The following is a 144,179-nucleotide window of genomic DNA, read 5'->3' as shown; positions in this document are numbered from 1 at the left end:
TTCAAAAGATATCGATACATTTTGAAAACTTGAAAATATGAAATTTCTCATAATTAGTATGTTTACTTTTGGTACTTTAAGCACATTTTGATACCAATACTTTTGTGCTTTCACACAAGTAATGTTTTTAATTCTGGACTTTTACTTGTAACAGAGTATTTCTACATTGCGTTATTGATACTTTTACTTAAGTAAAAAATGTGAGTACTTTTTCCACCACTGCCCAAAAGCTACAACAGTGGCATTTTTCGACGTCGTGTCGTGTGTTGTTGTCAGACGGCATGAGGTAGTCATGTTCCTCTTCTCTAAAGCCATCCTTCCTTTACAAACCTGCGGTTATCCTGTGACCTGCCTTTCTCTGCTGGCCATGGCCATGTTGACTTCTATTCCGTCTCATCTCTTGTGTCTTGTGTCTGAATCGTTTTCTCACTCTCTCGGAATAATTAAATATCACCCAGAGTTAATTAATGAACGCAAGCCTATACAGAGGAGACTCACAATCAATCCCTCAGCATTTTGATTTATTAAATTATGTTAAAGGAGGAGTTCACCCAAAAAAATATTTATTTTCTATCAATTGCACACCCCATGACGCCTTGAATACATGGATTTATTTAGTTTTTTGTCGCATTCCTAAGCCAATAATTTGATGCCCGGGTGTATTTCCGGTAGGAGACACAAAGAATCTACTTTGTGTCTCCTACCGGATACATTAGCCAGTAGGAGACAGGAATCAAATTATTAGCTTAGAAATGCGACAAAAACACAAATAAATCCATGGATTCAATTCAAGGCTTCATGGGGTGTGCAATTGATAGAAAATAAGTCCTTTTTTGGGTGAACTACTCCTTTAAGTTATTAAATAGTGGGACGTGGGATCTCTCAGGAGTTTGTGATGATGTGCGTTGTGATTACCTCCATGATACTCAATATAGTCCCCCTCCCAGCCTGGTTCTCCCTATGGCCCCGCCCTGCTCAGCAGTGGTGTAAAGTAACTAAGTACATTTACTCAAGCACTGTACTTACTATACACAGTTACTTTACACCACTGCCACGTACTATTTTGAGGTATTTATACTTTACTGGAGTTTTTCCAGTTTTCAGTACTTTTACTTCTACTCCACCACATCTCAGAGGCAAATATTGTACTTTTACTCCACTACAATTATTTGACAGCTTTAGTCACTTACTTTGCAGATATAAATTATCATATTATAAAACACATACATTAACCACTTCAGCTATTTTATAAAATAGCAGATTGGCTATTTTCAAACATTTTAGTACTTTTAACACATATACTGCCAATCCCGAGATATCTCGGGACATTAAATCCACCCGTTACCTGCGTATCCCGAGATATCTCGGGATCGTCTTTTTATGTGGTTTGATAACGAAAAAAAAAATGTTTGGTACCATCCTTGATTTTTTTTTTTCCCATGACGCTTCCGACCCATCCTATGAGAAAATTTCCGACAACCGTTTCCGGTTCGTTTTTTATCTTGAAAAAACAGTTTTTCCCTGGTTTTGGCTAAAGATCATGGTTTTCACACGGTTTAAAAAACGAATGGTAAGCTCCGGTTGTATTTTCTTTTCTTTGATCGACGAACGGTTATCCTCTTTGTGTTTAAAAACGATCTGATAGCCGATCGGAGGCTAAGCTAATCTAAGATGGCCGGTGGGGAAACGTCACAGCCACGTCACAGCCAAACGGATATGACGTTTGCAGCCTCTTTTGGCCGCTGATACCACAGAAGAAAAAGAAAAAAAAGTGTAAACATTATGAGGGCTCGTACGTCCGTCGTTGCTGTTCATAAACACCATCCGATCGCGGATTTTAATGGATATAATTTTTTTGTGAACGGTTCAAAAGGCTATAAAACTCAAAAACGCTGGCAGTGGGTGAGTACCTTATGAATAAACTCTGGCAGGGAATGTGTTAAAGGGTAAGTGATTTAAAACTTTGGTTAAAATAAGTGTTAAATAGCTCTATATTCTGATAGTACTCATTGCTTTAGAGTGTTTGTTCAGTAAAATAATTCTCCCATGTCTCTCCAGCTCTTTATCAAACAGAAAATGCTCTCTCCTGATTGGCTTACATTTTGTCACCTACCTGAAAATGTACTATTTTCTGTTTACTAAAGAGCTTGAGAGACCGAACAAACGCTCTGTAGCAATGCTTACTATCAGAATATAGCACTTAAACCTTTCTAAAAAAAAAAACACAAAAATATCACTTACCCTACCTTTAAGTGCATTTTGATGCCAATACTTTTACTCAAGTAAATTTTAGAATTCTGGACTTGTTAGGGGGCGCTCCCACCAAAACATGGTCGGCTAGCGTTAAACGCAGGTTGTGCGCGGCCACAGTTTTTTGCAGCCAGCGGATTCTAAAAAACGGGAGTGACGCGCCTGTCACTCACTTTCAGGACCCTCCCCGTATAGCCCACACCGCCTTCTGCCTTGAGCACCATGGTGCTTCCTGAGTCGCCCTTAGGGCGCGCTCCCACCGCACTTTTATTTTACCTCTGGGGCAGAATCTGCCAATGCTTTGTCAATGTAAACGCGTGGATTCACGCAAGAGCGGATCTTTCCGCCTGTCGCGCGCAGACCGTGCGTTTATCCGCTCTACACGACTTGTCCTAAACTGCTGGAGGCAGGAGCTGATTTTCCTCCTCTGCCCAATCGGGTGAGTCGAAGGCGAACCGTCCCAAGACTCAGGAAGCACCATGGTGCTCAAGGCAGCATGCAGGCGCCGGTGCGGGCTACGGGGAGGGTCCTGAAAGTGAGTGACAGGCTCGTCACTCCCGTTTTTAGCGGCGCTAGCCGCTCTATACCTTTAGGTATAGAGCGGATATTAGCCCTCTATACCTGGCTTTTGCGTCAACGTTCTGATTGGTCAGGCTCGCCAAGGTTCTGATTGGTCAGGTCCGTCAACGTTCTGATTGGTCAGGTCCGTCAACGTTCTGATTGGTCACTATTCATGACATCACTATGTTACTATTCATGACATCACTATGATGTCATGAATATAGAATTAGATGTCTATATAAACAATGACTAAATAAACAATGAGTAATATCTAGAAATATTTAATCATTTCATTTTATTATTCATTTGGCTAAAGTCTCCTTCAAGGTAAGTTATTTAAAGTTAGATCCTCAATTTAACTTTATCTTGGGAATCTTGGGATCTGTCCAAGATTCTTCCCAATATGACGAAGTGGCACTATTTAGTGCCACTGGAACCAGTGGCACTATTTAATGCCACTGGAAGCCTTGAAATAAATTTACAGAGATTTAATATTGTTTCTCTAGTAGAAACACATATCTATGACAAAATATATCAAAGGCGCCGCTACCTTCACACAGGTGTGATTTTTTAGAATCCGCTGGCTGCAAAAAACTGTGGCCGCACACAACCTGCGTTTAACGCTAGCCGACCATGTTTTGTTGCGAGCGCGCCCTAACAGAGTATTTCTATATTGCAGTATTGGTACTTTTACTTGAGTAAAAAATGTGAGTACTTTTTCCACCACTGTCCCTATATGGGGCCTGCCCTGCTCAGGCTCCCAAACAGCTCAGTTTGATTATTCAGGGGAGAAGAAGGTGATTAATCACAACTGTCTGCACAGGTTGTGATTTGGGCCTTTATGGGTGACGTACAAAACCTGTGAAAGCTTGAATGGTGACATTCTCTGGGGATACTATCACTGAATTAAATACTGTAACCCATTAAGACCGGGAACGCATCTCTTTGGCTATTCAAAAGTAGCAGATATACAAGCTCATAGAGATGGGCTTGTAGATCTGCTATTTTTTTGAAAAACATTGTGAAAATGTGTGCAAATCCTTGAATATATACTTTTTTTAAAGCCAACAACAACAAATGTTCGCTTTTCTTTGAAAATTTATTTTCAAAGATTTGCACACATTTTCACTATTTTCCCGGATTGAATGGGTTAAACAACTCACATTAATTACTGTTCAAATACTAAATCGCAGCTAAATTGAACTTGTAGATCTGCTTTTTGAAAATGTTGTAATATTTTTGCAAATCTTTGAATATAATATATATTTCTAAAGCAAACATTTCTAACTCTGTTACAACTTCTGGGGGGGGGGTCCCTGGAACAAAATATTTTTAGATGGGGGTCCACCACGGCCAAATATATTTTTTCCCCAGAACCAAAGATTTGAGTTACAAACGTTCGCTTTGAAATACATATATTAAAAGATTTAAACACATTTTCACGTTTCTCTTTTTCAAAAATAGCAGATCGACAAGCTCGTGGCGCGGCACTCGGTGCCGTGCCACGTGAGCTTGTCGATCTGCTATTTTTGAATAGCCAAAGAAATTTAAAAAATGACACGCAGATGCGTTCCCGGTCTTAAAGGGTAAATTATTATGTTCTGACGTGATTTCTGCTGTGCTGTCCAAAATGTAACCTAATCAGGCCAATCCTAATTTGCTGTACACTCATCTAATGACTCCTTAAATAAAAATGTTGTTCTTTCTCAAATCTAACCATTGTTTTGAGAGAAAACAAAAGTATTGGCATCAAAATGTGAGCGTGTAGATCGGCTATTTTCAAATGGCCGAAATGTATATAGGGCTGAAGTGGGTAATGTATGTTTTGAAATAATAATGAAAATATGCAAAGTAACTAGTAACTCAATTTTCATATAATTGTAGTGGAGTAAAAGTACAATATTTGCCTCTGAGATGTAGTGGAGTAGAAGTAAAAGTATTGAAAATTGGAAATACTCCAGTAAAGTAAAAATATCTCAGAATTTGACTTAAGTACAGTACTTGAGTAAATGTACTTTGTTACTTTTACGCCACTGGAAAATTGCTGTGATTTAAAGTAAGTAAATGAATACATCACTGACAGCAACATTCTTCCGTTAACGTGCTCTAAGACGCAGGGCTATAACCTTGAGAGGCAACATGAAAACTGGGCAACGTCGCCAGCTCTGTTGTCCTTCACGCCCCACTGAGCACTCCCGCACGCTCGCTCACCTCCCTTTTCAGGACAGGAGGATATAGCTTTGCACTTCAGGAAGATATTAAATATTCACCTAGACTATGGGAAAGGTCCTGGACTATGGGAAAGCTCCTGGACTATGGGAAAGGGAGGCTCGGGGGGCTAATTACCAAATCACGAGAGTGTGTGGGCGGTGTGTTGTGCACATGTATGCCTATTACATATATACATATATATATATATATATATATATTTTGTAGGGCTTTTCTGCCTATATTTTGATAGTATAGTGGAGAGTGACAGGAAACGGAGAGAGTGAGAGACAGGGAGTGACACACAGCAAATCCCACGTGCCTTGATCCATCAATGGCCACGTCATTAGAAAATCACTGTCCTTTAAGTTGTATTTTTCTTTTCACTGTGATTGATTTCACTGTATACTGTACACCATACATGGGCAACTGGCGGCCCGGGGGCCACATGCGGCCCCCACCTTCACTTAATGCGGCCCTTAGGTTAATATCGGAATACTGACACTGTTATTGCTGTTACAGCTGTTACAATTGCAAACATGCAAACATGACCCGCTTTAATTACTTCAGTCTATATTAGTAGCTTAATGACTAGTATTAAAATATTATTGTCTTTTTTATGTCCAATGTATTTGTATTTAAGTTCATGAAGTTAACATAAGTATAACTAAATGCATTTGAAATTAAATAAAAATGTCAGGATTCCAATTAAAAAAATAGCACAAAAAAAACAGGATTCCAATTCAAAAATAGCTAAAATTATGCGATTTGAGCTTGTAGATCGGCTATTTTTGCTACTTTTGTGTGACAAAGAATGGCGAAGTACGGCATCGATTTACGGAAAAAAGTTAAAATACAGAGATACTGTAAGAGGTGTCTGCCCGACAGTATATGCAATGTGGCCCTCTGGAGTGAGTGTGGAAATATAGTGGCCCTCGACATCATCAAAGTTGCACCAGCCCTGCTGTACACACTCCTGTCATGGCCACACGGAAGACAACAGATTATACAGCCTGGCACGAAACCACAATGTGCTGAGCCCATTATGTTGTAAACATGGCCCTGTGGATTAGGAAGGCTGACTGTGTCACATCCTACTGTATTCTATTCTTCTTCCACTAGCCTACAACACCAAGGTCAAAGTGGTGAGTGTGTGTGTGTGTGTGTGTGTGTGTGTGTGTGTGTGTGTGTGTGTGTGTGTGTGTGTGTGTGTGTGTGTGTGTGTGTGTGTGTGTGTGTGTGTGTGTGTGTGTGTGTGTTCCGGGGCCAGTGGACAGTGGGATTATTCCCTCGCACCAATAAGCAGACATAAGCCAATTAACCCTGGCCAGATGACTACCTACGCATACTGTACACCTTGGCCTTTGGGAGATGAAGTAGACTAGGTAGAGACATCCGGTCGGGGGGGGGGGGTGCCACTCCTGACTAAGGCATTTCAAACTCAGAGCAAAGCAGTTCAGTGTATAAAAGGGCAGACGAAAATTTAAACTCAATCAGAGCCTTCCCTTAAAATAGCCTGCCTCCGGTCTGGATCCCCAGAGATCTGAAGTGATGGATGAACTCGGTGAAACGCAACCCATTAGAAGCAGATTTCCCTGCTATGAAATAATCGCACCAGAGAGACTTACAACAACAAATGTCAGTTGGAAGCAATAACACGACCCTTAAAAGTAACAGGGAAAAGTCACGGCGAGTCGTTTGCAGCTCCTGTGTGTGTGTGCCGCTTCCAGTGGACTCTCGATTCGGGGTCAGTTACATCACCACAGAAACCCTTAAAGACCTGACGTGGTTGTGAAACAGAACATGTATACACCAGCTCTGCAGCCGGCCAGTGGTTGATTAAGGCAAGGATGAGCTGTTGACTTTCTGAGCGTTCTGCATTCTAAAAACGTGGACCCTTTCAGTGGAAACCACATGCATCAGATCATGTTTAATGTAGCCTGACGCATGGCTAATGAATCGTGCAAAATACGAAAGACGTTCGTTGAAACCGACCCCAGGTGTGACACGATGAGTGTGTGCTAACTGTTGAGGGGCGATTGAGGCATGACTGGCTCCACCTTCATAGTCACTTCTCTCTCGTGTACAACTACACGTTTTCACTTCCAGGCAGTTTGCCAAACCCAGCCAGCCAGAGAGGGGATTGTATGGGATATGGACTTCCCAGGGCTCTCTTAACACCCTGGGAAGGAAAGCGTTACAGGACCGCAGTGAATGGAGCAGAAACCTCTGGATTTTGCAGATGTGCAACTCCTAGGTGTGTGTGCACGCGTGTGTGGACACGTGCACATGCATACGTACAAAATAAACTTTAACTAACTAACTAAATATGTGAGTGTTTTTCAGTAAAATAGGAATTGAATATGGATCTATGCATAATGAAGGTGCAAACCTGCAGACAGTACAGACAGACTGGGAAGAAGAGAGGAGAGAAGTGTAGGTGTGTGTGTGTGTGTGTGTGTGTGTGTGTGTGTGTGCGTGCGTGCGTGCGTGCGTTCGTGCGTGCGTGCGTGCGTGCGTGCGTGCGTGCGTGCGTGCGTGCGTGTAATTGTGTTGAGACAGAATACAATGCTACCTCGGAGCCAAGCTCATCAGATCTGGTTTTCCGTTACTTCGTCATTAGCTGTTAATGACTGGCTGTATGACGTCATGGGACAGCCCTGTCCTAGTTCCTGTTTGCATACATAAGCAGTGACACCGGAGATGAATACCTCCTCTGGTCTGCTCTGCCTGGTGGAAGCAGTGTTGCCAGATTCTGTGAGAGAAACAAGCAAGCAGGTCTAGGAAAACCAGCCCAAAAGAAGCGACTATGGGCCACATGAGCACTTTAACATATACATCAGCTGCGATGCGACGCGCTGTGAGCTTGTAGATCGGCTATTTTCAAATCAAATCTTGCAGGGAAATTATAATAAGCAGATCTGGCAACCCTGGGTGGAAGACATGCACGTGGGGGCGGCGTGCTTTCGAATCACACCGCACTCTATCCAAAGTGCCTTTCAGATCGCCGTCTAAAACACCATTCTGTTTGCTGCGGGCTATCTATCGATAGCGATTACAACGCAATTATTACATTTCGTAATATTAGTTAGTTCTTTTAGATCGCCTTTTAAAACACCATTCTGTTTGCTGCTGCTTTTAACAGTATTTTCCCCCCTTTCTCTTCTGGATGATTTTCCTATGAATGGAGGTTTAATTGAACTGTTTACTGTAACTGTACATATATATATTTCTTTTCGATTTCTACTAGTTTATTTGCATAGTATTGTATATATAGCACTATGGCTTGTTTCCCATTGGGGTCCTTTAAATAAACGAGTAGAATAAAAATATATCTAATATTATTAAATATAGGTGTTTTAAAAGGCGATCAGAAAGGGGGGAAATAATAACTGTTAAAAGCAGCAGCAAACAGAATGCTGTTTCAAAAGGCGATCTAAGACGCACTTCGGATAGAGTGCGGTGTGATTCGAAAGCACGCGTGGAGACACACCCATGCACACATACTTGTGTACATGTTAGCGTAGAAGGGCAGGCACTGTGGCGCCAATGGCCTAGTTAAGGCGCGTACCACATAGGCAGGGGTGCACATAACTTTTTCGGTCTGGTACGCAGAAGAGCACCTGGACATGTGACTTGGTGCGCATGGCGCCCGTCCCGTTTTGTCAACGGGGGGGGGGGGGGGGTCAGCCCGGACAGTTTTGTCAACGAGGGGGGGGGGGGGGGTCAGCACGGTGCCCACCGGACAGTTTTGTCAACGGGGGGGGGAGAAAAAAAGGACGCTCTGCTTCTAAATTCCGCCGATTTTCGCCGTTTTTTTTTCTCACGCTGTTAGATAAAGCCCCCAAGGTTGGTGCCCTGTGCTGCTGCGCTGATTTTATCCGCCAGATTGGGACGTTCACGGCATATTTTGCACCATTACGGTGCGTTCATCATCGGTGACGAGTGCCTCTAACAGCCGCTGCTGCACGCAGCCAGCGAGGCGATGCGAGGCGACGCGAGTCATATCTCTCCCCCTGTACCTAATGGCTGTACATGGGGCCGACGGGTGCTTTAGAGTGATTGTGTGAGTGTGGCTTCAGGAAGTAAATTCCTAGCCTCGATCTCCAGGCTTTTATTTTTTAGTTTTGCTAAAAAATAAAAGCTTGGAAATTCCTGTCCCTGCTGTTGGTGCGCAAAAGCGCCTCGCGTCGCCTGATGTGGTGCGCATTTTTTATTTTGGGTGCGCATGCGCACCTGCGCACCAGTTATGTGCACCCCTGCACATAGGCTCTAATGTAGTCTGACAGCGAGTCGCGGGTTTGATTCCCGAGCCTGCCAGCCTTCGCTGTGTGTCACTCCCTGTCTCTCTCTCTCTCTCCCTGTTTCCTGTCACTCTCCACTATACTATCAAAATAAAGGCAGAAAAGCCCTATATATATATATATACATATATATATATATATATATATATATATATATACATATATATATATACATATACATATATACATATATACATACACACATACACACACACACACACACACACACACACACACACACACACACACACACACACACACACACACACACACACACAGTATATTATGTTCAGGCTGCTATGCGGCCTTCAAATCTAGTTACCTTCCTCCCACCCACAAGGGGGTTTTAATATAGGTGTGCAAATGTACAGTGACAAAAAAAATAAGGAGTGGGGGACATGCATTTTTCCAATAATTTTCATGTCATAGTAATATGTGTGGTACTTTGGCTTTGTCTTACAGATCCTGGGCGTCCTCTCCATCCTCTTCATCATCCTGTCCACCATTGCCTTGTCTCTGAACACCCTCCCAGAGCTGCAGACCACAGACGAGTTCGGTCAGGTCACAGACAACCCCAAACTGGCCCACGTGGAGGCCGTGTGCATCGCCTGGTTCACCATGGAATACCTGCTCCGCTTCCTGTCCTCGCCCAACAAGTGGAAGTTCTTCAAGGGTCCCCTGAACATCATCGACCTTCTGGCCATCCTGCCGTACTACGTCACCATCTTCCTGACCGAATCCAACAAGAGCGTGCTGCAGTTCCAGAATGTCCGCCGCGTGGTGCAGATCTTCAGGATCATGCGTATCCTGAGAATCCTGAAGCTGGCTCGTCATTCCACGGGCCTCCAGTCTCTGGGTTTCACCCTAAGGAGGAGCTACAATGAACTGGGATTGCTTATCCTTTTCCTGGCCATGGGAATCATGATCTTCTCCAGCCTGGTCTTCTTCGCTGAGAAGGACGAGGACGACACCAAGTTCAAGAGCATTCCGGCCTCCTTCTGGTGGGCTACTATTACGATGACCACAGTAGGCTATGGAGACATCTACCCCAAAACTCTTCTAGGAAAGATAATCGGGGGTCTGTGCTGCATAGCCGGAGTACTGGTGATAGCCCTGCCTATCCCCATCATTGTGAACAACTTCTCTGAATTTTACAGGGAGCAAAAGAGGCAGGAGAAAGCCATCAAAAGACGAGAGGCCCTTGAAAGGGCTAAGAGAAATGGTAGCATTGTCTCTATGAACATGAAAGATGTATTCACTGGTAAGGCAGAGTTTGTGGACATTTTGATGGAGGACGGAGAAAAAAAGAAGGAGAAATTGCAAGGCAACCATATCCCTCCCGGTAACCAGAAGGAGATGCCCAAACATCCAATGATGGAGGCCATCCCTGCCAAGACCTTCCAACCCAGCTTCCAGGAGAAAGCCAGGCCCTCCAGCCCTCAGCATCTTAACGCACAAAAGCTGGAGGAGATGTACAACAAGATGTCTAAGGCCCAGTCCCAACCTGACCTCGACAAAGACAAACGGCCAGCTGCCAAAACGGTCCAAAAGGGGACCGAGATAGAGATGTTAAGCATCCCCGGTGAACCCATCACGAGAGCTGAACACATGAAGAGCATATCCAGCATTGACAGCTTCATCAGCTGCGCCGACTTCCCGGAGAGCAACCGCTATGCTCACAGCCCCGCCAGCAACGTCTCAGGGAGGGTCAGCACCAATCCAGGCCTGGAGACAACGCTGGAGAACGAACACGAGGGATCTCAAGGCACCACAACGCCTAAGACAGGGCGAGCCTCAAAGCACGGCCCGCATTCCGACAACCCTGGAGACAGCAGCAACCCGCCCAAAAGCCAATCACTCAAGGTTGACTACAGAGGCAGGGAGGCAGGTGGCCCCTCCCCACCTCGCCGTAGGAGGTCAGGAGCAGGAGTCGTCTCAGATAGTTCGTCACTCCAGAGCCCAGAAGTGTCCGTTTACACAACCGCCAGCAACAGGACGCCCAACAAAAGCATCGAGACCTTGCTTCCCGGCATCTTCACGTTCCACGACGCATCCATCAACAAGTTCATCGACGCCGACACCGATGAGGAAGATCACTTTCACGGTGATGGTTCGGGTGCCAACCCCTCCCAAAGGCTCCTAGAAAAAGACAGCCCTAAAGTGAGCAGTAACCCCGGTCGCCAGCGAGGATCTAACCACATGGAGAGCCTTCAGAAGAGGCGGGCGAATACACTACCAGGGGGCGGGCAGGACAACCACGTGGCTCAGGAGTTGCAGTCGCTTCAGGGAGAGGAGAGGGAATGCTCTAACGTCTAAAATGGCAGCATCCCATCCCTAGACAAGAGACAGAAAATGGGAGCCAGAAGGGTGAAGATCAAATCAGAAACAGTGAAGAAAGAAGAATGAAAATCCACACAAGGAGCTACAGTTTTTTCTCAAGATAATGAGTCCGATATTGTCATCATGATGACACCAAAAACACAAACAGATTTCATTTCAAAATGACAGAAGTCCTCTGTGAAATAAGTAAAAACATATCTATAGTATATCTACATCTATATATTTATATATCTAGATATATGTCCAGATAGACAGATAGATACACGATAGATAGATATACGATAGATACAGATATACTTCTTTCCTGTCCTCTTACCAGGGACTGAAAACATTCAATTTAGCCGATGAGCACTCTCTCATTACAGTCTGATGCCCACGTACATTGTCTAGTGTTCGATGATGGCCCCTTGGGACATTCTCAAATATCCTTCGGGGTCCCTTGAGAAACAACGGTACAGACTGGGTGGAATATACAATGGCACAGTATAGACAGGCTGCAGGCAAACCACGCAAAGCAATGACATGCAGGACTGCAGAATGGTGGAAATAATTCAGCTGAGACAATACACATAAATACAGATAAAGCATTGTGTTTGGGGGAAATATAATTACTATACTTCCCATGTTTCTCTATCCGGAAAACTGGCCTTAGGTTATGTACTGGCATCCATGCTTTGTGTTTATGTTAATGCGTGTGCATGTCTGTGTACGTGCATGAATGTATGAGTGCAATAATTATATATATATATATATATATATATATATATATATATATATATATATATATATATATATATATATATATATATATATATATAATTACATTTAACTTGGATGCTGAGGGCAAAGAAAAATGCCAGGCGATCATTTTGTTTATCACATACCGTAGCCTTATTCACTAACAAAGACAACGAGAAAATTGCATTTGTTCACCACTTTAATTTAATAAAAAACATTAACATTACTGTCAATGAGGAATTTCCCCCAGTGAACAAAATGGTAGTCGTGCTGGGATTTCCCTACAGTGTGGAGAGGGAGTTGGCAGAGGTCCTGCTGGCGGGCCTTGCCCATGTTGGTACGCAGCCATTCTACGCACTGTTGACTGTTGGCCGCTAGCTTGTTTCCTCTCTATGTTTTGATTCTTAGGCACCCGGAAAAGTGTCTCCTCAGCCGTGAATTGTACCACACCATTGTATGGTGGGGTGTCTGCCGACTGATTTTAATCCATGCTTCACATGCCGAGTTCTTTCGTCAGAGTGCATGGTGATGCTTTAGCTGATTACGGCCCTCTCTGTCCTTTTATCGTTCCCATCAACCAGGGTAAATAAAGGCTGGGTATGTGATAAACACACATATTTCAGTTTATATTCCTGATATTCTGTCTTCATCGTGAGATTATCAATTTTGTTCCGTTTCATTTAAAGCGAGTATAGCGTCATCATCATACTGTTTTTCGCTGCAGAGAATACATACAGTACATTTAGACTTTAGAGAATACAGAGAAGCACTGTGATACTGTGCCCATTTCCTGGTATGACAGAGCACCTTAATGTGATCATTTTCTTTTGTAGTATTATTATTTATGTGTTCCACAGATTGGCAAAACAATCCGAGTTCAGTTTGGATCCGGAAGAGAGAAGAAAAAGAAAACGGTTTTGTATGATTTCAATATTTTCTGAAATGTGTTCAGAGGAGTCGTCATTCCTTTAAAGGTTAATTTCTTGATGAGGTGTAAATTCATAGAGACTTAACAATCCTGTTGAACATCGTTTCACCTGGAAAGACAGTATCGAAAATCCCAACAGTTTTCTATGTTGATGTTCCAGATTTGTAGGAGTGTGAATAATGTACATGCATAATAAAAAGTAGAAAGTTAGAAATACATTTATTGTACAAGGCAAAGAAAAAAAAGTCAAAAAAGTAAATATATTTTCAACATATTTTCTAAAGAGCTGACTCTTAGATGAATATATTATACTAATCCCATAGTTTTACATTTAAAATGTGCTCTACGTTATGTTGATGGGGTTGCATTTATTAGAGAAAAATGTAATAGATGAATTTGCATTGTTTGCTATTGTTTTAATTATTGTGAATGTATGTCCCTCTAGGAACCAAAGAGTATCTTTCTCTGTCTGATATTGTTTTGGGGTAAGGGTCAGAAATACTATGTATTAATATTAATTCTAACATAACCTTCCAGCTGAGATTTCTAAACAATCAGGGAGCCATTTTCTGTCATCATTAGAGATTTTCAGGAACCAGAAATACAGAGACTGAATAGAATGAGATGAATGCCTTTGACAAAGGAGAGTTGCTGAGTGGAGGAAGAGAACGGAGAGGAAACAGCACTTTACTTCCCATCCATTCCATAAGCTAATTGGATTATATTTACACCCCGTGCAACAGCATCCCCAAAACCCAACATTATGTTCATATATGAGTTCTCTGACATTGCATAAAGTCTCTGACATTGCATAAATCCAACTTCACGCAACTCCCACATGCAAACCATATGGAGTACCATGTGTTTTGAAGGCCTTGCCAGTTTGAAGTAAAATGCCATGTCCCGGTACATTGTGCTCCCCATCGGTAGCACCTGACTCCAAACATTATTATGTGAACCAGTATGTTGATTGTGTGGTACCCTGATGCTCTTTATAGGTTAGTACATCATATCATATCAAGCATGCAACAGACTGTTCATTCCCAGTGCTGGATACACTCTTTTATGTCTAATGAGAAATAAATATAACATTTTACCTAGTAGCCTATGGCTGTTTTCCATTGCTGCTGTCATCGTGCACGAGGTAAGGTAGATGTATTTGCGCCTAAACAAACAAACACTTGCCCCCATACTGAACGTCTGTCACTGCGGGCTCTGTAAAGAAAACGGTTCTGGAGACTCTTTGTATCTCCTACCAGAACCGCTGCCTACCGGTCCGCTGGCCATCAAATTATTGGCTTAGTGAATGCGACAAAAACTAAAACATATGCATGAATTCAAGTCTCCATGGGGTGACTAATCGATAGGAACTATCCCTTTAAGCCCTATTTTAAAATAGCACAAATAGGCCGTCTGAAACGTGTCGCATCGTGACAAATTGTGAGCTTGTAGATCGGCAATTTAAGCTATTTATGGGAGAAAAAAATATTTGAATATATTTGTTTTTTGAACATTTCTGAATTATTTTGTCTAAAATGACATGACCAAAATTGGGACACCCAGGTCTTTCTCCCTTTTCTCTCACACACTCACACTCGCCATCCCTCCCTCTCTCTCTCAGTGTGTGTGTGTGTGTGTGTGTGTGTGTGTGTGTGTGTGTGTGTGTGTGTGTGTGTGTGTGTGTGTGTGTGTGTGTGTGTGTGTCTCTCTCTCTCTCTCTCTCTCTCTACTCCTGTCTATCTCACACACTTTAGTTACTTTCAGTTACACTTTCGGACGGTCGTTGAAAACAAACAGGTGTAGACTCAACACAGCGACCCATGCTGTTTCCATAGTGACAGTTGAAATGGCTGAATGCTGGCTCCCATTCAGTGGTGGAAAGTAACTAAGTACATTTACTTAAGTACGGTACTTAAGTACAATTCTGAGGTGTTTGTACTTTACTTGAGTATTTCCAATTTCCAATACTTTTACTTCTACTCCACTAGATCTCAGAGGTAAATATTGTACTTTTACTCCACTACAATTATTTAAAAACTTTAGTAACTAGTTACTTTGCAGATATAAATTATTACATTATGAAACATACATTAACCACTTCAGCCCTATGCATTGATGCTATGCTCATTTGAGAAGTGGTTGCTCTCTATTTTAATGACGTGACGCACACGTCGCTTGACACCTACAGTACAGGTCACACAATGGACAATTGATATGCATATAGGCTAATTCCTATGTTAATGTACCTGGCGTGAGTCGGGAGCATTTGTAAACTTTGATGAAGTGTGAATTTAAAGTAGTTTTAAATCTATGCGTCGCATCGCATTGTGAGTAATGAGTACTTTTACTTTTGGTACTTTAAGTACATTTTGATGCCAATACTTTTTTACTTTTACTCAAGTACATTTTGAATTCCGGACTTGTATTTCTATATTGCAGTATTGATACTTTTACTTAAGTAAAAAGAAAATAGCACCTTTTTCCACCACTGCACTGTAGTGCATACAGCAGTAGCTTTAGGATATATTAGCATGTCCTTGTGTCTATAAATATCATTCTGGGACAGACAAAGTGAGAGATCAGGTCAGCGGGAATGGCTCAGTTTTTCAATGATTTCTTTCGCCAAGATGTCTGTGTCATGCCGGGCTAACAAGGATTTTCAGGTCACAGGAAATTCTACAAAACACCGCCATGACCGATTGGGATTGGTTACACAATATACAGCTTATAAAATTGTGTGGAATACACAGCCTATTGGCTGAAAATAACATCAAACTGATGAGTAGTCGGCTATTAATATGCTACTGGTAATAAGAGGAAGAAATGCCAAAAGAAGCATGACAGTGATGGTTTTGAATTCATCTTACAACAGACTAATTACATGGAAATGTATGACGTATTTGTAGAAGCAGGGCTCCCATGGTGGGCTTCAGTCAATACAGGCCTTTCTCTACATCATACATGGGCAACTGGCGGCCCGGGGGCCACATGCGGCCTCCACCTTCACTTAACGCGGCCCGCACGTTAATATTGGAATACTGATATATTGATTTCAGCAACATGCAAACATGACCCGCTTTAATTACTTCAGTCTATATTAGTAGCTTAATGACTATTATTAAAATTCTAATGTCATAAAGTTGACACAAAAGTATATAACTAAATGCATTTGAAATTAAATAAAAACGTAACTTTTCAAGATTCCAATTCAAAAATAGCAAAAGCAAAAATCAGGATTCCAATTCAAAAGTAGAAAAAATAGCCGATCTACAAGCTCAAAACGTGTCGCACTGCGACGCGTTTTTGAGGCTATTTTTTCCTACTTTTGTGTGACATAGAATGCCCAACAGCATATGCAATGTGGCCCTCTGGAGTGACTTTGGAAATATACTGGCCCTTTCTATCATCAAAGTTGCCCACCCCTGCTCTACATGAATGTTATGATGGTCTTTGTCATTTTCGCACCCCACCCCCCCAACCCAACACACTTTTCTTCTTCTTTTTTTTCACTTAGTTCCGTGGTTTCAAGCGTATATTCTGGTTTTCAGTTGAATTCCAAAAAGCACAAAGTCTTGTGATTGGTAAATGATTTTTCTTGAAGCACAACATTTTCTTGAAGCACAACACATGCCACACAAGTATTTGCAGCCAAAAAACTAATGGGATCTACAATCATCTGGCAAAATCTTCCCATTTTGGGGGGGACTAGATGTGTGTGCTGGTGGGCTAAGGATGAGCTGTTTGTTTTGTAAAGTTTAATACTTTGTAACAATTGACTTTGTAGCTTTTCTTGTTCAACGTAGCACTACTAAAACTGTGACAAACACACGTATAGGCCTACAGAACTTAATATAGATTAACGCCATAGGAAAATGATCTACCTTTACTGGCTGACAATTAATAAAGCAATTCTATACCGGTCTTGCCTATAACTTCTTATAAAACGAGATGATTTATATTAACATACCACAATTACTGTCTGTTGTCTAGGAGGGGTAGGCTGACTAGGCTCCATAGGCTAAGCCTATCCTCCTCTGTAAAAATGTGTGAATTTGAGCCTACATGTCTGCTTCCCAAATGTGCGTCTAGCCCAGCCAGACGCTGGAGGAGGAGGAGGGGGTGGGATGGGGCAAGAGATGTTCACTTCAATGCTGTAGCAGGCACATGGCTCTGGGACATTTTGGATCAGTTTCCCCTGCATTCAAATGCAAGCAAAGCTACGTCCAATCAATGGAAAGCAGTTCCTAAAAAAGTCTGAGCAACAACTTGGAAAAGTGCCCTTTCATTCAGAGAGATTCAGAGAGAACTGCTTAACTGCTTAACTCAGTGGTTTTCAACCAGTGGTCCGGGGACCACCAGTGGTCCTTGGGGGGGGGGGGGGGTACCACGGGGTCCCGAGCAAAATGAGTTAACATAGCGTCAGAATCATTTTAACCACTTAGCTTTGGCTATTCAAAAATAGCAGATATACAAGCTCATAGCGTGGCACCGAGTGCCGCGCTATGAGCTTGTAGATCTGCTATTTTTGAAAAATCTTGAAAATGTGTGCATATCTTTGAATATCATTATTTTTTAAAGAGAACATTTTTAACTAAAAGCTTTGCTTCTGGGGGTCCCTGGCACAAAACATTTTCAGATGGGGGTCCGCGGCCAAATGTATATCAATGTAGGGGTCCTTGGCATGAAAAAGGTTGAAAACCACTGGCTTAACTGCTTTACCCTGGATACAAGCACCTGGCCACCAATACCTGGCATGCATGCAGTGTGGTGAGTCACAGGTGAAACAACTGCAGGTGGTTCAATCTTTGTGCAGATCAAGCAGTTAATGGTATGAGATATTTCATACACTGATTGCATGCAGACCATGCCTTTTAGCACAGTAGAGTGTGAAAGGGCTTTCAGTCTTAAGAACATATGCACTGACAAGAGATCTTAATTGTTGTTGTCCAATAACTTGATGAGATGATTGAAAATCTCCCTAGCTGTAAATGTAAAACCTACGGGTCGTCAGACTCAATTCTCTGTGCAATAGCACCATCCAGTGGTATCCTTTGTATTCACATAAAACGACTTGGTTTCCCTAGTCTACATTTCCTGAGGAAAACGAAAGGGAAGTTTTGTTATTGGAGAACCTCTAAATCAAGAAGCAAACATGCTCAATCCAATCAATTGTGATAGGCCTAGGCTTAGCCCTGAAACATGACTGTCATGACAGTCATGTTTCAGGGCTAGGCCTAGGCTATGATTCTCCCAAAACCAGACAGACCAAAAATAACCTGGTGCACACCTCCTGTTACCCTGTTTTGTCAATAGTAATTTTGTGGAATATTACGTTGCTTTACCATGATTACTGGCACTGCATCACCAATAATCACGATAACGCACACCCTCTCGTGTTATATTGCTTCATTAACATCAGTGTTAATTTTGCCGACTAAAACTATGACGGAAAATGTTCGTTGACTACCTTTTTTCACTGACGAAAACTAAATAGAAACCAAGCTATGATGAATACAACAACTAAGACTAAATATATTGACAATTTGTCAACAAATAAAAAATAGACTAAAACGTTAGGGAGGGACTAGTGGAGAAGATAATAAGAGATCCAGTAGAACTAAAAGACAAGAGTGCCAAAAACGGCTATAGACGTTTTTTGGGGGAAAAAACAGAATCGTAGGTAATGTGTTCCAAAGATTTACTGCTCCATTCACTTCCTAGTTAAAGTATTTGGGACAAAATATTTTGTGTCTCGGCTCCTGTGTTTTACTATGTATTTTTGGCGAAACATGCTATTTTCAACTGGCTGCAATTATGGAACGGATTACCGTGATTGGATTTTTTCCCCCTGATTCTACGAGACTCCTGTGTGTGTAATGAGGGGATCACCATGAGGACGGTGATCACGGAAAAATATTTTGTGACAACTTGAAAAGGTAAAAGAATCGTTAAAAACGCTGGCACTGGTTGTACCCTGTTTTAAAAAACCTCTGGCACTTCTCTGACTCACAAGTCATTTTATGTTTGGTTCCGCTCGGTGTTGCACTCTGAAAATAGCAGATCAACAAGCTCACAACGTGTCGCGTTGCGAGCTGGTAGATTGGATATTTTCAGTATGCAACCAAGTGTAAAATCAGCCATTACGACGCCATCAAGGCACGACAAAATCAGCTGTAGATTTAGTCGACTAAAACTAGGCTAAAACTAAAACTTTTCGGGTGACACAAATATGACTAAAACTAAATGACATTTTATTTAAAAGACTATGACTAAACTAAATCAACTTTCTGTTGTCAAAATGAACGCTGATTCATTAACATGCCATACCTGTCAGTGCTCCGGTCGGGTTCGAAGCACCTCCTCTGCCTCCCCACGCCCCCGCGACTCCATGCCGTAGACCATGGCCACGTAGCGGTCTGCCCTCTGCCGACACGCAGCACAGCAGGAAAATGCTGATGTAGGCTACATGTTGTTGAAGAAGATGTAGCCGCACACCTGAGGAACACACATCACCACAAACATCTTTTAAGCAAGGGATAATTGACGGCAGGGCGGTCATTGTTTAGAAATAAACCCCTGCAGTTGAACCCATTATCTTGATATTGGTTTACCGTGGTCCAGGGCATTTTATTTTTGGGGAGTTCTTGTTACTTTTTCGGTTACTTCGGTACAAAAAATGTACTCCATGAAGTGTAGATGTTGGAGTTTTTTTCTTTTTCTTTTTTCTTCATCCAATAAGTGGGGGGATACCCTCCAATGGAACTGAGTATGTTCAACCCCCCCCCCCCCCTCCTGCGTCCCTGCTGTGGTCAGACGTTGTGAGGACATTTGTTTAGCTTAAAGGGCATGAGATGCAACCTTGCAACTACTCTTTAGCTACTTGCGGGGGAGGCCACGTGGAAACTGTTTTCTTCTCCCCAATAATATAGCCTAGGCCAGTGGTTCCCAAACTATTTTCCCCAAATTATTTTGGGATGATTAGCTCATTTTATTTGACCATATTGTCCAAATTGTGAAAAATATTACATGAGAGGAAAAGATTGTGAAAATATCCGGTTGTAGATCGGCTATTCTCACAATATTTATCGAGTCAAACTAAATGTAATGCCTACAATTCCAAGTGCTTGTCGGGGTGGGGGGTCCCCAGTTCAAATATGATTATTTTGGGGGGTCACGGCCTGAAAGGTTTGCCACACAGGCCCATGAACCGCTGCGCACAACGACACCTCCAAGGCTTCCTGGGTGAAGGCAAGATGGAGTGACCACTAGTGGAAGGCAGCAGAAGCCGTCCAGGCTTCACCGGCACATCATAGAGGATCCCACAGATGTTCCTGGTCACTAAAGACTGTGGAACATGTGATGACCAGCTGCCCCAAATACCGGCCACTGAATGGTGATCGTGGCCTAGGCCAGGGGTTCTCAACCTTCTTAGGACGCGACCCCCCGAAATATTTTTTTAACTGGGAACGTGGGGGGGGGGGGGGGGGGGGTCTCGTAAAAAGATTTTCCATGGTGGTCCATGATAGTCCATTCCATAGTTGAGGGCAGTTGAATGAGGGGTGGTCTCACCCCAAAACAGCAAAAAGCAGAGAAAACGGCTTTTTCTTCATTTTTTTTACACAGACATTTTTTACATGGACATGCTGTTTTTTTAGCGATCACATGGATTTGCTGCTTCTGTGCCTCTGAGGGACTCAGATGGTGATGGTGGTGGGTTGGCGAGCAGCGCCATCTAAAAAAAAACACCAAAAGACGTCAAACCCTTAAATACCAGTCTGGGCCTTTGGGGAAAAACCTGTCAAAACCTGTCAATGCCAGAAATCTCAGAAAACCCTTAACTCCTGGAATGAGTTAAGGATTTGTTGACTGGCTGACTGGCTGCCAGGGGAGAGGGTTCTGTCTGTACATGGGCCATGCAGGCAGGGTCAACACACAGGACACAGCACAACCTGCCAATACGATATAAACCATCCACGCAAATTGTTGAATGACAAAGCCATAAATGAATCCAATCACCGCTGAGACAAGTGTTATCCATTGGGAAATCGTGTCAGCAAGATTCTGGCCTTCATAATCCATAGGTTTATGAAGTGAATTGAATATTGACATCATCTTCGACAGCATCTCTGAAATAGTTGTCTAGGGCCTGTGAGTCGATGTGACCTCCTCTTTTATAGACGGAATTTGAGTGGACGTCATGGTTACATCACTGTATTTGCGTGCACATCGTGGCAGAAAATCGGCAACTACCTCATGGCAGATTGCATTGTGGACACTGGGTAATGGTCGACGACTTCAAACTCGGCGCACGCATCGCTGAGACCCCAAGGGAGAGATGGGCCAAGTGGGAAGCTGGTCGGATCATCTGATCTCACAAAATATCTATAAAATCACAAATCCTCATATATGTAGTATACCCCTTTTGTCATCAATAGCTCTCTCTATAGCTTGAGCTTCCCTGTGCATCATAGACTGGCATGGACTCCATATTTGGGCATGCCTGACACGGAACTCCATATATGGGCATAAAAGGGACACAGAGACATACACGTAAATTTCCATAAGGGCACAAAAGGGACACAGACAGAAGACAGACAGGTACACTGGGTTCTCTGACACGGGTACAATGGGTGATGCTTTTCCAACTTGGTTCCGACTCCTTAATCCCAGAGGGTAACAGGAAAGGTGGGCACCAAAACATTCTGGCCACTAGGGAAAACTGGCCTGGGCACCCAGAAGAGTGGGCACTTTGGGAAATCTGGGCAACAACACAGAGTGGGCACCAGGAACTGGTAGTTCACCCAAAAAATGACGTATTTTCTATCAATTACACACCCCATGAAGCATTGAATTCATGGAGGTTTTTTTTTGTCTTTGTCCTGAGCCAATAATTTGATGACCGGCGGTCTCTCCGGTAGGAGTCTCCTTGGAGTCTCCTACCGGATGCATTAGCATCTTTCCGCCAGTAATCAAATTATTGGCTTAAGAATGCGACAAAAACAAACAAAAAAATCCACGAATTCAATGCTTCATGGGGCGTTTAATTGATAGAAAATAAGTCATTTTTTGGGTGAACTACTCCTTTGAGGTTTGGCAAGACTACAATGTCACAGACAGGCCACATGAAGTCCATTAATGCCATTATTAGACCGTGTCTTGTTTTGAGACAAAACAAATATCAGTCTTTTCAATTGTAAACAAAAAAATAATGGTGTATAGCAATAGCTTGAGCTTCCCTGTGCAATCTGTATGGGTAGCAAGTTACTAAAGTGTACAGTTTGCGAGACTGTGTCTGTGGGTCTGGGCTATGGATCCGAAATTTGAGGCTAGTCTGGAGGCCGGGTATAACTCCATATTTGGGCAAATATGTGGGGGACATATAGAGACAAACGCTGTTCTAGACGGCTGACCTCTTTGTGGCCGTGACGTAAAAACAGCTGTACTGTAGAAGGGTATGGTTTTTGATTGATTGATTGATTGATTGATTAGAAGTTTGCAGAAAAAAGCAAATGAAAGTGTATACAGTTCAATACAAGGTCAGCTAATAGGATTTAAAACCCAAGAAAGCCTATGGCTTGTTTCCATTGGGGTCCTTTGTACTCAATTCATAGAGACATTAAATGACCGACAGACATACACTACTATGCAGAACATCATAAAAACAGTTTAGAAATAAGAAAAACAAAACCTATGTACAGTAAACAGTTCGGGGGGAGTGAGTTACTTACTCTTCTTCTTCTTAGGGACTTTCTGAGGTTTCTGGCTGACTTCCCCGCCGTTTTCTGGTACCGTTGGCTGCCAGGGGAGAGGGTTCTGTCTGTACATGGGCCATGGAGGCAGGGTCAACACACAGGACACAGCACAACCTGCCAATAGGATATAAACCGTCCACGCAAACTGTTGAATGACAAAGCCATAAATGAATCCAATCACCGCTGAGATGTTCTTATTTTTCATACCAGTAACTTGTAAGCTGATTGTATGACGTTCTGTATAATAGTGTGTATATCTGTCTGTCTCTTATATGTCATCATGATTTGTATGCATGGGGATCTCATTTTAAACAAGCTTAGTGCTTAATGAGTTATCCAGTTTAGTAGACCTGTTTCTCATGTCTCACTAAATAAAGTACATCAATCAATCTATATATTTATTTATATCAATCTATATTTTGAATTATCAATTTCTAATCAATGGAGCATGTATTCGTTTTTTCTTGCCCACCTTTGTAGTTACATCATGGCAAGGTAACTACACAACCCAAACCTCTACCTTTAAATTGGCAAATACGCTCTCTCTCTCTCTCTCTCTCTCTATTTTGGTGCCTTGCATTACAGAGGAATTGAACATTCACCGAATGTGTGTTTCTGTGAATGTGAATGTGTTTATTGATGATACCCACCATCAGAATATCCTCTTCATTTTGACCAAGCTTCCCTTATTCAGGTTTTAAAGTTCACCGACTACAATATTGAATGGTTTAAAGTTCTGAATTGGATTAAAGTGTAGGCTTTAGTTTAAAGAGTCTCTTTGTCAAAACACAACAGACACTCTTTCACGCCCAAAATGGAAACCCAACAGCCTAACTTCCTGGAACTTTTACTACATGTGCTGCTTTTTTCCCCCACAGCGCCCCCTGTGAAATGAATAATCTAATAATAAAGTAATACATAGTAAAGCAATGATCTAATAATAACTAATACATACGTAAACCAATAACCCAGGGTTCCCCAATAGGCGGCCAGTCATTAAAAAAAATGATTTTTTTTCTTCTTCTTTTGAAATAAAAAAAATCTGTATTACTGTTCACGCAGACTATAACAAACACATCTGTAAGTCAATTGTTGATTCTGGACTTATTTTGATTTTCAGCATGTACAACTGGCTGCTGCTAATCTGTATTACTTTTCAAGCAGACTGTAACAACCAAATATTTTAAGTAAATGGTTGGTTCTCAACTTATTTTGTATCAGGCCTAAAATAACACAGTGTCAAATTAGATAGATTAGAGAAGAAAAAAAAAACAATAAAAAAAAAATTGCGCCCGCGCGGGCACAATGCCTCCGGCCCTCGGCTTGGATCAGGCTTTGAAGATACGGGGGAGCCATACCTTTGGTTGCTTTGTAGGCCAACGTCAGTGTTTCGTCTCTGTGCGGGCAGTAGGCTAACTGGGAGCCAATGGAGGAAGCGGAGAAGGGGGGTGACATGTGACAATTTTGGGACCAATCTATAAGCTGAGCTTGTAGATCTGCTATTTTCAAAAGAAATGTTATACATCAGGGTCCGGCAACCGTTTTGAAATAAAGTGCCATGTTTTTATTTTCTAGATCAGGGGTCTTCAACGTTTTCAGGCCAAGGACCCCCTAGCTGAGAGAGCAGGGACCCCCTCTATATTGTATAAAATTGTGTTTCAGATAAACTTCTGCTGCTCTTTTTTCCTCTACACCTATAACTATAACCTATAAAAATAGCCGATCTACAAGCTCACAATGCATGTCAACATTACGTTTAATTGTGACACCACATAAAAACAAAATATGTCCAGCTGATTTTGATTGTCCATAAATAAAACCTTCCCCCCCCCTTCTGCTTTTGAAATATGTTCTTCTCAGAATCAGGATTGTTTCTGTTGCAATTTGTCCAAGGTCATTCTGTATAATGCCTGCACTATTCAATGACATGACACAATGTTGCAAATGGTTTGCCAAGTCATCCATGGGCTTTCAAAAGTTTCCATCACGTGTCCCCCGGTTTGTGACAATATTTGATTACAGGATACATCTAAACAAAACACCATATATGGACTGTCGTGTATATCAATAAACGGACTGGCATGAAAATATGCCTACAATACAAAACCAAAAGTCATTCAAATCAAATTTTGCACCACAAAATAGCAGAGTGACGCGTTGTAAACCTGTCAAAACCTGTCAATGCCAGAAATCTCAGAAAACCCTTAACTCCTGGAATGAGTTAAGGATTTGTTGACTGGCTGACTGGCTGCCAGGGGAGAGGGTTCTGTCTGTACATGGGCCATGCAGGCAGGGTCAACACACAGGACACAGCACAACCTGCCAATACGATATAAACCATCCACGCAAATTGTTGAATGACAAAGCCATAAATGAATCCAATCACCGCTGAGACAAGTGTTATCCATTGGGAAATCGTGTCAGCAAGATTCTGGCCTTCATAATCCATAGGTTTATGAAGTGAATTGAATATTGACATCATCTTCGACAGCATCTCTGAAATAGTTGTCTAGGGCCTGTGAGTCGATGTGACCTCCTCTTTTATAGACGGAATTTGAGTGGACGTCATGGTTACATCACTGTATTTGCGTGCACATCGTGGCAGAAAATCGGCAACTACCTCATGGCAGATTGCATTGTGGACACTGGGTAATGGTCGACGACTTCAAACTCGGCGCACGCATCGCTGAGACCCCAAGGGAGAGATGGGCCAAGTGGGAAGCTGGTCGGATCATCTGATCTCACAAAATATCTATAAAATCACAAATCCTCATATATGTAGTATACCCCTTTTGTCATCAATAGCTCTCTCTATAGCTTGAGCTTCCCTGTGCATCATAGACTGGCATGGACTCCATATTTGGGCATGCCTGACACGGAACTCCATATATGGGCATAAAAGGGACACAGAGACATACACGTAAATTTCCATAAGGGCACAAAAGGGACACAGACAGAAGACAGACAGGTACACTGGGTTCTCTGACACGGGTACAATGGGTGATGCTTTTCCAACTTGGTTCCGACTCCTTAATCCCAGAGGGTAACAGGAAAGGTGGGCACCAAAACATTCTGGCCACTAGGGAAAACTGGCCTGGGCACCCAGAAGAGTGGGCACTTTGGGAAATCTGGGCAACAACACAGAGTGGGCACCAGGAACTGGTAGTTCACCCAAAAAATGACGTATTTTCTATCAATTACACACCCCATGAAGCATTGAATTCATGGAGGTTTTTTTTTGTCTTTGTCCTGAGCCAATAATTTGATGACCGGCGGTCTCTCCGGTAGGAGTCTCCTTGGAGTCTCCTACCGGATGCATTAGCATCTTTCCGCCAGTAATCAAATTATTGGCTTAAGAATGCGACAAAAACAAACAAAAAAATCCACGAATTCAATGCTTCATGGGGCGTTTAATTGATAGAAAATAAGTCATTTTTTGGGTGAACTACTCCTTTGAGGTTTGGCAAGACTACAATGTCACAGACAGGCCACATGAAGTCCATTAATGCCATTATTAGACCGTGTCTTGTTTTGAGACAAAACAAATATCAGTCTTTTCAATTGTAAACAAAAAAATAATGGTGTATAGCAATAGCTTGAGCTTCCCTGTGCAATCTGTATGGGTAGCAAGTTACTAAAGTGTACAGTTTGCGAGACTGTGTCTGTGGGTCTGGGCTATGGATCCGAAATTTGAGGCTAGTCTGGAGGCCGGGTATAACTCCATATTTGGGCAAATATGTGGGGGACATATAGAGACAAACGCTGTTCTAGACGGCTGACCTCTTTGTGGCCGTGACGTAAAAACAGCTGTACTGTAGAAGGGTATGGTTTTTGATTGATTGATTGATTGATTGATTAGAAGTTTGCAGAAAAAAGCAAATGAAAGTGTATACAGTTCAATACAAGGTCAGCTAATAGGATTTAAAACCCAAGAAAGCCTATGGCTTGTTTCCATTGGGGTCCTTTGTACTCAATTCATAGAGACATTAAATGACCGACAGACATACACTACTATGCAGAACATCATAAAAACAGTTTAGAAATAAGAAAAACAAAACCTATGTACAGTAAACAGTTCGGGGGGAGTGAGTTACTTACTCTTCTTCTTCTTAGGGACTTTCTGAGGTTTCTGGCTGACTTCCCCGCCGTTTTCTGGTACCGTTGGCTGCCAGGGGAGAGGGTTCTGTCTGTACATGGGCCATGGAGGCAGGGTCAACACACAGGACACAGCACAACCTGCCAATAGGATATAAACCGTCCACGCAAACTGTTGAATGACAAAGCCATAAATGAATCCAATCACCGCTGAGATGTTCTTATTTTTCATACCAGTAACTTGTAAGCTGATTGTATGACGTTCTGTATAATAGTGTGTATATCTGTCTGTCTCTTATATGTCATCATGATTTGTATGCATGGGGATCTCATTTTAAACAAGCTTAGTGCTTAATGAGTTATCCAGTTTAGTAGACCTGTTTCTCATGTCTCACTAAATAAAGTACATCAATCAATCTATATATTTATTTATATCAATCTATATTTTGAATTATCAATTTCTAATCAATGGAGCATGTATTCGTTTTTTCTTGCCCACCTTTGTAGTTACATCATGGCAAGGTAACTACACAACCCAAACCTCTACCTTTAAATTGGCAAATACGCTCTCTCTCTCTCTCTCTCTCTCTCTCTCTTTTGGTGCCTTGCATTACAGAGGAATTGAACATTCACCGAATGTGTGTTTCTGTGAATGTGAATGTGTTTATTGATGATACCCACCATCAGAATATCCTCTTCATTTTGACCAAGCTTCCCTTATTCAGGTTTTAAAGTTCACCGACTACAATATTGAATGGTTTAAAGTTCTGAATTGGATTAAAGTGTAGGCTTTAGTTTAAAGAGTCTCTTTGTCAAAACACAACAGACACTCTTTCACGCCCAAAATGGAAACCCAACAGCCTAACTTCCTGGAACTTTTACTACATGTGCTGCTTTTTTCCCCCACAGCGCCCCCTGTGAAATGAATAATCTAATAATAAAGTAATACATAGTAAAGCAATTATCTAATAATAACTAATACATACGTAAACCAATAACCCAGGGTTCCCCAATAGGCGGCCAGTCATTAAAAAAAATGATTTTTTTTCTTCTTCTTTTGAAATAAAAAAAATCTGTATTACTGTTCACGCAGACTATAACAAACACATCTGTAAGTCAATTGTTGATTCTGGACTTATTTTGATTTTCAGCATGTACAACTGGCTGCTGCTAATCTGTATTACTTTTCAAGCAGACTGTAACAACCAAATATTTTAAGTAAATGGTTGGTTCTCAACTTATTTTGTATCAGGCCTAAAATAACACAGTGTCAAATTAGCTAGATTAGAGAAGAAAAAAAAAACAATAAAAAAAAAATTGCGCCCGCGCGGGCACAATGCCTCCGGCCCTCGGCTTGGATCAGGCTTTGAAGATACGGGGGAGCCATACCTTTGGTTGCTTTGTAGGCCAACGTCAGTGTTTCGTCTCTGTGCGGGCAGTAGGCTAACTGGGAGCCAATGGAGGAAGCGGAGAAGGGGGGTGACATGTGACAATTTTGGGACCAATCTATAAGCTGAGCTTGTAGATCTGCTATTTTCAAAAGAAATGTTATACATCAGGGTCCGGCAACCGTTTTGAAATAAAGTGCCATGTTTTTATTTTCTAGATCAGGGGTCTTCAACGTTTTCAGGCCAAGGACCCCCTAGCTGAGAGAGCAGGGACCCCCTCTATATTGTATAAAATTGTGTTTCAGATAAACTTCTGCTGCTCTTTTTTCCTCTACACCTATAACTATAACCTATAAAAAATAGCCGATCTACAAGCTCACAATGCATGTCAACATTACGTTTAATTGTGACACCACATAAAAACAAAATATGTCCAGCTGATTTTGATTGTCCATAAATAAAACCTTCCCCCCCCCCCCTTCTGCTTTTGAAATATGTTCTTCTCAGAATCAGGATTGTTTCTGTTGCAATTTGTCCAAGGTCATTCTGTATAATGCCTGCACTATTCAATGACATGACACAATGTTGCAAATGGTTTGCCAAGTCATCCATGGGCTTTCAAAAGTTTCCATCACGTGTCCCCCGGTTTGTGACAATATTTGATTACAGGATACATCTAAACAAAACACCATATATGGACTGTCGTGTATATCAATAAACGGACTGGCATGAAAATATGCCTACAATACAAAACCAAAAGTCATTCAAATCAAATTTTGCACCACAAAATAGCAGAGTGACGCGTTGTGAGCTTGTAGATTGGCTATTTTCGAACATCCAAAGTATAAAATGAGACCTAACTCTATGTTTTTTCGGAGGAAGAAATAGTCAGAACAAAGAACTTTCAACCCAGCAGTGCCAGGCTATGCCACATTCCACAACTAGACACATCGTTTCAGGTTGGTCGTGCTAAAACACAGGACAGTTCAGTGGTTCTCAACCTGTGGGTCGGGACCCCCAGGTGGGTCCCCACATGATTATTTTTTTTGGGGGGGGTCCCCAGATGTCTGTCTGTCTGTCTGTCTCTCTGTGTGTGTGTGTGTGTGTGTGTGTGTGTGTGTGTGTGTGTGTGTGTGTGTGTGTGTGTGTGTGTGTGTGTGTGTGTGTGTGTGTGTGTGTGTGTGTGTGTGTGTGTGTGTGTGTGTGTGTGTGTGTGTGTGTGTGTGTGTGTGTGTTTCTCCACCCTACAACCCGTACATCAACATAAACGTTCATATTTCAAATATAAAGTTCTGACCCCACAGCCATGGATGCAATAAGTTGAAACGGGTAAATCTAAGTACACGTATATTCCGTATTGTTTAATAAAAAGGATTTAAATCCGATCGGTGGCCATTTTTATCATAGAGCTATAATGTATCAGAGTGCAATACACCTCCCAACCGACAGAGTCGCGTGGTTGAAAACGTGAAGGACATTTTGAGAAAATGGCCACCGATCGGATTACAATTATTGTTATTGAACAATACGGAAGATACTAGTACTCAGACCCACCCATTTCAACTTTTTACATCCGTGGCCGTGGGGTCAGTACTTTATATTTGAAATATGAACGTTTTAGTTGATGTATGGGTTATAAAATGGAAGATTTCCAATACCGGGTTGAAGTTCCTCCATGACGCTCGTGACAGACGAGCGTCCATGGCTACTGACCGCTCCATTGACCAATCAAAAGTAAGCAGTGACTGTGACCCCCCCTCTCTCTCTCTCTCTCTCTCTCTCTCTCTCTCTCTCTCTTTCACCTGAGCTGTTCTTCTTCAAACTCCTCAGTCATCTCAGCAGAGCGGGCAAAAACACAGACTGTGTAAGTAAAAAAAATAATGCAAATTTAATAAGTAATGCAATAAAAATAAATGCAGATTCAATAAGTAATGTAATAAGTAATGGCCTAATGGGTTATCATAAAAAGTAAAATTAACCTACATTTATTACAGTAGCCTAATTACGTGTAACATGCCTGATGTGTGTTTTGATCAAATATTGGGTATTGTTTAGCTCCATAAAGAACCTCACTCCGCTATTAGCTCCGAGATGAGGTTCTATGTCGTTCTCATACAGGATCGGTGGAACGTCCGCCAAGGCTCCGCTGTTTACCCTTTTGTATACATTGTATCCCAAAACTAATGGTAGATTCCAAACCGCACGGATGTTTAAGGTTGGGTCCGGAGCATAATATTTTGGGTCGGGACCGAAACTACCCGTTTAAATCGCTTATTTAGTCAGCATGTGGCCATGTTTCCCATTCAATCCGGAAACCCCCCCTACGTCCGCTGCCAGTACTGCTCCCGGTTTGGCTACAATGGGAAAAAATGGCCACAGGCTGACTAAATAAGCGATTTAAACGGGTAGTTTCGCTCCCCACCTAAAATATTATGCCCCCGACCAAACCTTAAACATCCGTGCGGTTTGGAATCTACCATTAGTTTTGGGATACGATGTATACAAAAGGGTAAACAGTGGAGCCTTGGCGGACGTGGTCCATGGCGTTAGAAGGAGTTCTCCTTAACGTGATGTGACTTTAGGCTGCGCAGCCTCTCGTCTTCAGTCAAAATAAAAAATACACTTTTGCTACTCACCAAAACAAAGACGGTTTTATGGAGTTGAAAGCCTACTCTACTTAATGGGAACACTCTGAGCCCCCCACCTTACATCTAAAATACACTTTTTGGACAGAAAAGGAAATATTTCACCAGATGAAATCTGGTCAATTGGAAAATCCCATTGACCAAATCTGTAGAGGGCGCAGTGGAATAACCAAAAACATTTTTCCTTCCGGTGAAATATTTTCTTTTCTGGCCAAAAGTGTATTTTGGCATGGTTTTCTTATTTTGGCTTTAGTTTCAATTCAATTGGGTCATACTCATAAAACTTTCATTTGCTGAATTTTGTATTTTAAAAATGTACTCCACTATCTATATCAAGTTTACCCGTGCGGTCGCCCGTGCGATCTGTTGTTTCCTGTTGTTTCCTTTACGCACGGGGCGCACAAGCTCTGAACAGTCGGACAGGTTGTTAGTACTAGTATAGAGGCCTACAGCATGGCTGTGTGTGTGTGTGTGTGTGTGTGTGTGTGTGTGTGTGTGTGTGTGTGTGTGTGTGTGTGTGTGTGTGTGTGTGTGTGTGTGTGTGTGTGCGGTTGCGGTGTTCATTCATAGTTTATTTCCATACATACAACTCCATTGTATTTTATTGTGCTGTTTTATGGTTTTGACACACACACACACACACACACACACACACACACACACACACACACACACACACACACACACACACACACTCTCTCTCTCTCTCTCTGTCTCTCTGTCCGTCCGTCTGTCGTCTCTCTCCCGCTCCCTTATGGTGACCAGATCCAAACTGTTCATTTGAGGGACAGAAGTACCGCTTGTGTGTGGGACAATTGACCCTTATGTGTCTGTAACTCTGTACACTCTCAGAGTTAAATGAACACTAATGATGATGATACAGACAGTGTAGATTGGGACCCCCAAGAAATCAAAACGGTTGGGTCCCTGGCATATCTTTTCAAATCGGGGTCCCTGGGCTAACACACACACACACACACACACACACACACACACACACACACACACGCATTTAACACTGGGGATTTTACAGTAGATTGGATGCATGCGGGTCCATTAAATTGTTAAATTGTGTATATACTTCAAATACTTTTAACATCCAGGCATTTAATAGCTAATCCCGTCCCTTTATTAACTATAGAACAATTAGTTTTCTTCAATTTTAACGTTTCGCCTATAATGTCATGCCCAAAATCGATCAGGTCCCACTGTAACACACCTTTCCGTCAGCAGGTCTGTCTGACAGGCATGCAATGCTCATTTGGTATGCGCACGTCGCTTAACACCTACACTGCAAGTCACACAATGGACAATCGATATGCATCTAGGCTTATTCCTATGTTAATTCGCTAGGTGTGAGTCGGAAACTTTGTTGATGTGTGCCTGCGTGTGCCTGCGTGTGCTCCTGGTCAAATAGGTTCCGGCACGGCGTGCAAGGCCGTCCAGTGAGCATTGCACCCACTCCCGTGTGTCAACATGGCAGCTGTGGAAGCAATGGAAATGGGCGAAATTCAACAAGAGGAGAACGATGGACAGAATGAGCCTGGTTAGTTGAATTAATTAAAAACAAACAAGAAAACAAAACAAACAACAACAAAAAACACACAGAAATATACTTCTTAACTGACGCGTGTGTGTGTGTGTGTGTGTGTGTGTGTGTGTGTGTGTGTGTGTGTGTGTGTGTGTGTGTGTGCGTGCGCGCGTGCGTGCGTGCGTGTGTTTGTTTTTGACCAACCACCCGGAACAGGCGAAGGTGAGTGATGATAATGGTGATGATGATGATGATTGATGATGATGAAGTGGGCCACAACAACATTTCCACACTCACTCCAGGGGGCGACATTGTGTATCGGCACTCTCACCAGTAGTAGGCTATAGGGCATCGCAGTTCCCGCCCACTTCCTGGTGCCGGAGGTAAATACTCAATGCATTTTTCCCATTGCCTTTTCCAAAAATATTTATATCAATTAATTTAAGCCTAGAATCAAGCTATCCAGGATCCTGGTGAATCATGACCATAAAACGTTTGATTCTGTGAAAAACCTTTCTTGAAAACGGCAAAACAAAGGGTATTTATTAAATATAGTATATCATATCATTAAATATAAAATAAAAAAAATCACAGAAAAAAATGATTCACCTGGATGGCTTGATTCTAGGCTTAAATTAATTGATATAAATATTTTTGGAATAGTCAATGGGAAAAATGCATTGAGTATTTACTTCCGGCACCAGGAAGTGGGCGGAACTGCGATGCCCTATAGGGCAGTGGTTCTCAACCAGTGGTCCGGGGACCACCAGTGGTCCTTGAGGGGGTTCCAGGGGGTTCCCAGACAAATTAATAGTTAGAAACCAAATTGAACCTTATGTGTCTGTAACTCTGAGAGTGTACAAATGGAACCTAACGGGTCCATTTGGTTCCATTTGTACACTGCAGAGTTACATGAACACTAATGATGATGATACTTCAGTGTAGATTGGGACCCCCAAGAAATTATAAATTATATATTATAGAGAGAGAGAGAGAGAGAGAGAGAGAGAGAGAGAGATGAAAGAAGAGAAAGAAGTGTTTTAATGCCGTCTGTGGCCGATTCTGTCGGAATTTCCCAATGGACGGTAGTGACGGGTAGTGAGGGGGTGCATCCGGTGAAACCCGGAATTACACTAAATGTAAACAGGAAGTAAACGAGGGTGAAAAAATGGCGTTCGGCCACAGACGGCATTAAAACACTTCTTTATTGAAATATATGGATTATTACATTAAACTACTACCCCGTAGAAGTAGTTAACATTTGGGGCTTTGAGGTAAGCACCTTTATTTTCAATTTGTACACGTTTGGAGTACTTTGCGGGGCATAGTGCAGAAAGTCCAGGTCTCCATGGGGCGTGAACCCTACAACTCTCGTAGATTGAAAACGTCAGAATCATTTATTTATTTATTTAACAGGGACAATGCACATTGATCAACATGTCAGTTATTCACGTCCATGTAAATGAGCCAGAGTTAGCCAGAGTTGGCTAATTTTCATCTGTAGTCCCTGGGCAGGCTGTTAAAAAAAGTGGTATAGTTATCCATACAAAAAGAGACATCGTCAACAATACAAAACAGTAGACATAGTACAAAAGACAAAACGAATACAGTAAAATAGGAGAAGACACATCAGTGATTAATGGAGCCGACATTTACTCATGATTACAAATTTGGTTAGCTTTTAGCCATCTTTTAAGGTTGAATTTGAAGGTTAGATAGTTGTTGGTCTCTCTTACTTCGGTAGGAAGACTGTTCCAGTGATGGGAGGCTCTAACAGAGAAGACTGTTTTACAAAACACACTCCGTCTGAATGGTACCTCACAGTCTCCTCTGGTAGTTGCCCTTGTTGTTCTGTCACCACTCTCCCTTCGCTCTATGAACTGTTTTAGTGGTGGAGGTGCAAGCCCATTTAAAACCTTAAAAATGAGACAGGCATCTGCAAAATGTTTAAAGCTATCAAAATTAAATAAATTATACTTTTGAACTATACGGCAATGGTGGTAACGGTTGGGTTTTTGATCAAGTGTTTTTAATGTCTGTTTGTATAGTGATTCTATGGGTTTGAGAGTTGTTAGATTTGTCTGTGACCAGGTTGTGAAGCAGTATGTGATGTGTGAGAAAATCATAGCATGCATGAAGAGTTTGGCTGCGTCTGTTGTTAGGTATGGTCTTATGTGCCTGAAATTAGACAGATTGAATTTGATTGTGTTGGCTACATTTTTAATATGTTTTTTAAATGTCAAGTTTGAGTCTAGTGTGATTCCAAGATATTTAAATTCAGATACTACCTTAATGATGTTTCCATTGACGACAATGTCAGGATGAGCATTATCTGTGGAGTTGCGTGAAAAAAACATACAAACAGTTTTGTTTGTATTCAGGTGTAAACATGAGTTCCTCAACCAATCAGATACATGGACCATGGCTGCAGTTAGTTTATCTGCTGCTAGTTGTTTGTCTTCAGCATGTATATAAAGAACTGTGTCATCAGCATACATTTGTATGGAGACAGATGGACAGACAGAAGGCAGATCATTAATACACAAACTGAACAAGATAGGGCCCAGTATTGATCCCTGAGGAACTCCAATGTTACTGTTGAGATATGTTGACTGCTTGTTACCAATACGAACCCTTTGCTTCCTATTTGTTAAATATGAATCAAACCATTTGACTGCCTCAGTAGAAAAGTTAAAGAAAGAGAGTTTTGACAAGAGTACCGGATGGTCTACAGTGTCAAAAGCCTGTTTGAGGTCCAGGAATACTGCACCTACTGTACCACCTTTATCCAAACTTGACTTGACACTTTCCAAAAAGTAGCAGTTAGCGGTTTCTGTTGAATGGTTGGAGCGAAAACCGAACTGCAGTGGACACAAAGGAGTATGGCCTGTATTCAAATGAGCGGTCAGTTGTTGAGCAACCCATTTCTCGGCCACCTTGGACACTACAGGTAGGATACTTATGGGCCTATAATTTGCCACATTTGTCTGGTCACCAGCCTTAAAAATTGGTGTTACAATTGCGGTTTTCCAGATGCTTGGAAAAGTGCATTGTCTAATTGATAAATTTATCAAATGAGCTATGGGACATACTAATGCATCCTTGTATGTTTTTAGAAAGGTTGTTTCCATGTCATAAGCATCCCTTGCTTTAGAGTCTCTTAAGGAGCTCATGATCTTAACCACTGCAGATTCGGTAATTTCTCCTATCCTGAAAATGGGCTTATCATCATTAATAGGGGCACATGTCAGAGTTCTAGTGGGGAAACTTTGGGCCAGTTCCCCAACTGAATGTATAAAATAACTATTAAAAGTATTCGCAATCACCTCCTGATCTTGAATTAAAGTTCCATTCACTTTAAGTTCATGTTCCTTTGTTTTCTGATCCTTATTTCGCCCGGTTAATTTATTAAGGGTTTCCCAAATCAATTTCCCATTTCCCCTTGCATCTTCTATTACTTTAATAAAAAAATAAGCTTTTGCTTTCCTTAAATTCCTTACCACCTTATTTCTAATACTTGTGAAAATCTGCTGTGACCTGATTTTAATGATCTCTTTAGTGCAAAATCACGTTCTCTCATCTGCTGCCAGAGGGCGCCATTGAGCCATGGCAGGGTGTTTTTTTTGTCTAGGTTTACACAGAACCTTCTTTACGAAGGGTGACACCACTCTGTTTGTAGTTTCCACAAAAATACTGCTGCCACTCTCAACATCTTGATTACACAGTAGATTAGACCAATCAGTTTGTTTTAAAGTACTATCAAGATTTTCGATTTCGTTTTTTGGAATAATCTGGTGAAAGGATTTAGGTTTTGTGGTATTGTTGAACCGTTTACTAGTGAGTTTCCTCACCAGTAATGTGATGTTATGGTCCGACATACCAGTTATCAAATTATAAGATTTCGTTATTCTCTCTGGCCTGTTTGCAAACATTAAATCAATTTGTGTCTGTGAGGAATTTGTTATTCTTGTTGGACCTTTCACCACTTAAGTTTTTTCCTATCAGATTTGTTAGCCCAATTAAAATTCAGATCACCAAGAAGTAAAAGTTCCTTTTTACTATCACATTCTTTAAGCATAGTATGTAGGTGGTCGTAAAACAGACTGTTGGTTGAAGGTGCTCTATATAAACAAATAACAATAAAAGACATTTCTGGAGACAGTGTAATATTCAGCCCAATACATTCGAAATCTATTTCATGATGTGACCATTCAATAAGACTACACTTAATTGTATTTTTAACATATATCATCACGCCCCCCCCCCCCACTGATGAAGTTTGGTTTAGCCATGTTTCAGAAAGACATAGAAAGTCCAGGTTAGAGTCAGACAGCAGGTGTTCCAGTTCAGTGCTCTTTGCACGGACGCTACGGATATTTAAATGTCCGCCCAATAGTCCCTTTGGTTTGGACTTTGGGTCCCAGATCATTTTTGCATGATTAAGAGTTGTGAAAATGTTCGTCTTGCGGTATTTCTTGATCGCTGGATTTAGTCCCTTTAGTTTTTGTTTATTGGGGCGCAGTGAAGATGTTGCGGTGGGTGTTTGGCAGCGGTGGCCTAGTGGTTAGAGGGGCGGCCTTGATACCGGAAGGTCCCTAGTTCGATTCCCCAATTCATCACATCAATCATGAATCACCGCTGAATAGCCCTTGAGCAAGGCTTCCATGCAGGGTCCGGCTGGAAACAAGCTTCGTGCTTAGTCCGACACCTTGGGTAAACAACAAACTTTGCTTTGCTTTGGTACTCACCACCACCGCTGTTTGTCTGTGGATACAAGCGTCCCCCGCCGCTCACCTTTGCGGCCGCAGATACGGGTGGAACTACTGCCTGCACCCGCAGCTCGTTCAGTGGCGGAGACTGCGCCACGCAAAGAGCAGCCATGGCTGTCTGTGGACACAGCCGGCGTCCCTCGTCGCGCGCCATCACAGCAGCCACAGCTACAGGTGGAACTGTGTGCGCCCATGGCGCCTCCAGCAGCGCAGATTGTGCCACGCCATGAGTATTCACTCCTGGCGTGGTGATTACGGACATATCGGCCAAGGCACCCCCTCCACTGCCATCGATTCCCAGCGTTTGCTGGTGTCTCCCGCTGCACGCCTCCCAGCCGCCAGTCGCCCCCAACACCGACCCGGTGGGAGTGGGGTGGAGGTCCATCGCGCCCAGGGGCAGCGGCCCGCCGCCGTCGGTCAGGTGAGGTCCTGGGTTCGGCTGGATATCACCAGCCAACAGGAGAGTTGTTGTTAAGTAGAGGATCACTCGCAATGATCGCTTTGATCTCTCTACTCTCCCTGTCGAACTTTTAAGGCTCGTTGTTGGTGGAGTGGCGTGGCCGTTGTTTAGCAGAGTGGAGTAGGTTGCGTGTTGGCTCCATGTGTTGAGAGTGATATCTCGGTGATCAGTCCGGTTTGAAACACAGCAACGCACAGACAGTAGGACTAACACGACCACATAACATAGAACAAACGCTTTTTGAGCAACGTCAGAAGTGGTCTGTCGCTGCAGTATATTAACTTTGTGTGTATGGTTGAGACACAAACCAGGTTGCTGTAGAAAGGCAAACTTATTAAGTTTGGCGTGGTTTTTGTGTGTGTGCTCCAGCAGCACCTGCCCGTCTGCCGGTGTTTCCTGTTTCGGCCCGCACCGCCATCTTGCCTTCCTAGTCATAGATAAATCATAAATATGTCTACGAGGGTTGTATACTACAGCTACAGATATACAAGCTCATAGCGCGGCACAGAGAGCGCGCTATGAGCTTGCATATCTGCTATTTTTGAATAGCCAAAGAAATCTAAAAATGACACAGATACTTTCCCGGCTAAATGGGTTAAATGGCTTTTGGTTAAAAGCCATTTAAGCTATAACTAGGCTACGTTTGAACTTAGTGTGAGGTGGTGCAACTGGTCCCTGGTCCATAGCGTTCTCTCAGGGCTAGAAGGTGCGCGCGCGCGCGCCGATAGTGCGGAGCGCGCTTGTTGCTCCGTCGCGTCTCACTAGTGGTGGAAAAAGTACTCAAATGTTTTACTTAACCCTTCCATTGTGTTAGGGTCATTTTTGACCCCTTCAAGTTTAAATAGGTAAAAAGTACCCTTTACATTTCTTTATTGGAACGAGGTTTCATGATATCCTCAGAAATAGCCATTTTAACGCAACAAAATTATTTATCATTTTTAATTCATTCTGATGGTCTCTATAAAAAAGTGACACTTGTGGTGTTAGGGTCCGAAATGACCCGGAAGAGAAGTGTGGCTCAATTCCCCCCAAATTGTCAATATTCAATGTTTACATGTTTGAGAGTGAGAGAGACCTGTCCTCAATTAGCATTTGCTATCAGGAGTAAAATAAAGTTTGAGTTCATGACAAATAAATGACTTTTTACCTTCTATGGTATACAGGTCATTTCGGACCCTAACACCACTAGTGTCACTATTTTTAATAATATTGACATTTTTTTAAGTTAAAAAACGAAAACAAGTATTTTTTCATCATTTTTTTTGGAAGTGTGTTGTAATTATTATTCTTAATTATTCTATTATAGCTAGATAACATCATTATCAATTGCCATCATTATAGGAAATGTAATGAGTGAATTTTAACATTTTTAGAAATGTTCTTTAGAATAGAAAACAAGATATATTGAAAGATGAAAAGTGTTTACATGGATATGAATGCATTACGTCATTAAGTCAGCTATGAGGTGGGAGAAAGAAATATTATTTTTTGAGTATTTTGGGCTGATTTAAATCCCGCTACATCACAAGTGGATGCAGTTTTCTAACACAATGCAAGGGTTAAGAAGTAAAAGTATCAATACTGCAATGTACAAGTAGTAGCCGTAGAATACGACTCTCGTAGACGTATTTATGATTCTGACGTTTTCAATCTACGAGAGTCGTAGGGTAGATCCCCCATGGACAACTGGACTTTCAGCTCCTAACTCCGTAGGGTCTCCAAACATGTACAAATGCAAAAGAAATCTAATCCCCACGCCCCAAATGTTAACTCTTTAAAACACTTCTTTATTGAAAAATATGGATGATTAAATTACTACTATCCCGTAGAAAGAGTTAACATTTGGGGCGTGGGGGTAAGCACCTTTTTTTTTTTGCATTTGTACATGTTTGGACTTAGCTGAAAGTCCAGTTGTCCATGGGGGATCTACCCGAATACCGCCCAACTCACTCCAAATCCAAGTCACTCCATGAAGACTTAAGAAATATTTGCCCAACTCACTCCAGGGCTCGCCCAACTCACTCCAGGGCTGGGACAACTCCCTCCAGGACCAAAGACCAACTCCCTCCAGGACCATAGCCAACTCACTCCAGGACCAAACCCAACTCACTCCATGCAATGTCACCAGTGTAATATTGGTTCAATGTGTCAGTGGTGTAAAGTAACTAAGTACATTAACTTAAGTACTGTACTTATGTACAATGTTGGGTATTTGTGCGTTATTTGAGTATTCCCAACTTCCAATGGTTTTACCTCTACTCCACTACATATTGGATCCACATATTGTTTTTTTACTCCACTAAATGTATTTGTTTTACTACTTACTTTGCAGCTATAAATTATAATATTATAGTGTGTGTGTGTGTGTGTGTGTGTGTGTGTGTGTGTGTGTGTGTGTGTGTGTGTGTGTGTGTGTGTGTGTGTGTGGGTTGAATCGGTGGAGACTCTTACATTCTAACCCTAACCCTAACCCTAAACCCTAACCCTAACCTGGGTGGAGGGTGATTATGCGGGTGAACTCAGTGGAGGAGGGCCAAAACCTTAACGAGGAATATAACAACACCTCTTGATTTGACCAACAATAGAATAAGACATCTAACAAACACTGGACTCCAAGTGCCAAAGTGGCCAGCGAGCCCCCCCCCCCCCCCCCCCCAGAACCATTAAGTTGTTTTGTAGAGACAGTATTTAAAACTTTAACCAAGCCTAAAACAGAATAGAGTTAAAAGTAACAAATTCCTCAATATTGTACTTAATTCCTCAATATTGTACTCAATAATAATTTTTGGAGTGAGTTGGGCAAGTGTGTGGAGTGAGTTGGGCAAGTGTGTGGAGTGAGTTGGGCAAGTGTGTGGAGTGAGATGTCTGGAGTGAGTTGGGCGCGATTTGGAGTGAGTTGGATTTGGAGTGAGTTGGGCGGTTACCATCTACCCTACGACTGTCGTAGATTGAAAACGTCTCAGAATCATAAATACGTCTACGAGAGTCGTATTCTACGGCTATACAAGTAGCCTACTCTGTCATAAGTAAAAGACCGGAATTCAAAATGTAGGCTACTTGAGTAAAATCTATAAAAGTATTGGTATTAAAATGTACATACTTAAAGTAGCCTACCAAAAGTAAAAGTAGGCTACTAAAATTACAAGCTCACAACGCACCACCATGCAATGCGAGCTTGTAGATCGGCTATTTTCAAATAGCCTTTAGGTATAAAATAGGGCTAAAGTGGTATGGTTTACAATCAATGTAATAATTTATATCTGCGAAGTAGCTAACTGGTAACTAAAGTTTTCAAATAATTGTAGTGGAGTAAAAGTACAATATTTGCCTCTGAGATCTAGTGGAGTAGAAGTAAAAGTATTGGAAATTGGAAATACTCCAATAAAAGTAAAAGCTCCTCAAAATTGTACTTAAGAACAGCACTTGAGAAAATGTACTTAGTTTACACCTGGTGATCACACAGACTCAGATGTCTCGTCGTCCGCTCCTTTCCACTCCAGAGAAACATCAGTCCAGTTCGAAAAAGCCCAATTTACCACTGGGCTGGGCTAGGCTTCTTTTTTGGGACCTGGCGTCGGTCCAGGTCGAGAATGAGCGAGGCTCTGGGCGGGCTCTCTTACTGCCTGATCTGTTAATAGGCGCTATGCACAGCAGCAGCTAACCTGACCCTGCCAGATGGGGCGGTATTGAGTAACCAGGTTCCTCAAGACAGCTGTGAAACAATGTGTGGAGCAAGCTTCTTGGATCTGGTAGCGTCAGGTTAAGCAGCAGCCATATTGTAAAGAAATTGGGCATCTTCTTCACTTCCTTCAGGCTCTGTTCCATTCTGGTCAAACAGAGTCAGGGTGCTGATAGTGTGCATGTTGGCATGGCTCACTGGAAACACTCTGCTACACCAGTGGGTCTCAAAGTGTCGTCCAGGGACCCTCATGGTTCCTTGAGGGGGTTTCAAATGGCCCCTTACAGGTGTGTAACTCTGAGAGTGTACAAATGGAACCAAATGGACCCTTTTGGTTCCATTTGTACACTCTCAAAGTTTGGAGGTCCTTGAAATTAAGTTTTGAGAACCACTGTGCTACACTAAATGGAACGGAGCCTTAAAGGGGCTACACCATGAATTTCATTTTTTTTTAGGTTTTTAGTATTTTTTGGGCTCCCCAGTGTCTCTTGTACCCAAAAAAATATTTTTTTTTAACATTCAGTCATTCATGCTCATTTCATGGATTTCCTGAATGGGCGTGTCTGAACAGGCCATTTCAGAATGGCTGTGCAAGTGATGTCACTTGCACGGATTTTGCATTGACGATGGCCAGACAGAATTGCTCAGTAGCTCCCCCCCTGCCCAATAGGACGTTTTGGTATTGCAGCTGAAAAAGCTTGGAATGACAGACAGTCAGATTGTGAGAAAAAATATCTGGATGTTTTTTAGGCTTACAACCTGTTTAAAACGTATTAGGGGGCAATATTTATATATAATATATTTTTTTTTAATTCATGGTGTAGCCCCTTTAATTAGTACCATTGGAAACGCCTGTAGGAAGTAAGGAAGGGGCCCAAAGTTTTTCCTATATGGCTGCTGTGCATAGAGCCTAAGCATGTTTAGATGGGAAAGGCGTGTGGATATATATTATGTCCATTCGATATCTGTCACGATTACACATTTAAGTTGACGATTAATTGTCACTCAAATAATTGCGAACACTTTAATTGTGTGTTTGGCATGAACATTGGAACACATGAAGCCTTTTATTTTAGGCTTCGTAATCAAAAATTGCACAGGGTAGATATGACAAATAACTGAAATATACAAAGAAATTATTGACATATTTAATATTTGTTATTCGTGTAAAAATAGCAGAAATAGCAAATCTTGACGCACTGTAAGCATGGTTGCAAGCTATAAGCAACGCTGTTTCTGCTTTTAAATAAAGCAGAAATAGATGATCTACAAGCTTACAACAAGTGACGGGTTTACAACGCGTCATGAAGTGTTGTACGGTGTGTGTGTGTGTGTGTGTGTGTGTGTGTGTGTGTGTGTGTGTGTGTGTGTGTGTGTGTGTGTGTACTCTGTCAATTGCAGGCCGTGCAAGAAAATTCCTAGGGAAATGCAAGGAGCATTTGGTCGATGTTGCTAAACTGTCTGGCTGGACAGTGGCTGGATTAGCTGTCGTGGCTTGCATTGTTATCATTGCACAAAACTGTAAGACAATACATAACTATGTGAATGTGCAGCAGCACTATGAGCTTGAAGATCTGCAATTTTTTTGAAAAATCGTGAAAATGTGTGCAAATCTTTATATGTATTTTTCAAAGCGAACATTTCTAACTCAAATCTTTGCCTCTGGGGATTCTACAAAATGTCTTCTTAATCCTAACAGTTTACTTTTATTTATTTGTTTACTTATGTTGAGTTAAAATGTATGTATATATATTCAAAGATTTGCACAAATTTTGCACTATATACATTTAAAAAAAGCAGATCTACAAGAAAGGCTTCTGGCCTTGTTAGGCTACTTGCTTGGCTTGCTTCATGATTTTATAAATAAACTTGCAAATTACATTCACCTTCCTGTACAGTATTATTTTTGCTTTAACAAGAGCAATGTTGAACCAGGTGCTCACTTGGGGGATGAGGTGAAGAAACTGCGTGACATCGTGGTCGTACAGCAAGAGAAGATCAGGAACATGGAGCAAGAATTCAAGAATCTGCCAATGACAGGTATAAGATGGTCTAAATCTACCTTGAAGAAGTCGTAAAGGCTGAAAGTTGAAAATGTTTCATAGTTTAACTTGCGTTACTTGCGTGACCCCCAAAATGATTTGTCCGCAGACCCCCCCCCATCTCAAAATGTTTTGTTCCAGGGACCCCCAGAAGCAAAGATTTGAGTTAAATGTATATATATATTCAAAGATTTGCACAAATATTCCACTATTAAAAAAAAAAGAAAGCTGATCTACAAGCTCATAGCGCAGCACTCTGTGCCGCGCTATGAGGCCAGAAAGGCTTCTGGCCTGGCTTGCTTGGCTTGCTCATGATTTTATAAATAAGCAAATTACATTCTGTGTATGGACAGTACCATTTTTGCATTAACAAGAGCAATGTTGAACCAGATGATAACTCAAACATCTGGGATGAGGTGAAGAAACCGCGTGACATCGTGCTAGTACAGCAAGAGAAGATCAGGAACAAGGATGAAGAATTCAAGAATCTGACGATCGCAATGGCAGGTATAGGATGGTCTAAATCTACCTTGAAGAAGTCGTAAAGGCTGAAAGTTGAAAATGTTTCATAGTTTAACTTGCGTTTCTCTGTGATATCTTTCAGTCATGGATGCCAAACAGACAGCTATTGAGACCCAGGTCCAAGCCCACCAGACCAGAATCGGTGCCAATGAGACTAAATCTAGCCCCAGAGTATCTCAGAATGCCTGTCCCACGCTTACTGAACTTACCCTAACCACCCCAGCAAATTCCCGGATCATTGGAGGCGAGCCAGCGTCCGACTCCTTCATGGCGGTCATTCGTTATTGGGGCACGTTTAGATGCCAAGGTACTGTCCTCGACAACGGAGTTTTACTGACGTCTGCTCACTGCTTCATATCCAGGTACATTTATTTGTTAACCCATTAAGAGCATTTCATTTTTAAATTTCTTTGGCTATTCAAAAATAGCAGATATACAAGCTCATAGCACGGCACCGAGTGCTGCGCTATGAGCTTGTAGAACTGCAATTTTCTTTTTATTATCGTGAACATTCGTGCAAATGTTTGAACATATATTTTTTTAAGTGGACATTTATAACTCAAATCTTTGCTTCTGGGGGATTCTACAAATGTCTTCTAAATCCTAACAGAAGCAAAGATTTGAGTAAAATAAAATTGCTTTAAAAATATATATATATTGGATAGACTGTTGCACCCCTTATATCTTATATTTTTCTCTCTCTGAAGCACAAACCCACGGAAGTACTCAGTCCTCTTGGGTCAAGTGGATCTGGACGGAGAAGGCGGAGTCATAGTACCCGTGAAGAAAATCCTTCTCTGTCCAGACTACGATCATGTAACCCATGAAAATGACTGCGCCATGGTGGTGACAGAACGGTTCGAGTATACTAACAGGATCCAACCACTGGCTCTGGCAGGCCTTGACAGCGTGTTCCTCCCGGGAGACATAGGCGCCGCTCTTGGGTGGGGCCAGACAAATGAGACAGGTTAGTGTTTTTAGGGTTACAGCTTGTTAGAATGAATTAACTGATTTTATACTTAACGCGCTTCCGAACTTGTAGATTGGCAGTTTTCTCTATTGAAATAGGCCTTTGTTTTTGCTGTGGTTTCTTTCTGAAATGAGGCCTCTGTCTGTATTTAACCGTGTGTGTGTGTGTGTGTGTGTGTGTGTGTGTGTGTGTGTGTGTGTGTGTGTGTGTGTGCGTGTGCGTGTGTGTGCGCAGGCCCACCACACTCCAGAACTCTACAGAAAGTGGAGATTATTAGGATTGACACAAACGAATGCAAAAAGCTCTGGCCTGGACGTCCCCTTGGGGGGATGTTCTGTACTGCGAATCTGAAAGGAAATGAGGGCCCTTGTAAGGTATGCCGGAACCACGATTATTTTTTTTCCTTTTTTCTGAACCAGATCACATGCGAGGTTAATGCAGAACACATTATTTGTTCCCCTCTCTGTCTCTCTCTGCTCCAGCTGCGCTGTGGTCTGTGCAGTGAGTTCAGTCCAATTTGAAAATTGCAGATCTACAGGGTCGTTGTGAGCTAGTAGATCTGCAATTATTTTTTTTAATCTCGAAAATAAATGGAAAAATCTGGAATATTTTTTGAAACATTTCAATAGGCTAACACAAATGTTGTTTGGCATGGGGGCCCGCAGCCAAATACAGTCATTAATTAATTTACGGGTCTTTGTCATGAAAAGGTTTGAGAACCAGTGCTCTAAAACAACATCAGACAATTAAGTTTGACAGACGCCCTTTTTCATCAATTTATTTATCTATAGTTGCTTCTTTTGGCCTTGTTTCCATAGACCTGGTTGCTTGTTTCTCTCGTGAAATCTGGCAAAGTTGTTTCTGAGCTAAACTTAGCAAAATGTTTGCAGCAAAGCCATTTCATGATGTCTTTAACAAAGAATTATAAAAACAACAATCTCTCTTCTCCCAGCACCTCTAAGCATTAGCGAGCACTGCAGACTTAAAGGGATAGTTCACCCAAAAACGTATGTGGAAAAAAGGCCCGTTTGGAAGTCGGATAGAAAGCAACCTCCTGGTGAAAATAATTACGTGCGAGGAAGTCCGGAGTGGTCAGTTCAACAATCACTTTTATTGTCAACAAAGGCGAACATGGTACAGAGAGGTCAAAATTGTACTGCGCCCTGTACTAAGCATGGGTACATGAATATATACCATTCCACATCTTACTGGGTCCGGGGCGGATACTGGAGACCGCCTCTTAGTGACAGAGCGCTCAGCCAATCACATTGGCGGTCTATTTGCAGCAGCCGCTGTAGCGCAGTAAATTAGTATGCAAGCAACTTTATTCAGTACCAGGCTTATATCATACTCAGTACATTTATCACGGGATATCATCATTTAAACAAAACTTCATTCAATTATCTACGTTCAGGAGTTCTCACACATTACAATAAGACCAAAAGTTATTTCATTAAACCATTACAATACAAAGTTACACTCATACAGTCTTATTTAAAATACAGGTTAATTTTGAAGCTTTCATGCCAATGGACATCTATCCATCTTGGCTAAAATACAATTCTATGAAAGGAAACTTTAAAGAAAGTCCAGTGGTTATTATTTTAATGTATAAACCTCATTAATTCTTTGCTTGGTGAATCCAGTCTTTATTAGAGCAGTAAGAGTAGAAATCCTTGTTATAATGTACATTATGTGTGTTCAACAGGTTTTGGGTTTCGTACCAAAATATCTTCACAGTTAGACTTAATTATTTGCACTCTTATAAATTTAGCAAAGTTAACTGTGGGACTAAAAATACTTTTAAACAGGTGAAGTCGTATCCCCCACAATCATCTGTCCTCAGAACTCAACTTTATTCAGGGGACAGACAAAAGATCCCTAGCTGCTCACATTCCGAAGCAGTTCCTTATCTCCAGGGGTCTGTGCTTCAAAGGAGACATCTGTCCATGACAAAAGGCATTTACAGTCCTATTGCCTCTATATTTAAATTGGCTCTACTGTCTTTTATTATCCCTTCCTGTGTAAATGGTGTGGCCCTGTGGCAGGCTGATCGCATCTCCAGTATTTTCCAGCTGTTACTACATTTTAGTAAAACAATGTGCTATATTTTACTTTGTATTTATTGTGGCCTTCAATTCTGTACACCACACGTACTTTTTTTGTTTTTGTCGCATTCCTAAGCCAATAATTTGATGACCAGCGCACAGGTAGGCAGCGGTTCCGGTAGAAGAGACTGCTAAAGTTGAGAGACTGCTAACCAGGTCCAGGCGAAGGTGTCACATCACTCCAATCCTGGCCTCCCTGCATTGGCTTCCTGTTGCCTCCAGGGTTAATTTCAAGGTCCTTATACTTACGTATAGAGCTCTGCATGGTCAAGCACCAGCATATTTAACCGACCTGCTAGAACGACATGTGCCAAGTAGGACCTTAAGGTCAGCCGACCAGGGTCTGTTGGTCATCCCCCGAACCAACTTTATAACCAGGGGCGACAGAGCTTTTCAGGCCGTTGCTCCCAGACTCTGGAATGCTCTACCACAGGCACTGAGAGCTGCAGCGTCTGTAGGCATCTTTAAGAACCAATTGAAAACCTTTCTGTTTGGTCATGCTTTTTCGGAATATCTTTGATTTTCTTTTTTATTTATTTATTGTAATATGTCTTCTGTTTTTGCATTATATTGTACTGTTTTGCTGCTGTTTGTGGTTACATTTGTTGGTATGTAAAGCACTTTGTGAGTTTTCTCTGTGAGAAGTGCTATATAAATAAAATTTACTTACTTACTTACTTACAAGAGACAAAGGAGACTCTTTGTGTCTCCTACCAGAACCGCTGCCGGTCATCAAATCATTGACTTAGGAATGCGACAAAAAAAAAAGATCCATGAATTCGAAGTCTCGATGTCTTCGATGAAGTCTCCATGGACTAATCGAGTACTCGATAGGAAAAAACTCATTTTGGGAGTGAACTATCCCTTTAAGAGTGTTTAATATGTGTATTTATTTCCAGGGAGACGGAGGCGGACCGATCATCGCCATGGACCAGAGGACCGGCGTGCTCGTGCAGCATGGCATCATAAGCTGGGGACCAGAGAGCTGCGGTGAGGCTGGGAAACCTCATGTTCACATCGAGGTGATCCGCCACCTGGATTTCTTCCAGTCTGTGATTGGTAAGGTTTCATGTTATGCCATGTGCTGCTGCTGTGTGTGTGTGTGTGTGTGTGTGTGTGTGTGTGCGTGCGTGCGTGCGTGCGTGCGTGCGTGCGTGCGTGCGTGCGTGCGTGCGTGTGTGTCATGCCGTGCAGGCCAGGGCCGCTCATACAAGTTCCTTCCTCACTTTCACCCTTTAAGACCGGGAACGCATCTGTGTGTCATTTTAAGATTTCTTTGGCCATTCAAAAATAGCAGATATACAAGCTCATAGCACGGCACCGAGTGCCACGCTATGAGCTTGTAGATCTGCTATTTTTTGAAAAATCGTGAAAATGTGTGCAAATCTTTCAATATATATGTTTTTCAAAGTGAACATTTGTAACTCAAATCTTTGCTTCTGGGCATTATACAAATGTCTTCTAAATCCTAACAGTTTTTTTTATTTATTTGTTTACTTATGTTGCTATATATCTCAATCTATGGTTCTCAACAAACTTCTTTCATGTCAAGGACCCCCAAAATGTTATGTATTTGTCCGCAGACCCCCCCATCTCAAAATGTTTTGTTCCAGGGACCCCCAGAAGCAAAGATTTGAGTTAAAATGTATATATATATTCAAAGATTTGCACAAATATTCCACTATTAAAAAAAAAAAAAAGCTGATCTACAAGCTCATAGCGCAGCACTCTGTGCCGCGCTATGAGGCCAGAAAGGCTTCTGGCCTGGCTTGCTCATGATTTTATAAATAAGCAAATTATATTCTGTGTATGGACAGTACCATTTTTGCATTAACAAGAGCAATGTTGAACCAGATGATAACTCAAACATCTGGGATGAGGTGAGGAAACTGCGTGACATCGTGCTAGTACAGCAAGAGAAGATCAGGAACATGGATGAAGAATTCAAGAATCTGACGATCGCAATGGCAGGTATAGGATGGTCTAAATCTACCTTGAAGAAGTGGTAAAGGCTGAAAGTTGAAAATGTTTCATAGTTTAACTTGCGTTTCTCTGTGATATTTTTCAGTCATGGATGAAGCCCACCAGACCGGAATCAGTCACAATAGATACAATGTCGAAAAACTGCGGAGTAAGTATGTTTAACAAACATTAGGCTTAAAGATTCAGGAGGGTTCTAATTTTAAAAGGAAAACCTTCAAAGACCTCCTACTGAATTGAAGCTTTGAATGCTCTAGCCCTGCCCCCAGTATCTCAGAATGCCTGTCCCACTCTTTACTAAACTTAGTGCAGGGGCCCTCAACAGGGGGTCTGGGACCCCTAGGGGGTACTCAGAGTTACTACAGGGTGTGATAGGAGGTTCTTTCTACATGAACCACTTGAACCCTATAGCATCCCTTCTCTGAGGGGAACATTGGCCGTACATAGCTGATCTACAAGCTCTCAATGCCTCGTGCCGCGAGGCTTGTAGATCGGCTAATGTCGCTTTTTTTCGCTTTAGAGTGTTCAAATGGAACCAAATGGACCCATACGGGTGCATTTGGTTACATTTTCCACAGAGTTACAGACCTGTAACTTAAGGGTCCATTTATTAATAATTAATCATTAATTATAATTATTTATTTGTCTAGATTTAATACATTTGATTGTTGTATTCAATTAGGGCTGTCAGTTCTCCTCTATAATCCCATTCGAATTTCAATGCTTTATTATTTTTTAATATTCGAAAATATTTGAATATTCTATATAATATATAATTATATAAGATAATGTATAGTTGTACAATAATAAACACACACGTGCACACATACAAATGCTCTAATAACAGGCTAAACAAAATAGTGAAACCCAACTCTATTAGTGAAGGGTTGTGGCTTTAATTTATGTTAATACTTTGGGGTTTTTTTTTATAAGAGGAGAGAAATATTAGGCTACAACTTCTTGGCATGTAGGTACATAATGTCTGTGCGTTCCTGCCTACTACTAGTACCTGTTTTTGTTTCGGTGTGCAACAGTGTTGCACAGGGAACACACAGCTGACCTACAAGCCCACACCGCGTTGCATCAGCGACGCATTGTGGGCTTGCAGATCGATTGGCTGAGGCGGAGCTAAAGTCAACTACTGCATGTTGAAACTTTAACCCGTTTAGACCGGGAATGAATCTATGTCATTTTTAGATTTATTTGGCTATTCAAAAATAGCAGATCTACAACATGTACACATGAACCTACTATATATAGCGTCTCTATTCGGGGCCAAACGTTCTGGAAAAATAGCAGATCTACAAGCTCACAGTGCATTGCAATTGCAATGATCACTCACTTGTATCTCTGCTATGTTCGGTGAAGAGATTTGGCATCGAGGGAAAAGAAGAGCAGAGTAGGCTATACAGTAGGGTTAATAGTATATTATTATGCTTTTATAATATTATAAACAATTTCACAATGCTCCTCTGTTGACAGACAAGATGGTTTTTCAAGTTCACGGTGGTCCAACATGGTTGACGGTTGGACCATTCCCTAAGTGTGGCCCGGGACGGGGTTGCATTGCGTACCTGTATTGGGTAAACGTTAACTACGGCAACCATTACAATCCATCTACAGGTACAGTAGGTGGTGATTAAGTCACATTAATTAACTTTACACAATCAATTACAACCATCTATACACAACTTATCTATCATGACAACATGTTTAGTGGTCATCATGATCATGATGAAATATTGGTTGAAACCACTGGCTCTTTCCACAATATTGATTGATTGATGTAATACCATATTAGTCAGAAATGACTAATAAACAGCACGTGGTGCAGTAAGACATTAAAGCTAAAACACAGAAACGTCCCGTGGACTTGTTTCCATTGTGGTCCTATGATAGGTTTACTAACACAGTAGTCACAGTGTGTGTGTGTGTGTGTGCGTGTGCGTGTGCGTGTGTGTGTTCTGTTTCAGGTACCTACACTGTGCCATTCTCTGGACTCTGGGCTATCAGCATTAATGGAATTAGCACGTATGGTGATCAAAACCCTTCAATCTTTCTCAGTAAAAATGATAATCATGTGAATTCTAAAGGTATAGAGTACTTATTTATCTGGTTACAGAGTAGCTATTGGAATTACGCCATAGATTTCCCCTTGTCTGCTGAAAGGAAGTTGTGGCTGCGGAAGGGGGACAGACTCACCGTCCGTTTCGACAGCCCGAGCATGACTCTCCGCACTTTGTGGTGGGGTGGTTATTTGCTCCGTGAAGACTTTTAGTAACACTGCCACAGTGGTTCCACACCGTCCCCCCTCACCTCCTTCAAAATCAGAAGAGTCGCCAAGTTGAAATCCCTCTACCCTTTAAATTTAAACATTTTTGGGTTAACCTCTTGAACTAGTTGTCCCCCCCCCCCCCCCCCCATTCTTATGTTGTTTCTGTTTTGTAAAGCGACTTTGACTTTGATTTAGAAAAGTGCTTGAGAAGATTTGTTTTGAACTTTTTGAACGCTGAATGATTGACAATTTTTCACAATTTTTCATATAGGCCTAGTTTAGAAAATAGTAGATCTCTCTCTCATCTCTCCTCTCTCTAGACACAGTGATATTTTTGTGTGATGTGGATTAGATGTTGACTTTTGATCACTGCAGAGAGTTAATGTGTGTTTTTACTTAATGTTTTATGGGGGGGGGGCTTAAGTACTGCCATCACATTGTGCCATGATTTCATCTGACCGTCAACATCGTTACTCAGACACTCAACCAGGTTTTTCTTTCACTCGGAGCAGTCAGTGTATTTCTGACTTCAAACCATGTGTAAAAGACTGGACACACCACTGCTTTTAGGCTACATATAAGATTGTTGTAAATATAAAATGTATGCACATTTGTTCTTTCACCCATTAAAGGGATATTTCACTTTCAAATAGAACTAGAAAATGTGCTCCTCGGAGCACAAGTCTCCGCCAGCAAATATTGATTAATCCTGTCTAAGCTATTTATATTACGTATTGTGATGACACCAGTGTGTCTACATAATGTATTGCTCCGCCATTTCTCAGCCATTTCGTGATTATTCCTGTCTTACCTCACTTTGAAAGAGACACAGACTCTTTCAAAGTGACACATCTATTTATAGGCCGCTATACGTCATGCGTCTCACTAGCCAATCAGAGCACACTCTTTCAACGTATTGTCACGTGTCACGTGAGGCTTGACCAATGTTAGCTTGGCCGAGGGGGGGGGGGGCCGAAAGTGAAAACATAGTCTCCTGGCGGAGACAATAAATATTAAAAGAATATATAAAACATAAATGAAGAAATGTATTGAAAAATCACGGTCCCCTCATGCTTTGAAATAGCCAATTTAACATGAGGTGTCCTTCCTGTTATCATTGTTGATTCATTAAATTCAATAACTGTCAATTCAATAAACTCAATAAATGTCTCTATATATCCATATACTTGTCTATTATTGTCTATATTATTAGTATCTCTGATGATGTGGTTCAGTTGTTTTCTATGATGTCAGGGCTGTTACCGGGGTTACTGGGCTGATTAAGTGGTATAGATTACAACTACAACTGGAAGTTGTATATGATAGCCCATATTGTAATACATTTTTTTCTGCCTTTCTACAGTAAAACACTGCAGTTATGTCAGAACCTGGAATAATAACCACGGGTAGCCTATAACAGAGCAATCAAGGTCTGGGGATCTCAGTATAATTTGATTGTCAATTGGAATTGACTTTAAGAAAAGTTTTTTTTCTGATTTTCGTTTCAGAACCAAAATAACCAACAAACAAAATAATAAAGTTTTTAAATGTATAAAACTAGATGGTCGGGGCGCTGCGCGCCCCTCCCCCCTATCCGCTGCGCGGTGCTTTGTGTTTGTTGGTCTCTATAATATATAAAGCCATAATAGGAGATGTTCCCATATGGAGTGTGTTGTCTGACCTCACTTCCTGTCCAGGGGGGTTTGTATATTTAGATAGGGGTGGCTTCAGCGGGGGACAGGAAGTGCTGACTTTTCTCAATTGTATATATATAGATATATACAAATCTTTTGAAAATAGCAGATCTATGAGTTCACAAAATGCGTTGAATCGCGACGCATTGTGAGCTTGTAGATCGGCTATTTTCAAACAACATTGGACTGTCAGACATTGGACAACATTGGACTCAGAATCCATGAGATTTGGGGGGGTGCGGTTTGGGGAAATTAGTCAAGTAATTAAAGTGATTTTTCAAATTTCATTCAACTTTTCATTCATTCAAGTTTCTCTTAGAGGTACAATGTTACCACCATTTAATAGTCAATGAACTGTAGCCTCACCTCATAACTTAAAAGTCCCCACCTTCTGACAAAGGGAGTGGCAAGTTAATCCTGCACTGTCATAGGCCTACATCATAGTGTCTACAGGTGGGACCCCTACACCCCAAAGCAACCAGAAACATACAGCATGTAGGCTTGTATTGTGAATCAGCAGGGTTTTATAGGCTCTTGGGCCTTGTTAAGGCAGAAATATCAAACACCCCTTGAAGCATTGAATTCAGAGATTTTTTTTTGTCTTTGAATGCGACAAAAAAAAAAAATCTCCATGAATTCAATGCTTCATGGGGTGTTTAATTGATAGAAAATAAGTCATTGTTTGGGTGAACTACTCCTTTAAGGTTAGGCAAGACTACAATGTCACAGACAGGCCACATGAAGTCCATTAATGCCATTGTTAGACCATGTCTTGTTTTGAGACAAAACAAGACACAAAAAAATAAACAAAAAACAAAAAAATAATGGTGTATAGCAATAGCTTGAGCTTCCCTGTGCAATCTGTATGGGTAGCAAGTTACTAAAGTGTACAGTTTTCGAGACTGTGTCTGTGGGTCTGGGCTATGGATCCGAAATTTGAGGCTAGTCTGGAGGCCGGGTATAACTCCATATTTGGGCAAATATGTGGGGGACATATATAGAGACAAACGCTGTTCTAGACGGCTGACCTCTTTGTGGCCGTGACGTAAAAACAGCTGTACTGTAGCAGGGTATGGTTTTTGATTGATTGATTGAATACTTTATTAGAAGTTTGCAGAAAAAAGAAAATGAAAATACAGTTCAATACAAGGTCAGCTAATAGGATTTAAAACCCAAGAAAGCCTATGGCTTGTTTCCATTGGGGTCCTTTGTACTCAATTCATAGAGACATTAAATGACCGACAGATATACACTACTATGCAGAACATTATAAAAACAGTTTAGAAATAAGAAAAACAAAAAATATGTACAGTAAACAGTTTGGGGGGAGCGAGTTACTTATTCTTCTTCTTCTTAAGGACTTTCTGAGGTTTCTGGCTGACTTCCCAGCCGTTCTCTGGTACCGTTGGCTGCCAGGGGAGAGGGTTCTGTCTGTACATGGGCCATGGAGGCAGGGTCAACACACAGGACACAGCACAACCTGCCAATGCGACATAAACCGTCCACGCAAACTGTTGAATGACAAAGCCATAACTGAATCCAATCACCGCTGAGACAAGTATTATCCATTGGAAAATCGTTTCAGCAAGCCTCTGGCCTTCATAATCCATATGTGTTGGAATTGAATCGAATATTGACAGCATCTTTGACAGCATCTTTGACAGCATCTCTCAGATAGTTCGCTAAGGCCTCAGAGCAGTCGCCGTCACTGCTGTGAGTGGATGTGACCTCATCATCTTTAATTGACGGAATTTGAATGGACGACACGTCATGGCGTGAACATTGTGGCACACTGGACGTCATGACGGGTACACTGGGTTCTCTGACACGGGTACAATGGGTAATGCATAACGGGTCGGCTGCATGCTTTTCCAAATTGCATCGTTCCGACTCCTTAATCCCAGAGGGTAACAGGAAAGGTGGGCACCAAAACATTCTGGGCACTTGGGTAAACTGGGCACCAACACAGAGTGGGCACCAGACCCCGGAAGAGTGGGCACTAGGGGAAATACGGACACCAAAACTTGAATACTTTGAAGTCGCAGGGTTCATATCCACAGAACACATTTTGTACCTGTCTAGCATGCGTGTTACTGGAATGCAACTACATTCAGATCACCCCCCCCCTTCTGTGAGGTTAAGGTTAGGGTTAGGAATATATTACTACGGTTAGGGTTAGGATTAAGGTTAGGTTTAGGCATAGTTTTACTGATATTAGGATTAAGGTTTATTGGCACAGTTTTACTAAAAGGTGCCCAGTCTTCCCCCATAAGGTGCCCACTCTTCTCTAGTGCCCACTAGTCTCCCCCTAAAGTGCCCACTCTTCTCTAGTGCACAGTCTTCTCGCCCAAAGTGCCCACTCTTCCTGGTGCCTGCCCACTCTTCTCTAGTACCCACTCTTCTCCCCCCAAAGTGCCCACTCTTCTCGCCCAAAGTGCCCACTCTTCTCACCCAAAGTGCCCACTCTTCTTGCCAAATGTGCCCAGTCCCTGATATAATGTAGTAGGCGGCGGCCTATATCATGTAAATCTGCTGTGTGCCATCGTAGGTGCAATTTTACTTTTTATTACAGAATGGAGACCAAAGTGGGCTATAAAATAATTAATCAAGTTTCCTTAAACTAGAAACAAAATACACTAACTAATCTAAGTACTACAATCACTACTTTACACAAACCTTGCTGGACCATAAGCCTTGGATCAAGACTATCATAGATGTATGTTATCGATTTTTACACCCCCCAGAGTGCCCTGGACTTTCACCTGTACTAAAGTCCGTATTTCTCCGAACATGTACAAATACAAAATATAAGGTGCTTACCCGGTTGCCCCAATTGTTAACTCGGCATTCGGAGTCTTTGTGCAATGTATTAGCCCGTATTTTCCAACAAATAAGTGTTTTAATTCCGTCTGTGCCTGAACGCCGTCGTTTACTTCCTGTTTACACTGAGTGTAATTCCGGTTTTCACCGGATGCGCCCCGTCACTACCGCCCATTGAAGGGATTTTTTTTTTGACAGAATCCGACACAGACGGGATTAACACATATATTGAAACATACGGACTAATACAGTGCACATGTGTTCCTAATGTCGAGTTAACATCCGGGGCTACAGGGTCAGCAGTGGCAATTGGGGGGGGTGCAGCCCAAGACTATCATAGATACGAAAGTAAAAGTCAGACTCGATAAAATACTATGATAGTCTTGATCCAAGGCTACACTGCTGGAGTAACTGGACCATTAAGGACACACAAGGCGGGGAGTGTGTGACGCTCTAATCCCCGCGTCAGACTTTACGATTTATGCACGAATTATGATGCACAGCCAGGGTTTATAGTCTATCCCAGCAATCAGACAAAGAGCCCTTCTATTGGTGGCGAACGTGCAGTCATCCTTCTGATCCCTAGCAGCCACGCTGGCAAGTTACATAAAATAGAGTAGACATCCATCCAATCCAATCCTATGTCATCATATAGGCTACAGTCAGGAAAGCTTGCCGGTCTGCTTGTTTGGCTCTCTTGACTCTGAACGGTTGTACAGTATATAGGCTACAGTAGTGAGTGAAGCGTCATGATTGTTATAGTTGACCTATTGCTGATGCTGATCGACTTCACCTACTCCATCCTCAGTGCCATCGTGCAGACGGTTCTTGGCCCACGTCTGAAGAGCATAGATGGAGAGCTGTGTCTGATTACAGGTAGGGCACTAGGGCTGTCTGTCTGTCTGTCTGTCACGATGATTATGACAGTCACTCAAATAATGGCGATTAACGGTTTAATTGTGTTTTTGTTGTTTAAAATTACATTTCTGTTTGGCTTAAGGCTTTGAAGTTGCACATGGCAGATATGACACATAACCTAAATATACAAAGAAATGACTGAGAAATATAATAACTTTATACTTAAAAACATTAATAGTGGAAATAGCCGATCTACAAGCTCAAAACGCCTCAAAATGCAACCTCTTGTGAGCTTGTAGATCTGATATTTCCACTACTTTAGTTTTTTTTTTGAAAATATACGAACATTTCTCAACATTTCTCAACATTACGATGACAACATACTTGCGATTATCTCAAATAATTGCGAGTTATAGGTGATTATTTTATAATTGTGACAGGCCTATAATTACAGGGGCCGGGGGCGCGTTGGGGAGGCTCTTTGCTCTGGAGTTCGCCAAAGAAGGGTCGCACCTGGTGCTTTGGGACCGAGACACCGGCGCCAACGAGCGGACCGCCGAGCTGGCGCGGGAACTGGGTCTAGTCAATGTACATTGCTACACGGTGGACCTGTCCCGTCGCGAGGACATCTATGAGGCGGCGGGACGAGTGAGACGCGAGGTGGGGAACGTCACCATATTGGTACGTATATACAAGTAAAAAGTCCATCACCATCAGCCTTTGACAGCTTATCACCAGAATTGTTTACTGTATAGGCCAGAGGTCTTCAACAGGGGGCCCGGCCGGGACCCCTAAGGGGTCCTCACTAAAGGGGGGCTGCTAAATCTTCATGTGATAGGATTTTTTATTTTTTACATTAACCATTTGAACCCTATAGCATCCCTATTCTGAGGAGAACTTTAGCCAAAAATACCAGATCTACAAACTCACGATGCCGCAGTGCAAGGCCGTGCGAGCTTGTAGATAGGCTATTTTTGGCAAAGAGGTGTGGTGTAGAAGGGAAAAAGAGGGGAAAAAAGTTTTGTCTGAAACACAATTTTATATAGAGGGGGTCCCTGGTTCATCTCTCTCTCAGCTAAAACTGAAAAAGGCTGAAAAACGTTGAAAACCACTGCTGTAGGCTACAGTACATATTTTTCTTTGTACTTATGGGTTTTTTGCATAGTATTGTATATTTGTCTGTCATTAAATGTTTCCATGAATTGAATACACATGGACCCCAATGGAAACAAGCCACAATGCTTTCTTACCTGGGTTTTAATCCTTTTAGCATCCTTTTGTATAGAACTATACTTCATGTGCTGTTAAAGGACGACTTCACCACTTTTCAACATATCTTCATATAATAGGTCCTCACTAATGCTCATGATAAAATGATACCATTTTTTTCTACTTGGTCTGTGTCTCATAGGAGGGCTGTGGACAGTCCAGAAACCCGTCTACCAGTGACATCATTGTTAGGCAGGATTTTTTTTCCCAAAAAGATTACAATTTTTTAACTCAGATTTTTATTAAGGCGAGAACAATGGGATCTATTATTGCATTGCAACTTTCCAGGAATACAAAGCCTGCAGTTTCTATTAGCTTGGATTCCCCATCGATGATGTCACTGGTAGACGGGTTTCTGAACTGTCTACAGCCCTCCTCTGAGACACAGACTGATTAGGAAAAAATTGTACCATTTTATCATGAGTATTAGTGAGGACCAATTATATGAAGATATGTTGAAAAGTGGTGAAGTCGTCCTTTAATAAAGTATCCAATCAATCAATCAATCAATCAATCAATCAATCAATCAAAAGGTGAACAACGCAGGAGTGGTGGCGGGACGGAGGCTGCTGGAATGTCCTGATGAGCTGTTGGAGAGGACGCTGCTGGTCAACTGCCACGCGCTCTTCTGGGTGAGACTTTTATGCTCTAGTAAAGTTAAAAGTACCTCAAAATTGCACTTAATTACAGTACCAGAGCCAGGGTCTTCAACAGGGGGCCCGGGACCCCTGGGGGGGTCCTCAGAGTTACTATAGGGGGTCCGCCAAATCTTTGTGTGATATGATTTTTCTTTTTACCGTAACCACTTGAACCATAGCATCCCTTTTCTGAGGAGAACTTTAGCCAAAAATAGCCGATGGGCTTGTAGATCGGCTATTTTTGGCAAAGAGGTATATAGGTGTAGAGGGAAAAAAGAGCAGGCCAAGTAAACAAAAAAAAGTATAATCTGAAACACAATTTTATACAATATAGAGGGGGTCCCTGCTTAATCTCTCTCTCTCAGCTAGGGGGTCCTTGGCCTGAAAACGTTGAAGACCCCTGCTCTAGTAAAGTAAAAGTACCTCAGAATTGTACTTAATTATAGTACTAGAGTATATGCAATTAGGCCTAGTTACTTTCCACCACTGACGCATGCAATGGAAAATTAAAGGTAGGCTACTGTTAGTGGTATTTCTTGTTAAAATAACTGTAAAATTAACAGGACCACAATGGAAACAAGCCCTATGGGGCTTCTTCTGTTATCCTTTTAGCATCACTGTATAATCGTATAACTGTACTATTTGCAAACTGTTAACGTATTCAAGTTTTAAACAGAATACATTTTAAGTTGGGATACCAATTTTATCCAACCAGGAGAGAGATCTTATACAGTAGTAGCTAGGATAGAGGATAAGTGAAATTGGAAGTGATTGATTAAATACATTGGAATACTACAGCCTACAATTTAAGCTGACAAAATGGGTAGCTCTACTCTAGTCTCCTGATCGGATTAATTTGACAACCCACCTGATGTATTTTCTGTTTAGTTAAAGAGGAGACAGACAGGGAGACCCCTGTTACTGAGCAAACACTCTATAGCAATGATTGGCTATCATCTAATATAACAATTTGCTTTAACAAAATCACTCACACCACCTTTAGCCCATTAACACCGGGAACGCATCGGTGTGTCATTTTTAGATTTATTTGGCTATTCAAAAATAGCAGATCTACAAGCTCATAGCGCGACACCGATTGCAGCGCTATGAGCTTGTAGATCTGCTATTTTTGAAAAAAGAATTAATGTGTGCAAATCTTTGAATATATATACAATTTTAACTCAAATCTTTGCTTCTAGGGGGTCCCTGGAACAAAATATTTTGAGATGGGGGGGTCCGTGGTCGTGGACAAATACATATAATTTTGGGAGGTCCTTGACATGAAAAAAAGTTTGAGAACCACTGATATTATAGCAACATAAGTTATTTAAAACAATAAAACTGTTAGGATTTAGAAGACTCCTCCAGAAGCAAAGATTTGAGTTAAAAATGCTTTAAAAAATATATACTGTACATTAAAAGATTTTCACAAATTTTCACGATTTTTCAAAAAATAGCAGATCTACAAGCTCATAGAACGGCACTCGGTGCCACGCTATGAGCTTGTAGATCTGCTATTTTTGAATAGCCAAAGTATAAAATAATGGTTAAAATCTTAAAATGACAGATGCTTTCTGTCTTGAAGGGTCAATCAACATAATGTGAAGAAACCGTTGAAGTAGTAGTACACATTCCGACTGTACTATCAAATCTCAAATTGAATTGCATCCTATTATGTAAGTCGGTCTATATTCACTCATGGCCTGGCCCAGTGTGTTTGTGCACTGATGTGTGAGCAGAGAGCAGGCCACTGTCAGCCAGGCTGCACGTCACAACGTCACCACCAAAGGACTGTTCTCTTGTGACTGCATTGAAATAACTATGAGCGGTGGTGGTGGTGGGCAAACAAAGGGAGTGAAGGCATGTGATTCTGTTTATGATCCTCTTAGCGTAGCCTCAGTCCTATTATGTCCAATATGAAAGGGTAAGCCCCTCCAGCGATTTTAACTTTTTTCCCCCCCTCTCACTTATTTAATTTCAGTGCTATTAGGCCTTTCTAAAACAGTAAAACAGAAGATGACATCCCTCGTTCTCTTTTAATGAAGGTGATTGTCAGTGGTGCAAAGTAACTAAGTACATTTACTCAAGTAACTGTACTTAAGTACAATTCTGAGGCATTTTTACTTTACTGGAGTATTTCCAAATTTTCAGTACTTTTACTTCTACTAGTCAAATATTATACTTTTACTCCACTACAATTATTTGACAGCTTTAGTTACAAGTTACTTTGCAGATTTAGATTATTATTACAAAACATACATGAACCACTTCAGCCCTATACATATTTCGGCCATTTGAAAATAGCCAATCTACAAGCTCACAATGCGTCGCTATGCGACGCATTGTGAGCTTGTAGATCTGCTATTTTCAAAAATATTTGCATACATTTTAAACATTTGAAAACTAGTGAAATGTGACATTCTACCTAATAAGTACATTTTACTTTTGGTATCTAAGTACATTTTGATACCAATACTTTTGTACTTTTACGCAAGTACATTTTGAATTGCGGATTTTGTTTGACAGAGTATTTCTACATTGCAGTATTGATACTTTTATTTAAGTAAAAAAAAAATGTGAGTACTTTTTCCACTGCTGGTGATTGTTTACATTTCAAACCCACAGATGACCAAGGCCTTTCTACCTCAGATGAAAGCAAAGAACCATGGCCACATTGTGACCGTGGCCAGCGCACTGGGGCTGTTCAGCACTGCATGTGTAGAGGTGAGACCAGCATACAGTAGAGCTGTTACTTTGTAATTGAATGTTTGCTCATGAAACGCTTCTTATCAGCAACACTGGTGTTCAACCTGTACAAGGCCTATTCATACTCGACGTAAGACCCTTAAGTAAGCATAAGGAACGGAGGGGGAGACCAAAAAGGGGAGGGGGGATGGGGTTTTTTTTGTCCTTCGATTATGTCATCCGTCAGGTTGAGCTCTGAGCTCAACCTGACGTACCTGACGTGCGTTCACCGCTTCCCTCTGGAGGATGAATAGCCTCTTGTGGCCCTAATCACGCATAAGAAACGTGTCAAACTGTGAATGCACTGAATGCACCGACGTAAAGAACGTACCAGTTCCTTCCCCCCCCCCCCCCCCAAGTGGGGATTTTGCAAGTGGGCCCCAAACTAATTGGCATAAACACACCAAGACTTTAATGATAACTTAACATCAATAGCCTATACTATATTAACAACCCATTAAGACCTGAAGCCGATTCTACAAATGTCTTCTAAATCCTAACAGTTTTCTGGAAAAAAAACTATGTTTCTATATCAGTGGTGCAGTGGTGCTCAAACTTTTTCACGTCAAGGACCCCCAAAATGATATGTAGTTGGCTGTGGACCCCCATCTCAAAATATGTTGTTCCAGGGACCCCCAGAAGCAAAGATTTGAGTTAAAATGTTTGCTTTAAAAGAATATAAATATATAAATTTGCACACATTTTCTCGATTTTTCAAAAATAGCAGATCTACAAGCTCGTATATCTGCTATTTTTTAATAGCCAAAGTGTAAAATAATGCTTTTTAGCTAAAATCTAAAAATGACACAGATGCGTCCCAGGTCTTAATGGGTTAAAAAAAATCATGGCATTTTTTCTTTATAATTTAAATTGTGTTACCGATAGATAGGAACTTAGTGTTAGTTCCATTGATTTAAGGCGGAACACAAATAAACATGTTCTGAAAATGCACTCTGTCCACTTTAAATGGTCCGATAGGTGGGCCACTATCAGGGCCCACTTTTTCAAGTGGACCCTGATCCAGAAAAGGTTGAGAACCAACTGTCCTATAGAATCCTTGACAAAATGATTGTATGATTGTACGATTTATTCCGATGCTTTTTTCCTTTCCCCTCTAGGACTATTGTGCCAGTAAATTTGGAGCCGTTGGGTTCCACGAGTCACTGGCCCACGATCTTCATGCAGAAGACCTGGACGGCATCAAAACCACATTAATCTGTCCTTACATCGTAGACACAGGCATGTTTGCAGGCTGTGAGATCAGGTGAGCTATTAACCCTTTCAGACCGAGAACGCATCTGTGTCATTTTAAGATTTCTTTGGCTATTCAAAAAATAGCAGATCTGCTATTCTTTTGAAAAATCGGGAAAATGTGTGCAAATCTTTTAATATCTATCTTTCCATAGCGAACATTTTTAACTATGTTACAACTTCTGGGGGGGGGGGGTCCCTGGAACAAAATAATTTGACATGGGGGTCCGCCCCATCTAATGTTTTTTTTCAAAAAACTAGGATTTAGAAGACATTTGTAGAATCCCCCCAGAAGCAAAGATTTGAGTTAAAATGTTTGCTTTAAAAAAGAAATATATATATTCAAAGATTTGCTCAAATTTTCACGATTTCTCAAAAATAGCAGATCTGCAAGAGCTGCTATTTTTGAATAGCCAAAGAAATCTAAAAAAAGACACAAGATTCTCTCCCGGTCTTAAAGGGTTAAAGACTTTGAGATTCATTTTATTTTATTAGCCTGGGTGCCAGCCTGCTTCGCTACGTTCGGCGGATTTTTTTTTCTCTCTGCGCTTCTCAGTCTGGAATGCCCCCGATTGACTCGTCTTGTAGAACTACACTGGAACTACACATGTTACGTTAGGCAACGTCGTTGCTGATTGGATGTTGTTCAAATGAATGACGAATCAAAACGATCACACCGTTTTTTTTGTCCCGCCTCGCACCACAGACCAATCAGAGGCCACGGTAGGTTTCGAACCTTGGCTGCTGTGTCCCGCCTCCTGGAGATAGGAGGCATTCCAGACTGAGAAGCGCAGAGAGAAAAAAAAATCCGCCGAACGTAGCGAAGCAGGCTGGCACCCAGGCTATTATTTTATTGGCGACACACTGAACTTAAAAAAGTACATCATAATGTCTCCATTTTATTTTCTGTCTGATGTCTTCCAGGAAGGAGCTTAGAAGTCTAATCCCTCCCCTGGACCCCCTATACACTGTGCAACAGTCCATGAATGCCATCTTAGGTGAACAGCAAATGATCTGCATTCCTCGCCTCATGTACATTCCCTTCCTTACACGAGCGTAAGTATTCTCTATGATTCAACTGAAGAGACAGCAGGTGTCAAAGAAATCATTGTTAACCCATTAAAACCGGGAGTGTAAAAGTGTAACCACTTCTAACCATATTTTGTACTTTAGGCTATTCAAAAATAGCAGATATACAAGCTGCGTCACTTGGTGCCGCGCGCTATGAGCTTCTAGATCTGCTATTTTTGAAAAATCTAGATTTGTTTTTGCAAATCTTTGAATAAATATATATTTTAAACATTTTTAACTCAAATATTTGCTTCTGGGGGTCCCTTGAACAAAATATTTTCGGATGGGGTCCACTCCACAGCCAAATACATACAATTTTGACATGAAAAGGTTTGAGACCCACTGACATAGCAACATAGCAACGAACAAGTTTTTCAGATTTCTTTTTCCATTTTCTAGACTGCTGCCATGGGAGGCAAATGTTGCAACCTACCGCTTCATGGGAGGAGACAAATGCATGCTGCCTTTCATCAAGAACGCTGAACAGAAGGGTTCCAATGGACATGTTCAATCATCCTAAGATCGTCGTCAAAATGGCTCAACTCTTTGCTTAAAACCATTTTATGTAACGGAACGACACACACACACACACACACACACACACACACACAGTCTTGGTTGTGATAATTGAAAGGAAATGATGTTATCTGGAAGGGAATGCCCAATTATCTAGTATGCATATGCTGTAGCACTTCTGCATACAAGTTGGGCAATGTCCAGTTTTGTGTACAGTGCTTATTCTTGGGTTCACCAACAATGACATTTTAACATGAATTCTCTTTTATGCACGGTATAAAATAAAATGTATAGTGTTGACTTATTTTGATGCATTTTACATTTTTGCTGAGAATATATGGACATGTTCCACAAAAAAACAAATGACCATAAGTATTATCAGGCATGCAAACAGCCCCGAGGTGAAAAAGGTGACAACATGTTGTTTTCTTTCGGGTCAGGTGTCACACAATTGCCCTATTTGGGTTCAAAAAAGGTGACTGTAGCTGAAAAATGACACTTTTGCGTGTCTGCTCCTTATCCAGGAATCTCAGTCATCTCACAGCTTGACTATTACAACTCTCCCCTTATTGGCCTCCCTGCATGCTCACAATACAGCTTAGAAAAGATTTACCTGCTGTTTTGATTCATAATTTAGAGTCAGTGCGGAGACATGCATGATGTGTCTACTGTTTAGAATTTTGATAGCTGATCTATTCTTGACTCATTCCCAAAACCAGGTACCAGTCCTAAAAGGCCTAAAGAGGAGCTAGTGGAAATGCAGCCTGAGCCACCGGTTGAAAATGCATGCACTCAGCCACATGGTGAATAATCAGTTCATGCCACGTTTCATGGCTTCCTTGCCCGACCCTAAATAGCCTACTGTACTGTATTGCCGACAGTGTATGAATAATTACAACAAAAAGATTTATGTAATATTGTTACAAAAACATGAAGCAATGCCATTTGACCTGTGAGATATGAAGTAAAACAGACTGCTTGTGTGTACAGTAGGATGGGTCATAAAGAAGTCTGAGTGGAAAATGATCTTCCCCCGATTTTCTTTTACAAGGGGTCCCATTTCAAATCAAGAAGTGACAGATGATCATATTACTGCATATTGTATATACAGACAAGAACTTTATTGGATGCAAATTCAGATGCAAAATCTAACACCTTACACCCACCACCCCACCCCCCAAAAAAGCAAAGAAAAAGAGCCATCTACATGAAACCCAATGACAGAATTCGTGTTGACAAAAGTTAAAGTGTAGTATAATGAGACAAAATATAGTCAAGTATAGTGCACTTGGGGTTGGTATGCATGTGTGAGATATCAAAAGAGAGGGAACATGAGGGAGCATAATAGAATGTAAGAGCAGGAACTTTTCCAATGCAAAAGGACGAAGGAAAGCAATTCTCCCACTACAGTACGACAATGAAATGTTTCCAGTTTGCATTTTAAGATGTAGGCTAAAGCTGACATTGGCATGTGTGTGTATAGTGCGTACCAAAAAATCCTGAAGGGGGCGTCAACAAGTGTCATTTGGTAGAGCGGACATCTTGGTGGGGGATAAACAGGTTGACTTAACATTGACCCCCACCAGTATGTCTGCAGCTACTATGCCACACCCCCCCCCCCCCCCGTGGTGACGACACGTTGGCAAGCACTATATACACATCAGCTGATGCTGCTCTGCCAATCACGCGTTAGTGCATTAAACCTTTTATACGACGAGACCTTTTATACAGCAGCCATATGAAACTGTAGAGTAAACACACAGATGTTATCAATGATACTCATTCAGATTGCATTTAGTCAAAGATCCCTAATAAGAGAAGATACCGCATTCCAAGCCTTGCCAATGGTATGAAATGGTAAAGGAAAGATAACGTTATACGTTACGCACTGGGAGGCAAACTGGGGCCCTGACGGAATGCGTTGAATTCAATGAGAGCTGCTGGACAAGCGCATGAATAAACACTATATTTGAATGATTTCAAACTTTTGTCAAATAATCAGTTAAGGAAAATAAGACATTGATACACATTATTCTCAGATTTCTTGTTTTTCGATTGGCATAGTATAAATTGAGGTATGTAACTAAAGACTGACCAGGCCCGTCATCATGAGACTGCAGTTGTTGACAGGCTGACAATAGATAATCTTGCAATGACAACTGCGTTTTAGCGTTTTTAATTAAAAATGTGCTTGTGTCATATTGGCCTTTTTTCCTGTTGAACTTAGACAGCCTGTACACTGCCCAGTTACTGAGCTGCTTTGACGACATGCCCTGTCCATTGTCCAAGACAACCACTGCAGGCTTCCCCAGAGTCTCATCAAATAACAATCTGATCACTATTGTCTGCGAGCAGGGACGTGCACAGATAGACTCTAGGTGGTACTAGAGCACCTGCCCTTTGCCCTCTTGACCAGAAGTGCCCTTTTGAAAAAAAAACGTTTTTTTTTCTTCAGTTTACAGCAGGGTCTTCAACAGGGGTCCGGGACCCCTAGGGGGTCCTCAGAGTTACTACATGGGGTCCGCCAAATCTTTATGTGATACGATTTTTCTTTTTACCATAACCACTCGAAACCTAGCATCCCTTTTCTGAGAACTTTAGCCAAAAATAGCAGATCTACAAGCCCACAACGAGGCGTTGTGGGCTTGTAGATCGGCTATTTTTGGCAAAGAGGTATAGGTGTAGAGGGAAAAAAGAGCAGACTAAGTAAACAAAAAAAAGTATAATTTACTTGAGCACCTGCCCCTCAAAATGTCTGTGCACGCCACTGTCTGGGAGCCAGCCAATCTGTTGGGATTTCTTTTCAAACAGAGGAAAAAACGTAAAACGTAAAAGAAAATACCAAACCCATGTATGCGTGAACATTAATTGGTATCAAACACCTGTTTAGTACCAACTGTTTCTCGTCAAAATGGCTGCTGTGTAAAAGGTCTATTGCTTTGTTCACAAACTGCAAAACTAGTAACTTCACAGCTACATAATGCACAAGGAAAGCCATGCCATTATTAGACCTGGTCTTGATTCTTTAACGACAAATGGTGCTACCATATCCGAAGGAAGCTAACAAAAATAAGTTTTACTCTTACAGTATGTACCTGTACACAAAAAGGTTACAACAACAAACCTTGAACTATAATGTTCATGAAAAGTTTATTTATGTATAACACCTTTTTATGTTGTGTATATGTATTCACTAGGTACTTGTTCTGAGCCAACAGTCTACACTTTTCTCACACACCAACAACATTACACACATTTTTATTTTTGTCATTTTTCCCCATTCTAAATCCCATAGATGTTTTAACATCACGTCAGTCATTTAACACATTGAGTGCCAGAGGTTTTTTAAAACGGGGTACAGGCCAGTGCGTTTATTGGCAATCTTTTTAGAGCTGCAGAAGCCACAAAGAGGACCTGGATGTAAAAAAAAAAGGTGTCTGGGCGATGGCCAAGGGTCCCGTCTAACGACTGGAACAATAGCATTTCTACCACGATCCGCCATTGCAGAGAGATTGCGCATCGAAAAGGGCTGGTTTTAACCACAAAAAAAAGATATGGAGATATTGACCTTTTTCTCACGATCCCATCATTGGGGCGGATGCACGTCCGTTTTTTCTTTTGGGATGGCGTCACATCCGTCCATTTCCTTTTAAAAGGGTCCAAGTATCATTCCTAAGTTGCATAAGAGCGCCCTCGTGGGATTTTTTTTTGGCACTCATTGTGTTAAGAACTGTGTTCCAAAAATACAAGAATCGGTCAGACGATTTTACCCATATGGATATGAAACATCAATCAACTGACGGTGAAAAAGGTACACATCTATCCAAAGAGTAAGACAAGGCCACCAACAATCTTCCATTACACATGTGTACGCCTCCCGGCGCCAGCGCACAAAATCAGCATTATGTTGTGTTGTATTAAGATGTTTTCCTTTCGGTAGGAGTAGCGTTGTCAGTTTTCAGTTGTTTCAACTCAGAAATGTTTTGGAAATATAACTAAACAAGGGAACCAGGAGACCTGGTACTGCCAGACCCCTAGTGGTTGAAATCTGAATGGCCGGACTTCGCATGACGTGTGTGCAGAGGAAAAGAGGGACCGACCGACCGACAAAGCCTCATGTAGGCCGACCCCCTGGGTCTGGCAATAACATAAACAACACAGATTCACCTCCCTGACCGAATCGACTGACTCGTTTTTTTTTATATGACGTGAGTTAAAAGAGGTCTATGGGGTTTTGAATGAAAAGAAAATGAAATATAAAGAAAACACTCTGGTGACCCAGGGAACATGGGGTCTAACATCCAAGACTTCTGTGGTCTATGAAGGGCTGCTGGGTGGGTCTAAGTCGCGGAGGTGGGTTCTCCGGAGGCGGGTCCCACTGTGTGGTGCAACACCTGGTGATCCCACCCCACGGTCGTCAGGGTGTCCGAGCCCCCCTGGAGCCAGCTTACACCCTTGACAAAGTCCTGGTGCCGCCTGTCTCTGTATCTACATGTGGAAAATATATCGCGTTATACGTCTTGTAAGTGGGAACCGGCACAGAAACATTTGTATTTCTTTCTTCGATAGATGCTAGTTTATTCATTCTCGTCACCTGTTTTTGATAGATGCAACTTTTTCTATGCAGATGTACTGTTATGTTGGTTACTTGCTCACGTTTGTTTTGTTTTTTCTTGAAATTAAAATGGTTGAGAATCACGGCTAGAGCTGTAAAAATTCTTCTCTTATGGGGGTCCCTGGCATATCTTTTGAAATGGGGGTCCGCGGGCTAATAAGTGTCAATTTGGGGGTCCTTGACATGAAAAAGTTTGAGAACCACTGCCCTAGTGGACACAGGGAGAACATGCAAACTCCACACAGATACAGGCTTTGATGTTTACCTGGTGTCTTAGTTTCTCTGAGGCACTACATTGTTCTCTTTGCACTCTGCTTTGTTGTCTAGAGCGTCTGCTAAATGCCTAAATCGTAATTGCACTGAGGCTGCGGCTACGAAGTGGTGCAAAAAAAACTCACATCTCTCTGAGCTCAGCATTCATCACAGCAAGGGTACAGTCATCACTGATGGACGCTAGCAAGGGGGTGCTGTGGCAGAAAGGACAAGGGGGTGTTAAGTTTTTGAAGACCGCATATGGAGGCTATTCATTTAGACTCGAGTGTGGTAGCACGGCTTACCCGTGTGTAGAGAAAGCCAGGCCATTAACGCTGCGGGAATGGATGTCTTCTGTCTGGGCTTGTTCTGTTCCCTGGAAGTCCCTCACCGTCACTCTGCCAAGCTCGTCACCTGAGCCACAAGGAATATACATTAATCACAGCGTAAGGACTTGCCGGACTGAAGGTTCAAGGTTCAAGGTTCAAGGTTCAAGTTTATTAGTGTCCCCGAGGGGCAATTTGGTTTGCAGCATATAGCATCAAGTGCAGTACAACAACATTAAAACAGACAGTAAAAACAGTACAACAGAACAGTAAAACATCCATAGCCGGTACATAGAGTTCACATTAGGTCATAAAGAGCAAAGTGTAAGGTGCTATTCAGTCAGTGCAGTGTACATGTCCATTGAAAAGAATACGTGGACAGCAAGGAGACTGCTCGGTGCACGTATTAACTAAAGGCTATCTTCTCCTTGGCTTCTCCATGACCGAGTTCAGACTGCCGATAGAAATGGGAATAAAGGACAGTTTGTGCCTGTTTGTTGTGGCACTGGGGGTCCGCAAGCGACGGCCCGAAGGAAGGAGTTCGTACTCGGTGTTAAGTGGGTGAGCAGTATCTGAACGAATCGACTTGGCTTTTTTGATCACTTGTCTATTAAAGAGAAGTCCAAGGCTGTTCATGTTTGTACCAATAACCTTGGAGGCAACTTTCACAATTTTACCCAGGGAATTCTTGTCCTTGACACAAAGATTACCGTACCAACAGATAATAGAAAAGGAAATGACAGATTCTATGTAGGCACAGTAAAACAGTTTCATCAGAGTTTTGTCGATATTGAACTTAGCCAATTTTCTCAGACAGTATAGGCGTTGCTGGCCTTTTTTATACATCATGTCCGTGTTGAGGTCAAATTTCAGTTTATCATCGATTATTGTACCCAGATATTTGTAATTTTTTACAATCTCTACTGTCTCTCCGTTGGTCAGGCTCTTCCGGGGAGATTGTGGTGACAGTCTAAAGTCAATGCAAAGCTCCTTAGTTTTTGAGACATTCAGCTGTAAGAAAGCATTGTCACACCATGACAGGAAATCATCGAGCACTTGCCCATGGCCATTTTCTTCATTGCCAAGCAGGCTGACAATGACCGAGTCGTCAGCGTACTTGACTATGAATGAATTATGGAAATGGCTAAGGCAGTCGTTGGTATATAGAATGTATAGAAAGGCAGATAACACACACCCCTGGGGTGATCCAGTAGAGGATGACAGAAGACTGGACAGTGTATTATTGACTCTTACACATTGTGATCGGTTGGTAAGAAAGTCGAGGATCCAGCCCACCAGGCATGGGTCCAGACTGAAAGTGCTAATTAGTTTCTCGACCAGAACATGTGGCTGGATCGTGTTGAACGCTGATGAAAAATCAACAAAAAGCAGCCTGGCATGGTTTTTCTTTCCCTCTAGATGTTTGTGCACTAGATTGAGTAGAGTGGCGATTGCATCTTGGACGCCTCTGCCTTCTCTATAAGCAAACTGAAGAGGGTCTAATAGGCTTTCAGTTTTTGCTACAAGTTCTCGCTTGACTAGCTTCTCAAACTGTTTCATAACAAGGGAGGTAAGGGCCACAGGTCTGAAATCATTTAGCGTTTTTGGGTTGCTGTTCTTGGCAACAGGGACAACAGTGGACTGTTTCCAAAGGAGTGGTACGATCTGTTGACTAATGGACATATTAAATAAAAAGTAGAAAATGGGACCAAGCTGGTCGGCGCAGGTCTTTAAGAGGCGACCCCCGATGTGGTCAGGGCCTGCGCTTTTCTTAGGATTGCATTTTTTAAAACACTTAATCACATCCTGTTCCTCGAAAAAGGAACTGGTAGGGGGGGCAGACAGTAGTCTGTTTTTGATCTCAGCGTGATTTTCACTAAAATCATGGGCATCAAATCGGCCATAAAAGTCGTTGAGGTCCTGAGCTAGTTGCTTATCACAGCTGTAGTCGGCTAATGCGACCTTCTTCCTACCGTTGGCTTTCAGGCCAGTGATGGTTTTCATGCCATCCCAGGCGGAGCCCATGTTGTTTGCTCTGAGTTGGGCTTCTATCTTTTCTTTGTATTGCGTTTTTCCAACTTTAACCTCTCTCTTTATTTCTTTCTGCACATTTCGCAGTTCTAGAGTATTTCCCTCTCTAAAAGCTTTGTTCTTTTTCTGAAGAAGCGATTTGAGGGGTTTGGTTATCCAAGGTTTGGAATTTGGGTACACTTTGATAATTCTATCTGGAATTACAGTGTCTTCACAATACAGTGACCAGCTCGTGACAGCGTCAGTTAACTCATTTATGTTGGCAGAAGATGCCTTGAACATATCCCAGTCTGTGGATTCTAGTAGACCTCGAAGGGTCTCACAAGCGTTGTGGTCGTTCCAATTCTTAACGCATATTTTCTGTACTTTGCCACGCTTAAGTGCAGTGCGATACACAGGGAAAAGGTGTATACAAACGTGATCAGAGGCGCCCAGGGGGGGAAGGGGAACAGATTTATATGCGTCTTTGACGTTACCATAGCACATGTCGAGGATGTTCTTGGCCCGTGTCGGGCAGTTAACATACTGATAGAAGTCTCTGAGTGTCTTTTTCAAGGCGCTTTGGTCGATGCATTATCCACTTAACTTGGTTAAGTGGCCCTTAACAAACAGGTGGTCCTTACCATAAGCAATGGTGCTCCTGAGGTGAGGGTGCCAAGCCAAAGAGGTTGTACAGCAACCGGGGGACTGCACATCTGAGAATAGAAGTTCATATACAGTATTAGGTCGTCAGACTCCAATCTATAATCCACAATCTTGTAAAAACTATTGGCACAATATGTTCCTGTTGTTCTACATATCATATAGCCAATAGGCTGTGGAAAAATCATAGCTTCAATCAGACTTTAACGATCGTTTTTATGAAATATCAGTAGGGATGGGTATTGTTAGGATTTTTACGAGTCCGGTTCCGGTTCTGCTTATCGGATCCGGTTCCTATCGGTTCCATATTTCGGTTCCAAAATGGTAAAAAAATAAGAGGTCAAATGTTTATTTAATAGAGATGCACCAAATGGAAAATTCTTGGCCGAAACCGGATACCGAATACAGGAAACACTTGGACGAAAACCGAAAATTATTAATTTAAAAATATATATATAATTTTTTTTTGTGCCATTGCTGTGCCTCTGTTGTAGAGCTACATGATTATGGCAAAACTTATCATAACTATAATGGGTCCATATTGAGATCAGTTATTTAAAACATGTATTTATTGTGTAGAATTATTGATTTACTATTGTGTAGTAATAAAATACAATATGCCTCAAAACATTACCCTGCCAATATTCAAGAAATTAAAACGAATATTGAATAGCCTAGCAAAAGGAATTATAATGTCTGCAGTTGCATTATTGCACACAGACAAAATGCATTAATAATATTAGGTCTGCCATTCCTTCCTTTTGAAGAAGTCACTTTCAGTTTAATTTTCATTTTTGAAAGACACACACACACACACACACACACACACACACACACACACACACACACACACACACACACACACACACACACACACACACACACACACACACACACACACACACACACACACACACACAGAAGCGTTCCCAGCTGGTGTTAATTATTTTGCCCTGCGCGAGCTCTTAACTAGCGCTGTTTTTTTAACTAATGTTACACCGTCTGACATGTGAATTCTAGTTCTCAAGATGACAACAGCAAATCTTGGTTACAAAGTTTGCAAGGCAGGCTGTTCCTTCCCTTACTACTTCAGTTCAGACGGTGGTGAGTGAGGGGAGGGGGGGGGGGGGGGGGGGGGGGGGGGGATGCGGGGAGGAATGTGGCTGGGCTGATTGCGCTCGGAGAGAAGCAGCAGCTCTCTACTCCTCCTCCATACAGAGAGACGCAACTGATGTATACTTCCCCATACAATGGTGTTTTACCGGATTTGTGATTTTTGATCAGATTGTGCTGTTTGTGTAGGACTTCTCAACACCTTTGTTTGAACGGCTTTTAGCGCGTCTAGGAACCAATATGCAGAACCGAAATTACATGTTTTGTATGGGTACCCGGTACCGACCATTTCTTTATCGGTTCCTACTTGGAACCGTATTTCGGTACCCAACCCTAAATATCAGAGACCATTAGGTTGTTCTGCTGAATCTGCTCACCTATTTTTGAAGCAGGTTTAGATGGCTTCCTCCTATCCCAAATCAACAGACGGCCATCCTAAACAATGAAAGGAATATAGTTTAGAATAGAATAAGAGTATCCTTACAGTACTTTCACAAGTACTGCCGAACTATTTCTGTTTAGGGGAATATGTGTAGCATTGAGGACAAATCTAAGTATTGAGTAAGAATCGTGGAAGAGGGTAGCTAAGGACAAATATTCATTTAAAAACAAGACAAAATGTTATAAATCCATAACTTACCTGGCCACAGGACAAGAAAAGTGACTCCTCTGTTGGACTGCAGGACACAGAAATGACTGGCTTTGAGTGTGCTGTAGAAAGGACATTCAGTTTCAGTGATATATAACATTTATTATATTCATGCCATCTATTAGAAATGCTAATTTTCTATTCGCTTTCACAAACTGATCAACCTCATGAATCAATTCAGATACACAGACAAGCATATCCCTTTTTTCCAACTTGGAGCAAGATCAGGGAATTTATTACAAATCATCTCCATTTCTGTCATCTATAAATCTAGTTTCTTGGACATTTCCTCTTACCATCATATGTGCTGACCACCGTCTCCTCAGTAAGATCCCAGACCTTTATTCTGAAGGAAGAAAATGAAGGTGCCCCATTAGGAAGGAACAGTCACAATACCAGTGAGTACACAACAGTCCCTGTTACATTTGCTACACTAGAATAGACTGTGCATAATTGTAGTCCCAGGTTCACATAGGTAAGCCTGTCACAATTATTACAAAATCGCAATTATTTTGAATAATCGTCAGTCGTTTCAATGTTGAAATATGTTCATATATATATATATATATATATATATATATATATATATATATATTCAAACATATTCCAAATATAGCAGAAATAGCAGATCAACAAGCTTACAACGCGTTGTAAGCTTGTAGATCAACAATTTATTTTTAAGTATAAAATGACTAAATGTCAGTAATTCCTTTGTATATTTAAGTTATCCATATTATCTGCCCTGCACATTTTTTGACTACAAAGCTTAAAAGGCAAACAGAAATAAATTTTGTACGCATAATGTTCCAATGCCAAAACTACAATTAAAATCGTTAATCGCAATTATTTGTATGACAATTAATCGTCAACTTAAATTGTGTAATTGTGACAGCCCTACCTGTTCATTTTCTCATAGCTTCGTTTGATTGGCTCGGCAGCAGATTTGAACCAGAAACACATATGAAGGCGTCATGTGCGTTTCCGGTTTTGCTGCCAAGCCTATCAAACAACAAACCAAGCTATGGGAAAACTGAACTGAAAAAAGGAAAACAGATAAGCCACCTTCTTCTGGAACCCCGGGGCCTACAGTTATGCACAGAGCCGATTGGCCAACGAGTCTGAGGCGAGTGTGTTAGTGTAAAAACTAACTTGCAGTCCATGCTTCCAGTGACCGCACTGCTTGTCCCAGCTGTGGGGCTCACGCTGGTGACGATGTGGTCATGGTCGTATTTACTGAAACGATTAACCAGCAGGCGCTCATCCTCTGCCAGTTCCCATAACTCCAAGGCACCTGCATAAGGGAACGGACAAACCAATTTGAATATTGTTGCGGTCGGGCAGAAACCTTGCATCTCCATTTTAGCGAAAATAGCCGATCTACAAGTAGGCCCGTCACAATTATTACATAGTCGTCTAACCGCAATTATTTTTGCATAATCTTCATAATCGTCTCCATGTTGAATTATTTTTTAATACATTTTCAGATATTAAAAAAAGCAGAAATAGCAGATACTACATCACAGTTGGAACCAGGCACGTGCACACATAGACATGAAAAGGGGCTTGAGCCCCTGCCCTTTTACCCGTCTGTAAAAAAGTGCCCTCTCCAGACTAGGAAAAAAGAAAAGGAAAAAAAGTCTATTACCTCCAAAAAAAAAAATTCCAACTGTCCCTAGCGGCCTAACGGTAAGGCAGACGGCAATGGCAGTGGATGTATTGTAGTGTTTAACACCGGGATTCCCGGGATGCGGGAATCCCGGGAATTCAGGGTTTTTTACCATCCCGGGAATTCACTTCGGTTCCCGGGCTTCCCGTTTTTTTTTTCTTGTTAGAAATGAATACTAATTAGTAGAAAGCCCTATCTACAGCGTGGAGGAATTACTATTATAATTAGGCAAGTTACTTGCCGCGTTGCCGACCAGGGCAGGGTCCCATCGTCCCGTTGTGAACCAATATGGGACGCACTGAATGAATGTAACAGTAATGAACAAAATAAAACACAATTGGCCGTGATGCCCCATGCCTGCCCTGCACAGTGCGCACGCTGATTTCACTGTTTCCTCTGCTGTCAATATGGTAGACACCAGTTGACTAGTTCAGATTCAACATCAAGTGAAATGCTGTATAAGGGCCTAGGTAGGTTTGATCGAGCCTATATATATTCCAGCTTAAAATGCGCACAAGCCAAGCAATGCTTTTGATAGAGAGAGAGGACAGACCGGAGAGCTGAAGAGAGAGAGAGCAAGAGAGAGCGCGTGCGAGAGAGAGAGAGAGAATTAGACCGATGTGGTCCGATTTTTTTATCATCATTAATGTAGCCTACCCTACCTACACTTGCATTTTAGAACGTTCAAACTACCATTTTACTAGAACTACCCAGTAGAACAAGTGAACTGCACAACGGCTGTCTGTCTCATTGATTGTCAGTGCTGGCAGCGCATGCATGTGCACATCAAAATCACACTACAAAACCCCACATTTGATCAACAACAAAATATAGATTAATAGACAACATACAGCCAACATCCCAAAATGGAGTCTTATAATATCCAGCAAGTAGCCTAATATAAATTAATAACTGCAAACAAATGACAAGTTTAGGCTATCAAATCAATATCCTACAAAAGTAGAGAAAAGCTGTGACCTCACCGGCGCTCTGATGGACAATAAATACATATTCCTTTTGCAAATTCTCTTGTCAATAATGATACAAATGGAACGTTTATTTCAGCAGCTAGAGTTTGACATTGTTTGAGTGCGTTTTGAGCGCAGCTCCTCGTTAAGTTAATTGTCTTCACCCGCTGCGCAACAGGGCAGATCTCCGCCAGGGCAGGGCACTATAGGCTATTATATATTATATTTATATGATTTTAAAAAATCAAATTAAGTCATTATTAGTGCAAGTTCATAGGTGGACACAATAGGGACATTTGGGCACCTCGGTGTAAAATTGGCTATTTAAGTATCTACATATAAATGCATTTTAGTGGGCACTTTTTTTTTTTTTTTACCCTTTAACGGGAATTCCCGGGAAGCCCGGGAAAAGGTCTGAAAATTCCCGGGAATTAAAATGAGCTATTTCCCGGAAAATGTTAAACCCTAATGTATTGGATGCAGCTCAAAGTGAACTTCACTCAGGTATCTAGTTTGTCGGCGTACGACATTCCTAGCCCGTGTTATTAAAGAAAAACGGGCGACAATGGCCAAAACTCAATAAAAAAATCGGCGATCGAAAACCGGCGAAAGTGGACGATTTTGGGGGGTTTCGGGCCAAAAAGTACGGTAATTGTTCGTGTAAAAATAAATCCCTTTTAAAATTCCAGCCCCTGCCTCTCCAAAACCCTCAGCACGTCCCTGGTTGGAACTATTGAGAAGTGACTGACATCATTGTTATTGCACGTCCACTCAACTCACCTGAATCCGATGTCACCAGAACACCCTTTCCTGACAACCATTTGATATCTGTGACACCAGACTCCGTCTGCACGCCGGCTTTGCAAAACCCTTCGTTGGGAGCTTGCTCTGGATCACTGTAGATCCAAATGGATCCCAGCCAACACCTGCCACTGAGACTGGAGGCAGCGAGCAGCATGGTGCCATCTAGAAAAGGAAGAAGAAAACAAAAAGAGAAAGATATAAACACACATTTAAAAATAGGTTAACAATAAGCAGCTGCAGGAATTTCACGTGCTATGGGGCCGACCCGCTAATTTTGCAAACCCTATTTGGTTGTGAAACATTACGGATACAGGATAGGTGGGCACTATACAGGGTTCCCACACGTTTTTAACAATGAATTTTCAAAACTTTTCCATAACTTTTCCAAAGTATTTTACCTCATTTCCAGCACTATAGAAATCATACAGTGCAATAATGAGACTCTTAAACCAGTGTGCCATCAATGGCCCAAGACGGACTCGAGCGAAGGCGTCACGTGACAAAAAGAACAGATCTACAAGCTAACAACGTATCAAGTAGCACTGCATTTTACCACATTTTACCTGTCTTTCACGTAATGTTTGACAAAAACAATGTATTTTGTTGCTGTCGGGGAGAAACCTCTCATCTACAGTGTCACACAAAAGCATCAAAAGTAGCAGATCTACAAGCTCGAAACGCGGCGCGAAGCGACGCGTTTCGAGCTTGTAGATCTGCTACTTTTGCCATTTTAGAATTTGAATCCTGAAAACTAACAGTTTTGAACATTTTCCAAAACATTTGATTAATTCCAAACCTTTTCCAGGGCCTGGAAAACAGTTTTTCTAATTTCAAAATATTTCCAGGAATTTCATGACCGTGGGAACCCTGACTATAGAGCGTGCCAACGTGTCGTCACCACGGGGGGGGCAATGTTAAGTCAACCTGGTTTATACCCCTCAAAGATGTCCACTGCTACCAAAAGACACTTGTTCAGGATTTTTGGCACGCTCTATAGGGACATCTGGGCACCTCGGTGTAAAACTGGCTATTTTGTCCAAAATGTTTAAAATTTTATATTTGAAAAAATGATGTGAACATGCACGGTACATAATTATCAGACTTAACTTTATCCTTCAACTTCTTGTTTATGCCCCAAAATGACTGGATATAGACCCCTTAACAGACGACGTCACACTGATAAGAACCAGTATGCACGCAACCAGTATGCGCTCAATGAAACCCATTCTGTCAGGTCTCGTTAGGACGCGCCTCACTAGTCAACACACAAGAGGGGGTTGGGGTGTGCTGAAACCAGCGCACCCCAAAACAACAGGTTGGGAATTGATTGCGTGAAACAATCACCTGTGCGTCCAGTCTCAATGTTAGTAAACAAATAATTGGTCTATACAGGTTTTGCAGCAATTGTAGAAATATTAGACCTTAATTGTCAAATTTTTAATCATGTTCTACTACTACTATACCTAATCTGCTGTTAAAAGAATATACTGTGAAGTTGTTTACACAAAGTTAGGTGGCAGCTACAGAAGAAAAAAATGCTGTTGGTGTATAATAATATACAAGTTTTTTTATACACATGTACATTTGAATTGATGATGCTCTTTTTAATTCTCTTTTTGCACTCTCTTATCTCATCTTTTTACGATTTCTATCATTATTCTATTGTTATTATTAACTAAGCTGCTGCTGCTGTCTGAAGGAAGCCAAACCAAAATAAGTTTTACTCTTATGTACCTGAACACAAGATGTAACAATAAAGTACAACCTTGAACCTTGTTCTAATCATGTATTCTATTCAAGCCATAGGCTTTCTTTGGGTTTAAAATCCCCTTAGCACGTTGGTTCTCAAAGTGGGGTCCGGGGACCCCCAGGAGTACTTGAGGGGGTTCCAGGGGGTCCCCAGCTAAATAATGGGTAGGAACCAAATGGACCCTGGTGGGTCTGTAACTCTGAGAGTGTACAAATGGAACCCAATGGACCCTAACGGGTCCATTGGGTTCCATTTGTACACTCTCAGAGTTAAATTAACATTCATTTTACAATATGAATGGGGTCCCAGAGATAGAGATGCCAAAATGGGGGTCCGTAGGCCTAATGCAGGTCAAACTGGGGGTCCTTGAAATTAAAATGGTTGAGAATCACTGCTAGAATCGTAAAAATCTTCTCTCATGGGGGTCCCTGGCTTATCTTTTCAAATGGGGGTCCGCGGGCTAATAAGTGTCAATTTGGGGGTCCTTGACATGAAAAAGTGTGAGAACCACTGCCTTAGCAGACCTTGTGTTGAACTGTACTTTTTTTTTTGCAAACTGCTAATAAACTTACTTAGCCAGTAACTAACACCACACGCACATTATATATAGATCCATATACCTTCTCTGTAGTGCACCGCATCCAGATGCTTCTCCATGCATGCTGGAGCATTGGGAGGAATGTTCCAGCGGTTCTCCTTGATCATGTTGGTGTTCACAGCACCTTTCATTCAGAGCTCTTTACGGTAGAAAGACCTTTCCCTGCGTTTTCTTCTGCTTCTGCGATGCTAAGTAAACCCTAGCTAAGTAATGGCAGTACTGTGTGTGTGGACACCACTGTAATTATTATTAAAACGTGGTATCTTAATACTTGTTCATTAAGGTACAAAAACCGGAGAGTCAATAGAATACTTTTCCCATGCAGATAGTTAAACGGGTCGCTTTATCGACATCTAAACACAAGTGTTGTAAAATGAATGCACTAACAACACATGTGGCGCAGACTGACTCCACACACTTCCGCTTGCACTGAAAGGCTCTTCTTCTTCTTGTTATATTAGTTTGACTATCTGGCGTGTTGCTGCCTCCCACTGTTGGGTGATGGGTACTGCGCAAGTACATTTACTCAAGTACTGTACGCGTTTTTTTCTTCAGTAGGCTATTTACAATTTTCAATACTTTTACTTCTACTCCACTACAGCTCCTCAGAGGAAAATATTATACTTTTACTGTACTACAATAATATGAAAATTAAAAAAAAAATATATATATATATATATATGTTTTTTAATCATCTCAGAACAGTATAACTGTTGCCTCTTTTAGGGGTTGGTGTATCATATTATATGAAACTTGTATGGAACTGAAATACGAGGGCATCATGTTCAAATACTGGGTGCATTTCGCCTTCCCGACATGTTGCCTTTCCGACGTTGACGAACCTAACCCTAACCCTAACCCTAACCGCACGCGGAAGCCACTAGTCGGAGTGGCGAGATGTCGGAATGGAAGGAGAACCCCTCAAATACTAGGGCATCAAATAGAATATTACGAGCGTTTCTACTTAGACTATAATAATAATGAATCGCATTTTTATAGCGCTTTTCTACCCAAGCACTCAAAGCACTCCACAATGGTTAATTCATACATTGGGAGGTGAAGCGGCGAACAGTCGACGCCAGCTAGCGCCCTCACTTCCCACATTCACACACCAACGGTGCGCCGACCAACTCATTGGAGGTAACGTAGGGTTCAGTGTCTTGCCCAAGGACACTTTGACACTAGCTCTGGGGGGAGCCCGGGATCGGTTGGCAACCCCTCTCTACCCCTCAGCCACTGCCGCCCACACTGCTGAGTAAATAATGTCAGTAGAGAATGTCTTGACTTGTTCAACCTCTGATTAGAAACAGTGGCGTGCACAGACATTTTGAGGGGCAGGTGCTCAAGTAAATTATACTTTTTTTTGTTGACTTGGTCTGCTCTTTTTTTCCCTCTACACCTATTAGACAGGAGGGATTTCAGAAAAAAGGCCTTCTATAAGGAGGTTAGAGGCATTTGGGGGTAAAAGTTGGGAACAAGGCCATTTTACATAATTCAAGGGTGCTGAATCAGAAAAACACGGTTCCCAAGCAAAATTCTTAGTGCTTAACCTCCTAATTTGCATATCAAAATGGCTGCCGATTTTGAAGTATTTCTTAAATAACTCTATAACAAAGCAATCAAATCTGACAAATAAAGTGTATATATTTATATTCTGAGGGTCAGACAATGTGTGGAAGGTATTTATAATGTAACTAGAGTTTCGGGGGGCTACGCCCCCCTCAACCCCAGCCGCGCACGGGGCCCAGCGTGGCCGTGTGTATATTGGGGGACCCAAATCGCCGGAGTGAAACTGTGGAAAAGTTTTTTTGAAAAAGGAAAAAATTTGAAGAAATAATATTTGTTATGTTTCAGGGGGTCCACAGGGGGTCCGCGGCCCCCCTGATGGTCCACTGACCCCCTGTGGAGTGTTGGGACGCGCGGGGACACCCCTGGAACATTGCGGACCATTTCGGTGTTTTTTTTTTTTTCATGAAGGTGGTTGCTTGTTTCTGGCGCAGGCTTTGCAAACCTGGCAACCCAGCGCATGCTGCCGCACGTTTAAGTGGCGTAGCGTCATGAGGGTCAGTGGGGCCGTGGCTCGGTCAGTGAAGACCCTGTAGTGCGGATGATATGTGGCATAGAGGGGCAGATTGTAAATCCACAGAGGAAACATCCGTGGGCTACCATTGGTTCAGCGATGTGTGCGGTCGCCCTGCGGCCCCTCCTCCTCCACCAATGTGCAGTATTGAGAGCCCTGACGTGACAACAATTGGAGCGATGGGCACTGCACTGTGGTTGGTTAGGGTACACCTAGGGCCCAGGTAGAACCCAGTGAAAGCCTGCATGGGCAAACCCAGTTAGGACCCGCCTTGGTCCCACATAAACATGGCTAGTTGGGGCCCACCTAAGGGCCAGGTAGAAGCTACTTATAGCCTGCATGGGCATCGCAGTTGGGACTGAAGTGGATGCCGCTGACATTGCTGACATGGGGTCCATATGGTTTAGCCCACCTTGAAACCATATGGGAACTACGCTGGCATGCTGGCTGTAATGCAAACGCTGCATCATACCTGCAGTGTGTAGTTTGATGTTGTGTGTGTAGCAGATATACCTGCAGTGTGTAGATCAATGTCCATAGGAAAGTCAATGCCCAGCAGTGTTTTTTTTCCCCAGCAGAGTTTCTAGTGTGTCTGTGGAAGAGGTTGCACATGAACTCTGCAGCCGCACTGAGGCGCTCCAACACAAACACTCTGACATTAAGCTGCTTCACACAACAAACATCAGCACCACGCTGCTGTTTGTCCAAAAGACACAATATCTCCTCTCCCACCGACGTCATGTGTTCATTTATCGACAGCCGTACAGACTCCTTGTGACACATTTTACGTCGTTTATCCAGCTCTCACTGACTCTCCACATCGGGCTGTTATTTTGCTGCGATCAAGTCAACGATGTGAGAGATTAGCTATCACAGACGGACGGACAGGGGGTGATACATAGTCTTGCGCCATGCCTTTCGGCCTGGCGGAGACAATAAAAAACCGAAAGTAAAGGAAATGGCCATTTCTGCAACAGAAGTAGTCAATAAACTATGCTATGAAAACATGGGCCACATTGGCAAAGAATGTAAGAAAGAGGCAATCATGTAGAAAATAGCCGATCTCCAAGCTTAGAAAGCCTCTCAACGTGAGGCGTTTGGAGCTTGTAGATCGGCTATTTTCACAATATTTACTTGTGGAACGGAGTCAAACAGAATGGGGGGGGCCTAGATCAAGTACGTGTATTTGGGGGGGGGGGGGGGGGGGGGGGGGGGGGGGGGGGCGGCGTGAAAGGGTTGATAAACACTGCTGTAATCGGAGCGAAATTATCTGAAATTACTACATGACCATAATGCAGCGTAACATGCGTTGCACGGGGCGGTCCTGCCATTACGTTAGTTACTGTAGTTGCTGTGGAGCTACATAGGTCTCCAGAAGAAGACACACACAAACATACACCATCTACAATGGACGAACTGAGCAGCAATATAGACATTGACCACACGAACGTGCATTGTTGACAAAGTGATTGCACAGCCGCTGCAGGCATGACAACCAGGTTAGCGTTAGCGACATGGCAGCTATCACAGCGCCCTGTCCGTCGTGCTGCAACTGCCTGTGATGGCTACAGCAGTAACAGCAAGCTGTCTGCGATGCCATTGTCTGGAGACTGCTCTTAGCGTGACAGGACCAATGAGAGTGAGCGCTGTAGTTGTTGCTAAGATACGGTGGCGTCTCTGGCCCATAGCTTGTAGATCTCTCACACATGATTGGCGTAGGCTGCGTTGCCAGGTCTGACTTTGTGTCTAAGCAATGGTCGGCTTATTTTTGCGCGCCTTTGGGCTCGTTTGCATTGTGCGCACGGCAGCGCTTGTTTAGCGTACGTCAGCGCGACGTGGCAACGGACGTGGCAACGTGAAAGGTGATTGGCTGGTGAAAAGAAACACCCGACGTTACACCAGAAATGGTGCCTGGAGAAAATGGTGACCAAAAAAAAAGTTTGGAAAAAAAGGAAAAAACCCCCGCAGCGGCTGCGTGCTGTTGTGGTGATGAGGTCGTGCGCACGGTAAACGGTACGAACCTGCCTCCCCTTCCGTTTTGTCCGACATTTGGTGAGTAGAATTAATTATGTTGCGCGGTGGAAAAGGTGTACTGAGCAGTGAGATGTCCCCTACGCGAGGCGTAAATTCAGCGCGGCCGCCGTGGCGAGTCAGTTGGCCACATGTGGTCTGGCGGTGCGTTGTTTAGTCGATAACAGAGCTGTGGGGTGTGGACACCGAGGGTGCGGAAGTTGGTCGCCATTTATATAGTTAGATATATGTAAATAAATGTAAATAATGTAAATAAATATGCAAATTAGAGGCCACTATTACAGAAAACGGTTTCGTACTTAAAGTGATCCATCCGCATCCCCCTTATTTTATTTTATTTCTACTTATCTGTATTTTTACCATCCTTAAGACATCTAAAATACATATTTAGATCATGGAAAAATCCTGGTACATTTGGCCCCTGATGACCAAAAAATAAATTGCCCCCATGTATAACTCACCCCCAGAATGAGTTAGAGCCACAGAACTGGTACTGATAACTGAACACAAACTACTTTCAACACAACTATATAGAGTGGGATGGGGATGGCTATAGGTACACTTAGACGGCCAACAGGGACTAGCTGAAATGTATTAAGCCCCGCCCCTCTGTGTTCCTATTGGCTGGGCTTTAAACAGCCATAACTCCAATTCCCAGCATCGAAAACCTATGAAACTTCCTAGATGCGCTTAGACGGCCAACAGGGAAAGGCTGAAATTGTTTAAGCTATGTAGCCTAACTTTTCAGTTGATTGCCATACAGGCTTGTGTCCCCCCCCCCCCACCCCCGATGGGCCCTGCCTAGTACAGCCTAGTCCAGCCTATTACTGCCTAGTCCTAGGACTAGGCTAGACCTGGGTGTACTAGGCTTTACTGTACTAGACTCTGCTGGGCTCTAATAGTCTGTTTTCAGCTCTAACAGGCTTTGCTAGGCTGTACTTGGCTTTATTAGGCTATAGAAAGCAGTGCTTTACTTTGGCCTACAAATGTTCATGCAAAACTATTGGTGGTGCACACACAAACTATTGCCCGTGTACACAGTGGTTAATCCCAATGGTCTGAGTATCTACAGGGCTGACAAGGGACTAGCACAGCCTAGTTCAACCTAATAGAGACTAGTACAACCTAGTCTTAACTAGTCCAGTCTGTTCCATGCTAGTATAGCCTATATCGCCGTCCCCTAGTCTGTTCCATCAAAAGGCTGGACTAGGCTAGACCTGGGTGTACTAGGCTTTGATGTTGTAGTCTCTACTGGTCTCTAATAGACTGTTTTAAATTCCAGTAGGCTGTGCTGGTCTGTACAATGCTATATTAGGCTGTACAAGGCAGATCTGTACTATGGTCTACAAAGGTTCATGCAAAACTATTGATCGTGCACACACAAGCTATTGCCCGTGTTCACAGTGGTTAGTCCCAATGGTCTGAGTATCTACAGGGCTGACAAGAGCCTAGCACAGCCTAATAGAGCCTAGTATAGTCTAGTACAGCCTAGTACAGCCTAATCTATCCTAGTCCAGCCTTATCAGTCCTAGCATAGCCTTGTACCCCCTCCCCTATTCTGTTCTCCCAAAAGGCTGGACTAGTCATGGGTGTACTAGGTTGTACTATACTAGACTCTACTGGTCTATAATAGGCTGTTTTATGCTCTAGTAGGCTGTGCTAGGCTGTACTAGGCTCTATTATGCTGTGCAAGGCAGATCTGTACTATGGTCTACAAAGGTTCATGCAAAACTATTGCTCGTGCACACACAAGCTATTGCCCGTGTACACAGTGGTTAGTCCCTATGGGTTGAGGATCTACAGGGCTGACAAGAGCATAGTACAGCCTAATATAGCCCATTAGTACAGCCTAGTACAGCCTAGTACAGTCTCATCTATCCTAGTCCAGCCTTATCAGTCCTAGCATAGCCTGGTACCCCCTCCCCTATTATGTTCTCCCACCAGGCTGGACTAGGCTAGACCTGGGTGTACTAGGTTTTACTGTACTAGTCTCTGCTGGGCTCTAATGGTCTGCTTTCAGCTCTAGCAGCCTTTGCTAGGCTTTACTGGGCTCTATTAGGCTATAGAAGGCAGTACTTTACTTTGGCCTACAAATGTTCATGCAAAACTATTTCTTGTGCACACACAAGCTATTGCCCGTATACACAGTGGTTAGTCCCTATGGGTTGAGGATCTACAGGGCGGACAAGAGCCTAGTGTAGTATATTTTCGATCACAAGAGCGGGCATTTAATACCGGTTTCCTGAAGAAAGCTTAAAGTTGAAAGAAGTCCAGAGTCCAAGGATTCAGGTCAAGCATCATTTATTTCAGCCTGACTGGGACGTCTGCCATGTGGGTTCCGATCAGCAGCGCGCCCAGTCACATACAAAGCACATTATTTATACAAAGCTCACCTTCTACAACAAGGAGGAGGGGTCACGTAGTTTTAGACCAGCCCCTGATCCTTGTTCACCAATCACACATCAATTACAGGAATATTGAAAGGGTCGTGGCCGAGCCCCCCGCAACACCCTGTTGAAACACATTTGCATTGTCCTGGTAGTGTAACAACTTGTCTTATTTCTAATTATCAAACTTTACCTTTACACAAAAGCTGGTATAGTAATTCTTGTCCAACATTTCTCAAGCTTTAGAATGAATCCACACACTTTATGGTTGCAAACAACAGTTAGGAATACAATGTGTCAATACAAGCAACATTTACTCCAGACTGAATCTTTTCCTTAATGACATTTCTCTTGGTTTACAGCACAGGTCAGAGTTATCCACTTTATTCCTCTCATATGTTTTCACACTGTGCTACTTAATACAAAATAAGCTTTTACCAAGAAATCAGAATAATACAGTGTAAATTCAATCTGCAGTCTGCATGACCTTACCTAACTTCATCTCTGCCCCCTATCTTAGAGACCGAGTAACAGATGTTTCACTTTGACCACCACCCTTGCATAAAAACAATGGTACTGAAATCAACCTCCTGATTAACAAAAGAACTTGGCTCTGTGATTTGTTTTGAGTTCACACCTAAAGCTGGGTTCTGCTGTTGCAGAACAAAGACCAGGATCCTCAGGGTGTGACTGATTTAATCAGACTTCATATCTCTTCCTGCCCAGACCCCCACTCACCTGGGCTTCGAAACTTAAACAATGGCCAAGAACTTTTGGAGTGCTTGGGAATGTAAATTGATGATCGCCTCCCCCCAGATGGGACAGACACTGTTTCCTACTCCAAACACTGTTAACTGCAAAACTCAAAATCACCTAGCACAATATTAAACCTTCCAATGTTTACCCATTTAGATGGAATATTGTGGTTATATCATGTTGCCATGTTTGAAACGATACCACATTCCCCTCTTGGGAGACTTCACAACGTCTCCCACAAAGGAACTTTCAAACCTGTGAAATAATACAACTCCGGGTTAAAGTCTCCTCCAGCCATCTGTCCAACCTAAGAAGAATCAACACTTAACAACCTGCCTATGTATGCCACTGGACCTGTAAAACAATCGTCATTTGGTTACTGATCAAAACACATCGTATAGCATCCTATAACAAAAAGTGTCCTTCAGTGTCCACGCGCGCAGAAATGATTTTCTGTTTTTCTTTTTTCGCCTGAGCTAACAAAGCGCAGTTGCGGGATTCTTCTTTGCTCAAATGTCCATGTTTGCACCTGGAAAATCCTCAGTTCATTGAATCAGAAACTGTTCACAGCTTGGGATAGGGGGAAGAAAGGGGTTTTGTGGAAATGATGAAGGGTGAGGGTATAGTGTCATTTTCCAATGACACCTGATGGGGCATGAGTAAGAGGAAAGTGTGGTACGGAATTGATATGGGGAGGTGGCGTAGTAGTTGGCAACTTGTGCGGCCTCTCTATAGTGGCATCGATGAAAAGGCATATCAAACATACACGGGCTTCCAGGGATTAACTCTCTGTGAGAGAGCATACGACTTTCACCTGGACACAGCAACTTGGTTGAATCTCCAAGGCCTGCAGATCTGGATCTCTGGGACCATCTAGCCGTCCGCTTGACGTCTCCTTCTGCCGTCCTGTAGTTCGATGAGTAGACGGATGAGACACGTCTGGCCCTCCTCTCTGATGAGTGACGAGCTGATGAAGATTCACACCACCCCTGGTTTGCTCCTGTCGTCTCCTGGTTCACTGCCTGGGACGACTTGTAGAGCTGAGTTGACGAGTTGACCTCCCTGGCTCCATGCTGTCAAACTGGACCTTGTCGTAGACGTTTGTAGGGCTGTGTTGAACCGGTAGACCTTCTGTCATCTGCAGCAGTCATCTCCATACTGCTAGACCTGGAGCACACAGTCGTCTGGTCTGGTGTCATCTGGGACCCTTCTGTACTCCTGGCGCCCTAAGCGACGCTAAACACCATCCACTCAGCCATGGTCACCCCTCTGGATTGTCAGCCGTGGCCCCCCTCTGGACTCACTGTCTCCACCATGTGTCTCCAACTTCCTCCAGCTTCTCCAACGCCATTCCTGACATGAAAATACTCGGCAAAACTTTCCCTACACTTTTCCTAATAAATCAAACATGTTTCCAAACAGGTAATACATTTTAACTAGATCTTCACCAAGTGATTCCTACATAAATTACTTCTAGCTGAATTTTCCTATTTAACTCTATTTTAACAAAAAATCAAAATGTATACTATAGTACTCTCTGTACAAGCATTCCCCTCTTGGTCCTAGATTTAGTAATACCAGAATTTTTCTCTCAATATTTTCAAAATGTGTACACTCCTTAGAGCCTAATAAATCTATGTTACTTAAGTACAGATCTACAAAGATCAGTGTAAGATCAGTGCTGGGTGATGTTTCGTCACAAGGGTGTGACGTCTCTTTAAACAAGATGAAGCAGACCACCCTATCTGTCTGTCAATTTCTATCTAATCTGTCTACCTTTTCCTATCCTGGCGTCTCGAGCCTGAGGATAAACTCCCCTCCAGTCACCTAATTGTGACCCTCAAGGTTCTGCCAAAACTATACTAATTATTAGGTCTGCACCAGAAAAAAGACTTCTTCCACCCCTGGTAACTCACATCAACCAACACTTACCTTAAAACTGCGTCAGATTCCCTTTCTTTCCCTGGTTCCTAACAAAAACAAACAAACAAACAAAATGTGGTAATTTCAAAGCAGACACAGACATCTCCTATTAAATGCTTGGATTTTGTATATTGTTTCTGTCACCTTTAGATAAACGAATTTCAGCCTATTTTGAGCCCCAGTGGTGAACCACTGAATTAAGTATTTAGTTCACTTATCGAAACTCTAAATGTTATACTCGATCTGTGAGATTAAAAAGGATAGTGATCCAGACCGGGAACTGTTTCTAAGCTGTCACTCAATTTAAGGCAAATTTACAGTTTACATTTTAGCACCAAAGAGAAAGGTCTATGTCCTTTTAAAAACCTGAACGAAAAAGTGTACCTCCTTCATCTCTTGGCCATCAGAAGGCCAACAATGACTCTGTCCTGAGATCTCCTATTTAATAAACTAAAATCTAATTCACTTTAGCAAAATAAGAATCACAAATATCTCCCTGCTGCAGTAGTTCAGGTGTTTTTTAGAATGAACCCCCAAACTCCTGCAATCAGAAAGCCAGTGAAACTTATACTTTACGGTTTCTCCATTTTAACCTTCCATTATATCCAAACCATAGTCTTAAATCAACACTGTCTAATTACTTATTCACAGCTGAGTCAATTAAATAAAGTGTATCTTTTTAGTCAAAGCACTGTATGCTAGCTACATGTCCCTCAATTTCTAAAGTAACACCAACAGATCCTAATGTGGCCATGTTATGCTTCTCCACTCCGTGTTCAAGCCTTGGTGTTCTCGGAAAGAACACAAGCAACCCTGTTTCTGGCCAGATAACAGGATCTTCCAAAGGCATGCATTCCCCGGTTTGCATTCTCTCCAAACACAACCCTGATTCGACACAAAAGGACAACACACTCATAACAACATATTAGACCAGTTAAATAATTAAGCCGTCATAAATGAAGCACAAATCAAATCGAATCATTCCTATATAATAAAACCTTAGCTCTCAATATTTAAATATCTTCACACGAACATCTACAAATCTATTGTTGATCAAATTTTAACCTTTGCTCTTATTATTTCTTTACTGTAACATTCCAATTTTCACTTCTTACTGTCCTATTTTGTAGATTACTTTAACAGTTCAAAGATTATTTTCACTATCGTTTAGACTAAATCGTTATGTTTCTGTTCATCAGTTAAATATTTAAACAATCATTTCATCTCACCCCTCTACAACACTCTTCGTAGAAGATGTGTTGTACAAAAATGAAATCTACCAATCTATCTCAAGCACACAGAAGCACCGAAAACCTCCAATCCAGTCCAACAAAAATAAAAATAAAAATACCTCCCCAAAACGCAAAATGCGCCACAAACACACGACCGCTCGCCGACACACATTCACACACACACTTTTCCCCAACATACACACACGCTCTATCACAGACCATTCGTCAAAAATCCACGCACGAGACAAACACAGACACAGAATCACACTCACATCTCCATTGTCCAGTCCAAGAAAAAATTGCATCACCACGAAAGTGATAATTTAAGAAAGCAGTACGCAGCCGAAAAGCCACAAAGTAACCTCAAAGTAAGAGTGATCACACGCTCCTTGCGTCCAGCGCGCGCAGCCTCTGATCACCTAAATCTCCTCCATGTACCTCCAACACACATACTCACAGACATGCCACTCGCCCCTACAACAAAGACTCAACACATACCTACACAAGACCAACATTAAAAGAACAGTAACTTTACCACGAATGTGATAATTAAGATATCATTACACAGCCGAAAAGCCATGACCCCACAAAGACGTTTCATCTCCAAGCAGACCGAAAAGCCTACATAATTAAGTCCATCCATAAACCTGGAAGTAGCCGCTTGCAAAACGGTCACAAAGAAAGTCGCATTACGAACGTAACACATAAAAAATTCAACCCCAAAAAAAACTCCCATGCGATCACAAAATAAACAATGCCTTGTACCTAAATGTATCTCTTTTCTCCCTACACGGTAGAACATTACAAAATACATACTCATAGGAAGAAACCATATTCTGCTATACTACTCAACGATTTGATTCGACTAATTGTTAGACTTATGCCGATAGTAATTTTCATAATTACAAGTATTTTGCAATGTTCCCAAGATATGTACAAGGCTTACTCTTCTTTCTAATAAAACCACAGGTCATTTTACGGGCAAGCGACACACGAAGTTCGACACGCGCCAATGTCTTTGAACATCTGTACACAATGCCCAAAGCTTATAATTGGGCCCTGTGGAAGTATTTGTTCCTCTATTTACATTATTTAGTTACAATATCGCCACTCATGCATAGACTTACACAAGAGCGAGCACTTCAGCAGTTAGACCGCTCGATAAAGAAACCATCCATTCGTGCCAGTAAGGGTCTATAAAATTAGAACAATGTCATTGTGCAGTCCCTAGACCGCCACTTATGTTCAAACAAAAGTGAGCATTACAGTAATTATATTACTCGATATAGGAACTTACTCAGAAAGGTGTTCTAGCCCTCTAATAATATTAATTTAATTCAATATCGCCACTTTTGAATGCAAATAAACAAAAGTGGAGTACATCAGTGATTAGAGCACTCGATATTGAGATAGATCCAAACTCCTATAATGTATTCCTGGTTACATTATCACCACTCATGTATGCATGGATCCACACACGAGCGCGCATTAGTAGCAGTTAGACCGCTTGATAATGAAACCATCTATTTGGCTAGCTTCTATAAAAATTACAACCATCCCATTGTGTGGTCCCTAGATCGCCACTTATGTCTTACACAAGAGCGAGCACTTTAGCAGTTAGACCGCTCTATAATGAAACCATTCCAGGTTCTACATAATTTAACCATCCTATTACATAGTCCCTACACCGCCACCAATGTACAAACAAAGGTGAGCATTAAAGTAATTATATTACTCGATTTAGGAACTATTCAAAAGGTGTAGCCTTACTTGGTAACAGAATCGCCACTCATGTATAGACAAAAGTGAGCCTTACAGTAATTATATCACTCGATTTAAGAACCACCCAAAAGGTTGTCTAGCCTTATAATAATATCAATCTAGTCAACACCGCCGCTTTTGAACACAAATAAACAAAAGCGGATAGACTTAGTGAGTAGATCACTCGATATTGAAATAGAATAATGAACTATAAGCTTCCAGACCTTTAACGGACTTCTAGAAGCATTTTTGTGCCACAAAGCACACTTACCTCAGACCCTGGATTCACCCCCCCAAAAACCCCTTCTCCAGAAAACCAGCCCATCGCCCTTAAAATCAAAAATAAAACCACAAAAAATCAGGTTCTTTTCGTATACCCTTCTCTCCAAAAAGAAGAAAAGAATATTAAAAACGACTGCCGACGACGCCATTATATGTAGTATATTTTCGATCACAAGAGCGGGCATTTAATACCGGTTTCCTGAAGAAAGCTTAAAGTTGAAAGAAGTCCAGAGTCCAAGGATTCAGGTCAAGCATCATTTATTTCAGCCTGACTGGGACGTCTGCCATGTGGGTTCCGATCAGCAGCGCGCCCAGTCACATACAAAGCACATTATTTATACAAAGCTCACCTTCTACAACAAGGAGGAGGGGTCACGTAGTTTTAGACCAGCCCCTGATCCTTGTTCACCAATCACACATCAATTACAGGAATATTGAAAGGGTCGTGGCCGAGCCCCCCGCAACACCCTGTTGAAACACATTTGCATTGTCCTGGTAGTGTAACAACTTGTCTTATTTCTAATTATCAAACTTTACCTTTACACAAAAGCTGGTATAGTAATTCTTGTCCAACATTTCTCAAGCTTTAGAATGAATCCACACACTTTATGGTTGCAAACAACAGTTAGGAATACAATGTGTCAATACAAGCAACATTTACTCCAGACTGAATCTTTTCCTTAATGACATTTCTCTTGGTTTACAGCACAGGTCAGAGTTATCCACTTTATTCCTCTCATATGTTTTCACACTGTGCTACTTAATACAAAATAAGCTTTTACCAAGAAATCAGAATAATACAGTGTAAATTCAATCTGCAGTCTGCATGACCTTACCTAACTTCATCTCTGCCCCCTATCTTAGAGACCGAGTAACAGATGTTTCACTTTGACCACCACCCTTGCATAAAAACAATGGTACTGAAATCAACCTCCTGATTAACAAAAGAACTTGGCTCTGTGATTTGTTTTGAGTTCACACCTAAAGCTGGGTTCTGCTGTTGCAGAACAAAGACCAGGATCCTCAGGGTGTGACTGATTTAATCAGACTTCATATCTCTTCCTGCCCAGACCCCCACTCACCTGGGCTTCGAAACTTAAACAATGGCCAAGAACTTTTGGAGTGCTTGGGAATGTAAATTGATGATCGCCTCCCCCCAGATGGGACAGACACTGTTTCCTACTCCAAACACTGTTAACTGCAAAACTCAAAATCACCTAGCACAATATTAAACCTTCCAATGTTTACCCATTTAGATGGAATATTGTGGTTATATCATGTTGCCATGTTTGAAACGATACCACACTAGTACAGCCTAATAGAGCCTATTAGAGTCTAGTACAGCCTATTACAACCTAGTCTAGCCTAGTCCGGCCTGTTCCATGCTAGTATAGCCTATACCACCCTCCCCTAGTCTGTTCTCCCAAAAGGCTGGACTAGTCTTGGATGTACTAGGCTGTACAGTACTAGACTCTACTGGTCTCTAATAGGCTTTTTAGCGGCTCTAACCGCTCTATACCTGACTTTGTCCGTGTGCGTCAACGTTCTGATTGGTCAGGTGCGTCAACAAAGTGATTGGTCAAGCTTCACGCGACACATGGCTATAAACACATTATAAACACATATCGATGACAAAATGTATCAAAGGCGCCGCTACCTTCACACAGGGTGTGATTTTTTAATCTCTAGTAGGCTTTGCTAGGCTGTACTAGGCTATATTAGGCTGTACAAGGCAGATCTGTACTATGGTCTACAAAGGTTCATGCAAAATTATTGCTCGTGCACACACAAGCTATGGCCTGTGTACACAGTGGTTAGTCCCTATGGTCTGAGTATCTACAGGGCTGACAAGGGACTAGTAAAGCCTAATAGAGAGTATTAGAGTCTAGTACAACCTAGTACAACCTACTCTAGCCTAGTCCAACCTGTTCCATGCTAGTATAGCCTATAGAAATGATTTCATGTGCATGCCATAAGCAATGCACAACACGTCGTTGCAAATGCCGGAAATCTGGGTTACGATGCACAGCCATGTGTGCATGTCAGCAACGGAGTGATGATCAACCTCCTTGTATGAATGTGGTCTAGTGTCTAGACTTTCGTTCAACAATGGCCAATACAGTATCTTTAGAGTACTAAACCGTTATCTGTTATGGGGGCCGCTATTTTGCATATTTCGGAGTAGGCTGATTATTATATTATATTATATTATCATATTATATTACTTACAAATTCTTTACTCACATTGTAGAAACTGTAGACACTTCATTTGTCAATTTTGCTTGCCTGGCCACAGAGTTATTGAAGATAAAGGTGCGAATTTGCCAATTTGGCAGCCATTCAGATATGCAGATTAGAAGGTCAAAAACTAAACATTTAGCATGGGGAAAAAGTATGTATTTTAGATGTCCTAAGGATGGCAAAAATACAGATAATTAGGAACAAAATAAGGGGGATGCACCTTTTGCACCGTTTGAGTACTACGGTACATCATTTTATGTAATGGTGGCCTCTAATTTGCATATTTATTTACATTTATTACATTACAAATATCTTCCACACATTGTATGACCCTCAGAACATAAATATATACACTTTATTTGTCAGATTTGCTTGCTTTGTTATAGAGTTCTTTAAGAAATACTTCAAAATCGGCAGCCATTTTGATATGCAAATTAGGAGGTTAAGCACTAAGAATTTTGCTTGGGAACCGTGTTTTTCTGATTCAGCACCCTTGAATTATGTAAAATGGCCTTGTTCCCGACTTTTACCCCCAAATGCCTCTAACAATCACATATTTCAGAAATCCCACCGGTCTATATACCTCAAGCCCACAACGCGAGGCGTTGTGGGCTTGTAGATCTGCTATTTTTGGCTTCCTCAGAAAAGGGATGCTAGGTTTCGAGTGGTTATGGTAAAAAGAAAAATCATTTCACATAACGATTTGGCGGACCCCATGAAGTAACTCTGAGGACACCCTAGGGGTCCCGGACCCCCTGTTGAAGACCCAAGCTGTAAACTGAAAAAAAAGGGCACTTCTGGTCAAGAGGGCAAAGGGCAGGTGCTCTAGCCTAGAGTCTATCTGTGCACGTCCCTGAATAGAAAATACCAAACCCATGACAATGTGCAATTCATCCCATGACCTTCTCATTTATTTTCACACAAGCCCAGGTGGCAAAATGTAAATCATCACCCTATTAGGACGGTCAACTCTGTCTGAATCAACACAGACGAGACAACTTCAAGACATTCATCTATCACAGAATCATGACAGTCATATAACAATAATGCACTTGGAACAATGAAACATTTTAACCCGTTCAATCCGGGGAACACATCTCTGTCATTTTAGAATTACTTGGCTATTAAAAAATAGCAGATCTACAAGCTCATAGTGCGGCACTGCGCTATGAGCTTGTAGATCTGCAATTTATTTTCTTTTTTTTACCGTGGCGATTTGTGCAAATCTTTAAATATATATTTTTTAAAGCAAACATTTGTACAATATTTTGTTGGGGGATTCCCAGAAGCAAAGATTTGAGTTACAAATGTTCGCTTTAAATATATATATATATATATATTCAAAGATTTGCACAAATGTTCACGATTTTTCAAAAATAGCAGATCGTGCCGCGCAATGAGCTTGTAGATCTGCTACAGCCAAAGAAATCTTAAAATGACACAGATGCGTCCCCGGATTGAATGGGTTAAATGTATAAAGTTTAAGAAAACAGCGTAAACACAGAGACACAAGGCTTGTATGATTATTACAAACACAAACTTTTCTGACAACAACAACAAAATGAACACTTTTACAGAGCTTAACCCTTTCCTGTCTGACAGGCTATAAGGGAACAGAGGCTCAGAATAATACGAGCTGCTATAGTCCATATTCACACGGCGGCCATTTTGGAATTTAACATTGCGTTGCCGTGGCAACTGGGGTGGCATTTCATTGACTTAACCCATTGAGACCTGGAACTGTGTCATTTTTAGATTTGAGCTAAAAAGCATTATTTTACACTTTGGGCTATTCAAAAATAGCAGATCTACAAGCTCGTAGCGCGGCACCGAGTGCCGCGCTACGAGCTTGTAGATCTGCTATTTTTGAAAATTCGTGAAAATGTGTGCAAATCTTTGAAATATATATTTTTAAAGCGAACATTTTTAACTAAAATCTTTGCTTCTGGGGGGTCCCTGGAACAAAATATTTTGATGGGGGTCCGCGGCCAAATACATATAATTTTGGGGGTCCTTGACATGAAAAAGATTGAGCACCACTGATATAGAAACATACGTTTTTTCAGAAAACTGTTGGGATTTAGGAGACATGTCGAATCGGCTTCAGGTCTCAATGGGTTAATGGCAATATGGCCGTCGTGTGAACATGGTCTATGGCTATGGCTACTACAGGTTGTGTGCGTGTCGGACGTTCAGGGTGTCTCGCAGCATCAGGTCGCGGAGCCGCCACAGAGCGTCCGCCATGGTGCTGTGGGCCCCTTTGCTCTTCAGCCAATGGGACGGCAGCCTGCTCTCCTGCTCTTTTGTCAGACGCACGTCTTTCTTTCGAGCTGCAAAACAGACACAAACATGTTAATAACCTATTTTAAAGCCGGGAAAGCATCTGTGTTTTGATTTGCAGCTATATACTGTATTTAGCATCATACGTTTTTCAGAAAACTCATAGGATTAAGAACCGCCCCCCCATCTCAAAAATATTTTGTGCCCGGGATTTTTCAAAAATAGCAGATCTACAAGCTCATAGCGCGGCCGCGCTATAAGTAACTAAGTACATGTAATCAAGTAGTACTTGTACTTTTAATCAAGTAAATGTTGAATTCCGGACATTTGCTTGTAATAGAGTACTTCTACATTGCAGTTTTGATACTTCAACTTAAGTAAAAAAAATGTAGTACGTGTAGTATGTAAAAAAAAATCGAGGGAAAAAAAAAGGGGGACAAAATACTGTAGATACCGCCGTGGAACTCCGACAACATTGCAACATTTGTGTTATCACCGTGTCACGATAACAACAATATTATGACTTGCACTTGAATCTGTTCTTGAAGTAGAACAGTTCATCACGGGTCTTGCAGTTAGAGGTGGCGTAGCGGAATTTCCTATAAGCCTTTTCATCACTTGACATTTTCCTCCAGGGAAGTCGGACCTTCGAGGCGTGCCCCACGACGACGTCATCGCAGGAGCCGACGTGGAGGGAGCCCAGCCCGTCGACAAAGAACTCCAAATGCCCCCCCCGCGCCAGGCAGGGGTCAAACCCCACCTCCCGCACCTTGTCCGTCCTCGCCATGAAGAAGTTGATGACCCCGTCTGCCACCACGCAGTTGGGGAAGCCGTCGATGACGTGATGGTGGCCTTGCCTGATGTGGAGACAGTCACCTTCATCTCCGCCCTCTTCCACCGCGATGGTGTGGCGGAACGTGGCCGTGAAGCCCGTCGCCTCCCTCACCGCGCCGGCCACCAGGTCCAGGGTGGTCTTCTCCAGGACGTCCACCATCTTCTCCAGCTTGGTGCTGGCAGAGAAGATGAAGTCGTCGTCCACCCATAGCACGTACTTTGTGCTCACCTGTGACACGGCCAGGTTCCTCCCGGCGAACCAGCCCTTTCCAAACGGCATGGTGTAATGTTCGACGTGGGGCCCGGTGACGGGTTGGGGGCGCTCGCTGTCGTCTGCCACCACTATGGTGACGGTGGGGTAGTACGCCCGTACGCTGTCGATGAGATCGCGCAGTTTGTCGTAGCGTAGGAAGGTTTTGGTGGCGATGGTGACGAGGGTGCTGATGTTGTACTCTCCGTCTCCGCCGGCGGCGGCTCCGGAGTCGTAAAGCTTCGGGACAACGCCGTGTCCGACTTTGATGGTGAAAACGGCCCGGTGTCCGCCGTCCTGGGATGGTACCGGGTGTTCGTGTAGGTGACGAACTGCAGCTGCCTGTTCAGACCGGAGAGAACGGGACTCGATATCACCATGGACTCCTCTCCGGCCCCCGCGATGGTGACTCCGTCCACCGTGGCCGCCACGTCAAAGACGCCCAGCGCTGCTGTCAACGTGACCGCGTGTCCAGATCCGGGGTTTCCCTTAAGTCCCAAACCCGGAACGACGATGGTTCTGAGCGGGCGCACCTCCACCCCCTGCGTGGGGTACTGAAGGGGACTGTTGGCCTCGGCGACGACTAGCAAGTCCGCTGAAGTGTAGGTTCTCCTTTTGAAATCCTCGTACTCCCGCGACCTGCGACCGTCCACCCCCGCTGGGTCTTTGTGGTTGCCCAAGAAGGAGCGTCGTAGGTTGTTGGCCCACACGCGCGGAAAGAGCAGGTGGGAGAACGGTATGACGGTCCCCTCGTCTGCCAGACACTCACACGTCTCCCTTGACAATTGACCCGCCACGTTGTCCTTTATGTGGTAGGGAATATTACCGTAGCCGGTGACAGTGTCGTTATAGGTCTTCTCCGCGCGCGTCCTCAGAAGCTCCTCCATGGCGGCCCTCTGTTTTATCCCGATGTCCACTGTGGACTGGCCTCCAGGGGCCCACCAGTGGAAGAGGACAAACAGCAGCACTCCGCTGACCACGCTGAATGCAAGGGCCTTCTTTAAGGGTTTGCGCAATCCCATGTTTGAACAACAGATGCAATGCAGTGTAACAATAGGGCGGGTTGAAACAGTAATTCTTCTTACATAGATTATCAATGCATAAAGAACATCACTCTAAACTGTAGTCACTACTGCATGCAGCGACAGTCGCATGCCCTTTAATAATCTATTTGTCTATGGATGATGCGATATTGATGACGTCATTCATCTCCAAATTTGGGCAGGGCTTCGTCATGATCTGAGCCCCGTTGACCATCCATTGTAAAAATTAAAGTTACGTTTTTCAATAATATACTAGAAAAAGTGCTCCTCGGAGCACAAGTCTCCGCCAGCAGACTTGTGTTGGGAATGTTGGGAATGTTCTACTTCTGTGAATGTTCTACTTCTTATGTCCTATCCGTCCTGTCTATGTAAGTGTCCTATCCGTCCTGTCTATGTAAGTGTCCTATCCGTCCTGTCTATGTAAGTGTCCTATCCGTCCTGTCTGTGTAAGTGTCCTATCCGTCCTGTCTGTGTAAGTGTCCTATCCGTCCTGTCTATGTAAGTGTCCTATCCGTCCTGTCTGTGTAAGTGTCCTATCCGTCCTGTCTGTGTAAGTGTCCTATCCGTCCTGTCTGTGTAAGTGTCCTATCCGTCCTGTCTATGTAAGTGTCCTATCCGTCCTGTCTGTGTAAGTGTCCTATCCCTCCTGTCTGTGTAAGTGTCCTATCCGTCCTGTCTATGTAAGTGTTCTATCCGTCCTGTCTGTATAAGTGTCCTATCCGTCCTGTCTGTATAAGTGTCCTATCCGTCCTGTCTGTATAAGTGTCCTATCCGTCCTGTCTGTATGAGAGTCCTATCCGTCCTGTCTGTGTAAGTGTCATATCCCTCCTGTCTATGTAAGTGTCCTATCTGTCCTATCTGTCCAATTATGTATCATTACATTACATTACATTACAGTCATTTAGCAGACGCTTTTATCCAAAGCGACTTACAATAAGTGTATTCAACATAGGTAGGGAACGAAAACTACTAATCACCAGAAGTTTTAAGTACATTTCCTGCAAAAACAAGCAACCAAGAGTATACCTAGCGCTAAGGTAAAAGTGCAATATATCAGCTACCTACTTTCTTAAACAGATGAGACAAAAATGGCAAAATCAAATGAGCACGAGCTAAAACAAATAAGTGTATCGACTAAACAAGATCCAATAAAACAATACAAAAATAAAACAAGAGTTCGTACAACTAGTTAACAACAAGTAGGCCAGGCAAAGAGGAAGGATAGTGTTTCCTGAAGAGGTGGGTTTTCAGCCTGCGGCGAAAGATGGGCAGTGACTCTGCTGTCCTGACATCAGTGGGAAGTTCATTCCACCACTGTGGGGCCAGAACAGAAAAAAGTCGTGACCGTGTCGATCGACCAGAAGGACCGTTGAGTGGCGAGGGAGTATCTAATTGTTACAGTATCCACCATTTCTCAGCCATTTCGTGATGGTTCCTGTCTTACCTCACTTTGAAAGAGGCACAGACTCTTTCAAAGTGACGCCATGTATTTATAGGACGCTATACGTCACTAGCCAATCAGATCACACTATTTCACCGTATTGTCACGTGTCACGTGAGGCTTGACCAATCGGTGTGTCATATTTAGAAAGTGAAAACAAAGTCTCCTGGCGGAGACAATAAGTGTACACGTGATGCGGAAGTCTGCCGCGGAGGAGCTGTTGAGAGTGGTCGACGATACACTTGATGTACACTCGCTCAATGCGGAAGTGGAGAGCCTCCTCGCCTCCTCCACTTGACTCCACTCGCCTCCTCCAAGACGCACATGAACAATTGGACCGCGACTACTTCCGGTTCGAAGTCGGAGTGACCGAGTGGGAGTGAGCGAGTGGCCGAGATTTTCGGTATTGGAATCTGGCTTATGACTCTTTCAAAGTGACCCATGTATTTATAGGCCGCTATCCGTCCTGTCTATGTAAGTGTCCTATCCGTCCTGTCTGTGTAAGTGTCCTATCCGTCCTGTCTGTGTAAGTGTCCTATCCCTCCTGTCTGTATAAGTGTCCTATCCGTCCTGTCTATGTAAGTGTCCTATCCGTCCTGTCTGTGTAAGTGTCCTATCCGTCCTGTCTGTATAAGTGTCCTATCCGTCCTGTCTGTATAAGTGTCCTATCCGACCTGTCTGTATACTGTAAGTGTCCTATCCGTCCTGTCTGTGTAAGTGTCATATCCCTCCTGTCTATATAAGTGTCCTATCTGTCCTATCTGTCCAATTATGTATCCTATCTAATTGTTACAGTATCCACCATTTCTCAGCCATTTCGTGATGGTTCCTGTCTTACCTCACTTTGAAAGTGGCGCAGACACTTTCAAAGTGACGCCATGTATTTATAGGCCGCTATGCGTCACTAGCCAATCAGATCACAGTATTTCACCGTATTGTCACGTGTCACGTGAGGCTTGACCAATCGGTGTGTCATATTTAGAAAGTGAAAACAAAGTCTCCTGGCGGAGACAATAATAATGATAAGGATAATGATGATAATGATAACGATATAAGGGTAATGATAATAATAATAACTAGAAAATGTGCTCCTCGGAGCACAAGTCTCCGCCAGCAGACCTGTGCTATTTTAACCAAAGGAAATCACTTACCCTATCTTTAACCATAGTTTTCTAGAAATGTTCTGATTCTTAGATCAGAACATCTAAGGATTAGAACATGTTAGCTTGGCTAACATGTTCAATCAGCCAAGCTAACATGTCCAATGTTAGCTTGGCTGATGGCACTGATGTCACTTCAAAACATGTAAACAATGTTTTGAAGTGACACACCTATTTATATGTCTCTATTTCGTCATGCGTCTCTCTAGCCAATCAAAGCACACCCTTTCAACATATTGTCACGTGTCACGTGAAGCTTGACCAATGTTAGCTTGGTGGACACACGGAAGGACGAGAACGAAAACATAGTCTCCTGGCGGAGACAACAATGAAAAAGGGACTCATGTCTCATGTCCACACACACCGGGTCGAGCAGGTACGGGATGACTGGAACAGGTGTTCTGATTCTCCTCCCCATGAGGAGCTCGATGGGACTATATCCATTAGCTAGTGGGGTAGCACGGTAGACCATGAGAGCAAGATAGGGGTCACCTGACTTCTTCATCAGCTTTTTGAGCTTTTTCGTCTTTATTGCTCGCTCCACCTCCCCATTACTCTGCGGGAAACGAGGACTGGACGTCACATGGCTGAAGCCCCAGTCCCGTGCAAACTTGCGGAAGCTTTCTGATGCAAACTGGCCCGCATTATCTGACCGCACCACCGCTGGGATGCCATGCCGGGCAAATATGGACTTGAAATGCACGATCACAGCTTCAGACGTTGTCTTTTCCAGTTTGGCAACTTCAACGTATCTTGAGAAATAATCTACAATCATTAAGTAGTTTTTTCCATCTGTCTGAAACAGATCTGCTCCCACAGTGGACCATGGTCCTGTAGGGAATTCAGTGGGCATCATTGGTTCTCTAAGGTTTGTTCTCTCACGTGCGCAGACGTCACAGGTCTCCACCAGCGTTTGCAGCTGCTTACTGAGGCCTGGCCACCACACAGACTGTCTAGCCCTCTCTCTGCATTTTGTGATGCCAAGATGTCCTTCATGCAGCTTGCTCAATATGTCTACTCTGAGTGATTTTGGGATTACGATCCTCTCCCCCTTTAGCAGTAGACCCTATTGTATAGTTAACTCTCCTGAGAATGGCAGAAAAGGCTGAAACTCACGTTCCACTGAGAATTTATCCGGCCAGCCATCCACGCAGTAGTGTTTCAGCTGGCGGAGTATGGTGTCGTTATCCTGGTGAGTCTGTATCTCCCTGAGCCTCTGCTCTGTAGCTGGCAGGCTCGTCATGACAGAGTCAGCATAGAGGTTTATGTCAGCCTCACATAGCCCCCCTGCTGTGCTGATTACTGGGGATCTGGACAGCATATCTGCTGTTGCAATGTTCTTTCCTGCCACATGCGATATATAGTGTATCAGAATCTCATCAGACGCATTCTAAGACGCTGTATGCGTGGTGGCAGTTCATCTAAGCTTTTCGAGCCGAGGAGGGGGACCAGAGGCTTGTGGTCTGTTTCGATGTGAAAGTCTTTTCCAATGAGGAACTCAGCAAATCTCTCACAGGCCCACGTGGAGGCCAGTGCCTCTATCTGTGCGTACCTCCGTTCAGTACCACTGAGGGCTCGCGAAGCATACGCCACCGGTCTCCATCCCTGGGCTGGATTCTTTTGGAGGAGGACAGCGCCCAGCCCATATGATGAGGCGTCAGCAGAGACCAGGGTTTCAGCATTGGCGTCATACAGTGCTAGGCCAGGGGGCGTTGTTAGCTCTCTCTTAAGTTGGTTGAAAGCCTCCTGCTGTTGGGACCCCCACATCCACATGTTCTCTTTCTTCAGCAGGTCTCTCAGTGGACGGGTTTTCTCGGCTAAATGGGGCAAGAATTTGTCGAGGTGGTTTACCATCCCCAACAGTCCTCTCACCTTACTAACATTGCTGGGCTCAGTCATGGCTTTCACAGCATCCACTTTTTCAGGGTCAGCACTTACTCCTGATGCATGACCTGCCCCAGGAACTTTATTTGTCTCTTGGAGAACTCACACTTCTCATTTAGCGTGACCCCAGCTGCCAGAAGCCTTAACAGTGCTGCGTGCAGTCTTTCATCGTGCTGCTCTTGTGTGGCCCCCCAGATGAGCACATCATCCATCTGACACAGAACACCATCCAGGCCGTCAAGTGTTTGTGACATGCGCCTCTGGAAGGGCTCTGGTGCAGAAGAAATCCCAAAGCACAAACGATTGTAGCAGTACCGTCCAAACGGCGTTATGAAGGTTGTGAGCAGAGAGGACTCACTGGAGAGAGGGATCTGCCAGAAGCCTGAATTGGCGTTCAGTTTAGAAAACACAAAAAAAAAGGGCTTTGCACCAGGCTTCAGTACAATGTTGTATTCCCCCTGCATTTTCCCCAGGCCACTGAAAAGTTTTGGGAATTGGACTTGTACTGTCTCCTTTGAGCACAGGCTGACAGCATCCAATCTGGCTACTAAATGCAGGGCCGTGGCAGCTGACCGGCCCAGCAACGGTGTGGCCAATGCCTCCTCCAGTGACTGGGTACATGGCATATAGCCAAAGCTAATTAGCATCAGGATGTACCCGACTTTTTCAACAGAGGACTACCAAAAATTTCTGCAAAGGATTGCAGTGCTGGAAACGGAATTACACTGTTTAAGTGTGAATGTGTAAGTGAATCAACATTATGGAATTCCACAGTCTCAGAGCAACGGACAAGACCATGCCAACAAGCAGCCACCTAGTGTGGTTTCCGAGAAACCCCAGGACAAGTCTTTCTCATGGAACACTCTCGGGGCAAAGCCAAAGAATTTGAAGGGGAGAATAATTGGCAGAACTCGGAGCCCTGTGATTACAGATCTGACCGGCTGGCCTGCGCTACCACCCGCGCGTCACCATCATCAATGCCCCCGGATACAGGGTGCCGTGTCTTCTACCCCCTTTCAACAGAAAACTGCCAATGGGAGATCTACAAACAAATCTCCCAAAACATCGAGTGCTGAGCATCAACAGTGGAAAACTGTCAAAGGTAGATCTACAAATAAATCTCCCAAAACATTGAGTTCTGAGGGTCCTGTGCAGATGGGAAACAGATTCACCCCATTGCTCCAGGACCCCAGATGCCCGTCTGATGACAGACAAAACAAATCCTCTTCACCCAGCAGGGTAAGAACCAAGAGTAACTCAGAAGAAAAAAGGCTATATGGTGAGCCTGAATTTCTGATCATAGGGGATGCCGCTGTCAAAGATGTTAAAAGCATGATAAGAAGAAAGGCAAAAGTGTTATGCTTCCCCAAAGGTCATTGTAGGCTCAAGGTGCCTACAATGACTTATAAAAAATACGGTGAAGCAGCATTCTGCTTTTACGGACCAACAGTGTGGAATAAACTCCCATTAAACCTAAGACAGGCAGCCTCTGTCGATAGCTTTAAAGCACAGCTCAAGACCTATTTCTTCACTCTTGCTTTTAGCTGATTCTTTGGTGTGTGTACACAGGTGTGTGTAAGTGCTTGTCACAGTGGTTGAAGGACACAAGGGTCTGACAATTCCCTCCAGGGGATCCTAAGTGAGCGATCCGCTGGGGCACGTCGCGTGGACGTGGTGAATACAGGTGTGTGTCAGTCACAGGTGTGTGTCAGTGTGGTCCGTCACCGAGCGCTCCAGTTCCACAATAGATTGACTTTGTGCCTCTATTTTATTCTCCATCGGCTTCAGAGCTCCACTCAACTCTCTCTTGACAGTATCCGCGACAATGGAGTCAAATTTAGAAATAATGTCCGAACGTAGTTTGTCCATCATTGCCTTGATGCTCTGCAGCATAGCTTCGTTAGCTTGTTGCTCCACCATCGCACTAGCGTCCCCGCTCTCTGCTGGGGAAGACGGCGTCTGAGCTTTAGCCCGCTCGGTGCGCTGCTTACGCTGGTTCTTATCGGACATTGCTGCTTGTTTTTAGATGAAAAATAATGTATCAAAAGAAGAAAAAGGTACTAATGAGGGTTTATATCGGTCAAAAAAAGTTAGATAGTGCAAAAGACGAGTCACATTCAGGCGGAGCCGCTGAGAAACACGTCCTACATGCTTCCTATCCAACAGCGCCCCCCCGCTGTGCAGTTTTCTTGAATGACTGAGAATGAGAGGGTTGTGGCTTGTGGCTTGGCCTGCTTGTATCTTGCTCCACCTCGCTGCTGGGCATACATACTGTCAAGCTGCGTGTTCATAATGTCCCCTTTAAAATTACTTTTTAGCATTTCCTGTTGCTTTTTGACCTGCTTACTCTGTCGAGCCTTGGTAACGGCCGTTATCAACGTCAGGTTAGGGTCCATTTGTAACATTTCTGACAGTTTTCTATCTCTCAACCCGACCACCAGTCTGTCTCTCACCATCTCATCATGCAGGGCTCCGTATCCACAATGCTCAGCCAGGCAATGTAACGTCGTTATGAAGCCGTCCACAGTCTCGTCCATTTCCTGATGCCTCTGATTAAACTTGGCCCTCTCAAAAATCACGTTTCTGCGTGTTGAGTGAGCATCCAACTTATCTTTCACTGTAGTGTACTGGCTCGCTTCCTCAGCGCTCAGGTGCAGTGAAACGAGTAGGTCCTCTGCTTCTTCTCCCATAGTATAGATCAAAGCATTAACTTGGTTCTCGTCTGCTTGCGTCTCCAATCCTGATGCAATCCGAAACCTTTCAAAACGTTTGATCCATTTAGGCCAATCCTCCGACTTGAATGAGATCTTATCCGGTGGGGGAACTTGAAACTGATTCATGGCACTGCTGTGACGTTAGCCGGCCGGCTAAATGCTAAGCTAGGACGACGTTACTTTCACGCAAAAACAACAAACGGGGTTAAAAAAAAAGTACTTCCTATCAAACAGTATAAGCCAATACTACACCTAGTCCAGATATTTCAGACATTGGGTCGTACATCGGCATATAGTCCTTAATGACCGAAGAGAATCGGATGATTCTTATCTCGGGTTCTTTGGATTTAAAGTCCTCCCATAGATACACTGGAGACAAAACCTTGGTGGGTTTCTGGACCCATAGGTACTGGTTGAAATAACTCTCGTCTTGCCACAGTGCCTCTATTCCCTGCTTGGCGTCCAGCTCAAAGTTGCGGTTGCACGTTGACACCAGATGATGGACATAAGTCAGTTCTCCCCCAAATACCGCGGCCTGGTAGTAGTAATCACCTTGGTAAGGAGCCATATATGCCTTTGAGGCTGGTTGACGTTCGTAAGTAAACGCACTGCGCTGGTAAGTTCCACAATAGATTGACTTTGTGCCTCTATTTTATTCTCCATCGGCTTCAGAGCTCCACTCAACTCTCTCTTGACAGTATCCGCGACGATGGAGTCAAATTTAGAAATAATGTCCGAACGTAGTTCGTCCATCATTGCCTTGATGCTCTGCAGCATAGCTTCGTTAGCTTGTTGCTCCACCATCGCACTAGCGTCCCCGCTCTCTGCTGGGGAAGACGGCGTCTGAGCTTTAGCCCGCTCGGTGCGCTGCTTACGCTGGTTCTTATCGGACATTGTTGCTTGTTTTTAGATGAAAAATAATGTATCAAAAGAAGAAAAAGGTACTAATGAGGGTTTATATCGGTCAAAAAAAGTTAGATAGTGCAAAAGACGAGTCACATTCAGGCGGAGCCGCTGAGAAACACGTCCTACATGCTTCCTATCCAACAGCGCCCCCCCGCTGTGCAGTTTTCTTGAATGACTGAGAATGAGAGGGTTGTGGCTTGTGGCTTGGCCTGCTTGTATCTTGCTCCACCTCGCTGCTGGGCATACATACTGTCAAGCTGCGTGTTCATAATGTCCCCTTTAAAATTACTTTTTAGCATTTCCTGTTGCTTTTTGACCTGCTCACTCTGTCGAGCCTTGGTAACGGCCGTTATCAACGTCAGGTTAGGGTCCATTTGTAACATTTCTGACAGTTTTCTATCTCTCAACCCGACCACCAGTCTGTCTCTCACCATCTCATCATGCATGGCTCCGTATCCACAATGCTCAGCCAGGCAATGTAACGTCGTTATGAAGCCGTCCACAGTCTCGTCCATTTCCTGATGCCTCTGATTAAACTTGGCTCTCTCAAAAATCACGTTTCTGCGTGTTGAGTGAGCATCCAACTTATCTTTCACTGTAGTGTACTGGCTCGCTTCCTCAGCGCTCAGGTGCAGTGAAACGAGTATGTCCTCTGCTTCTTCTCCCATAGTATAGATCAAAGCATTAACTTGGTTCTCGTCTGCTTGCGTCTCCAATCCTGATGCAATCCGAAACCTTTCAAAACGTTTGATCCATTTAGGCCAATCCTCCGACTTGAATGAGATCTTATCCGGTGGGGGAACTTGAAACTGATTCATGGCACTGCTGTGACGTTAGCCGGCCGGCTAAATGCTAAGCTAGGACGACGTTACTTTCACGTAAAAACAACAAACGGGGTTAAAAAAAAAGTACTTCCTACCAAACAGTATAAGCCAATACTACACCTAGTCCAGATATTTCAGACATTGGGTCGTACATCGGCATAGTTCTTAATGACCGAAGAGAATCGGATGATTCTTATCTCGGGTTTTTTGGATTTTCTGTCGCTCCATAGATACTCTGGAGACAAAACCTTGGTGGGTTTCTGGACCCATAGGTACTGGTTGAAATAACTCTCGTCTTGCCACAGTGCCTCTATTCCCTGCTTGGCGTCCAGCTCAAAGTTGCGGTTGCACGTGGACACCAGATGATGGACATAAGTCAGTTCTCCCCCAAATACCGCGGCCTGGTAGTAGTAATCACCTTGGTAAGGAGCCATATATGCCTTTGAGGCTGGTCGACGTTCGTAAGTAAACGCACTGCGCTCGGTGGTGTAGAACCATGGGTGTATTGCGGCGACCAGTTGCCCCAATGTCTCGGATCCCCAGCGACCATGGAACTTTGCGTCAACGTCGAAACAGAAGATGTAGTCAGCGTGGTCACGTGGGTTGGATAGCTCCGTTTCTATTAATTCCTGGATATGTTTCATCCGGCCAGCTGAAATCTCCTGCCAGCGTTTCAACCCCGGCACGGACCTGACGAACAGCTCTCGACCGGCACCTATCTTGACGGAAGGGACCTCGTCCGGCCGGTCTGTATACACGTAGTAACGGACGTTGAAACCGACGAAGAAGTGGTGTTCCGCCGTCTCTAGAAAGTCCCTCAAGAACCGTGTGTACTTCCCGATCGCGAAGACTGTCAATGAAATAGTTATGTTGCGGGGTTCGTACATGGCGTCTAACAGCTTGGGGTCGAAGGTCTCATCCCAAACAATTGGTGCCATCCACGGCGTCACCGCTACGATGTGAGTACGGTGGTTAGTCAGGAGGTTGGGTTGATTGAATCGCCGGTTTGAATCAAGCGGGGGTGTTGAATGCACGAAGGGGCGCGCCAGACTGCATTTGCATTCCATGGATAGCAGCACTGAAGCATAATACAGTACAAATATGAATACAATACCACCACAAAGCCCCACCATGGGCCAGTGTCTTCTAAATAGAGATGGCATCTCCCCCCTTGGTGTGGTTTGCAGCCCTTCCTTCCTTCCTTCTACCTACTTTGGGTAGTCTCCAAGAGCTGTTTGAATTATTTATCCTTTATCCTTATGAATGCAAAGTCGAACCGAAGTCGTATCTTAACAAAAGTCTGGAGTGAGGTAAATACTGCTTGCATCTGAACTCACGTGTGGCAGCCACCCTAGTAGTGTGTGCCGGGATGCTCATGAGTCGTGACATCTCACTGATGTCACGATAAGTTAGCTATATCCATATATGGAGTTTTACATTGGCGTTATGCCGGAGGAAAAAACCCTTCCGGCCGATAATAATAATAACAATAATATAATATAATATAATAACGGAGCACAAGTCTCTGCCAGCAGACTTGTGTTGGGAATGTTCTAATTCTTATGTTCTAATTCTTACAAAAAATAGAACATGTTACTGTGTCATAGTAACATGACACAAGTGTCCTATCCGTCCTGTCTGTATAAGTGTCCTATCCGTCCTGTCTGTTTAAGTGTCCTATCCGTCCTGTCTGTATAAGTGTCCTATCCGTCCTGTCTATGTAAGTGTCCTATCCGTCCTGTCTGTGTAAGTGTCCTATCTGTCCTGTCTGTGTAAGTGTCCTATCCAATTGTTACAGTATCCGCCATTTCTCAGCCATTTCGTGATTATTCCTGTCTTACCTCACTTTGAAAGAGGCAAAGACTCTTTCAAAGTGACACATGTATTTATATCCCGTTATATGTCACTAGCCAATCAGATCACACTATTTCACCGTATTGTCAAGTGTCACGTGAGGCTCGACCAATGTTTGCTTGGCTGACGGAAAGTGAAAACAAACTCTCCTGGCGGAGACAATAATAACTGGAAAAAGTGCTCCTCGGAGCACAACTCTCCGCTGTTGGGAATGTTGGGAATGTTCTATCTGTATAAGTGTCCTATCCATCCTGTCTGTATAAGTGTCCTATCCCTCCTGTCTGTATAAGTGTCCTATCCGTCCTGTCTATGTAAGTGTCCTATCCGTCCTGTCTGTGTAAGTGTCCTATCCGTCCTGTCTGTGTAAGTGTCCTATCCAATTGTTACAGTATCCGCCATTTCGTGATTGTTCCTGTCTTACCTCACTCTTACCAGACTTGTGTTGGGAATGTTGGGAATGTTCTAATTCTTATGTTCTAACTGTCCTATCCATCCTGTCTGTATAAGTGTCCGATCCGTCCTGTCTGTATAAGTGTCCTATCCGTCTGTATAAGTGTCCTATCCGTCTTGTCTGTATAAGTGTCCTATCCGTCCTGTCTATGTAAGTGTCCTATCCCTCCTGTCTGTGTAAGTGTCCTATCCCTCCTGTCTGTATACTGTAAGTGTCCTATCCGTCCTGTCTGTATACTGTAAGTGTCCTATCCGTCCTGTCTGTATACTGTAAGTGTCCTATCCGTCCTGTCTGTGTAAGTGTCATATCCCTCCTGTTTATGTAAGTGTCCTATCCGTCCTGTCTGTGTAAGTGTCCTATCCGTCCTGTCTGTATAAGTGTCCTATCCGTCCTGTCTGTATAAGTGTCCTATCCGTCCTGTCTGTGTACTGTAAGTGTCCTATCCGTCTGTGTAAGTGTCATATCCCTCCTGTCTATATAAGTGTCCTATCTGTCCTATCTGCCAATTATGTATCAGCCATGCAGCCATTTCGTGATGGTTCCTGTCTTACCTCACTTTGACAGTGACAAAGACACTGTCAAAGTGATGCCATGTATTTATACAGTATTTCACCGTATTGTCACGTGTCACGTGAGGCTTGACCAATCGGTGTGTCATATTTAGAAAGTGAAAACAATACTCTCCTGCGGAGAGTAATAATAAGGGTAATAATAATAATAATAATAATAATAATGAAATAAAACAAATAATCTACCTGATAAGGTTTGATCCCACTTGCTAATGGTGCTGGATTCGGCAGTGAGGCCCTCAATGTATTTCAGGTAAGCCTCAGAGTGGAGAAGGCGCTGGGGCTTGGGAGGTGGAGACACAAACATAGGTGTTGAGGGTTGTTGCAGAGCAGGATGCCCCCCCACCTGGCCTTGTCCTGGGTATGGGGGTGGAGCCTGCTGCCCTGGACCCATCATACCCGGCTGGAAAAACACATGTTAATTCATTCATCTCAGAGCGCAGCGCACACACAGCACACACATCTGTCTGAGACAGACATGCCGTTTTTTAATTGGTTCTCAAAGTTAACGAGAAGTTTTCCTCCACACTTTCCTCCACACAGATACTTAACCCATTAAGACCCGGAACGCATCTGTGTGTCAATATTATTAATATTATCTTTGGCTATTCAAAAAAATAACAGATATACATGCTCGTGCCATGCTATGAGCTCGTAGATCTGCTATTTTGTTTCAGAACCACATTGAGAACCATATTACAGCAACATACGTTTTTTTTTTTAAACGTTAGGATTTAGAAGACATTTGTAGAATCCCCCCTGAAGCAAAGATTTGAGATTTTGAGTTGAAGTGTTGGCTTCAAAAAAATATACATTCAAAGATTTGCACACATTTTTCAAAAAAATTTGCAGATCTACAAGAGCTTGTATATCGGCTATTTCTGAATAGCCAAAGACATCTTAAAATGACACAGATGCGTTCCCGGTCTTAATGGGTTAACTTTGCTAAATACGAATAGAGATTACCTGGGGTGGTGCGTGGTTGTTCCCAGTCCCCGGTGTGCCTCCCATGCCACTGACACCTGTGAAGACATTTAGTTAAAATAACCGTAGACCGTACCCCCTTGATTTTGGTTTGTTTATTTGACAAATGTCATCTTTCATGTTTCAGTAATGATTATCGAGATCATTTGTTTCCGTCTCCGTGTATTGCCAGAAGTACTATTAAAAGGTGGTGTAAGTGATATGTTTATAGCCCAATATTCCGATAATCATTGCTATATAGACTATAGAGTGTTTGTTCAGTTACAGTGGTCTCGCTGTCTATCCAGCTCTTTAGTAAAGAGAAACACATTTTTGGTCGGTATAGAGCTTTAACTTTTTTTTCCAAAAATGTTATCCCATGATTTTTTTCACCCATTTTTTCACCCGGTGCCAATTGTCTAAGTAATCATGGACGCTACACTCCCTCTGCCATTCTAGGGAGAGCTTAGAGCCGAGCTCATGCCTCCTACAATGCAATGCATTAACTTTAACTTTTTAACCAAAAAATATCAGTTACAGCACCTTTAAGGCTTGTAATTGTAGTTGAGCACAGTGGAATGTGTTTTTGTGCAATGGAAACACTGAAAGCCTCGAATTAGACCCATCTAATTGCTCTTTTCCACTACATGGTACCAGCTCAACTCTCTTTTAGCAAAAGTAGTATCTATCTAGTACCTGGTACTCCTTGTGGTATCACCTCCGTCGAGCTTCCAAGCAAACTGATACTACAGTAAGTGCTGTAGAGCAGTGATGATTCCGTCGACTAAAACTATGACAAAAAATGTTCGTCGACTAGCTTTTTTCACTGACGTAAACTAAATTAAAAACTAAGCTATGATGACTACAACTAAGACTAAATATATTGACAATTCCGTCAACAAATGAAAACTAGACTAAAATGTTAATGAGGGATGAGTGGAGAAGAGATCCAGTAGACCTAAAAGACAAGTCATTTTATGCTTGGTTGAGCTCGGGTGTTTGTACAGCTTGTAGATTGGCTATTTTCAGCATGCATCCAATTGTAAAATCTGCCATTACGACGCCATCAAGGCACCGCCAAAATGCATTTTAGTCGACTAAATCAACTGTACATTTAGTCGACTATAATCTTATGACATTTAGTCGACTAAAACTAGACAAAAACTAAAACATTTCAGATGACTAAAATATGACTAAAACTAAATGGAATTTTATTCAAAAGACTATGACTAAAACTAAATCAAAATTTGCTGTCAAAATCAACACTGCAGCAGAGTGGAGTCGGTACCATACAGTGGAAAAGCACCATAACAGTATCTAATGGTAATGAACTCAACATCGGACTGAGTCCGATGTGAAAAGGATCACCAACCAGTTGGTTGGTAACTAAAGGACCCGAGCCTATTGGTACAGGTAGCCCCTCCAGCAAGGTCAGAGTCAGTGGTAGACAGGAAGCAACAGCGTGGCTAATAAGTGGAGTGGCTAATGATGAGACAGCGCTCTTACCGAGGTGTGGCATTCCAGGGAACCCAGGCATAAAGGGCTAGGTAGGAGATGTCAGGGCAAGAGGACACACCCCTCCATGCGATGCGGTGGTGTGGCATACTAAACATGCCTTCAAATATGGGCCCTGCCGGGGCATCATATAGCTGGCCTATAATGCACCTTCTAAGGGATGGGACGGTAGTAATACAACACAACAGACACATGCGCCACCGGTGAGACATGCAACGTCTACTGTGCTAGCCAACATGCAGCAGTACTGTATGTTCATTGACTGTACATGTCTCAGTGAAACGCTACAGACAGGACACCAGAGGTGTAAAAAAAATATATATATGTGACCAGATTTGACTGGGAGACAGTCATCTAGCATTTTTTCATGTCACATGAAAGCAGGGAATCATAGCAAAATAATGATATATTGGTTAAAAAAACACCACTTGAATTAGAGGTTGCTAGCCATAACCTTATATCTTAGCTACATGTTCATGCATTTATTTCATATTTACATTTAAGCTCTGACATTTATTTCAGACATACTCTAGTATGTGAAGAGTCTAACTGGGCTATTAACTCATTTTTGAAAAAAAGAAGAAGAAGAATGGGCACCAGCGAGATGACTGTCTCCCAGACAAAAAAAAAAAAAACATAGTGTATATACATTTTTCTACACATGGTGACGGAAATGCACACTACAAAGAAGTCAGTACTTTATGCAAAGCACTACTCACTCACTAATGGGTCTAGAAAGTCAGTAGAAAGACGGGCTAATTAGCTTTTTTTTAAATAAATTAAAATGTTTTATTTGAATAAGTGTTAGAGGAAACGCATGCAGTGAGGCAAGAGCACAGAGATGCATGGAGCCCATGCTGAAGGTGGTAGCGATAATGCAACTTAAATAAAAGGCCAGTTAAAATTCTAGCAGTTCAGCTTCTTATTATGCCAGACTCCCCATAGAGTGTCCCCCGTAGGGACCGAGGTTGCCAGGTCTGCTTATCATAATTTACAAGCTCACAACGCGTCGCATCGCGACGCGTTGTGAGCTTGTAGATCGGCTATTTTCAAATAGCTGACGTTAAAGTGCTCATGTGGCCCATTGTCGCTTCTTTTGGGCTGGTTTTCCTAGACCTGGTTGCTTGTTTCTCTCACAGAATCTGGCAACACTGATAGGGACCCACAAGCTGCATCTAGCGAGGGGTTTCCTGACACAGGCGTCATGCCGGCATTAATCATCCCCATGGGGGTTGCGGGGGGCACCACACCCATCACCACCAGTGGCCCTACTGGGGGGGTACCTGCTCTTGGGGAAGCCTGATACTGGGCCGCCCTCTCGCGCTCCTGCTGCTCGGCCACTTTAGCTGCTCTCTCTGCAAACACACACACACACACACACACACACACACACACACACACACACACACACACACACACACACACACACACACACGTTTGCATTACTATACTTGTGAGGACATCAACATTTTAGGAAGCCGATTTCATGATTGATTTATGATATTTTGGGGGCATTTTTAACCGCAAGTCTTAAGCCGAAAAATAGCTGATCTACAAGCTCACGTGTGTTGTGAGCTTGTAGATCGGCTATTTTCCAGTGTTTGACATCGCCACACAACTAAGTATAAAATAGGGGAAAATCGAACCCCCCGACCCCCTAAACCTGACCTCTAAAAGGTCAGGTTTGGTGAACCCAACCCCAACCTGAATCTTTTTCTAATTGTAAACGTATCTCTAAAAATCTGTTTTTCAACCATAAAACAACAATTTCTCTAGGTGAGGACCAAGAAAATGGTCCTCACAACGTCTATTTCTCATATTCTACTATACTTGTGGGGACGTTTGGTCCTCACAAGTATAGTAATACACACACACACACACACACACACACACACACACACACACACATAGTATACAAACTTGACTTTGACTGAGGATGTGTCAAAATCCCAATACATTACAATTGGAATAGTCTGCGTTTAACCCATTAACTCATTGAGTGCCTGAATTATTTCTGGCTATTTCTGGCCAGTATGATTTCTTTTTTTTTTCTTTTTCAAAGTAAAAGAAAGTGCTTAGGAAGCGAGATACAGCCTTTTTCAGTTATAAGTTAAACAAGGAGTGGATGGAGTTGCAAATCTTCAGATAATGATATCTTGTTTTTTTTTCTATTTTTTATAAAAAAACACGTGAAAAACGTTAATGGCACGTTGCACCATAGCGGTAAAACACGTGAAACATCGGTGCCACGCTATGAGCTTGTATATCTGCTATTTTTGAATAGCCAAATAAATCTAAAGTGACACAGATGCGTTCCAGGTCTTAATGGGTTAACCCATTAAGACCGGGAACGCATCTGTGTCATTTTTAGATTTCTTTAGGCTATCAAAAAATAGCAGATCGAGCTTGTATATCTGCTATTTTTGTAAAATAGTGAAAATGTGTGAAAATCTTTGAATATATATGTATTTTTTAACGCGTTAGGATTTAGATTTTTTTTCTCCATCTGCCTCAGGTCTTAACTCATTCAGTGCCATTGACGTCGCCGACGGCACGTTTTTCATAAGCCCAGAGTGCCAATGACGTCGCCGACGTCATAAAAAAATAATAATATATATATATATATATATTTTTTTTAATGTTCAGAACCAAGATATCATGATTTGAAGATTTGCTGCTCCATTCACTTCTTGTTTAACTTCTTACTGAAAAAGGCTGTATCTCGGCTCCTAAGCACTTTTTTTTTTACAATGTATTTTTGGCCTTGGCACAGGGGTGATAAAGCCAGAAATAAGTTTGGCACTGAATTAGTTAACTCTTTGACTGCCAGAGTATTTTCATAAAGTACTCCCCAGTGCCAGCGATTTTCGTTTTTTCGTTATTTTGTTATTTAAATTCATTTAAGTTAGTCTGCATAGAGTTTGTCTGCACACACCACAGACGGGCCACCAGAGAGCAGCAGATCCACACGTTGATATACTCGCTCACTCACTCGGCCCCCTCCAAACAGGATCACATGACCATGGTCATATCCGGATGCAACGTGTCTCAGATCTGCAATCGGACGCAGAGAACGACGTGATACACAACGGAGATGACTGTTCGTCATCCAGACCAAAGAAAGTAGAACTAGAGGTCTCCGTGCGTTTATTCTACCGTGTGAAAAACCGTGTGTTTCCCTATTCTCGCCTAAAATGCCTAAAAAAGAAAAACAAAAACTGGAAACGTGTCATGAATCTGGATCCGGGTGAGTGTGAAAAAAACAAAAACAGTATCTGATGGTGAAATGTAAACAGAACAGCGCGATCACAGATTAAACAATGAAAAACGCTATAAACGCGTCTAACGCGTCGACGGCCAACTGGACAAACTAGCAATTGACGCGTTATCGAGTCAACGGCATTCAAAGAGTTAATGGGTTAAAAGAACTCTATTAAAATTCGGTCCGTTTCTGAAGGTTCTCTCTCTCTTGCTCACCTTCATACTCTGCTTTCTTGGTTCCCTCCAGGTTCCTCCACTCTGTTCCCACCAGGCGGCTCAGCTCCCCGAAGGAGAAGTCTGGATGCTGGGCCTTGATGACGGCCCGCATCTCACTGCTGAAGAGGATGTAGCCGCTCATGTTGATCTTTCGCTTCGAGCCCTCTTTCTTCGAAAGGCCCTTTATGGACTTCGGCGTTGTCTGGACAAAAAAATGCGAGAGAGAGAGAGAGAGAGATTTCAGAAATCCTTCCATTTACCATTGAGACCTGAAGCCGATTCTACATGTCTCCTAAATCTAGGCCTGTCAAAAAAAATCGATTCATGAATAAATCGCGATTCTTAATGCCACGATTTTAAAAATCGAATCAAAATATTAAAATCGATTTTTTTATTAAAAAAAAAAAAAAAAAAAAAGATTTTTTTTTTAAAATTTTTTTTTTTTGTATAAGTTAGTACCTTTTTCACTGGCACTTTGTCTGAAATCAATGTCAGAAAGACTAGATGTTCTAGTATAATTAAAGCAAAGTGATTTGGGGTAGAAAATCGCAATAAATCGCAGAATCGAATATCAATTAATCGCAGAATCGCAATTTTAATCGAATCGGCACCCTAGGAATCGATTTTGAATCGAATCGTGAGGTAAGTGAATCGTGACACCCCTACCTAAATCCCAACAGTTTTCTCAAAAACGTATGTTTCTATATCAGTGGTGCTCAATCTTTTTCATGTCAAGGACCCCCAAAATGATATGTTTTTGGCCGCGGACCCCCATCAAAATATTTTGTTTTGTTCCAGGGACCCCCCAGAAGCAAAGATTTGAGTTAAAAATGTTCGCTTCAAAAAATATATATATATTCAGAAGATTTGCACACATTTTCACCATTTTTCAAAAATAGCAGATCTACAAGCTCGTAGCGCGGCACTCGGTGCCGCGCTATGAGCTTGTATATCTGCTATTTTTGAATAGCCCAAAGTGTAAAATAATGCATTTTAGCTCAAATCTAAAAATGACACAGTTCCAGGTCTTAATGGGTTAAGTAAAAGTATCAATACTGCAATGTAGAAACACTCTGTTACAAGTAAAGGTGCTGAATTCAAAACGTACTCAAGTAAAAGTACAAAAGTATTGGTATCAACATGTACTTAAAGCACCAAAAGTAAAAGTACTAAAATGTTGCAGATCTACAAGTTCACAACGCGTCGCAATGTGACGTGTTGTGAGCTTGTAGATCTGCTATTTTCAAATAGCCTAGGTATAAAATAGGGCTAAAGTGGTTGTTTTATAATAAAATCATTTATATCCGCAAAGTAACTAGGAACTAAAGTTTTCAAATAATTGTAGTGGAGTAAAAGTACAATATTTGTCTCAGAGATGTAGTGGAGTAGAAGTAAAAGTACAGAAAATTGGAAATACTCCAGTAAAGTCAAAATACCTCAAAAGTGTACTTAAGTACAGCACTTGAGTAAATGTACTTTGTTACTTTACACCACTTCCATTTACACATCAGCTTGTCGGCTTGAGTATGGCTTTTTTTCCTTCGTTTTTACATCATGAGTAAACAAATCCACAGCACTGACCTGTGGAGGAGTGTAAGGCATGATATCCATGTCGGTAGACAAGGCGGTTTGCAGCTGAGGGAGGGATCGCTGTCCCAGCTCGCCATCGTCCTCGCCGAGGTCCTCCAGTTCCTCATCGGTCATGTCGGCAAACTTGGCCTCCAGCATCTCGATCTTCTTGTTCAGCAGAGGAGATGGTTCCTTCTGGGGCACTATGAGCTTCCTGTGTGAAACGCATGTGAAAACTAGAAAAAGTGCTCCTCGGAGCACAGGTCTCCGCCAGGTCAGGTACGTTATTGTGGCGTCCTGGTGGCGCTATAATAGATCAATGTGAAAGTTGTGCCATTTATTCCTAGGCCTTTCACGGCAAGCGGACACTGCATTCATGATTTGGGGCATTTTGTTCCAAAAATGCGCCACATAAATTGGATGTATTATTATTATCATTATTACCTTTTATTTGATTGATAACAAATCAAAGAGTCTTACAGACACAGAATATCAACAGAACAGGGGGAGCCATAGCCAGGAATGAAACCAAACAACAAGTAAAGATGCACTAAGTTCTACATCAAATTGAGTTATGGGAACTTTGGGATACAGTACCTTCCGCCCAATCAGGGAACCCATAGTGAAAAAAAAGTTTTACATTTGAATTTGACGTAAAAATGTCAACTTCCTGTTGATTTTGCTATTTTTTATCACGTAGAAAACCCGGACTGGATCCGCAGATCCGGACCCGGATTTTCAAATAGTAAAATCAAGAGGAAGTTAACATAAAACAAAACTGTATTGGGTTTGGTGATGTTCTATATTGTCTGAATCAGCTTTGTTTGTGTTCATTTATGTGCTTAACGAGTGACTTTGAGAGCTGTTTCAGAATACAATGCAAGTCAATGAGGAGCATATTTTGAATCATCAAACATCAATTTCTAATCAATGGAGCAATTTCTTTGTGATTTCTTGTCCACCTTTGGAGTTACATCATGGCAAGGTAATAGCCTGGCGTAGCTAGACTATATCACTGCGTGGATATGAGTCTGGTGCTTCCATGAGGACGTTTTGTTTCCCAAGGGGCGGGATCAAAACTATGTCCCTCGACGCAATTGGTTAGACCTACAACCAACTACCAATTACAGTCGCCCATATTCGAATACTGGGCCCTGATTGGTGCCGATATACAAGCTCATAGCGTGGCACCGAGTGCCGCGCTATGAGCTTGTAGATCTGCTAGTTTTGAAAAATCTTGAAACATTAAAAAAAAAAAAAAAAAAAAAAACATTTTTAAGAATCGCCTCAGGTCTTAATGGGTTAAGTGTGTGCAGGGTGCTCACCTAAAATAGTAGACCTCATCTTCCACCACCTTCCCAGAGAGAGAGAAGCGCTTAAGGCCCTTGAACTTCTTCATCTGCTTCTCGCTCTCGATGTAGCGACTCTCGCACAGTAGGATGTCCTCTTCAGGCACTTCAGTTGGTCGGCATGACAGGTAGTCCTTGAAAGAGGACACCGAACATTTTCCTGTGTGAAACAAAAGGTGGGGTAAAGTAACTAAGTACATTTACTCAAGTTCTGTACTTAAGTACAATTTTGAGGTATATTTTTTTACTTTACTGGGGTATTTCCAATTTTCAATACTTTTACTTCTACTCCACTACATCTCAGAGGCAAATATTGTACTTTTACTCCACTACAATTATTTGAAAACAACGCTCACAACGCGTCGCGATGCGACCTGCTATTTTCAAACATTTTAGTACTTTTATTTTTGGTACTTTAAGTATATTTTGATGCCAATACTTTTGTACTTTTACTAAAGTAATATTTTGAACACAGGCATTTTACTTGAAACAGAGAATTTTTACATTGTGGTATTGCTACTTTTACTTAAAGGGATAGTTCACCCCCAAAATGACATTTTTCTATCAATTAGTCACCCCATGGAGTGGGGTTTTTGTCGCATTCCTAAACCAATCATTTGATGACCAGCGGACCGGTAGGCAGCAGTTCCGGTAGGAGACACAAAGGAGACTCTTTTTGTCTCCTACCGGAACCGCTGCCGGTCATCTGCAAATTATTGGTTCAGGAATGTGACAAAAACTAAAAAAATATCCATGAATTCAAGTCTCCATGGGGTGACTAATCAAAAATAAAGAGTCATTTTGGGGGTTAAGTCAAATATCTTAGTACTTCTTCCACCACTGCACTGAACCAAACACACATGACATTTCAAACTACAGTAAATGCATTCGTAAACTTCAGAAGGATATGAGGGGGGGGCGGGGGGGGGGGGGGCTCACCTATGATGCAGGTCATGGGGCAAGCCTCCTCCAGGTTGCTGAGGAACACCTCCTTCTTGTAGAACATCTTGGTGGGCTCGTGCTCCGTCTCTTCTGGGTGGATGAAGATGGGACCAAAGAAGTAGGCGGCTCCGTCTCGCACCCACATCTTCTCCATCCTATTCAGTAGAACATTACACATTAACATTAACCACTTAAAGCCATTAAGACCTGGAACTGTCTCATTTTTAGATTTGAGCTAAAAAAGCATTATTTTACACTTTGGGCTATTCAAAAATAGCAGATATACAAGCTCATAGCGCGGCAGCGAGTGCCGCGCTATGAGCTTGTATATCTGCTATTTTTGAAAAATCGTGAAAATGTGTGCAAATCTTCTGAATATATATATTTTTAAAGCGAACATTTTTAACTCAAATCTTTGCTTCTGGGGGGTCCCTGGAACAAAATATTTTGATGGGGGTCCGCGGCCAAATACATATCATTTTGGGGGTCCTTGACATGAAAAAGATTGAGCACCACTGATATAGAAACATACGTTTTTCAGAAAACTGTTGAGATTTAGGAGACATGTAGAATCGGCTTCAGGTCTCAATGGGTTAAAGCCTCTATACTTAGTAAAACTGGCCGTGAGTAGGTTAGGTGCTCTGTCCATTCTGTTTTTCCCCTCTACACCAAATCTCTTCGGCAAAAATAGCCAATCTACAAGATCACAACCCATCACGTTGCAAAGTATTGCGAGCTTGTAGATCTGCTATTTTTGGAAAATGCCCCCCCCCCCTCCAGAATAGGGACGCTAGGGTTCAAGTGGTTAAAGCTAGGACTACGGACATCACTAGGGCTGTCACGATTGTCACAAGTTGATGATTAATTGTCACTCAAATAATTGCGGTTCAAATAAAATATTACTTTTCAGGATTCTAATGCAAAAATAGCCAAAAAAAGAATCAGGATTCCAATTCAAAAATAACTAAAATAGCCGTTTTGAGCTTGTAGATCGGCTATTTTTGCTACTTTTGTGTGACGTAGAATGACGGAAAAAAAGTCTAAATATGGAGATAAGAGGTTTCTGCCTGACAGTATATGCAATGTGGCCCTCTGGAGTGAGTGTGGAAATATAGTGGCCCTCTGGAGTGAGTGTGGAAATATAGTGGCCCTCTGGAGTGAGTGTGGAAATATAGTGGCCCTCTCCATCATCAAAGTTGCCCCCCCCCCTGCCCTACAGCCTCTCTATCAAGACAAGTAGTTAATGGTGGTCTAGATCAGGGGTCTTCAACAGGGGGTCCGGGACCCCTAGGGGGTCCTCAGAGTTACTACAGGGGGTCCGCCAAATCTTTGTGTGATAAGATTTTTTTGTTTACCTTAACCACTTGAGCCCTAGCATCCCTTTTCTGAGGAGAACTTTTGCCAAAAATAGCCGATCTACAAGCTCACAACGCCTCGCGCTGGGCAAAGAGGTGTTTGGTGTAGAGGGAAAAAAGAGCAGACCAAGTAAACCAAAAATGTTGAACCTAAAACACAGTGTTATACAATGTAGAGGGGGTCCCTGCTTCATCTCTCTCTCTCAGCTAGGGGGTCCTTGGCCTGAAAACGTTGAAGACCCCTGGTCTAGAACAATGTGGTATGGCCTTCACTAGAGGGAGCCACAGAGAATGATCGATGTGTCCCAGATGAATCAACGCTCACCTTTTATGAAGAAAACGATTCACCAGAATCAAACTATATTTTTTTTCTAGCCCTTCTTCGATCAAGCTTTCTCTATATATATTCATAAATATAGTAAGGATTTCCACCATGATGTATGCAGCACAGATATTTCCTCTATACCTGCCCACTCGGTGGCGCGCCAGTCCATGGGATCCGATGTAGACGCAGTCTCCCACTTTAAGCCAAAGGTTGTTGTAACAGAGCTGTTCATAGTACTGACACCCCGGCTCTCCATTGGTCATATCAAAGGGTACATCCTCCCTCTCCTGCACACATACACATACACACACACACACACACACACACACACACACACACACACACACACACACACACACACACACACACACACACACACACACACACACACACACACACACACACACACACACACACACACACACACACACACACACACACACACACACACCATAGGCAGTGGTGGAAAAAGTACTCACATTTTTTACTTAAGTAAAAGTATCAATACAGCAATGTAGTCCAGAATTCAAAATGTACTTGAGTAAAAGTACAAAAGTATTGGTATTAGTTACTTTCCACCACTGCATTACGTACATTTTCTACATTGACGATTCTATACCTCAGAACGTACCTTATCGACTAGGACATCTGTCACTTTGACGTCTTCGGTCAGGTCTGGGGGCTTTACGTCGACGTGTTTGGGGGCAAACATGGAGGCCACGCGGACCACGGGCAGCGGTACCTCTCTTGGGACAAACCTAACGGAGCTCAAGGGCATGGTCCACATCTTGATCTTCTTGAACGACTTGGCCTTGGCGGAGTAGCGCGACTCACACACATAGACGTCCTCGGCCCTGAAGCCCTCCGGGTGAAGTTTGAAGTAGTCCTGCAAAGCCCCAGCCACAGTGGCGTGCACAGACATTTTGAGGGGCAGGTGCTCAAGTAAATTATACTTTTTTTTGTTTACTTGGTCTGCTCTTTTTCCCCCTCTACACCTATACCTCTTTGCCAAAAATAGCAGATCTACAAGCCCACAACGATCGGCTATTTTTGGCTAAAGTTCTCCTCAGAAAAGGGATGCTAGGTTTCGAGTGGTTATGGTAAAAAGAAAAATCATATCACATAAAGATTTGGCGGACCCCCTGTAGTAACTCTGAGGACCCCCTAGGGGTCCCGGACCCCCTGTTGAAGATCCCTGCTGTAAAAAGGGCACTTCTGGTCAAGAGGGCAAAGGGCAGGTGCTCTAGCACCACCTAGAGTCTATCTGTGCACGTCCCTGCTCAAAGCTGAACAGACAGACTCTTGTAAAAAGAAAAAAAAAAGCTGTGGTTCAGCAGACTTGGTAAAAGAAGGAAAGCATGCACTTACCTTCACAAACATGACCACACACTTGCCCAGAATCTTGTTGACAGGAGCTTTGTTGTAATAGTCACTCTTAAAAATTTCCTTCTCGAGGAACTTGCGCGTAGCGAGATGGAAGGTTGCACTCGGCCTGTAGAACCAGCAACCGTACAACCACTTCTCACCTGGAATTAGAATAAGTGAAGAAAAATTGCCTCGAGTTCAATCCTACGTCCCAACTCGATCTTATCTTATCTATTTTTTTCTATCTAACAGACCCATTATATTTTGGCATAAACCCTTTAAGACCGGGAAAGCATCTTTTTTTAGATGTTTTTGCCTATTCAAAAATAGCAGATATACAAGCTCAAGGCGCGGCACTCGGTGCCGCGCTATGAGCTTGTAGATCTGCTATTTTTGAAAAACCGTGAACATTTGTGCATATAAATATATATATAGAGTATAAAGCGAAACATTTTTACTCAAATCTTTGCTTTGGTCCCTGGAACAAAATATTTTGAGATGGGGGGTCCGCGGCCAAATACATATAATTTTGAGGGTCCTCGACATGAAAAAAGTTTGAGAACCACTGATTATAGCAACATATGTTTTTTCAAGGATTTAGAAGACATTTGTAGAATCCCCAGAAGCAAAGATTTGAGTTACAAATGTTCGCTTGAAAAAAAAAAAAATATATATATATATATGTATATTCAAAGATTTGCAAAAAAATAGCCAAAGAAATCTTAAAATGACACAGATGCGTTCCCGGTGTTAATGGGTTAACCCATTGAGACCTGAAGCCGATTCTACATGTCTCCTAAATCTCAACAGTATTCTGAAAAACGTATGTTTCTATATCAGTGGTGTTCAATCTTTTTCATGTGAAGGACCCCCAAAATTATGTGTATTTGGCCGCGGCCCCCCATCAAAATATTTTGTTCCAGGGACCCCCCAGAAGCAAAGATTTGAGTTAAAAATGTTCGCTTTAAAATATGCACACAATATGCACACATTTTCACGATTTTTCCAAAAATAGCCTAAGTGTAAAATAAAGCTTTTTAGCTCAAATCTAAAAATGACACAGTTCCAGGTCTTAATGGGTTAAGGAAATGTGTAATCTCATTAAAGAGGGACCCACCAGCGTCGTCTTGCCAAAGGCGTTCTATGCAGATGATGTGAGGCTGAAGCTTGGGCTCTGCAGGCTCCACGTAGACGTAATCTCCCACGTGGTACATGTTGTCCTTGAAGCTGCAGTCCTGGCTGTAGGTGCGTTGCACACCCGACTGCCACGCGCCGCCAACAGAGTCGTCGCCTTTCTCAGCTTCTGGAAAAATCCACAACACGCTAAGTAGAAATATCATACTTCCACTAATATGACGCAGTGGTGGAAAAAGTACTTAAATCATTTTACTTAAGTAAAAGTACCACTACTGCGATATAAAACTACTCTGTTACAAGTAAAAGTCCAGAATTCAACATTTGCTTGAGTAAAAGTACAAAAGTATTGGCATCAAAATGTACTTAAAGTATCAAAAGTAAAAGTACTAAATGTTTGAAAATAGCAGATCTACAAGCTCACAACGCGTCGCGATGCGACGCGTTGCGAGCTTGTAGATCGGCTATTTTCAAATAGCCTAGGTATGAAATAGGGCTAAATTGGTAAATGTATGTTTTATAATGTAATAATGTATATCTCTTGATTATTGTCTGTCGTGTCTGTTTTTTTTTTTTTAATTCTTATTATTTTCATGACCCCTATTATGTATGCTAATTACTGTACTAATTTTATTGTTTGTTATAACGTGCTTTGTTTGTTTGTAGTTTTTTGTCAAAAAATTCAGACCTCTTTTTTCAACCGCCTAAAATTTCTGTATTTTAACCTGTCTGAGAAAAATAATAAAGAGATTTGTAAAAAAAAAAAAATGTATATCTTAAAAGTCACTAGTAACAAAAGTTTTCAAATAATTGTAGTGGAGTAAAAGTACAATATTTGCCTCTGAGATGTAGTGGAGTAGAAGTAAAAGTATTGGAAATTGGAAATACTCAAGTAAAGTACAAATACCTCAAAATTGTACTTAAGTATAGTACTTAAGTAAATGTACTTAGCTACTTTCCACCACTGTATAATATGACATCATGTGAGATGGGTTATCAACAACAGCATACCTTTCTTCTCTTCCTCTCTCTTGAGCTTGTCCTCCTCGTACTCCTTGGGGAGCTTCCCTTTCTTCTCCTTTTCCACATCGCCGTGCAGGTGTTTGGACGTGTAGCTGAGCGCGGGGGAGAGCAGGATCTCTCCATTCTTACACAACTCGTCCCTGATGCGGATGAAGAACTGCTGCAGCTCTACGGCATCCTCGAAGATCTCAGAGTCCGTCCTAAAATAAACACAAGGTGTGACACTCAACAGCTACAGGGTATTCAACTAGATTAGGCAGGGGGCCACAACTGTAAAATAATTTGGAGTTGGGGGCCACACAGTGCGCGCACATGTGCGCACACAATTTGATTTTTTTTCGGGTCTAATTCGGGTCTAATTCGGTTCTATTTGACCAATATAAATCAACCTTTTTTCGGGTCTAATTCGGTCTAATTCGGTTCTATTTAAGGTTCTTAGTTAAGTTCCAATGAAACATGGCCTTTCAAGAACTAATGAAGGATAAATAATTTGTACTGTTTTAACTTTGATAACATAAAAACGAACATATATTTACATAAATAATAATTATGAAAAAAAAAAAAAAAAAAAAATTAATATGGCCAGGGGCCACAAGGAAGCTCCTCGCGGGCCGCACGTGGCCCGTGGGCCGCCAGTTGAATATCTATGAGCTACAGTATATAATGTCATGTAAATGAGCTTGGGGGCCACCTTTACCTTTTTCCAAGTTTGTGCGGCACCTTTTACAATTGCTCAGATTTAGGAGAGTGAAAGTGATAAGAGACAGTTAGGTACAGTCGACCAGTGGTGGAAAAAGTACTCATGATTTTTACTTAAGTAAAAGTATCAAAACTGCATACAAGTAAAAGTCTGGGATTCAACATTTACTTGAGTAAAAGTACAAAAATATTGGTATCAAAAAATGTACTTAAAGTACCAAAAGTAGAAAGTGCTCACAATGCGTCGCCTTGCGACGTATTGTGAGCTTATAGATCGGCTATTTTCAAAAGGCCGAAGTGTATATAGGACTGAATGGTTAATGCATGTTTTGTAAAAATAATAAAAATCTACAAAGTAACTAGTAACTAGAGTTTTCAAATAATTGTTGAGGCCAATCAGGGAAACTCTCCCCTGTCAGGTGACAAGAAGGTCAGTTGGCTCTCATGCATTGAAGGAGGCATGAGCTCGGCCCTGGCCTCCCTAGGTTGGCAGAGGGAAGGTAGTGCCCAGGATTACATAGACCAGGGGTCTTCAACGTTTTCAGGCCAAGGACCCCCTAGCTGAGATAGAGATGAAGCAGGGACCCCCTCTGTATTGTATAACATTGTGTTTCAGATAAACTTTTGCTGCTCTTTTTTCCCTCTACACCTATAACTCTTTGCCAAAAATAGCCGATCTAGATCTTCTATTTTTGGCTAAAGTTCTCCTCAGAAAAGGGATGCTAGAGTTTAAGTGGTTAATGTAAAAGGAAAAAATCCTGTCACACAAAGAATTGGCGGACCCCCTGTAGTAACTCTGAGGACCCCCTAGGGGTCCCGGACCCCCTGTTGAAGACCCCTGACATAGACAATTGGCACTGGGTGTAAAAAATGGGGTTACAAAATTGTGGGATAAAAATTTTAAGAAAAAAAAAAAAAAAAAAAAGTACAAAATTTACCTCTGATATGTAGTTGAGTAGAAGTAAAAGTATTGGAAATTCTCGAGTAAAGCACAAATACCTCAAAATTGTACTGAAGAACAGTACTTGAGTACACGTACTACAGTTACTTTCCACCTCTGGTGAAAGCGATAGAGACAGTTAGGTATATACAGTCGACGACTATGCATTTTACCTATGCAGCCGCCTGGCCTTTTCCAGCACCTCGAACATGTGATCCTGGAACACGTCCAGCCTCTTGTAGCGGCCTCGGTCCACGTTGGCCCGGACGACCTCAAAGTTGAGCCGGGGCCTGTCCGGGCTGACGGGGTCCAGCGCGGGGATCTCGGCCAGCGAGTCGCTGTAGCACCGCCCCTCGTCGTCCTGGTGGCCCAGCACGGACACGAACAGGCTGCGGACGAGCTCCTGGATGAGGCGGGCCACGTCGGCCGCGTGGGCGTCCTCGCCGCCGGCCTCCAGGTCGCGCCGCGTCTCCAGCAGCACGCGGTGGAGCACCAGGGCGTCGCGGTAGATCAGCGACTCGGGCTCGTTGTACGTGCAGGCGTTGTTGAACATGAGCACCAGGTCCTCCACCAGCGCGTCCACGTCCTGGTACTTGTTGGCCAGCATGTGGCTCTTGACCTTCTCCATGTCCACGGGCTTCTTGATGGCCACGTAGTAGTCGGGCAGCTCGGCGCGCGAGGGCAGCCGCAGGAAGATGGTGCTGAGGCGGCGGCCGCGCTTGTCCGTGTAGGTCTTGACCGCCTCGTAGAGCTCGCTCAGCTTCTGCTGCAAGGGGGTCAGGTACTTGGACTTCTTCAGGGTGATGCTGTTCTTCCCTGCAAATCAAAGTGTGCGTGAGTTATACAGGGCCGTCACGATTACACATTCAAGTTGACGATTAATTGTCACTCAAATAATTGCGACTGATGATTTAATTGCGAGTTTGGCATTGAACATTGAAACATGTGAATAACAATTGTATTTTCCGTTTGCCTTTTAGGCTTCGTAATCAAACATTTCACAGGGCAGATATGACAAATAACTAAAATATAAAAAGAAATTATTAAAATATATATTTTTTTAAATGACATGTAAAAATAGCAGAAATAGCTGATCTACAAGCTTACAATGCGTCACAAAGTAACGCCCTGTAAGCTTGTAGATCTGCTATTCATGTTTTTTTTTTATATTTTAAAATGTATGAAAATATTTCAACATGGAAACGATTATGCAAAAATAATTGCGATTATCTCAAATAATTGCGATTAGAAGATTATGTAATAATTGTGACAGGCCTGGTGAGTTAGCATAATAGTCCTTTATCAGTCAGACCAGTCTATATGTATCTGTATTTTGAGACACAGCTCAGTTGTTGATATCAGACCCTTGTTTGCTGTATCTGCACGGTTAACCTGAACTGCTTGCCCGGGCGGGAACGTACTTATTTTTAACTTAGGGGACATCATGTCGTCGTCATCGGTCACCGGGCCGAGTTCCCTGCGTCTGTCCTTCAAAACTTTGTCCAGGATCTCAGCATCATTATAGACCTAGAATACAGGACAAGATGTTCACAGCGAGGGGGCATTTGGTCGATGCGGAGATCTCTCTCTCTCTTAGCTATAGGCAATATCCCTATTCATGGTTAGTCTATATAATAATAGCTAGAAGAAATTTAAATTGGGCTTGATTCACTAAGCTGTTTACACCCACATTCTGAGTGTAAACAGCTTTATGGTCTTAACCCATGGAGACCTGAAGCCGATTCTACATGTCTCCTAAATCTCAGTATTCTGAAAAACGTATGTTTCTATATCAGTGGTGCTCAATCTTTTTCATGTCAAGGACCCCCGCAATTATATGTATTTGGCTGCGGACCCCCATCAAAATATTTTGTTCCAGTGACCCCCCAGAAGTAAAGATTTGAGTTAAAAATGTTCGCTTTAAAAATATATATATTCAAAGATTTTCACGATTTTTCAAAAATAGCAGATCTACAAGCTCGTAGCGCGGCACTCGGTGCCGTGCTATGAGCTTGTATATCTGCTATTTTTGAATAGCCCAAAGTGTAAAATAACGCTTTTTAGCTTAAATCTAAAATTGACAGTTCCAGGTCTTAATGGGTTAAATGGGGGCGTGGAGCAATGCAAAGAATCTTCCATATGAACACGCCTCTGACCTTCAAAAATGAGGAACAACTGTGATCCGCACATGTCAGGGATTTACACACCCCTTTGTGAATTGCACGTCGGTTTTTGCATAGAGAAAATACACTCTCCTTTTAGACATTTTATTCACACCCATATTTACACCAGCTTTGTGAATCGGGCCCAATAAGTTTAAATCAACCCTCATCATTGCTTTTCAATTTTCATCAATGCTTTTATTAACATAAACGGGGCCGCTACCTGGGAGCCTTCCTCGTTGTAGTGTCGTGCATTGCGAAAAATGAGCCTGAAGTCATCCATCATGTTTTCTTCGGTCACGTACTTCTCCGATCGGATGTTGAACTCGATCGTTCTCAGGTCCATGGGCTCCAGGATGACCTTGTAGTAGTCGGGGTAGTCCTTCTTGGAGGGCTTGACCATGAAGAGTTCACAAAGTCTGCGGCCGCTCAGCCGCGCCTCGGTCACGGCGGTGAAAAGGACTTTCATGCGGTTCTTCTTTGTGTTCTTCTTGTGGCTTCAGACGGTCGGAACAAGAGATCAACAAAGCCAAACGTCAAACAAGTCAGTGGTGGAAAAGGTACTCAAATGTTTTACTTGAGTAAAAGTATCAATACCTCAATTTATAAATATGATGCGACACGTTGTGAGCTTGTAGATCTGCTATTTTCAATATAGGGCTAAATAGGGCTAAAGTGGTTAATGTATGTTTTATAATATAATTATTTATATCTGCAAGCTAACTAGTAACTAAAGTTGTCAAATAATTGTAGTAGAGTAAAAGTGCAATATTTTCTCAGAGATATAGTGGAGTAGAAGTAAAAGTATTGAAAATTGGCAATACTCCACTAAAGTGAAAATACCTAAAAAATTGTACTTAACTCTCTCAGTGCCAATGAAATAAAAAAATATGTTCATACTGTGTCAGCATTTTTTTTTTTTTAATTAAAAAAAAAGTGCTTAGGAAGCAAGATACAGCCTTTTTCAGTTATAAGTTAAACAAGGGGTGAATGGAGCAGCAAGTCTTCGGATCACGATATCTTGGGTTCTGAACATTCTTTTCCAAAAAAAAAAAAGAAAAAAAAAGGGAGGGCATTCAGAAAAAACTCCGGATAACTCGTGGCTTGGCACTGAGAGAGTTAAGTACAGTACTTGAGTAAATGTACTTAAGTTACTTTACACCACTGAAACAAGTTCATGTTTCCTTTACCGGAGAGAAGAAGCTAGGAGGGCTACCATAGACACAAGGGGGTCTACCTTTTTCTCTTCAAGCTGCCAGTGTCAGACGTGGCAGAGGAGAGCATGCTGTCTCCATCGTCGTCATCCCTCTGTAAAAGTTCCTTTTTCTTCAGCTAGATGGAGATTATGTGATATTAAGTGATAAAGTGATAAAATAAAACACAAACTTTCGCTCTTCTGTGGCTCGTTAACCTTCGGCCACATAGAGAACAGACACGGGATCAAAACCTGTATCGCACACATTCTACGCAGATTCTTGCATAGAATGCGTCGTGGTGCGACACGTTGTGAGCTTGTAGATTGGCTGTTTTTGAAACATTTTGAAAGTGAAAGCAGTTTATTTTTTATAAAGAAAAAATCATCCCACGATTTTGTAACCCTTATTTTTCACCCGGTGCCAATTTTCTAAGTGATCCTGGGCACTACACTCCCCTCACCAGCCTAGGGAGGCCAGGGCCGAGCTCATGCCTCATTCAATGCATGAGAGCCAACTGACCTTCTTGTCACCTGACAGGGGGGAGTTTCCCTGGTTGGACGAAGCGCGTGGAAGGAACACGTTATTCCAACCAGTTCCTTTCCCCTCCATCAGGCGCCCCGGCTGTCATGGGGGAGGCGTTATAGTGACCAGGATTACTACACGTTTTTGTGAGGGAGTTTTGTGAGTTCTCAGTGAGAACATGCAAACTCCACACAGAGTAGGCCCTTTCGCCAACCCCACCTAGGGTATGGGCGCTGATGACACGGAGGAGAAGACACGCCCCCCAGCGCCCACAGTGTCCCCGGTGGGAATCGAACCCAGGACCTTCTAGTTGTGAGGCGACATCGCTACCGACCGCGCCACCGTGCCCTCGTGAAAGCAGTTTAGAGTGAAACGCAAAGTGCTTGTGACTAAATAATAACTACATTAGATCCATTGGAACACAGGTTCTTTTTCCCAATTTCCTGAAAATGAACAGTTTTGGACATACGAATGTTTCTACCCGACAGCAACAAAACATTCACACCTCCTCGGACTTGAAAGGGCTGCTAGCCTAGGAAGTAGAAACTGACCTGCTGAACGTGCTGGAGTTTGAGCGCCCGCTTGTAGATGGAGGAGTGAGGCATGTTGTAGCGTTTGGCATTCTCAAACATCAGAGTCAGATCTGCGTCAAGGTGCTCCACGCTCTCATACTCATTGTTCTTCATCTTGTTCCTGTGGGGAATTACTGGGCTCTCACATTTGGGAAGGAGGGGACAGAAATACCGTATTGTACAGTATGTGTGTGTCTGATGCCATGGGGATGAAAAATAAACAGAGAGAATTATGTTGAAAACAAAAAGCAAAAAAAAAACCAGCAACAAAGCAAAACTAAAAACTAATTGCACCAGGATGTAGTTTGAATATCGGAATTGGCAGAGTTTTGCATCATTGACTAGAATGGTTGCATCGCTGGATTGATAACATTCACAGAGGGCAGTGGACAATAGACATCAACAAATAGGTCCATTAATATTGTGTTTAAAACATTAATCTGTTCCAAATGTCCACTTGTACAGTATGTGTTCATGATTGGCTATGTGAAACAATGGCACAATAAAAGTGCTGTTCTTTAAATCCATATGTTTACTGCACAGTACGGTATAATGAAGTGTAGTATACCGTTTTTATTGTTTGTTTTATTGCCAGGGCTCAAATAGGTTAACAAATAATAGAATATCAGTAGATTATCGGTATTGGTTGATTGTGGCGTTTGGAAAATCCCGAATTTCCATATCGGTGCATGCTGCTTAGTGCAGTGGTTCTCAAACGTTTTCATGTCAAGGACCCCCAAATTGACACTTATTAGCCCACGGACCCCCATTTGAAAAGATAAGCCAGGGTAAGAGAAGATTTTTACGGCTCCAGCAGTGATTCTCAACCATTTTAATTTCAAGGACCCCCAGTTTGACATGCATTAAGCTGCAGACTCCATTTAACTCATTCAATGCCACTGACGTAAAAAACGTAATTATTCCCGTTTACCAATACTGCCACTGACGTAAAAAACGTACTTTTTTTTTTTTCTTCTTTTTTTTTTGACACAAAGACCAAGGAGATATGATTTTTCGAAGATCTAGACTCCCATCCACTTCCTTGTTAACTTGAAACTTAAAAAGTCTGTATCTCGGCTCCTGAGTACTTTTTTATTTTTTCAATGAAAAATCTCTGGCAGTGGGCAAACGCGGCCAGCAATAATTCAGGCAGTGAATGAGTTAATGGAATCTCTATCTCTGGGACCCCAATTTATAATGTAAAATCAATGTTAATTTAACTCTGAGAGTGTACAAATGGAACCAAATGGACCCGTTAGGGTCCATTTGGTTCCATTTGTACACGCTCAGAGTTACAGACCCATAAGGGTCCATTTGGTATCCATCATTTAGCTGGGGACCCCCTGGAACCCCCTCAAGTACCCCGGGGGGTCCCCGGACCCCACTTTGAGAACCGATGGCTTAGTGAATAGTGACTGTAGCGATGTGCATATGGATGATGTGTGGTAGGAACAACACGGTGATCTGAGACTCTAGTTTTTTTGCCATACCTGATCTGAAAGAGGCAAGTGGGCTGGCTGATCTGCAGGTAGTAGTCCGGGTAGTCCTTCCTGGAGGGCAGCTGCAGGAACGGCTCCGATATCAGCTGGCCCTGGCTGTTCCTGCCCCCCCGCACCGCCTCGTACAGCTGGAAGATGGGGTTGCTCATGTCCATGCTGGAGTGCAGGCTCTCCGCCTCGGACTCCCCTTCGTCATAGTGCACGGACCCTGAGCGACAACACAAAATGGACGATATATATATATAAATATCCAGTGACTGACTGACTGACTGTACATGTCTGTTGTACAGATGCCAAAAATAAGGGGGGGAAAAAAGCTACCAGAGAGAATGCCTTCCTCATCACTTTCATACTGGAGTGCCATGGTGATAGCTTGGAGGCGGTCTCCCTGTGCTGACCTTCTGTTCCTTAGAGAGAGAGAGAGAGAGAGAGAGAGAGAGAGAGAGAGAGAGAGAGAGAGAGAGAGAGAGAGAAAGAGAGAGAGAGAGAGAGATAGAGACAGAGAGAGGTGGGACAATTACAATTTTATATTGTTTATCACAATACAAAACACTCCTATCCGGTCTAGAGAGAAACAGTGGAACGGTCTGTGTGTGTGTCCATCCATGTACAGGCAGTGGTTTAGACGCTATAGACGCTGCCTGGGCCCTGCAAAACTTTGAGAATATGCGTCTAAGCCTCCCAACCGTGCATGTGTATGTGCTCGCGCGTGGGAGGGAACAATCACAGCCTACACTAAAAAAAAACTAGACTACACCACTGATGTACAGTAGTATGTGTGTGTGAAAATGACTGGATACAGTTCTTTAGTAGGCGGGCTCTACTTTAGCTGCCACTGTTTAAAAAGGAAGTACAGTAAAATGATGTCCTATGAGGCAGTACAAATATTTAGGGGTGTGCCGATACACTAATTTCACGAAGCGATACGATATTGGGCTCACAACTTCGATACGATTTCGATACGATACGCACTTTTTTTATTATGAAAATATATGGGGGAGAAAAAAAGCAAATGCAAACAAATAATTCTGTTTTTGCATTATTCAGACATGCAAACTAGTAGCTTTTCAGCTACATTAGCCGTTTTGAATCCAAATAGGGCAATAGTGTGACACCTGACCCGAAAAAAAAAAACATGTTGTCACCCTTTTCACCTCGGGGCTGTTTGCATGTATTTATTTTGCATTTGTTTTGTACCGGAAAACCGTAAGTTAAATGCCCGGAACTCCTTATAAGGTAGCTGGGACACGGACACGTTAGTGGTTGCACTTCCTCCCCTGAGCGGAGAGGTGTGTGAGAATGTTTGTGTTGCTGTCGGGCACTTGGACTCATTTCCTTAAGTGTATATGCAGCCAGCAAGTTCGACGTTGGTGTATTCGAGCCGCAAGAGTGCTTGAATAAACTATCAGTAGTATGCAGAACCACTGTGTCATTTATGACTACTGGACTATATATATATATATATATATATATATATATATAATATGGTATATATACAGTATATATAATTAAAAAATGTCTTTATTTATTTATTTATTTTAATAGCATTTTCTGCATTTTAAACATATTTTGATTATGACAATGATATCGTTAATTGCAATTACCACAAAAAAAACACAATAACCGTAACATGACATTTTCATATAGTCCAAGTTAACTCATTGAGTGCCCAAATTATTATTATCTATTTCAATTTTTATTTTTTTATTTTTTCAAAGTAAAAAAAAAGTGCTTAGGAAGCGAGATACAGCCTTTTTAAGTTATAAGTTAAACAAGGAGTGGATGGAGCTGCAAATCTTCAGATGATGATATCTTGTTTTTTGTTTTTTTTCTATTTTTTTCAAAAACATGTGAAACACGTTAATGGCACTCAACACCATAGCGCTAAAACACGTGAAACACGTTAATGGCACTCAATGAGTTAATAGGACTTTATTCCACATGCTTTCCAACGTGAAAAGGGTACCTGATGCGAATACTGGACTTGACGGGTTCTGCATGCTCCATGTCAGCCCTTTTTTGTTGAAAAATCCTTTTGATGAAGTTTGCATCCTTCAGCACAGAAGTGGATTATCACTCAAAAGCATTTTTTGGACTTTACATACATGTACAGTACTACTTAATACTTCACATATTCATATTCATAACAGTCTCGTTTACCTTAAAAACCTGTGATCCAGGCTCATTATATGTTTTGGCATTCTTTACCAGTAGATCTATGTCTTTAGCCATGGTACTAACACTTCTGTAGTTGTTCATCTAGTAAAAAAAAAAGAAGAACAAGACACATTTATATTAATACAATTTCTCAAAAGCTGCTGCATGTAACATACATCCAAAGCACTAAACGAAGAAAGCACAATGGCATACCTGAATCTTTTGAGCGATGGTTTTCAGATCTATCGGTTCCTTGATGATAGCATAATAGTCTGGGTATTGCTGACAAAAAAAAGCAAACCTGCATGTCAAAGCCTTGCTACAGTACTTTATTCTCAAACCAGGGACGTGCACAGATAGACTCTAGGTGGTGCTAGAGCACCTGCCCTTTGCCCTCTTGACCAGAAGTGCCCTTTCAGTTTACAGCAGGGGTCTTCAACTGGGGGTCCGGGACCCCTAGAGGGTCGTCAGAGTTACTACAGGGGGTCCGCCAAATCTTTATGTGATATGATTTTTGTTTTTACCATAACCACTCGAAACCTAGCATCCCTTTTCTGAGGAGAACTTTAGCCAAAAATAGCAGATCTACAAGCTCACAACGCCTCGCGCGTTGTGGGCTTGTAGATCGGCTATTTTTGGCAAAGAGGTTTAGGTGTAGAGGGAAAAAAGAGCAGACCAAGTAAACAAAAAAAGTATAAATTACTTGAGCACCTGCCCCTCAAAATGTCTGTGCACGCCACTGTCTCAAACTGCTAGAGTTGTTCCGATACCAATAGCTGCAATATACTGCTGCCGACACTGCCTAAAATGCTGGTATCGGCGGGTATGCCAGTCTATGCCATTGCGATGTAATTTATGTCATTTACAGTCAATTATTTTGTATTTTGAATGTTTCAGTTGAAGTCGCACGACTTGTTTTATACTCTTACTGTATTATTTACATTATTTTACTAACTGGTAGCTGCACTTTAACAATTATTAATGGATTTTTTTTTAAAGAGATTGGTATCGGAATCAGTACTGGGAAGGAAAAAATGGTAAAATCAGTACATCTCTACAAACTGCCACTGCAAAGTAATATAGATGTTACACCTACCACTTTGGAGGGCAGCTTCTGGAAAAGCTCGCTGAGCAGACGGCCAGAGGGTTCAGCGTAACACAACACGTGATCGAGGATCTGCTCAAGAACCTCTTTCAAGCATGTGGGTGCATTCTGTCAAAATTTTAAAAAGAAATCAGTTTATATGAGGAAATATCACTTATAGATATCAGTGGTTCCCAAGCTGGGGTTCGGGGCCCACCCTTGGGGGCTGCGCCAAAGATCACAGGGGCCTTGTCTGTTGTTGTGAGGTGAGGTAGTCCAAAATTGTTAGTTGCACAAAATAACTCGCATTTTCGGGTCAATATATAAATAAAATAAGTCAAAATAAGTCAAAATGTGAGATTTTTCAAAAAGTTTAAAAAATAACGAAAATAGCAGATCTACAAGCTCGTCGTAATGCGACATGTTGTGAGCTTATACAGTAGATTGGCTATTTTCACTATTTGTTGTACAAAAAGTATATGTACTGTATATATACTGTAGGGCTTAAGTGCTTAACAAGATTGTGAAACACATGTGTTTGTTTGTTTGTGTGTGTGTGTGTGTGTGTGTGTGTGTGTGTGTGTGTGTGTGTGTGTGTGTGTGTGTGTATGGGTGTGTGCACGTGTGTGTGCAGCGGCGGACTGGCCATTTGGCGTACCGGGCAAATGCCCGGTGGGCCGCTGGGCCAAAAAAATATATATATATTTTATTTTATTTTTTAAATATTTTCGCTCCCGTTTTAGGATTATTACGCTAATTTCCGGGTCGTGCGGCCCAATTATTAGTTACGTTAATGTTTGGGCTGGGATGCTTTCCAGCAGGGGCCTCAGTGCGGCTGCAGAGTTCATGTGCGGGGCTGGGCTGAAGCAGTGAAACGTATGTATGTACGTAAAGTACGTATGAGTGAGTGAGTGAGTGAGTGAGTCACCTCGTCCTCAGCAGAACCTCCAGGATTATCTAGCAGATCGTACCCGTCGTCGTCATCGTCATCGTAATCCCCTCTCTGAACAAACTCATTCTTGGTTCGCAGGTACAGGTCCCATAGTTTACAGGCTGCCCTGTACTCCGGACTCTCTGGCTACACACACAATGCAAAGACTTGATGTATCACCTATGAAATGGTGTATGTATAAATACATATATACAGTGGTGGAAAGTAACTAAGTACATTTACTCAAGTACTGTACTTAAGTACGATTTTGAGGTAGTTTTACTTTACTGGAGTATTTCCAATTTTCAATACTTTTACTTCTAGTCCACTACATCTCTGAGGAAAATATTGTACTTTTACTCCACTACCTTTATTTGAAAACTCTAGTTACTAGTTACTTTGTAGATTTAGATTTGTATTTCTAAACATACATTAAATCACTTAAGCTCTATATATATTTCGGCTATTCGAAAGTAAAAGTACTCAATCTTTTGAAAATAGCAGATCTACAAGCTCACAACGTGTCACATCGCGACGCGTTGTGAGCTTGTAGATCTGCTATTTTCAAAAGATTTTTACACATTTTGAAAACTTAAAACGGGACATTCTGCATGAGTACTTTTACTTTTGGTACTTTACGTATATTTTGATGCCAATACTTTTGTACTTTTACTCAAGTAAATGTTGAATTCCGGACTTTTACTCGTAACTTTTGCATAGGTAAAAACCACCACTGCACACGATATATATACTATATATCATTTGTTGTAACACAGTTACTTTTCTAGCACCACCATTAAAGATGGAGTGCCATGATATTTTTCAACCCTAAAACCTGATCATAAGGTAATATTATTATGTAAGGATTTTTTTCCCCCAAAAAAAGTGTACGGAAATTGTTTAAAAAAAAGTTTTTATGTGGACACCCCTCCAGTTCATTAAGTATGCCTGGTTCTCACCTTAGCACCTCCTCCACCACCTTAGCACCACCCACCTGTCCTAGTCCCTCCTCCTCCTCATGCCCACACCTGTTGTGTTATGATAATGGGGGGGAGGGTATGTTTTTTGGGGGCTCTGTGATGTCACTAAAGGGCTGTTTCTCTATTGGCACGTTTGACCCTCAAGATTTCAGCCTCCAGGAAGAAACTCCAAATAATCAGAGAAGACATAAAACAACATAAAACCACCACCGGGGGGCTTAATGAAGTTCTATCAACCTCATAGACACATGAAATACAGAAAAAGTGCAAAAACATGGCACCACCTCTTTAACTTACCATATCATCTGTTGTCAACTGATTCAGTTACAGAAGTTGTTACCTTATAGTAAGTCTTTGCGTTGTTGAATAAAAGCTGAAAGTCATTTGTGAGTTGCTCCACGTCGTCATACTCCTCCATCTTAAGTTTCTGCTGGATCTTCATCATGTCGATAGGCTGAGACACCACATGGTAATAGTCTGGTTGATTCCTTTTTAAGAAATAAGCAACACTTGTAAATCTATACCTGGCCTTAGGAATCTGTTATATCAACTGTGTAGCAGTGGTGTAAAGTAACTAAGTACATGTACACAAGTACTGTAGTTAAGAACAATTCTGAGGTATCTTTTACTTTACTGGAGTATTTTTAATTTTCAGTACTTTTACTTCTACTCCACTATACATCTCAGAGGCAAATATTGTACTTTTACTCCACTACAATTATTTGAAAACTTGAGTTAGTTACTTTACAATTATCAATTATTATATCATAAAACATACATCAACCACTTCAGCCCTATTTTATACATTTGGATCGGCTATTTGAAAATAGCCGATCTACATGCTCGATGCGACGCGTGGTGAGCTTGTAGATCTGCTATTTTCAAACATTTTAGAACTTTTACTTTTGGTACTTTATGTACATTTTGATACCAATACTTTTGTACTTTTACTCAAGTAAATTTAGAATTTCTATAAGGGCGCGCTCTCACCAAAAGTTGGCTGGCCGCTGTTAAACGCAGGTTGTGCACGGCCACAGTTTTTTGCAGCCAGCGGATTCTAAAAACACGCTGTGACGCACCTGTCACTCACATTCAAGACCGTCCCCGTAGCCCGCACCGCCACTAGACACTAGCCACTAGACACTAGCCACTAGACAAAAAATGTCTTTGCACTTTCACACTTGGGGTTCGTACATCTACATACACATTCAGATTTAAAATATGAAGTACTTACCCCATGGCCACGGATGTTACAACCATGTACGGGCCCTCATAAGTATCCGTATCTTCCGTATTGTTCAATAAAAAGCATTTTAATCCAATCAGTGGTCATTTTCTCCGTATGCTTTCAACTGCGCGACCCTAGCGGTTGAGAGGTGTATTGCACTGTTGGTACATTATAACTCTATGGGAAAATGGCCACCAGTCGAATTAAAATGCTTTTTATTGAACAATACGGAAGATAACGGATACTTCTGAGGGCCCGTACATGATTGTAAAATGGGGCCATGGGGTAAGCACTTTATATTTTAAATCTGAATGTGTATGTAGATGTACGAACCCCAAGTGCAAAAGTGAAGACTATTTTTAACTGACAAGGCTATTAAATATATAGTTAGAGTAATATTATTACACTAAATATATTATTACACTAACGTGAAGCCTTTGCGACCACACTGACTTGTAACCAGGCCAGTTCTTTAATGTCAGTCATATGGAACTCTTTCATGGTCAGTTGGTCCACTGAGAGCACCAGGTTGCTTCCTGAGTCTTGGGACGGTCCGCCTTCGACTCACCCGATTGGACAGAGGGGGAGAATCAGCTCCTGCCTCCAGCAGTTTAATGCTTCTTCGTGTAGAGCGGATAAACGCAAGGTCTGCGTGACAAGCGGAAAAATCTGCTCTTGCGTGAATCCACGCATTTGCATTGACAAAGCATTGGCAGATTCTGCCCCAGAGGTAAAATAAAAGTGCGGTGGGAGCGCGCCCTAAGGGTACGCTCCCACCGCACTTTTATTTTACCTCTGGAGGCAGGAGCTGATTTTCCCCCTTTGTCCAATCGGGTGAGTCAAAGGCGGACCGTCCCAAGACTCAGGAAGCAACATGGTGCTCTCAGTGGACCAACTGGTTGTAGCTGTTGCATCTCACCCAGTACTTTATGATGTGTGCACTTGGGGCTCGTACATCTACATACACATTCAGATATAAAATATAAAGTGCTTACCCCATGGCCACGGATTTTACAATCATGTACGGGCCCTCAGAAGTACCCGTATCTTCCGTATTGTTCAATAAAAAGCATTTTAATCCGATTGGTGGCCATTTTCCCATAGAGTTATAATGTACCAACAGTGCAATACACCTCTCAACCGCAAGGGTCGCGCAGTTGAAAGCATACGGAGAAAATGACCACTGATTGGATTAAAATGCTTTTTATTGAACAATACGGGAGATACGGATACTTATGAGGGCCCGTACATGATTGTAACATCCGTGGCCATGGGGTAAGTACTTTATATTTTAAATCTGAATGTGTATGTAGATGTACGAACCCTAAGTGTGAAAGTGCAAAGACATTTTTTGTCTAGTGGCTAGTGTCTAGTGGCTAGTGTCTAAGTGGCGGTGCGGGCTACGGGGACGGTCTTGAATGTGAGTGACAGGTGCGTCACAGCGTTTTTTTAGAATCCGCTGGCTGCAAAAAACTGTGGCCATGCACAACCTGCGTTTAACAGCGGCCAGCCAACTTTTGGTGAGAGCGCGCCCTAACGGAGTATTTCTATATTGCAGTATTGATACTTTTACTTAAGTAAAACATCTGAATACTTTTTCCACCACTGCTGTGTCGTGCTGTGGGCAGAAGTTGTAATATTTCTACCATTCACCTTCTTTTGGGGGCTCTGATGAACAGCTCACATAGCATCCTGCCCTGATCGTCCTTGTAATCTCTGATTGTGTTGTACAGTTCATGACACACGGCAATCTGCAAGGTAGAAGACCAAAACTATGAAATTGATGTACAGTAGGCTACATCCTAAGCTATGCCGGTTTAGTAAATAATATTTTAAGTGACATTTAACCTATAAGACCGGGAACGCATCTGTGTCATTTTAGATTTGTTTGGCTACTCAAAAATAGCAGATATACAAGTTCATAAGAGCTTGTAGAGCAAATCTTTGAATACATGTGTTTTAAAGTGAACATTTTTAACTCCGACCTGTGCTTCTGGGGGTCCCTGGAACAACATATTTTGAGATGGGGGTCCACGGTCAAATACATATCATTTTGGGAGTCCTTGGCCTTGAGTTAGCAACATACGTTTTAAAAGAAAAACTGTTGGGATATAGAAGACATTTGTAGAATATATTTTCAAAGATTTGCACAAGTTTTCCAGATTTTTCAAAAATAGCAGATCTACAAGCTCATAGCGCGGCACTCGGTGCCGCGCTATGAGCTTGTATATCTGCTATTTTTGAATACCCAAAGAGATCTAAAGTGACACAGATGCGTTCCCGGTCTTAATGGATTAACATTCTGAATCTATTCTCTACACCAACAGATGAGTTGTTGAAAGAAAGACAACATAAAAATATGTCAATTTACAGGATCAACAGTTGGAATGTTTGAAGGCCTTCTCCTCTTCCTCCCCGCTAAAGACACTGACGACGCCGGCTGGCTGTCTTCGAAGTCTCCTCCACTCACACTGCTACATGGGGACGTCGTCCTTCTCCGTTTCAAGGCCATGACGGAACCCCTGAGGCAAAGACATATTTTTGTATTTAATCGCAACAATTAAATCAATCTATTCGATTATATAAAGCACTGATAATTCTTTTTTTTTTTATGTTTTTATCACAATACTAATATGTCACGGATTAACAACTGTCACTATATCTATTGGTCACTGACTGGATTGCAGTGGTGGAAAGTAACTAAGTACATTTACTCAAGTACTGCACGAATTTGGTATTTTTACTTTCCTGGAGTATTTCCAATTTTCTGTACTTTTACTTCTACTCCACTACAAATATTATACTAAATATTATAGCACTAAAATTATTTGACAAATTTAGTTACTAGTTACTTTGTAGATTTTGATTATATTTACAAAACAAACATTAGCCACTTTAGCCCTATATACATTTCTGCCATTACAAAATAGCCGATCTACAAGCTCACAATATGTAGTAATGCCACGCATTGTGAGATTGTAGATCTGCTATTTTCAAAGGATTTTTTTTTTGGAAAACTTGTGAAATGGGACAATTCTGCATAATGAGTACTTTCTACTCTTGGTACTTTTTTGGTACCAATACTTTTGTACTTTTAAGTACATTTTGAATTCCAAGACTTTTACTTGTAACAGAGTATTTCTACATTGCAGTATTGATACTTTTACTTAAGCAAAACATGTGAGTTGACAGCTGACGCCTGCCTACTCTCATGTCATCCCATCAACCGCATCAGGACCAATGATGCCAATTTGAAGAAGAGAGCATAATGATGAAACTAATCAAATTTTGATAGTGGTTCTTTGAGTAAATGTTAACAACCAAAGTAAGTATAGATTATTGCAAGCCCAGTGTGCATGGATCTGAAGCAATAAGCTATGCAACACAACACAGCTGACCGTCACACTGTCCAGTCAATTAATGCAGGGGACAGACAGACAGACAGACAGACAGACAGACAGACAGACAGCTAATGGCTAACAGCTAGCTGTCTGCATCATCTTAAGATGAGACACAAAGGCATCACTGCAGCCATGAAGCACAACGCTATAGTAAATACAACGACATTCTCCTGGGTGTACATACATATACATCCATATTATACATTTGACATTATTAGGTGCTTACCTTTTGTGACTACGTTACAACAAGACTGACAATAAAAAGCCTATCATCTATCGATTTGTGGAGGAAAAAGGGATGAAACTGTTAAGTCCGCAGCTGTATTTCGATCACTTCCGTTTGGATGTCTTGTGTATTTCAAAATAAAAGTATTATGTGTCACCATGAATGGGTTGATTTTATTTTGACACTGTAATCCACTTCCTGGTATCTGGTGTCTGGCACCTAATATTTAATTTAAAACCATGATGACCACAGTTTTTTTGTATTTTTTAATTTTATTTATTTTGTTTTTTTTTGTTTATACACTACTGCTATTATTATTATTATTATTTTATTTGTTTCCCCTTTTCTTTTTCTTATTTTCCTCCTCTCAAATTTGCATTTGTTAATTATTCCCCAGAACATAGTGTCTTGTATTTTTAAATTATGTACCTAATTTATTTGATTTTACACATGTGTATTGTTGCCTGTGTATGTCCGGCCTTGTGGTGAAGGAGGATGTGGAGGAATGGGGAGGGGTGGAAGGGAGTTGTAGGAGAAAATATAAAACCAAACAGTTGTTTTAATTTTGTAACTTGAATACAATGTCATGTGTACTCTTTGAATACATTTTGCTTAAAAAAAATTAACCCATGACCCATGTCGTTTCCAACTGAAAATCAATGAACAAATGTATTTCACCCACATTGACATACAGTAGGGCCTAGGCCTACATTTAAAAAAAATCATGCATAGCCTATGCCTAATTAATATTTGTGAGCGACATAGATTTTTAATCCCTCCATTAGAATTAATTGTAATTATTGGAATACTGGAGTATTTCCTATTTTCAATACTTCTACTT

The 144,179-nt window shown here is 42.2% G+C and overlaps 6 protein-coding genes and 1 pseudogene across 13 annotated transcripts in view; 3 read left to right on the top strand and 4 right to left on the bottom strand.

The window, feature by feature from the left end:
- Positions 1-11,639, top strand: part of LOC311048596 (potassium voltage-gated channel subfamily B member 1-like) — a gene marked incomplete at both ends in the record, with an annotated part of 82,116 nt that extends 70,477 nt beyond the window's left edge. The window contains one exon of the mRNA XM_084061859.1: positions 9,786-11,639. Within this exon, the coding sequence (XP_083917985.1) occupies positions 9,786-11,639 (1,854 nt within the window). The remainder of the gene's footprint in view (positions 1-9,785) is intronic.
- A 22,784-nt stretch (positions 11,640-34,423) lies between these two features.
- LOC311049680 (uncharacterized protein) lies at positions 34,424-52,497 on the top strand. Its single transcript, XM_084063445.1, has 12 exons — positions 34,424-37,930; positions 43,050-43,169; positions 43,584-43,688; positions 44,081-44,197; positions 44,295-44,574; positions 44,920-45,179; positions 45,417-45,556; positions 48,190-48,349; positions 49,145-49,261; positions 49,359-49,421; positions 50,753-50,893; positions 51,244-52,497. The coding sequence occupies exons 3-12, from the start codon at positions 43,655-43,657 to the stop codon at positions 51,546-51,548; spliced, it is 1,617 nt and encodes a 538-aa protein (XP_083919571.1). The 5' UTR covers positions 34,424-37,930; positions 43,050-43,169; positions 43,584-43,654; the 3' UTR covers positions 51,549-52,497.
- Positions 52,498-56,808: 4,311 nt separating this feature from the next.
- rdh20 (retinol dehydrogenase 20) lies at positions 56,809-64,411 on the top strand (the record flags this gene model as incomplete). The annotated part of the gene is made up of 7 exons (XM_084062642.1): positions 56,809-56,935; positions 57,372-57,598; positions 58,720-58,818; positions 61,450-61,548; positions 62,688-62,833; positions 63,745-63,876; positions 64,291-64,411. The coding sequence occupies 7 exons, from the start codon at positions 56,809-56,811 to the stop codon at positions 64,409-64,411; spliced, it is 951 nt and encodes a 316-aa protein (XP_083918768.1).
- Positions 64,412-65,930: 1,519 nt separating this feature from the next.
- On the bottom strand, positions 65,931-80,231 carry wdr77 (WD repeat domain 77). The gene is made up of 10 exons (XM_084061637.1): positions 79,844-80,231; positions 77,450-77,635; positions 75,185-75,326; positions 74,332-74,381; positions 74,027-74,097; positions 73,764-73,821; positions 72,255-72,326; positions 69,580-69,688; positions 69,421-69,489; positions 65,931-68,895 (listed from the first exon to the last, which is right to left on the bottom strand). Exons 1-10 carry the CDS (start codon positions 79,950-79,952, stop codon positions 68,748-68,750), a joined length of 1,014 nt encoding a protein of 337 aa, XP_083917763.1. The 5' UTR covers positions 79,953-80,231; the 3' UTR covers positions 65,931-68,747.
- Positions 80,232-96,407: 16,176 nt separating this feature from the next.
- LOC311049674 (protein polybromo-1-like) lies at positions 96,408-143,440 on the bottom strand. Of its 7 annotated transcripts, none has more exons than XM_084063431.1 (29): positions 143,339-143,440; positions 142,083-142,233; positions 141,365-141,462; positions 138,824-138,971; positions 137,501-137,650; positions 136,585-136,701; positions 135,702-135,770; positions 135,492-135,590; positions 135,298-135,383; positions 133,653-133,738; positions 133,323-133,539; positions 131,812-131,953; positions 130,780-130,874; positions 129,766-130,039; positions 128,802-128,907; positions 127,554-128,196; positions 125,730-125,941; positions 124,702-124,887; positions 123,588-123,745; positions 122,851-123,105; positions 122,361-122,506; positions 120,537-120,694; positions 119,574-119,757; positions 118,261-118,462; positions 116,680-116,881; positions 114,396-114,557; positions 111,691-111,749; positions 110,911-111,127; positions 96,408-96,844 (listed from the first exon to the last, which is right to left on the bottom strand). In XM_084063431.1, the coding sequence occupies exons 2-29, from the start codon at positions 142,221-142,223 to the stop codon at positions 96,681-96,683; spliced, it is 4,776 nt and encodes a 1,591-aa protein (XP_083919557.1). In that variant the 5' UTR covers positions 142,224-142,233; positions 143,339-143,440; the 3' UTR covers positions 96,408-96,680. The 7 variants fall into 7 exon arrangements, with proteins under 7 accessions (XP_083919557.1, XP_083919561.1, XP_083919560.1 ...); XM_084063435.1 differs by having other exon boundaries at positions 110,911-111,007; XM_084063434.1 differs by having other exon boundaries at positions 111,691-111,746; positions 114,486-114,557.
- LOC311049431 (beta-1,4 N-acetylgalactosaminyltransferase 1-like) lies at positions 97,312-102,843 on the bottom strand (annotated as a pseudogene). The gene is made up of 3 exons: positions 102,639-102,843; positions 101,887-102,185; positions 97,312-98,876 (listed from the first exon to the last, which is right to left on the bottom strand). The product of its transcript is annotated as a beta-1,4 N-acetylgalactosaminyltransferase 1-like (transcript).
- On the bottom strand, positions 107,985-108,917 carry LOC311049430 (globoside alpha-1,3-N-acetylgalactosaminyltransferase 1-like; the record flags this gene model as incomplete). The annotated part of the gene is made up of 1 exon (XM_084063001.1): positions 107,985-108,917. The coding sequence occupies one exon, from the start codon at positions 108,915-108,917 to the stop codon at positions 107,985-107,987; it is 933 nt and encodes a 310-aa protein (XP_083919127.1).
- Positions 143,441-144,179: the final 739 nt, after the last annotated feature.

Source organism: Gymnoscopelus microlampas, assembly GCF_963454915.1.
Source record: "Gymnoscopelus microlampas genome assembly, chromosome: 7".
NCBI lineage: Eukaryota > Metazoa > Chordata > Actinopteri > Myctophiformes > Myctophidae > Gymnoscopelus > Gymnoscopelus microlampas.
Note: the sequence above shows the minus strand (reverse complement) of the source record. Positions and strands in the feature narration are given on the sequence as shown.

What these genes read in the sequence shown, in the direction of transcription:
- LOC311049680 (XM_084063445.1), top strand. Translation starts at nt 43,655, where the DNA reads ATGGAGCAAGAATTCAAGAATCTGCCAATGACAG. An exon ending in TCTGACGATCGCAATGGCAG is followed by an intron (nt 49,262 to 49,358) that starts GTATAGGATGGT and finishes GATATTTTTCAG; the next exon opens with TCATGGATGAAGCCCACCAG. An exon ending in CAATGTCGAAAAACTGCGGA is followed by an intron (nt 49,422 to 50,752) that starts GTAAGTATGTTT and finishes CTCTGTTGACAG; the next exon opens with ACAAGATGGTTTTTCAAGTT.
- wdr77 (XM_084061637.1), bottom strand. Translation starts at nt 79,952, where the DNA reads ATGAAAGGTGCTGTGAACACCAACATGATCAAGGAGAACCGCTGGAAC. An exon ending in TAAACCTGCTTCAAAAATAG is followed by an intron (nt 72,327 to 73,763) that starts GTGAGCAGATTC and finishes TTCTATTCTCAG; the next exon opens with ATGTGCAGTCCCCCGGTTGC. An exon ending in CTGGCTTTCTCTACACACGG is followed by an intron (nt 69,490 to 69,579) that starts GTAAGCCGTGCT and finishes TTTCTGCCACAG; the next exon opens with CACCCCCTTGCTAGCGTCCA.
- LOC311049674 (XM_084063431.1), bottom strand. Translation starts at nt 142,223, where the DNA reads ATGGCCTTGAAACGGAGAAGGACGACGTCCCCATGTAGCAGTGTGAGT. An exon ending in CCTTTGGCAAGACGACGCTG is followed by an intron (nt 123,746 to 124,701) that starts GTGGGTCCCTCT and finishes TTCTAATTCCAG; the next exon opens with GTGAGAAGTGGTTGTACGGT. An exon ending in GTGGGATCAAACCTTATCAG is followed by an intron (nt 96,845 to 110,910) that starts GTAGATTATTTG and finishes TCTGTTTTGCAG; the next exon opens with CTCGAAAGAAAGACGTGCGT.